General features: G+C 40.5%; 1 protein-coding gene across 5 annotated transcripts; it reads right to left on the minus strand.

Annotated features, from left to right (window-relative positions):
* Positions 1-7,794: 7,794 nt before the first annotated feature.
* On the minus strand, positions 7,795-84,030 carry SOCS5 (suppressor of cytokine signaling 5). Of its 5 annotated transcripts, none has more exons than XR_014589523.1 (4): positions 83,994-84,030; positions 60,406-60,497; positions 53,151-57,954; positions 7,795-7,882 (listed from the first exon to the last, which is right to left on the minus strand). XR_014589523.1 is itself a non-coding variant. In XM_083856844.1 (3 exons), the coding sequence occupies exon 3, from the start codon at positions 57,940-57,942 to the stop codon at positions 56,332-56,334; it is 1,611 nt and encodes a 536-aa protein (XP_083712970.1). In that variant the 5' UTR covers positions 57,943-57,954; positions 60,406-60,497; positions 83,994-84,030; the 3' UTR covers positions 50,123-56,331. The 5 variants fall into 5 exon arrangements, 3 of the variants coding, with proteins under 3 accessions (XP_083712970.1, XP_083712972.1, XP_083712971.1); XR_014589524.1 differs by lacking the exon at positions 7,795-7,882 and adding an exon at positions 50,123-51,824 and having other exon boundaries at positions 51,874-57,954; XM_083856844.1 differs by lacking the exon at positions 7,795-7,882 and having other exon boundaries at positions 50,123-57,954.
* Between the last annotated feature and the right edge of the window lie 48,505 nt (positions 84,031-132,535).

Raw genomic sequence — 132,535 nt, forward strand, 5'->3', positions numbered from 1 at the left:
CTCACCAAAATCCAATGTGCATCAATATCCATTTTCTCCTTGATTCCAAATGCTTCTCAGCTGAAACCACAGAAGACTTCCAAGTTGCTTATGACAAAGTCTGGATCAGCAATGTGCTGATTTTCTCTCTCTTAAATTATGGAAACAATTTTCCCAAACACAGCCATCATTCATCTTCCCTAATACCATACAAAAACATGCCAGTTGCAGGATCACTAATCAGACATTTAGGCTGGTCCCTGGGACCTGATGTTAGCCAAGTTTCCATTCTCTGCATTGGATCAGCAAAAGAGCTTCCCACAACACTGGATGATAGAGGAAGTTATCTAATTTATCTTGCAGGTACAAATTGCTGAACATATCAACAAAAGTCACAAATATATTCCTACCCACCAAGGAGCTCCAGTTCCAGCAGGGTTATGGTTGTTGTTGTACGTTTTTTCTAAATGCTCTTTGGAAAAACAGTCACCCTTCCAGCTTTAACTCTGCCCTCCATATATATACACATCATCACAAACACAGTCACAACGGTGTTAGGAACAAACAAGCTCCTCTCAGCACTTCTTGAAATGCAGAAGACCATAACTGTGGATGCCAGAACTTTGTCTTGACCTCATCTTTTGGCACATTTTGCTCCAAAATCACAATCCTTTACTCTGGCTAAGGCTTATCCATCCATATGCCTGGATAAGGCACAGCCAGCACTGAATTCAGGCCACAGAAGCTGGATGTTTTTGCTAGAATTTCATTTAAACAGAGTTGTCCTCCGTTAAACCACTTATCATGAACAATGCAAGGCTGCCTTCTGAAAAAGTTGTGGCAGGACCCTTTTTGCCAAAGATAAGAGGTCACCACCAACTGTAAGCTGTTTTTCATAGTAAAACAACTTTCTTCTTACTTATGTTCAGTAGGAAAGACTCAAGGATGCCACTCAATCCATTTTCAGAATAATCAGCCAAACAAAACTGGAAGCAAAGGCTAGGCTGTCTCATGATATCAGAATTTTCTGAATGCTATTCTCATCGGTCTGATGAATGGGGAAGGCAAAGGAAATCTCTTTTCCTTTTCATAATTCTTTCCCCATGAGGAATAATTTCCCAAAGGAATTATTTAATCATAAATTACAGCTAGTAACTCACTGAAAAGGGGAAAAAAAAACCAAGTCAGTAATGAAGAATCAACCTCTTAGTCCCAGCAGAGAACTGAAAGAAACAGCTTTATTCTATTACTATTTAGCCCATCCTGGGGTGTGACTCATTAGTACTTTCATGGCTTACCAGGATGTTTTGGTCAGTCTTTTAAGAACAGTCCGATCTGTTTTCCTGTTGTTTTCAGGGCTCACGCTGCATTTTCTTGAGGCTTCTAGCACTCTCCTAAATGCTGGAGGTGCTTGAAGTTCACTTAGGGCATTAAAAGGTCACTGAGCCAAAAGGAACAGCTATAGTGAGCTCTTTTTCCCCACCAGAAACCACCTCAAAATTTTCCTTAAAGCAGAAGTTTAAATTTCTGAGCAGCTGCCAGCTCATGGGAGTGAATGGATTCAACAGGGCAGCAGTGTTCTGCTGGAGAGGGTCTTGAGAGCTTGTTGTGCTGTGCCCCTGAACATGGAAAAAGACCACAAGTGAAGTCTGTGGAAGAGAAACATGGGCAGGCTAGATGTCTGCTCTGATAAGAGACTGTTTCACTGAAGTGTGATGTGTGCAAAAGGGTCTGGGGGTGGGATAAGGCCACTGTGTTTAGTAACTTTTGATTTTTAACTCAGGGGGTTAGAGAATTCATCACAACTGGCATATATCCTGGAAAAAACAAAACTTGTCCAAGCTGTGTTAATACAAACAGGTTCTGTCCCCAGCCAAAGCAACTCAGCAAGCAAACAGCATGGGCAAAACAGGAAAGTTTGAGAATGAAGTCAGAGGTAGGAGTTGCTGGGAATGAAAAAGTGACAGCTGAGAGCCAAGTAAACTACCTGAAATGAAGTCAAAAGCCTCCATAAAGCAACTGTTCTCCCCCAAGCTATCCAAGCATCATATTCAAAGTGTTTCATTATCTTCTGAAACCTGGTGAGTTCACAGCTTGGTTAACTTGGTTAATTTTGACAGCTAATCTCACAGTTTAATGGCCCTTTTGTCCTGTGTTGTCTATCTCTGCAGGACAACAAACAAGTGAAAGCAGGATCTGGGTATGGAGAACAAAGAGGGGAAAGTGAAATGGAAATTTCAATAGATTGGAGAGAAGCAAGAAATGTGATGGTCAGAAGAAAGGAAATGTCTGATGTGGAAGAAAAAAGTTGACAGAAGAAGTGCAGGCTACTGGACACATCAAGAGTACCCTGAGACATGTCCCTGCAGGTTGCAAGATTCACAGGTGTTGGTTGGGGGCCTGAGAGCTGTGATGATAAACTTGCATTTGGAGAGGGATCAGCCCAGGACACAGCAGTACTAGAGGAGCACTCCCCCAAACTGGCCTGCGCTGCCACAAAGACCAACTCAGAGGCTGCTTTGGGATTTCATGACTGATTTGAGTCCTCATGGTTGCAGGGAAATTCTGTTGCTAAGCTGCTCCAGCTGCAAACCTTAAATGTTATGTGCATCTTGTCTACCACATTTATCAGCCTGGAAAATTAAGAGATGAGGAAAACAAGCAATGCCATGCTACGCTTCACTGGGTCATCCCCCTTAACATGGAGTGTCACCAGTGCCAGCCACAATGAATACAGGAAAGAAAATTTGGGCAACTGCAACCAGACTGATTTGCACCCACTAAAACTATTACGTTGGATACCATAAAAGCAGCTTACTTGAACTCATCACAGTTAGAAATAGATCTATCCTTCAGGAAGCAAAACTACCACAAGAGCAGGGGCTTTGTTGCCTCTCTATCTTTGGTGGACTCTTACTGCTGGATAACCAATTTCTTTCATATGGTGAAGCCTGGTACTAAGAGCTTCCTGCTCCTATGTTTGTTTGGTGTTTTTTGCCAGACTGTAACCACTTGGTTTGAATTAACCCTGATGGCTTTGCCTAAATTGTTTTTTACTATTTTTTCAGCAAAATGGTTGAACTGTTTCCAAAGCAGAAGCTGTTGTTTTTGATTTTATGCTTACAAGATCCTTGCACAAGCAACTCAAAACCCCATGCTCTGGAGCAATGACCCGGTATTTGTCTGACACAGCCTTCACATCAGAAGAGTAAAAACTCATGTAAAAAGTTACCCTAATTATGGGTAACTTGGGGTGTGGGAAAAAGAAACTGCAAAGTCAAAATTCTCCTTTAACAGTTCACACAAGCTCCACAGAAGTTATCTAGCACAATTTTGCATCCCCAAAACTCATCCATGTTTGGCACATTCCCGCTTTTTCTGATTTTCTGGTGGAAAACACAAAGGACCCTGAGGAGGAAAAGGCTGTATCCTTTAGGTAGGAAAGAAAGAGAGAGACTTTACTTACCAGAAGGTAACACTGTGCTGCACGCTCACACACAGGGCAGAAATGGACCAGACCTGTATTCCATGCCTTTTACAAACACCTGTAAAGCCAGTTCTGTAATTATGATGTGAAGGAATTACCAGTATTTAATTCTCCCTGGTTCCATGATATATTTCCAGCAACACAGGAGTTAAACAGGCAGCAGCTGAGCTGAAAACAGGGACCAGTTGTTTGGGTGCAAGACAATAAGCTACAGAGGGAGATGTGGCTACAAAGAGATCCTGTGAGCTGGACTTGGAGAGAGTGTCAGGGAGAAAACAAAATAAATAATAATGAATTGTAGCACCTGGGCTTTTCAAACTTGGTACAATCATTAACTGATGAAATTAACTTGAAGACAAAATCCAGGCGGTATAGGTAAAGAAACGAGCTCAGGGGAACATCTAGCCAGGAAAAGGAGAAAGGAATTTGCTCTGGAGAAAGATCCTGTTGGCCACAAAGCATCAACTTGCTCTGGTGTACACCTTCAGACAGCTACTTCTGGGAATCTGCTGAGAAGCTGAGCACAGCAGTGGCAGTTACAGAGGCCATAGATCAGGCTCCTTTGCCAGCCACTGGAACAAGAAGGTTTTATATATTGCTTTTAGGGTAAGCAAAAGGTCCTGAACAAGGAGCCTGAAGAGCATTTGAACTGCCATACCAGTATAGATAAATGACCTATTTGTTGGGCTGCCCTGGGAACGTCTATCCTGAATGCATAACTCTGTGTTAAGGGAATTTGATAGCATTAATCCTGGATTAACTGCTATCTATCTTTTTCACCCACAGCTGCAGAAAGTCCTGATCTCGGTGTTTTGATAGAGTGGAAAACATCACCAGTGGGCTTCTAGAGAATGCTGGTGGTCTCCTCCCACAGTAAACCTCTCTTTCTCCTCCTCTTTCCCTAACCCAGTGATTAGTCTATTGGACTAACAATACTTCAGTGGAGTGTGGTGAATAGTTTCACACACTACATTGTCAAGAGAGGCATGTACAAGTCAGAAGAACAGTACTGATGAGCTGATGATCTCCACAAAAACAGGAAGGAAGGAAGGATAGATGCATCTGTAAAAATACAGTTATGTTTGGAGCTGAACTCAGTAAAAATTTCTATTTTTGTTTACTTTCTCATCTTCTATGGTTGCACAGGTAAAAGTCTGCTTTTTTTGCAGAAACATCTGCAAAACATTTGGATTCAATGACCATTTGTCCATGACTATTGAAAGAAGGTAGAGTGATGGAGAACAACCTGATAGGAACTATGGATTTATATGGAACATAATAGAGAGAACTGCATAATAACTGATTGGTTGGCTGAATAACGGCCCGGAAAAATAGAAAGGGGGAGGAGGGAATCTATTTCAGATTGGCCTAAAGTTATTTTCAGTTATTCCCACCAAAATGGAAGGAAAAAAATCTGAAAAACTTGAGAATTTCAGTCCAGAATAGAAGCCTGGAGCTGACTTCCAAACTGCAGCTGCTGAGCAGAGCTGCAGCACTGCCAGTTCTTTGGCTTCTTGCCTAACGGTCTCAAGAAAGAATTTATATCACAACCCATTGCTAATACAAGTCATATTTTAAACATTTAATCAGCAATTAAGCTTTGACTTCTCAAGAACTGACAAGGTATTCACAGTCTGTCCCAACAAACTTGGTGTCATTCAAAACATTCTGGGCTAACAATACCAACAATGTTATCAGCACCATTTCTGTCATGCCAAGAGTTATATTAAAAAGAAACCCATACATAATTTGGAACAAGAAACATACGGAAGTGATTTAGACACACACAGTTGTTTGGGGGAGGTTTGTTTTGTTTTGTGATGTCTTTAATTATGAATCCACAGGAGATCAATGCAAGTATCAAAACCATCATAATGAAATATTTAACCTCATGGCTGGTTCAAGCAACAGTCATGACTACAAGACGCTGTCACATCCAATCCCTGTGAAGAAACCAAATGGTAAACAGACACCACATTGCTTGTCAGGCTGCAGCCTTCTCCTCTGAAACCAAATACCCATAGAGACAAGACAGAATGAATGGGCTGTTATGATAGTTTATATAAAATCACTGAGTATTAAAATGAGAGATGATGGTGCTTTACTATTTGCAGTCACTTGTCCTTCTACTGAGCTTTTCCCTTGAAAATTCAAACCTTATTAAAAGCATTACTAAATGAGGTCTCAGAGCACTCCAGTATGAAAGACATCTTAAAATCCTTCACTTCTCAAGTCAGGAAGCTCAAAGCAGACAGACTAGCTCTAAAATTAATTTGTTTCAACTTATGTGGCACATGAGTTACTTCTCAGGGCTCCAACAAAAGACCAGTACATTGTGTGGTTTTGAATTATTTGACCCAATTCATCTCTTCCAAGGTCTTAAAAATAACAACACAGCATGCAGTTTGAAGCTAGAAAATGAAAGCATCTGCCATTAACCCATTCTTCCTGGAGTTTTACTTGCCCCTCCCAAGTCCTGCCAAGGGCTGAGCCTGGGACAAGGGCATGCTGATATCCTGCATATTTCCTTACACCCCTATTTTGTCATCCACTCATGTTCACCTGCCTTGTACTGTAAACAACTGACCTAAAACTGGTCTAGAAAAATTGGACTGGAGGACTGGAAATGGCCATGCAACAAAATGACCTGTTTGTACCTGCTACTATAAAATCAAAAATACAAATAAAGTCTTAAGGAAATAATACTTCTAGTAATGTGAATTACTGAATAAAGCTGCATTTATAAAAAATAATGCTTCTAATCACTTCTTACTACTAAAGATTTTCACTATTAATTCTGAAGTGTGACCTGCCTTTTAAAGGATGCTGTGCACCACATGAGCAATGGATGGCACACATGCATACACACCTCTTTGTACCCATGTATGTCTTGAAGCACACTCATGCTTTCACGGAAAGGAGTGGTGGTGAGACAGGAGCAACCTGATGACAGTGTGTGACTCAACACCACAGCAACAGAGTGACAGCTTCACACCTGCACACAGACAGCAGTCCAGTGGTACTATATCACCTGTCAGTCTGCAGTCACAGCTTCGTTCTCCCAAGGGAATACAGAGGAAAACTTGTGGTTGGACACATGCACCAAGAGGCATTTTTTGCTTTGGTAACAAAACCTGGGTTTAGTGCTCCTCATTATGTCAAGCCTGTGGGGCAACACTGCAGAGGAGCTGTGAGCTCAGGCTCAGCTCTAAGAGCCTAAGTCTTACTCACAAAACCCAGACAAATAAAATTAGAAACGGCCATTAAATAGTGTGACAAATTTTATGTCTATTCACACACGGGACATAAATCACGCCAAAAAACAAATCAGGGAAGGCCCACGATGCTTGAAAGCGTCTCTGAGACCACTTGGCAAATGTGTGCTCTTGCTTTCTCTTCTGAGCAGAGAGCACATTCCTGGAGGCTTTGGCAAGTTCAGTGTCCCTGTACAGACACCACTACCATCACTGCTATTTACAACACACACAGACTCTGAGGGCAGATCAGCCCCTGCCCAGCACCAAGGAGAATATGATAGCCTTTCTCACCCAGATGCACACAGCACTGGCTTGGTCCTGCCTAGTGCAGCATGCCCTTGACTGTCATTAACTTCAGAGAAGACTGGAGTCATGCTCTTGGGCCATTTCAGTCTGAATATGCACGTTTTTAGAAGCCTTTGTCCATGTACTAAGCCTTTCCTTATTGTAGGACTGGCACCTTTGGGAACCTCTTGTTCTGTGGGGCAGCACCTGGATGTCTTCTACTGTCTTTACCTTCTCTGTACCTTTGGCTTTCCCCATCTTTTCAGTAAAGCCCAGTGCTAATCTTCCTTTGTTCCAATGGGACTAAGGGCTGGCTCTTCTCTTACTTTGGTAGTTGAGCAGCAGACTCTTCACGAGGTAAAGCAGAGAAATGAGTGGAGTGCTGCAGATGGGAGCTAAAAGGGCCCCAGGTACCCTGTTGGCCTCCCTCCCACTCAATGCAATGTCTTCCTCAGCGTGTCACTGCTCGGATTTCATTTCCACCAGATGCTTCCCTCAGCCCCTCTATTTCCTTCTACAGTGAGGGTGGAGACCTTCTGTAGGAGCAAGAGGGCTCTGCCTGGGGGTCCTGGGGAGGCAAAAAAAACCCCAAGAGACAGAAAATAACAAAAAAGGATATTCAGGAATCTGCCAAATGCCAAGGAAACAAACAACAAATGCATTGCCATGGCCTGAAGCTCACAAAACAGGGCTTTCAGTAACCAGAATCACTGGGAATATTCACAGGCTGCTTCTTACAAAAAAAAAACTTTTGTGAACATTGATACTTACCTCTATTTTGATATTTTTAGGTCTTTATGTCTGAGCTGATTTGTTCATGCTGAATTCAGCTGTTGGCCAGTCAAGCAAAAGCAGGAGGGAAAACCATGTTCCTCTGAAAAAAAGAGAAACTACACTCCCAGTTTGTCCAATGCAACAGAGGCAGTGGATTCAGTGCAGAAGGAAACTGCTAATACTCAGTACCAAATCAGTGCTTGAATGTCTTCAGCTAAACTATATTTTATTATTATTTTTAAAAAGGGTATGGAGAGTATGATTTTTTTAATTTCCAGATTCCACTTAAGTTCAAAGCAAAAACCTTCTCAGTAAAGGAAACGTTAAAGTTCTTTCTTGTCCAACAGTCTCATCCAGAGTGAAAAATACCTTTCTCATGCACATCTCCATGCCTGTTCTCCACCTGGCACTACACAAGATTTAAAAACTCTGTCCAAGTTCATTGTGCATGTTGTATGACAGGTGTTTGCAGGGAAAGCCAAAATGATCTCATATGTGCCTGTCCGTCCAATAAGCACTTACACCACGTCAGCTTCAGGTGATGTTGAGTTTTATATTCTGCCAAGGCACAGATGGACAGAGCACACCTGCAGTCTTTAATGGGTATGCTTCTTGAATATCTTAGGACAGCTTTGGTTCACTCATGTCTGGTGCTTATGTCTAGGATAACCTCAGGATCTCAAGCAAATGCCTATTAAACCATCTTTTCAGGTAGAAGTTGATGAGTACCAATGTACATTAGATTGTGGGATATTATATGACAAAGATTTACATATTAACTCCAGGCTTGTGTTATAATACATTGCAGTAGTCCTTAGAGTCATGCTGCATGACCTACCTGAAATTGCCAAGGTGAAATTTGAATTGAGAGTCCTAATTAATTAACTTTTCACATTTTTACATCAATGACAAGTTTGAAAAGGTCAAAGGAAGGTAAGATTTTATGAAATAACTGTTTAAAATAGTCTCTGGGTTATTGTGTTTCATTTCTTTAAGATGACTAGGCCCAAAACTGGATTTTTACCTGGTCTTCAAATCAACATTTTTATCTGATCATCTTCTATCACTTGCTATGTGTTATGTACATACTTGCACCCACTTTTTTTCAACACAAAGTCTTCCATCATTGGGAGACCATTTCTCTTTTATTGGTGTTCCAATCCAAATCAATGTCCCAGGAAGAAATCCAACTCACATTCTCTGCTTCCCCATTTCTGTTCCTGACAGAAGTTGTATAACATTAAGTCTTCAAATGCTCAGCATTTGCACTGAGTACATTTGAATGGATACCGTGATATACAGTTCCCTGCACAGCACATTACATTGATTTTGTCAGCAGTTACTTCTGATGCCAGGCAAAGAGCTGACTGCAGCATCTAAGCTCCATTTCATAGCAACTTGATGTCCCTTTTCATTCTTGCATTTGAGTGACTTCTACCTCTGGAGCACCCTGGCATGTCTTTGGGCATCCCCAGATCAAGTCTTTCAGTTCTGTACTAAAATGAGGCAGCCTACTTTTCTCTTCAGGACTCACCACCACAGTGTGGGATAGAATTACTTTCTTTGATGATTTTCTTGTAGGAAAATCCCAGTCAGTAAGATGTAAAACAACAGAAACAAACCAAGAAAAGTATAATTGCATTCATCTTTAGCCCAAAAACTCCTAGACTCATAATAGGAGTCAATGATCTCCTGGTACAGCAAAAAGGAAGTCAATAAATGAGGGCCATTAAGAGGATCAATAACAGCATATAGGGAAGAGAATAGTGTTAGTCATCACTTTGATGTTGAAATGTTCTTATACTTTTCTCTAAAGCTTCTAAGAAACACCTCTTTTGCTGATACTGAAGATCACACAGAAGCCATCTGCATTATGAAAAACTTTACAAAGAGAAGCCTGAAATAAATCTCTTCTCATCACCTTTCATTCACCAGAAAACCATAGGACAGAAGCATTTGTGTGTTTCATCACATCCATCAGCTGTATATTGCTGTAGTCAGGGAAGCTTGCCCTTGCCTCTAGTCTGTCAGTGTGTTCCATTTATCCCACATGGGGTCACTTGAGCTCATTTCTTGGTTTTCATCTCCTTTCCTTACTTGAAACTAAAGCAAAGTGACAGGTACATAGATACTAAACAGCACGACTGAGCTGGACTTCCAAAGGACTCAGACATTCTGACAGTGCTCTTTTAATTTAGTCAGCTTCTTTGAAGATGCAGTCACCTGAGAATAAGCCCTTGATTTCCCATGTGAGTTCTTGGAGGTGGCACAGCCTTTGCTTCTATATAGCCCTAAGCAGGAACACACATATAGTGATGCTGCAGGAAATTATATTTGTGACTCACAGCTTTTCCACAGCATCCACAAGAATTCACAGTTTGGTGACCCCAGATGGGCACAGCCCTTGACTTTGAAAGAGGATCTGGTTTTTGGACCTGGGACAACACTCTCAGGCAAGGATTTCTCCAAGTGGCCCAGAGGTCAGGTGCAATACCAGGTGGCTAATGGGGTGTCCACGTTTCATTCTGAATTATGGGGTTCTTCCACATCAGGACATGTAAGGTTGAGGGGTTGGATTTAAAATCCTTCCTACTCTTCATACTTTCCATATAGAAAGCTTTCAGAAGAGCTTTTGGCCAAGTTTCAAAAAAGAAATCCTATAATGGTACCAGCCACTTAAGGTAGGGAAGAAGCATCATCACTGTGGTTACACAACTCCTTAAATTCCTGCAGACTGTGGCTGGGAGGAACTGCACAAGGGCTTATTTGACCCTAAGACTCAGCTCCTCACCTGTAATTAGAAGCCATTTCTAGAAATTTCCTATACAAAGGCAAATGAAGAACAACGAAAAAAAAAAAAATTCATCCCACTTACCTGTGCTGTTATGAACTTCCATAAGTCTGTTTGCCCCTTACCATGGAGGTAAGCCATGGGTGAGTTTGGGATGCCTTTGGAGATTTGATGAGGTGGGAAAGTGGAGAAGTGCCATTTCTCAAGTAGATTCAAGCAAGACCAAATACTTTGTTGCTGTAAACTGAGGTAGAACAATTGATTTCAGTCAGTAGCCAACAGGCACGGGGTAAAAGTTGCCACTGGTGTCCAGTCCAGGACTCACCTGCCATTATCCCTGAGGCCTGCACTGAGCTGAAAACAGGGGAATGCAAGATAGGGAAAGAGGGAGAAAAATTCGACACACAATCCCTCCCATTATATCACATATGCTTGTGCTGACTTCATGGTCACTTAATGAAGCCTTGGCTGGGTAGGTCTCTGACCCCAGCATTAGCTCACCTCCAGTGTGAGGCACAATGCAGAGCCCATTGCACCACAGGCTCTTGCACATGGTTCTTGTATAATGGTTCTAAGTTGAAGAGGCCCCCAACAGACATTAAAAAGCACTTGATAATTGAAGTGCATATGATGCTCCACAGCCCTCCACAGTCCTACACTGCCCATCCTGCCAGCCACAAGCTTAGTTCCCAGCTCTTACTTATGAGTCCCATACCTCTATTTTTCAGCATACTGCTCACATTAATTTTACAAGATCTCTGCATAGGTCTGAAAGCTGGCTTATGTTGAATCACATTAATAGGGCCAACAACACATGCTGCTCAATTTTTTTTTTAAAGCTCAGATGTGTGTTTCTGTGTCTGTTTGCCCTCTTACCCTCTTCATTTCTTAATATGGTGCAATTAAATTAATGAGTGAGACTTCCAGTTTCCCAGCTCTGCAATTTTAACTGCAGGACTTGGCTACACTGACTTCACCAGTTTGCTCTATTCTCTGGTCATGAAGGTCTGCTAATTTGCTCATGAATACAATCTGAAACCCTGATACTTTGCTCCTTACCACTTTTACTTATATGTTTTATAAAATCACAAATGGAAATGAAAAAGAAAAGAATAAAAAAAGCCCCAGCTCTTTTGAGACTTTTGAAGTAGCCAAAATGTATCTTACAAGCAGCAAATGCTTTTTGCAGGAAAACCTAGAAACGTGAACAGACATTTGGCAGTCTTCTGTCAACTAGCCAGACACTGGTGAAGCATGTACAAAGAATACCCATCTGAGCTGAATTTCATTTACTAGTAAACCATGTTTTTACTAAGGAGGAAAAAGGGAACCTGAGAAAGAGTTAAGAATTTCCTCTTGTCTCATTACTGGTGACCTTCCATTAGTCACTGAAAATGAAACGGCTTGTAATGGGATCTTGTGGTTTCCATGGCTCTAGAAAAGCCATTTTTACGAGGTTGCTGCTTGATGACTCTGATGAGTCACACCTCATGAAAACAAAAAAAAAAAGGCAGATGTGAGAGCAGCCAGTTCCAGCATTTAGGGGGATATGAATGGTCCTCAAAGGCCTGTCTCAGGGAGGAGGGAGCACTGTCAAAGGCTGGGGAACAGGTCCACTCTGGTCTCAGAGGGCCAGCCCAGCACTGCTGGGGATGCTGCCAATACATGTTCACTCAGTGTTAAGGAGCACAAGTGGAGCTATGTTCACAAAAATGTTGAGGAGGAACAGAGGCAGCTTCTCAGCACACACTTGAATTTTTTTTGCAAGCAGCTGTATCAGACAGCACAGCAGCCATAATAAAATCACGCTCTTCTCTCTCTTACTACGGTTTACTCTAGCACCCGCAGTAAATGACAGACTCAAAGAATCATTTAGGTAAAAAAGACTCCAAAGATCAGGTCCAACCATTAACCCAGCACTGTCAAGTCCACGTCTAAAGCATGTCCCTAAACATCACATCTACACTTTTTTTTAATACCTCCAGGGATGGTGACTCAACCACTTCCCTGGACAGCTTGTTCCAATTCCTGACCCTTCACCAGTGTCATTGCCAAACCTGGACAGACACAAGGGCCTCATATTCAGAAAAAAAACCAAAAAAACCAAAAAAAAACCCAAAACACCCAGAACAAAATAGAAAGGGTAAAAAACAACTCCTACTGTTTCCACCACCACCAAAATAATTTCAGAACCATCCTGCTACCCTAAAGGTTTGGATAAGGTACATACCAGATATTTTGCATGTACTGCACACATTAACTGATGTGATAATGTCCACTTGCACCTTCTCTATGTTGAGTGTACCTACCTGTAATATCTATTAAAAAGATGGAATTTCTTTTTAGAAGGAACTTAATACAGTAACAGTCCAATGATACATGTGAAAGAGGCCTTGAGCTTTTTAATACTATGAAAAATTTAAAACACTTTTATAGAAATCAGCCACTTAAATTCAAACAATTTCTGCTGATGACTGGAGCAGAAATAATATTCCTACAACCTCAAGAATGGCAGTAAGGAAAATCTGATGAACTACAAACTGGTCAACTTCACCTTAGTCTCTAGGAAGTTGATGGAGGCAACTGTCCTGAAAAGCATTTACAAACATATGAAGGATAAGAATGTGATTGGCAACAGTTGGCATGGATTTACAAAGGAAAAATCTTGTTTAATCAACCTAGCAGCCTTGTACAATGTCACACACTCCTTTGGATGCCTGAATTCAGTTTGGCACTCCTTGCTTATGCATACAGGCTTCCTGGCACATTTGCTTGATTTCCTATGGCTTCAGTGGGTCCTTTCCTCAGCACTCATCACTCCTGCACTCCTTTTCTCTCTGTAGCCACATGTCATAGGATTCTTCCAAGCAGATCTCTGAAGGAATTGTTATGAATGAGTGTTAAGAGATCGCTTAAAGAATCATTGGCAAAGGTATCAGTAAAAACAGGTTTGATATAAAAGCAACAGCACAACAAATTTTGTTGGCAAGATTCACTCTGCTTCTTACTAAATGGCTAAGGCACACTGAGGAAAAGCAACTAAATAAAATCCCGAGTCAATCAATCCAAACCGAAATAAAACAAAAACCATGTGCATGTGTGTGTGTGACAAAAGAACAGAAAATGGTAAGGATAAAAAGCAATATGGTCTAAAGGCCTGATATCACTTAACAGCATTTATGCTTAGCATAAACTTAACAACATTTAACTTAAACTTAACACTTCAACAATGGAATCATATAGGATGTACTGTATCACAACAGCAACTTATTTTCAGGCCTAACTTACTTACATATCTGAAGTACTTAAGAATCTAAGAAAGCAGCATTTCTCCCATATTTGAGGTAGCATATGCACACTTGCATGCACATGCATTTGCATATGCACACTTGCATGCACATAGACATAAGGAGCCTGTACAGGGTACCTGTAAAAAATTCTCCCCAAAGGTAGTGAAATACTTTGGAAGCCTTTGCACCTTCTCAATGGGCAAAGAATCAAGGCCCAAGGAGTGGACTTCAGGATCTGTCTTTGTTTGGCAATCCCCTGAGTGTAGCAAACCTGAGAGGCTCCACTCAGGGAGAGGTTGCTGTCTAGGAGAGCTCAAAGGGTCTCCTTTTGGACCCACTGTTAACAGGGCTGCAAGAAAATGGGCTTTAGTCAATACCATGTTTCATCCTGGCTGCATTTTGGGTCAAAAATTTTCTTTGAAAGTGTGAGAACAAGAATGTTATGCCATTCAGGCAAAATAAAAAAAGTTTCCAAGCCTGTTCATAAAATAAAAAAGCAGGGGCTGGTTAGAGAGCAAAACTTCTGGAAGCAGTTTCTGATAAGCTCAAGAGAAGCTGAGCCCCAGTGCTCTTTGTCAAGGTTGAGGCCTAATGAGCATTTCTTAGATCACACTGTGGCCTGAAAAAGAGGGAGGAAGGGGAGGATGCACCACTACAGGGGTGTATTTTGCTCTCCTGAAACCCAGGGCTGTGATCCTGCTTTGTGGCCTGCTCCCTTCTCTTAGGGTCTTCAACTCCACAGCCCCCTGGTCACTGCAGCCAAGGCTGCCTCCAGCCCTCATGTCAACAACCAGTTCTTCCTTGTTCATAGAATCAGGTCCAGCAAAGAACCTTTTCTTGTTCACTCCTTGATCACTTGTTTGTTTGGCATCATATCTTTGCTCAATACTGTTCTGCATCGATGGAAATCTCCCTGTGAACACTGTTTTGAGTTTGCAGCATTGACAGTGAAAGCTGTTCTCAGTAGGCACCCATGCCAGGAAGCCACATGCTGCTTCACTTTGTTTCCTGACTGTACCAGCATAACTCTTAAAAATGAGACTTTTGGCACAAATAACCACAATCGCACTGACAGGATATTCTATCATCACTGTGTAAAATGTGATGTTTAGTGAAAACTCTGCCGGATGTATCTTTATAATTATTCACACCAAAATAAAAAATCAAATAAAAGAGAAGCGTTAAGGTTCCAATTCAGAAAAGCACTGAATATTCCCTCTAAGCTCTTTTTTATACCAACCTGAGTTTGGCAAAAAATTAGCATACATTAGCATGAATGTTTGGCAAAAGTTAACACACTCAAGCCCGCTGTCTAACATAAGGTTAATTCTCATAGAAGTCATGATAAATGTTTTACCATCCTCCTTCATTTCTGCCGTGAGATTCTAAACACTCTTTAAAATATCACCTCTGCAGCATTGTCAACAGAAAGCAATTGTTTTGGCTGCCCAAACTGAAATACCTAAGAGAGCCTTTGTTTCCAAGGATAGGTGCCCAAAACTCTGAACACCAGACAGTTTTAAAGGAATCTAAACTGGAGTTCCAAAAAAACAAAGGCAAGGAAAGTCACTAAATAGCTATGAAAAGCAGTCTGTAACTTCAGTGTTGCCTGATTTTTAATGGTTGAAAATTGGAATCTTAATGTTATACTAACACGTTTTTACATTTTCAGTAGAAACAGATGGAATAATATTGCTCATGCTATGCCAACACTGTGTTGTTACATAGTCTTTATTAAAATTGCTCCAAGGCAAAAAAACTGTATGCATAAAGGTAAGGGGTGGGGAAAGCTGGCAACTGCCTTGGACGTTCAGGCTTGAGTCCTTTAGCTCTGAGCCAACTCTGTGCTTCATTGAGAAATCCCCACAGCTTCATGAAGGCTAAAGTAAAGTGGAAGAGAAGCTGGGTTCAGGGTAGTGAATGAACTGTGTCCATGAGACCCTTGTCCTGCCAAAGGCAGTGGAGACACACAAATAAAGAGGAACAACAGGAGAAGGGGTAACATGTACAAAATTAAGAAAACCAAGCTTCACAAATTAAAGTGGCGGAGAGAAGGATGAGAAGAAAGAGATTTAAAGGACATTATTGAATTATCATTGGCTTATCTTTAAATCCAGGAAAATCCCCCAAACTTTCCTTTCCTTCCCTATCTTGCTCAGAAATTAATTCCAGTTCTGACAAATGGGATGTGGAGCAGATAGGCACCTGTGTGTGTGCATACAAATATACATGTGTCTTGAATATGTGCTTCTACAGTATGATCCACAGCCACTGAATTAGATGGAACCATTCCCATTTGGCTTCACTGGGTTTTGGATCAGGTCCCCAAACTCTGTGATTTAGCTTGGAAAAAAAAAATAATAAAAAAGGGACAATAAAATGCCAGATTAATTCGCATTCTGAAAAAACTGATCTGATCTGCTGTGGAGAGAAACAGGGGAAAAGAGGGCAAAAAAACCCCAGACCAAAAAACCAAAACAACTCCCCTCCAACTTTTAATCTTCCAACCATGTAATGCCTTCAATTAACTAACATTGATTTCCCTTTGCTTATATTGAGAACTTTTATGTCCCAAAAGGAAGCAGTAAAAACATCTCCATGATAACCATAAAGATCACTGAAAAGAAAATAAAGTTTTCTGTTTCATTACCTTTTCTGTGTGGTAATCAATTACAGAGGAAGAACAGCACAGGTTCAATTAAGTAACTAAATAAAAAAGAATTAAAAGCCACAGGGGATCTTTATTTTACTTATGTTCAAGTAGGGTCCAACTCCAGGCTTCACTGACTTGTTTGTACCACATAAAGGGGTTTAATTTCTGTGAACGAGTCTGTCAGCATTAGCTGATCATAATTAGGAAAATGGGGTTAGAGAAAACAGAGGTACCGAAAATAGCTTTTCCCAAGTGTAACCTTTCCTCCTCTCTGCTTTTTTCCAAATGGGATTATCCTGAGCTCTCAGCACACAGCACAGTAAAAATGAACCGGTCAGCAAAACAATGGTTTTTCCCTTGAAACATAAGATACAACTCAGGAAAACATTGAATGCTCTGTCCCAAATTAGCAAGTGTCTGAGCACATGCTCACCTTTAAGCACTTGCTTAGATGTTCCACTGACTTCAGGTTTAGCATCTGCTTAAAAAAGCTCTCCATGTCTTGCAGAATTGCAAGTTCATACTAAGTGGTGAGAGATTCATTTAAAAAGGAAATATGATTTTTTTTTTTTAGAACTTGAAAAAAATAGCTGTGGGTTTGGTTTTGGATTTCTTATTTTGAAGTCTGGGTTCTTATTTTAGGCAAATAACTCATGACTTCATTATAGACAGTCAGCTTCACATGGGCAAAAACAAAGCTCCTGGAGATGTATGCAGTATTAAATTTGTGCAGATAGCTGAATGGAAAATTTCAGAGGAACTGGCACCTATGGGATGCTTTGCCAATGGAAAGCAGTTTTGTGGGGTTCTTGGATTACATATACATGTATGCCAGTGCATACACACACACACAAAAATTGTCACAGGAAAATAAGGCATTTTACTTCATTCAATAGCAGAAATTTTAGAGATTCAAATGAAGCCACTGTTTCATCCATAACCTTTACACACACTGGCTGGGACTCATCACCTTTAACCCCTGAAGCCTCATAATCACTTGTCCCAGACTATCCCAGCCATAGGAGTAGGTGACTGGAGGTGGCACCTGGAGAGGCAAGTGGACTGTCTCTGGCACAGCATGACACAGTAAAGGAAACAAAATGCCTTTCAATCTCCTCAGTCTGGTCTTGAACCTGCAATACACCTACTCAGCTTCATCAGGGACCTGTGGCATCCCTGTTCAGCCATGGTTCCCCCATCCCCCTCTGCAGAAGGGACTCTCAGGGCTCAGCACGCCTGCAGCCAGCCCTCCTTCCCACTCTCTCTGGCCATCAATTAAAGAACAGACAAAGGCAAGAAAGTACCACCACCCCTGATATGGCAGCTGATGCTCCACCAAGCATTCAACTGGGTCATATAGAGAAAAAGAGAGATTGTACCATCACGTTTCATGAGCATTCAGTAGAATTGTACATCTCACCAAGAGCTGCACCTCCAAATGGCACAATATGAGAAAAAAATTACTCTCAGAAATCTGTTTCTTAAAGATAGCTCATAAATTAAGCCACACTATTTCACTGCCAAAATATTCAACAAATTTCTTTTTTGGGCTGCTCATTTTTCATTCCTTCAGGATACGTTTAACCAAGTAATCTCCCTATAAATCCTGGCTCCTGCTGCCAGTCACAATGCAGTGGGTCTTGTTTAGAAATTCCTAGAATCGGTGCATTCCTGATACATGACAATCCTTTGACTTCTTCCCTTTTGAAAGGAACAAAATGGAAATCAGTCCTTCTCCAAGTTTATCAGAAGGGCAGCCAAACACTGATGTTATACAGTAAGATCTTGCACTGGGAACTAGGCAGCTATTTTAATCAGCAGGCTTACTTCACATCTGTCAAGGACAGTATATTTAGAACTGGACAAGCTATTTCTTTACTGCACCTCTGATCTAAAAAAATGACCCAAGCACAGCAATTCTCTGATGGACTCTTACGCACTTCGGCAAAAGCTTGTGAAAGCATTTAGATAACACACCAGCTATCAACAGGGCCAGGATTTAAAAACAGTAAACAAATGTCTATGGCACATAGAGCTGGAGCTATCACCGGTGTTTAATCAATCATGGCTATTTAATCATACCTTCTAGGCACCATCAGATTTGAGTGAATCACTCAGGTCAAGGCATCAAAATAAGACAAGCTCCTTTGTCACTGCTTACCTGCCCAGAGTAAAGCATATGTGAACATGATGTAAGTGATAACCTCTGAGCAACTGACAACAAACAGAGCATGAAAGCTCTCCTGAGCCAGAAAGAAGGAAGAGCTTCTCTAAGGTACCCTTCCCAGCCATGCCACCAGGCAGTACTGCAGCAGGCTGCCAGTCTTTTCAGAAGTACATAGCCCCCTCTTCGAGCTCCAAAGAAGCAGCAAGATTTTGGAAAGACCTTGCCTCCAAACTAGCTGTCCTTACCACAGTGCAAAGGTGAGAAAAACTAGGTGGCAACCAGCCTCTGCTTAAAATTGAGGCTTTTTGGTTTGTTGATAAAATAGGAATGGAGCAGGTGTGAAAACAGGACTGTAATGAGTGTTGGCAGCATAAAGAATCTGCAGTGTCTGCAGAGATCACTGGGGATTGTCCATTCAGGGCAGTAAGAATTCATTCCATGCCCCACTACTTGGCTATAAACACTAAAAGCACTGTGGATTTAGCCACCAGAAACAAACTGCTGCTGCAGCATTTCACTGCAAGAAGTTTTCTTTCCTTTTAATCAGCCATTTGGATAATAAAAGGATTTAAAATGAAAGCATTACTGTCCAGCATGTTCTAAGATACCAGAAATCTTACCCATCGGTCTTACCCAGCCTGCCATATGCCTTGTCTCACCAGCTGGAGCTGTGGACTACAACCAGAAGAGGAGATGCTTGTGCTATGAACAACAAAGGTCTTTGCAGCCTGTGCACTGCCTCCAGGGACTACAGCTTAGGCACAGAGCTGCCTTTAAGTCAAGGCAAAACACGGATAGTTGGCACTGTATCATCTTCCCCATTCCCCTCACTAGGAGCTGAAGAGCTTGGATTTGGGACCTCCTGTAATCAAAAATCTAGAGTCTAAGAGCCATTTGGACTTGCATCCTATTGATAGTAAGGCAGTGAGAGGAAGCATCACCCTCTGCACTCATGCAGACTGTCTGTCCTTCGAAGGACTTCTCAGAATGCTTTGATAAGCATTAGAGTAGTAATAAAATACTGAAACACAATGTAATCTGAACCAATCACCACCAAACAGGAGTCTACAAGGACTTCCATATACTTCCTATTTCTCAACTCTTCTACTTTTTTATGTTTTATGGGAAGAAGAAGAAGAAAAAAAGCTAAGTTAGGAGTTATTGTCTGGGATATGCCAGTGGGCAAACGGCTTAGTAAGGCTGAAATTAAATTACCTGTTCATTCACCACACAACTCCCCAGGGACTGCCTCAGATCCACCCACCACAACTCTTCAGGGTATCCCTCTCTAACTGCTGTACAGGGAGAACTGCAGAGAGACCACTGCAGGTAATCACCTGTCAGAAAATGCAGGAGCATTAAAGCAAACAAACAAACAAACAAACAACCCCCAAAAACCAACCTTACACTTCCTGGTCTCATCATAAGCCACAAATGCTTAACAAATCCCAGGGAAAAATGCCTTCATGACCCTCAGAAGCTTGTGTTCCTCTAGGGTGCTGAGGACAACAAAAAACCCACCTGCCACCCTGAGGTGAGGAGTAAATTCTACCTTGATCCTACTAGCAATGTCACTGGGAGAACGGCAATCTGTCAAAACACCTCCCTTGCCTTCCCCATGAAGTCTCATCCCCAGGCTTGCCCTGAAGGGGGGAAAGCAGTATTGCCCCTTGCCTCACCTGATGTAGCATAAGCTTCAGCCCTGGGCTGCCCTGGGGCTGTTCAGCAGGGCCCTGGCTTTGGCCTCTTGGAGGGCTGCAATGCAAACCTGCACTTCTGCTGTTGATTTAATTTTCCACTCCTCTGCTCCCTCTCCTTTTCCTGCACATCAACTCCATTCCTCCCATGCATTTCTCACTTTCCAGCTCAGTCTTTCCTTTATCTCCTTCCCATCTTGCTATTCACCCACTTTACCAGGACAGATCACAGCTCCATAGTCATGGGAGTCATCCTTCACCTTCTCTATGGAAGTGCAACACAAAGTGTCACCTACATTTCAGTGACACATTTTACTGCAGCTGCAAACTGCAGTCTCAGGATCAAGAGCTGGGGTCCTAACTGCTCCTCCAACACCCATCCAACCTGAAGTTGTTTTAAAAACAATATGTCACTGGCAAGAGGTATAATGCAAGCTAGCAAATTACCCTTTCCTCCATTAATGCCTCTGGAGTTATAACATTCCTGCCATAATCTGCCTGCAGATGTACCATAGGTATTGAGAAAGAGCTCAGAGCCTCAAAAAAAGTCAGGAAATGACCACTTTCTGGGGTACAGAGTCAGCTTGTTTTGTACAAACTGTCTGGCTCACTAAGACAGTCTTGTCTTACACTTGCCAGCCAGGCGATATGAGCTACTGATGTACGTCTGGAAAATATTTATGATAAAAATTATGGTTGCAAAAAGAATAGCAAGTAAGTAGCTGATCCAGCTGGCATGCAAATTGAGCATAATGTTTATCAGCATAAATATGTTCATCAGCACTACCACCTAGTCCTTCTGGGGAACAGTAGGTACTCAGGGATCTTTGTGACCATTAAGCAGTTGGTTTTCCTGCAGCCCTGAAAATAAATTTATTCCTGTCTTCTGTAAAACAGGAGAGGGCGTTTAATCATCTATCATACATTCTGACAGAGCAACGTCAGGGTTTTTTCCATCTCAGAGTGCATCAGGGCCAGTGAGGCACTTGAGGCCTTGGACTTAACTGGTATTTCATCAAGACAGTGCAACACCTTGCAAGTTCATCAAGCCCCTGGCACTGGGTTGCTCAACAAAATCACCACTGTCAAAAACAGAGCAACTGGGCGTCATTTTAAAGTACATCCCATCTCTGACATCCCTCCTCTGCCTAAGCAAGCTCTACACACTGCAGCAGCCAAGTTGCACTGCAAAAAGGGACTTTCCCAGATCAAAGGCAATGCCAGCCTGTGCCAAGTGAGCACTGTGCAGGTACAAAATTGCTGGTGGCAATCGGAGGGGTCAGAAAGGCTCCAAGACAGGGAGGTTTTGCAAGGACATGGCATGAAAACTGCTGAAACTGCTCTTCTGCACACAGGAGGAGGAGAAGGAGAAGGGAGGCCCATCTCTGAGAGGAGTGCAGAGGGCAAGGCTGGGTTAAAAACAAAGCAGTGCCACCAGGAAGTGCTGGCTCCACATGTCCTGCAGCTCTGTCTGTGTCACCAGGGCTCCCTTGCACAAGCTGGATCTCTCTAGAGGTCCCTTTCTGGGGCAAGTCCTCTGCTGCCCATGAGCACTGCTGAGCTTCCAATGCTCCTGTGTCTCTGCCATCTAAATAGCCACCTGCTTTCACAAAACTCAAGGAATTTAGTACCTGAATCTTGAGAACAGTCAGAAGGCAGACATGTTTCCCCTGAGAAACCAGGCTAAGAACAGACCCAGAGTCTTCCACATTTTTTTAGAAAAATAATGAATCTAGGAACTGCTGTATTAGAGCATACCTTAACGTTGCTGAGAGAGGAGAAACCAGTTCCCAGTGACCTTCCACATTACTGTGGAAAGGTTGAAGGCAACATTTAGTGAGACCTAAATCAATCAGGATCTCCTTTAGCATCTGTCCCTTCTGAAATATCCTGACATCCACTGTCAGCAAAGACCAGCAGAGCATTTCTGCTCCCTCACTAGTCCAGCAAACCCCAGTCACACTAGTTTTTCACTGTAGGCCTTTCCAACCCTTTGACAGTTCACATTAGACTGTTTTAAAAGAGCCAAATAAGAATAAGTCCTGTCACCAAAAAGTATGATTTGGCTCTAAGTCCATAAATTCTGTGTTCGGTTCCTTGATGGATGAGGTCTGCTAGTGTGACACAGCTCCTTGTATTCCTCACTCTTCCAATAATAAAATGGGAAGAAAAAGCTCCCTTTCCACCTCATTTACTGTAAATGTTACTTCTTGGTCCCAGAGTAGTTTGACCAGCCTTAGGATCCAGGGACCAGCTTTGTGCCCACCCTGCTCAGGCTTTCTAGAAATGACTTTGTTCCAGTGTGGGTCACCCAGACTGTGGGATAACTGCAAACTTCAGTGTTCATTAGTTTTCCTTTTCAGTGCTGAGTGATTTTTAAAGGAATAATTGTTTCCAGATGTCATGCATATTTTGCTCTGAAGGAATACTGCAATCTCTGTTAAGGTTACAAAGCTGGAGATGTGTTTCCCTATCCAAGGGGCTCTCTCTCGAGGATCTGGGAACACTGTCTCCCATGTGGACCCTGCAAATGCAGGTAAGACTAAGACCCAAGGTTTCAGAAAAACACTCTTGGCTGTATGACACACTTCATAAAGCTGAAAAGTTGAGTGTGCATCTGTGATACAATCTTTGGGTTGCTCTGTACACAGAACATTATATTGAGGTCTTATAGCAAGGCCAAATCAAAACCAGCCAACCCTAGAAGACCTAGATCTTTCACAGGAGCATCCTCACACCACATGGAAACACACTTCTAATGATGCCAAGTCCTCTCTGACTTCAGACTGCAAAGGCCAGAAAAGATAGAAGCACCTGAAGAAGAGATCCAAGTTAAAAATAAAACCGCCACTCTGGACATTCTCAGTCTTGACTGGTTTTTAAATGTGTTTCTTCAGTTAGATGGTTTCTGTGCTTTTACTCTTAAAAGATGTGCACATGTATGAGAAAGTACAGAATTTATGTAGCAACAGTGGAAGATTGGGTCAGAGCACAGAAGAAATACCATGTTATACCTTATGGGAATCAGTGGTTACAGCATCCAAACTTCAAGAGAACACACAAAATTATCCCCGGGCAGTTTCAAAGTTATATTCCTTTGGGTGCTCTGCTTCCAAGAGTCCTGCTCTGTCACACTAGGTATTACCTAACAAGAACTCCTGAATCTGTTAACCTAAATTTCCAGTTCCAGAAGACATGATTTCCATAAACATAATTGTTTGTTGAAAGTCAGATGTGTTCTACATATCCCACACAACACCAGCATGAGCAAGATTTCACACCAGGCCCACAGAAAGGATTGGGAAGAGAGCACCTTCTCTAGCACACAATAAAAATATGTTTATTTTTGACACAAGGAGACCAGCTAAAACACCCATACTAACATGAAAATGACTGATGAAGACAGAATAGCTGCATTTCGTTGTCCATGAAGTCCTGCAGGTTTGCTTATTTGCAAGGAAATCTTGTATGACACACAAGTAGACTTGTAAATTCCTCAAAAATGCTGGGCAGCTACAAGTGAAATATGGCAGCTTTGGGGGGAAAAGAGTATGTAAGTTGATAAGAGAAAGTTTTAGTAAGACTTAAATGAGAAAGCTTCAAAGCTTTGAACCTTTCTACAATGGAATAATTAATTTCCTATTTTTTGAAAACATTTTTTCAATTTTGTGCAATACAGTTAATGCATCGTTTGATTAGTAAAATCTATTATTTTTCTTTGTCTCGTATCAAGAAAAATTATTTAAAATTGCAAATGAAATCCCCACAAAATGAAAAATGAAGTTATCTTTCTGCTTTACAACTAAGAGTAGGTGGTGTTGAAAACTGTCCTAATAACACAGACCAAGACTGACAGCACTAAAAAAGGGACTAGAAAAAAAAATAGAGCTAGAAATAAACTGGCCTCTGCATCAGAGCATTCCATAATAGGTAGGAAAATATGTTCCTTTTTCTACAGAAATAGATTATACAGAACACCATAATTTTGTGTACAACACCTACTTCAAAACAGCCCAAGAAGCTGTAATACCTAAAATAAGAAAATGACCAAACTTATGTCCATGTTCAGCAAAACTCCAAATTTCATTCCAACACTACATCACATGCACAGTTAGTAAGTATATGCTAAAATATATTGCTGAAGGCAAAGAAACATGGGTCTAACTTAAAGGCTTGCCTGGGTAAGTCAGAAGGACATCCAGAAGAGTTTAAGTCTAAGAGATTCCTTGAATAGGGACAATTAATTTTAGTTGAGGGTATGCAAAGCTGAAGCACCACAAAACTTGTGATACTGCTGGGAACAGGTTGTAACCTCCAAATCTGCACCTCTAAATGCACTCTAAACAGTAAACAACTAAAACATTAATGGAGTTTGAGAGACGATATGCTAAGCATTCAACGAATTGATTGTATCAAAGAATTATTGCAGATGGTGGTAGGGCCACCTGTCAGCACAAGCTGTCCCATCACATTCTCCTATTTTCAGCTGTTTATAACTTTGTCAAAAAAAAGACTTTTTTTTTTGCTAAATGTCTGATGCAATTAGATATCTCTTTGCAATCAAAGAAGACCTTGCCATCATTACCAAGACAAGCTTCTGAAATGTACTCTTTCGCCTACATTTAAGTGGTCCACAATTCTACCCGATTTGTTAAAAGTCCTATTGCTTCCAAAATATTAAAGCCTGGGAGTGGGATTTGGCACAGACTACCAGAGTGAAGAATGCCCCTTTTTGGCATCCCCACAAACCCTGTTCCAAACCTGACCAGGCCATGTGAAAAGTGATCAGAGCTCATGCAGGGCCAAGAGACCATTGTCTCAAGGTGCAGGGCTAAATATTCTGACATCCAGCTGCACCAGCATGATGTACAGCTCTTCTCTGTGTAAACTGAATTTACATTTACATCATGGTTTGAAAGCAAAATGAGTGAAAGGCTCCAAGTCAGAAATACAATTTAATAAGAAGAAAGGGAAAAAGGTAAGATAAAATAAATGCAATAATACAAAAGACCACTGAAGGAGTCAGAATACAACCTGAGCAGGGTCATGGAAGCAGTCCAGATGAGGTGGTCTTCCTGAAGCAGTGATCCTGTAGAAAGGTCTGGGAGCTCTGCTCCTCTGGGAATCCAGTAGGTAAGGGCTGCTTGTACTGTCCCAAATCCCAAATTATATCCAGGTGAGAATGCTTGGCTCCTCCCCCTGGGCAGAACATCTCACAGTGGGATGAGGAGTGTGAAGTGGGTCCTTGATGGCCCATTAAACAGAGATAACTCCTGGAGGGAGTTACCTGTGACTCATGGGCAAGGCATTAATGGGCCATTAGCAGGGGACAGCCCAAAGGCAGGGGGCCTGGGAAGACATTGCCCCACCTGGTTCCAACAGCTCATGTAGATGGTGATAGAATAAATACTTTGTGTACATCCTACACTGCAACCCGGACATATTTATTAATTTAATGTGATTATTCAATTTAATCTGATTATTTTCATTCTTCTATTCCCAAGTGCTTGTGTGCTTCAAGTTCTTTAAATTATGCTATGACATCTTAGAAAGGTCATCACACACAAAGCTTTCACACACAATATATAATAATAAAGATATAAAAAATCATTGTGCCACCTAAATGTTCCTCTAAATATTTGCATTTTAACTAAAAGCAATGTAAAAGAAGTATAAGAAAGAGCCTGCAAAAAGAAAAAAAAAAAAGTTTTATTTTCCTTAACAGCCAAAGGACCTCACATTAAAACAGCCCATGGTGACCACAGCTCACACTTGCATAACAGGCACTTGATCTGAATTAGATTTGCTTTCACAGGTCCCATAAGCACAAGCAGTGCCACAAGAAACTATGCTGTGGCTCAGTACCAGGGATACACATAGCTTTTGCACATTTTAAAAAATACTAAGTGCTTTTTTTATTTGTAGTTGCACTAGCAGGTGTTACTGCAGCATCTGGAAAATGTACTATATAAAGATCCAATTCAAATTAATAGTTAGGCCAATTTTAAAAGTAAGTCTCCACTTTAAAACAGAACTAAACCTTGACAGTGCCCAATCCTGCAACATGGCTAATTTTAAGAGGCAGAAATCCTATGAGATCTGATATTTTGCAAGATTTCCTATCCACATGCCTTCTGGCTTGAGAAGCAACTCAGAACCACAGCTATGGGCATGAATCCAAGCTTCAAAGATACAACGCGGACTAATCTCTATTTTAATCCTTGCTTCTCTTCTGCTGGGTATTACCAAACACATGTTTCTGGTTTTGAAGCTTCTGACTTTATCACTCTAAATTTGGAGCTGATATTTCTTGGTTCAGTTGAGAATGAAAGAGTTAATGACCTTACCTGGCAATTAGCTTTCCTTGCTCTTCCGATTTACATGAAGAAGGCAGCATTGCCCTGCCCAGCCCACATGGATTCACAGAATTCACAAAATGACTGGGTTGGAAGAGACCTACAAGATCATCAAGTTCAACCCCAGCCCTAATACCTCAACTAAACCATGGCACCGAGTGCCACATCCAGTCTTTTCTTAAACCCATCCAGGGATGGTGACTCCACCACCTCCCCAGGCAGACCATTCCAGAACTTTATCACTCTTTCCATAAAAAACCTTTTCCTAACATTCAACCTATATTTCCCTTGGTGCAGCTTGAGACTGTGTCCTCTTGTTCTGTCAGTTGCTGCCTGGAGAAAGAGACCGACCCCACCTGACTACAGTCACCCTTAAGGAAGTTGTAGAGAGTGATAAGGTCACCTCTGAGTCTCCTTTTCTCCAGGCTAAACACCCCCAGCTCCCTCAGTCGTTCCTCACAGGGTTTGTGTTCCCAGCCCTTCACCAGCCTCGTTGCCTCCTCTGGACACATTCAAGTGTCTCAATGTCCTTCCCAAACTGAGGGGCCAGAACTAGACACAGCACTCAAGGTGTGGCCTCACCAGTGCCCAGTACAGGGGAAGAATGACCTCCCTGGTCCTGCTGGCCACACCATTCCTGATCCAGGCCAGGATGCCATTGGCCCTCTTGGCCACCTGTCCACACTGCTGGCTCATGTTCAGCTGCTGTCACCAGAACCCCCAGGTCCCTTTCTGTCTGGGCACTGTCCAGCCACACTGTCCCCAGCCTATAGTGCTGCAGGGGGTTATTGTGGCCAAAGTGCAGGACTCGGCACTTGAACTTATTAAACTTCACCTTATTGGATTCCGCCCATCCATCCAACCATTACAGGTCTCTCTGCAGAGCCCTCCTACCTCCTGACACTTGACATGCTCCCAGCTTAGTGTTGTCTGCAAATTTACTAATGACAGACTCAATACCCTCATCCACGTAATCAATGAAAATATTGAACAGAACTGGCCCCAGCACAGACTCCTGAGGGACACCACTCGTGACTGTCCCCAGCTGGATGCAGCACCACTCACCACCACTCTCTGGGCCCGGCCATCCAGCCAGTTCCTAACCCAGCGAAGAGTGTTCTTGTCCAAGCCATGGGCTGCCAGCTTTTCCAGGAGTGTGCTGTGGGAGACAGCATCAAGGCCTTGCTGAAGTCCAAACAGACATCCACAGCCCTTCCTGCATCCACCAGTTGGGTCACTAGGTCATCAAAGGAGACCAGGTTGGTCAAACACGATGTACCCCTCCTAAACCCGTGCTGGCTGGGCCTGAGTTCCTGGCCATCCTGTAGGTGCTGCGAGATGACACTCAGGATAAACTGTTCCAATTACCTTACTGGGTACTGAGGTCAGGCTGACTGGTCTACAGTTACTGGGATCCTCCTTACCACCCTTTTTGTGAATGGACATCATATTGGCCAGGTTCCAGTCATCTGGAACCTTATCAGTGAGCCAAGACTGTTGGTATGTGATGGAGAGTGGCTTTGGAAGCTCATCTGCCAGCTCCCTCATCACCCTGGGATGGATCCCATCTGGTCTCACAGATTTATGAGTATCCAAGCATCTCAGCAGTTCTCTGACTGCCTCCTCCTGGATAACAAGGGGACCATTCTGCTCCCTGACACCATCAACCAACCTAGGAGGACAGTTGTCCTGAAGGCAAGTTGTCTTTCCACTAAAAACTGAGGCAAAGAAGGGATTAAGCACCTCTGCCTTCTCCTCATATGCAGTTACTAAGTTCCCTCCTGCATCTAATAAAGAACAAAGGTTTGTCTTACCCTGCCTTTTACCATTAATATATTTGTAAAAGCATTTTTTATTATCCTTTACAGATGTCACAATTTTAAGTTCAAACTGAGCTTTGGCCTCCCTAATTTTATCCCTACATGCTCTAATAGCCCCCTTAAATACTTCCTGAGAGACCTGACCCTCCTTCCAAAAATGATGCATCCTCTTTTTTTCCTAAGTTCCTCCAAAACCTCCTTGCCCATCCAGGCTGGATGTTTGCCTTGTTGACTCATCTTTCAGCACACAGGGACAGTCTGTTCCTGTGCCCTCAAGATCTCTGTTTTGAAGCATGCCCAGCTTTCCTGAACTCCTTCAGTTTTAAGGACTGCTTCCCAAGGAACTGTCTGAGTAAGTCTCCTAAACAGGCCAAAGTCTGCCCTCCGGAAGTCCAATGTAAAAGTCTTATAGATGTACCTCCCGATTTCACCAAATATTGAGAACTTTATAATTTCATGATCACTGTGCCCCAAGCACAGTGATCAGCAGTGCTGGCAGCTGGTGAAAAGCAGAGGTGATGTTCCTCTGGGATCTCCTTCTCTCCAGCTGTGACTCTCAGGGTCCTCTTCTCTCTGCACTAGAACATCTCAAAAATTCTCTAAACCTGCATTTGCCAAGGTGGAAGCAGTGATCTGAGCACTGCGAGACTGCCAGGTCAAACTCCTGAGATCATCAATATTCAGACCCCTGTTAAAATGAACAATGATGAGTTCTGTATGCTGGCACTCTGTTGTGGTTTGAAAGCAAAATGAGTGAAAGGCTCCAAGTCAGAAATACAATTTAATAAGAAGAAAGGAAAAAAAGTAAGATAAAATAAAACAAATGCAATAATACAAAAGACCAGTAACAGAGTCAGAATACAACCTGAGCAGGGTGGTGGAAGCAGTCCAGATGAGATGGTCTTCCTGAAGCAGTGATCCTGTAGAAAGGTCTGGTAGCTCTGCTCCTCTGGGAATCCAGTGGGTAAGTGCTGCTTGTACTGTCCCAAATCCCAGATTATATCCAAGTGAGAATGCTTGGCTCCTCCCCCTGGGCAGAGCATCTCACAATGGGATGATGAGTTGTGAAGTGGGTCCTTGATGGCCCATTAAACAGAGATAACTCCTGGAGGGAGTTACCTGTGAGTCATGGGCCAAGCATTGATGGCCAATTAACAGAAGACACCCCAAAGGCAGGGGGCCTGGGAAGAACACTGCCCCACCTGGTTCCAACAGCTCATGAAGATGGTCATAGAACAAATACTTGGTGCACATCCTACACTACAACCCAGGACACACTCCATAGTCCAGCTTGAGACTGATTTAACATCTCTTAGCATCCTTTGATACAGCATAATAGCAACTTCTTTAGATTGAGTTAGTTTGCAGTGGAGATGACACTTTTTTAAAATAAGATGCAGGGCACAATGAGACTTCAAAAATCTCTTGTAGCTTCTAAATTCTTCTGCAACACAGAGGACCAGAATAGTTCCAAGAATGCATCAGTGCCATGCTCTGAGCAAATAGGCCCCTGGGGATGATGTGTGCCAATGGTCTGACAACATCTCCAGCCACAAAGTAGTGACACAATGCTCATTTCCCTGAGGACCTGGCAAATACATTTCCTGCAAGGCTCTTTGGATTCCCCCCCTGGACAGGGACAGGTTCTTCTACCACAGAGGTTTCTCAGCCCAGAAAGGAGCCTTGCTTTTCTTCCCTTTCCCCTGGGAACATGTGGCAGCTTCTCTCCTTTTCCCAACACCATTCAGCTGCCAAAATCAGTAACCCCTCCACAGTGCTCCTGCAGCCTTGCCTTGCCCAAGGCCATGGAGCAGGAGCCTCCAACCTGCCCCTAATTCATCCTGTCAGCAAAACCCACTACAGTGAATGGTGGTGAGAGCAACCAGGGCAGGGGTGGTAAGTAAATCTGTGACCCCTTAGGAGAGGGCTGTGCCATGAGAAATGTGGAATAGTCTATTTCGGTTAAAATGGCCCTACAATGTTCATCTCATCCAGTTGCCTAACCAAACAAGATGTCTGACATACAAAATATTAAGCAGAAACCTTATTTCCTCACTTCTAAGTTTCAGAACTTGCAACTATACCTACACAATCTGTAAATTTGCATATGGCATTTATTAGATTATTTGCAATCTTTCTCCCTGCTGAAGGGTCAACATGGTGTCCTTATATCCTGATGCTTATAAATAATTAAAGACACAGCAGAACTCTTCACTAAAAACTACTGTAGTCTTTTCCAGAACTGATTTCTAATCCTTTCCAGGACAGCTGCACAGTTTAATATAAAAAAAAAAGTGCTGAACCATATTTCACAACTTGCCAGCTGCCTGCCAGAGCAGAGGGGTGCATGGTCCTGGTACAGAGGGCACAGCCTCAGCACCAGCCTGCTCAGAGAACCTAGCTCTGCCTGGTGCCAGTGCCTCAAGCAGCAGTGGCTCAGGAAGGACCATTTCCCAGCCCATGGAAAAAGGACACAGGGATTTACTGGTCTGGCCACAGGGAGGGAGTGAGTGTGCAATAGGGAGGCTCCTACACAAGTTTGGAGTGGGCAAAGAAGGCACAGCTGAGAGGGAAGTGCTGATTGCCAAGGCCAAGGTGGCCACCTCAGTCCCTCTCCTTCGTTACAGCTCTGCACTTCCCCTCCTTGTAGGTCATAGCAAGAGGAGACAATGGGCACTACGGGAATTAGTTGGCTGGGCTCAAACAAGCAAGCTGGTGGGCAGCAGGTCCAAAAAGCTGACTTTCAAAAAACCAAAACCTAGAAAGGCCAATAGTGAGATCCCCACATCAGAAATGCTGTGTAACGGTACAGCCACTGACACACTTTTTCTTCTCTTGCTTTGTCATTTATCTTGTAAATCAATCCATCTGCTGTCAAGTAAATATGAAGATTATTAGGAAGCCCTTTTTTTTCCCCATAGAGCAAATTCAACAGCTGGAGGTTACATTTTTTTTAATATTGACAAACTATTACCAGGCATAACAAAGCAGTTGGCTGTACACACAGCCCCCCAATGTTTCACTGGGCTGATGCAGCAAAATCAAGGAACTTGGGCCTTGCACCCAGCTGTAAATGCCAGAGAGGCTACTGAATGCCACTGAATTTATGGCAACTGTCACACCAGAAGAGCTGATCCTCCCAGAGTGCAAGTACACAATTAGGTCACATTAAACATAGAGAAAATACCACAGGAGTTCCACATGCCAACTACAAGTGAGTGACACTGGAAAACAGCGCCTAGCTGGCAAACCCCATCCCAGCATCAGAGTGTAATTTCTGCCAAAAGTTCACAGATGAAGTTTGAGGGTGCAGAAGTCTGAGCAATCACCCAAAGAGAGGGACTAATAACATTTTCCCACAGGGTAGAGAAGTGAGACAGGCAAACACCAAAGACAGGTTTACTCTTCCTGGGAAGCCACCATTACCTCCTGTTCACACAAACAAAAGGGCTGGGTACCACATCTCTTCAGGAGGGTTTCCTTTAGGGCCAGAAGAACAAGATGAAGCAGTGATGTCACAGCAGAGGCTTCAGACTTGTGTAGGCTTTTCTTCCATGTACAGCACCAAGCATAGAGACAGGATGTCCTGGCCCTACGATGGGAGGAAAAGTGTTTGCAGCGTCTTTATCATTGCAGCCACACTCTCCAAAGTATGTCCTTGGCCAGAGGTGGACTGGTGAGAAATGCACAGCCCACAGCCTTTTGCATTCTGTCAACACCACAGCACCACCGAACTATGTACAGCCAAGTCCACTCTTGCAAACCTGAAGTCAAAGGTAGTTGTCAGTTGCAAGGTAGCTGTTATCACAGATAACAGACACTCTGTTGCACAACGTTTGGTGCTCACTGTAAATTGCACTGAAAAGATTTCTATGCCCTTCCCACAATGGTGATAATTATTTAAAACATTAATAAAAGAGCTCTGTACAGGACCTCAAAAAGAGGGCAATGCTGCATGGGGAGAGAACAGACCATAAGGTATCAACTTCAACACTGTGAGAAGTGTCAGTCTATGTGTTTTTACTCCCATGTATCTTGAAGTTACTTGTGGAGTCCACTGATCACAAAAGCATGTTTAATTTTGCCTGTGATCAAACACATACCCGTGATGCAGCAGCAAGTAGTGCACCTCAGGGAAATGTCACACAGTTTTTAGGATGGTGAGTGGGCAGCACAGCTTTCTCAGCACATGAATTAACACCTCAATTCTTTGAAAGTTTCCATTTTTCCAATTCCTTCACCAGGCTTTTTCAGTAGAAACACTAGTTGTCACGATCAGCAATCCTGTTGCAGTATCTCCTCTGCATGCATCCTCACAGAGCATGCCCATGGTTCACTCCCAAACACAGGAGCAAGGCTATTCTTTACACCTTTAGATCAGCCCTTTAGCACAGGCCAAGAGCAGCATCTCATCCCAAATGTAGCTGTCAGAAGGGCATGGGCAGATACTTGTGCAGGAAGTAACCTCCTGAGGTATTGCTGCTGCTGCAGTGCCCATGACCAGGGTCTGAGAGCAAAGCCACACACCAGCATACATTAAAAACCAAGCTGAGCACTTAGAGGAAACAACCAACCTCCAAGATATTTTGAATTGTGAAACTTAATCTAAGTTCCAGCCCAGAACAAAGACGGTAATGTTATGACACCCTCATAAATCAGATTTAGTGCGGTCTGTCATGGCACGAGATTACAACATCACATTTTCACAGAATGGTTAAGATTGGAAAGGGACTACTGGAGGTCATCTAGTTCCCAGTCAAGCAAGGGTCCCCCAAAGCAGGTTATGGTAGAATGTGTCCAGAGAGCTTTTGAATGTCTGCAAAGAGAGAGGCTCCACAACCTCTCTAGGCAATCTGTTCCAGTGCTTGGTCACCCACACAGTAAAGAAATTCTTGCCCATGTTCAGGTGGAACTCTCATCAGTTTTTTTCATCAGTTTCTGCCCATTGCCGTTTGTCCTATTGTTGGGCAACACCAAGCAGAGTCTGGCTCCATCCTCTCAGCACTCTCGCTGCAGATACTGATAGACTTTGATAAGGTTCCCTTCTGCCATGTCTTCTCAAGGCTGAACAGGCCCAACTGCCTCAGCCTTTCCTCATACATGAGATTCTCTGGTCCCTTAATCATCTTTGTTACCCTGGGCTGGACCCGATCCAGGGGCTCCATGTTCCTCTTGTCCTGAGGAGCCCAGACCTGGACACAGCTCTCCGGACGCGGCCCCAGCAGGAGGTGTGGGTGCCCTCCGTGCTGGGGATGAGGCAGTGGGCTCTGCCTTCTCCTCTCCCCACTCCCCCCGACCTGCCCTCAGATTCTGCACATGGAGCCGTCACAGACGGCCGGGCTTCGGCAGGAGTGAGCGCCATGGAAGAAGGGAATGACATGGAAATACACATTCCCCCCACTCCCCAGCTGTAGGGTGGGCTGGGGTGTGTCTGCAAGAGCTCATCAAAAGGGGCCCAGCCTAACCTGGAGGAGACCTGGGACAGAGGAGCCTTGCATGTCCAATACCTGGCAAAGCAACCAAAAGCCTTAACCAAAAATGATTTCATTAGTTTCTATTTAGCATAACTTTCCCTGCCTTACTCCCTATGCCCTTCCCATGACCCCAGCCTGCCTGGGCTTTGGAGGGTAATTTTAGGGCTCCGTGTTTCTGACCAGATCTCATCTGCTGTGACATGTGACAGAGCCCAGTGAGTGGAAGGCTCCAACCCACAGATACCCAAGAAAATCTAAGATTTCCTTGCTGCTCATGCAGTTTTCTCAGACTGTTTGTCAAAAGTTATTGGTGGCTATTTTTTAAATGGAAGGAGTAGTGAGAAAATAGCTTTGCAGCATATTGGGCTAGCAGATTGTTCAGACACTGCACTGGGACAATAAAGCCTTTAGGATCCTTTGATTGACATATATAATAACTGTAGCTGTCAAACTTTTGTGCAGCAATTTTATTTTGCATTGGCAAGCTATTTCACTGGCCAGGGTTTGCATAAAAGGAATAATTCACATTGTTGTGGTGCTGCTATTTACAGAGCCTAGAGGACAGTGGCATCAGTACAATATTAATATTCAAATTTCTTTTAAACTACACAATTCTGTATGCAACCTGCACTACGTGCACATCCTCATACCAGGAGAAAGGCATTGTGCTGCAGAGAGAAGGGGTCTGGAGCTGCTGGGAGTTGTTCATTCACTGATCCATTACGTAGCCCTTGAAAAGGCACTTAGTCACTCTGCAGTTTAATGTTTCTCTCTGTGCAGCAGAGAACAAAGCCCCAATATAAACTGTGATCACTGTTATCAGTCAGAGTGGCAGAGGTCACAGAGCCAGTGTGGGGTCAAGGGGCTGCTCTGAGCAGCCCTTGTGCGCACAAAGCCCAGGACAGCTGTGCTCTTCTGAAACAGCTTCTTTCTCCTACCAAAGCAGGGGCAGGGTCGGCTCGGGCTACCTAAGACAGCAGTTGCTGCTTACCCACTACCTTTCTTTGCTTATGAACAATAACTTGCCAAGAAATCACTAACCTCAGAGAAAACAGGCAGAAAGCTACTGAGAGGGCAAAGCAAAACATAAAGGAGAGGAAGATAAAAAGAAAGCTACATAAGCAAGGATGACTCTCACACTGTATTTGCAATAGAGTCAAGCCCACAAGTGCGTTGTGTATCTGAAGGTGGAAATACAAAGATATGTCCTGATGTACCCTGTGCCCAAAGCCACAGCATGCACACATTGTATCCATGTTCTGCAGTTCATAGGGGCTGGGGCCATGCTCTGGTACCAGTATAATTTTAAAAAAAGTCTGAGTAGTAAGCAAGGGCATGGAAAGGACATGCACAGCAAGAACTTGGAAAAGCGTGAAAATCCAGCTTGGGGTGCTGAACTCAGTGGGCACACAATTTTTTAAGAGTGTAACAGGTTTGTTTGTTCAGTCATTCCTATATTCATTTTCAATTCTAGAGACAGGAACTTTGTGTCTACTCCCAAAATAATAGTATTGTCTGAGATAAAGCCAACCTGGTACAGTATGCCAGAGCTTTTCCCAGCCCCTTTATGTAATAAAGCATCATATACAACCAACCAGGAAGCAGAACAGGACCTTTATGTCCCTGTTACTTGGGTCCTAAAATACGGAGAAAGGAGACAGGGCACAGAGCAAAGAAGAAGAACAGAGCCTTGCCTTCATTCACATCAGAGCACTATAAGGCTTTAACACAAAAGATATAACTATATGGTGAAACACCTATGGAGGACACTCTTGTTTGGCACAGAGGGGTTCTGCAGATGGACTTCCAAGGTGGAAAAGAAGTACCAAGGTAGCAGTACAAATTCTTCAGGCCAAACTCCAATACACAACTATAGATTCCATATATAGATCCAGCCTTAAGCCCAGGAGCAATACAGGAGGGGAGAAAGGAGCCTTAGTGATTTAAACTACATATTTAAGCAGTTCAAGGTAGCTGAAAGTAGCACTGATACCTTTTCATTATTTAGGGTGAACATACAAAACTCAGAGTGTAGAAGCCTAAGAATGTTCCTCAGTGGCTTCAAGCTGGCAGTTTCCTAAAAGCAGCACTTGTTAGTTTCCTTGGTTTGCTGACCAGCAGTGCCACCTCCCCTCCCTGCTGCCACAATGCTCAGCCTTCCCCAGTGTTAACAAAATGGCATGTTACTCTACTTTGCCAAACTTTAACACTGAGAATTTCATTCCAAACAGTTCAGCATCTGCTTTAGCCAAAACAGTTCAGCCATTTCCAGGCATATTATTAAAGGAAAAATATACTGCTTGGCACATGTTAAAGAAAACCAGGCAACCTTTTATATGAGGATCTCTATCTTTAGAAGGGATATTTGGCGGAGAGGTGACCTTTGTGGTAGAAACGTGTCTATCCCTATTAAAACCTACCTAAATTTGGCCAGATTCAGAACAAGGAAATACTGCAGTTAAGGACCTAGTAAAGACTTTTCAGAATTGCAGTTACTTGCTGTTTCTGCTGTGAGCAAGAGGTCCCTATCTCCTGCAAAGTTGCAGCTTGTGCTCACCCATTACCTTGGCCAGTTGTGCCTGCACAAGTCCTCCGTGGCTGGATGACAAAATTACAGAGCCAAGGGTGAGTGGAGAGACCAGCATTCTATCTGATACCTCCATATATTCCCATATTTTTTTGATACAGGACAGCCCCATCTGCCACACAGCCCAGGTTCAAAGTCAGCATCACAAGTGCTGAGCAGGCATGAGGACACTGCAGAAAACAAACTGCGACCGAATAAATCAGGCCAATTACAATACATAGATGCACAGCTGGAAGAATTCATGTCAAATAGACAATGGCATTCCAGATATCCCCTAATAATGAAGGCTTGAATGTCCTGTCTAAGTTAAACTCTCTGAATGAGGTTTGTGTGCAGTATAAGGAGAGTTTCTGAAAGAAATATAAATATAGCCATCATTCTGCAAAACTTCACAAACCCAAACCCTTGCATTTAAGCGCCATCTCACTGACTTTGCTGCAAAATCAAGGCCATTCATGTTAAAAGCACAGACAAGAACATCTCAAACTGATGTGCTTTAACTGTATTAGTTAATTATCCAGACAATACTTCTTATGTCATGGAAATGCAGTTTGAACACTGGCATAAATGCTCTTGCATAAAATAGGGAGAAATCAGTATTTGCTGTTTTATCTCTGGCATGAATGGGAGTGACATGAGTAGGTGGGCTGCAGGCTCCCATTAATCTCTTACAAATAGAGGTTAAGAGGATTTACAGATTTACAACAAAACCACTCACTCAATTGGTAGTTGCAACACTTCAGTAATTTTTCAATCTTGACTCATGGAAAAGGACAAAGCCAACCAACCTCCACCTAGACCATGCTATTCCTTCAAGGATTTACAGCCCAGCACATCAAGGAAAGGTTTTAAGACAATGAAAAAGATCTATGGAAGAAACACTCGAAGCAGCCATTAGAAAAAAAAAAAAAAAGACTCCACCTTTCACACAAGGGTATCTTCTCCCCAGTCCTCAGCACACTATGCAGTCCTTTTGTGTATCCATGTGTGGGATTTCAGGACTCATGTCCATATACCAAGAAGTGGCATGTCATCATCATCATCCTAGAGAATGATTTCAGTTCAGGAAGTGCTGCTAGGAGAAGGATTGTAACTCCTCTCACCAAAAGACCTGACAGGCTACAAAGGAAGAGTACAAGGAAAAGTTAACTTTTGTGTTCAGGATATGTACACCATTCCCTTCCCTCACCCATAAAGCAGGAGAACACAGAACTTAAATACATATATAGAAGTTCTAAATCTATATAGATTATATACTTCAGCACACATATATGTACGTAGATAGATATAGATCTATGTATTATTATATACATACTTCAGGTCTGGTTAAAGCACAGTGCCGAGCAGAGGGAGTCCATGGGGCTTTTGTTCCATGGGAGAAGGGAACCATACCTCCTGCAGAAGGCAGTGTCCATGCAGACTGCAAAAGGCACTCAGCAAACAATTTTGGTTTGTCACTCAAGTGCTTGGTTAATGATTCACCCTGAACACCCAGGCAAGGAAGAAGTGAGCTTGTCCTCCTTAAATGCACTGGCTGCATTAAGAAGAAAAATCTCAATGTGGAGCCAGTGCAAGAGAGAAACTTCCGACCTACAGTGCTGCAGGATGCTCTTCCCAGGAGCATGAACCAGGATTATGTATCACAACAGCAGGTATGGCTGGAACAGGTATGAGCAACCCAGCCACACATGGACCTTGTGTTATATTTTTAATTAGCAGAACCCAGATCCTTTACACAGTAATTGCCTCCCAAATGAGGAAACTGCAACATAAAAAGTATTTGTGTGACTTCCTGATGGGTGACTGCAGAGCCAAAGGCTCATCTCAGCTCTTCCACACACCCAGGCTTGGAGTGCCTGCAAAATCCTTTTTCCCTCTTATGCCTCTGAATGGTTAAGGCAGCATGGGCAGCCATTTTGCAGGGGATATCAAGAAAATTACATGCTTGATGTTTACATGATTTTGCCCATGAGACAACTTTGATATGCTTTTTGAAACACATGCTTTCACAGAAATCTGAGGAAGAAAGCCACATAACCAAGAAAAGTAAAATATTGTTCTGTTTGGAACAAACAATTTTAACAAGACTGTTTTAATGGGAAGAGGATTTGATAGATATTTTTAAATGTTGGCAGCAGTTTTTGCTAGACAAAATCTTATTATATCATTCACTGGATAAACTGCTAATCTACAAAACCCCATTATTTGAGACCCAACAAATACCATTCTAATGTTAGAAAAATCCCTTGACTTCCATGTGCAGCTTTGGAGACTGTGATACAAGGTCAAGCCATTTGTGAGTGCAGAGTAGCCCCAGTACTTAACTTTTCCAGGTGACACTTGGTGCCACTTGGCTGTTTGAAGGGCAACTTGAGTTACTACAATGCTTCAACAAAGGACTGCACAGAGTGACCACATTCTCCTTCCCTCCTAAGAGTTCCATAAGCAGATTCCCTCTGCCTGTAGTCTCCTATTCTGCTTGAGAAACCACATCCTGCTCTGCATCCTGTGTGGATTCATTCTGTCAATTGAGAGACATCAAGCTCAGTAACCTTCCAGGACTGCTGATAATCTCTTGAGAGTCTACAGTAAACATTTCTTTACAGACTGGATCAGATCTGATGAACTATACAATTTCACACCACCCAGGAAAGTGTATGGTTTTTAACCAATGTGGATGCAGTGGTGGACTTAGAGGCCAACTATAATTTTTCCTGAAGAATGCTGAGTATATCTTTTTCCCACTCTGAGCTATTTTTCCGTGTTTTCCCAGGACTTCAGAGTGTGTCCAGCAGTGACTGGAACCCCTATGCAGTAAATCCACTCAGGCTTACCAGGAAACTGGGAATCCAGGGTACATACATGCTATAGTACATGTAATCTCCTACTGCTAAGGATATTATAAGAATTTTGGAAAGTCTTACTCCAGATACTGCTCATGGCTGCACAGTGGATTTGCCCAAGTCTGATCCTGCTGGAAAACCATCCTACTCAGTAAGTACAATTCACACACATACAGTCAAGGACCTCCCAAAGCATCAGATAACTCACACGGCACCTCAGCCATGTTCCCATCTTGGGCAAGGGAGATTTGGTATTTCTTGGACAGAGTCCTGTATTTGCAAGTTCAAATACATGCTACAGGCAGCAGTAGCACTACAGAGTGCATTTGCAGACCCAGCTCCTTGAGATACCTTCAAACAGCTCTCCCCACCTCCGGCATGCCTCAGAGCATAGGGAGATCAGACCCAAGTGCCTGATTCCTTAGTATAGCCAGCTGGTTTGCACAGACCCAGTGCTTTGCCCCCAAGCACCTCTCAGAGCAGAATACAAGCAGCTGGTCTCCAGCAAAGCTGACAGACAGGTCCTGGGTCTCATCACACTTCACTTAGAGGATGTCTCATGGCTGCTTTGACTTGAAGACGACCTTCACCCCACTTGATGAGACCAGCAGTAGGCTGAGGGCCAAAGGCTGTGCAAACATCTGCTGGGAATCAGTCAAACAGCCTTTTGCTATGGAAAAGAAGTCTGATTTTGAAATCTGCTCTAGAGATCAATAGCAGAGGGCGCCTTCTATGCACAGGCTGAGGCATCACGTCACGAGCAGTCTCAGCTGAACATGCCTATTTATGGTGGCAAGCTAAAGGTGCTATGAGTCAGGTGCCTGAAGAGGGATCTCTAATTATACCTTCCAGCTACATGTAATATGTAAATATGCTATGTGGGCAGGAAATGTATGAAATAGGAAGGCATTTATTATAATTATTTTAAAGGAATTTTAAAAATATTTAAGTATTTGAACTTTATTTACGGCATGGTAAAAGCTGCTGTGAAGAGAGCTGAAAGTGAATAAACTCCTTACCCACAGCTCTCTTATGTGCCACTGGGAAAGATGAAGTGAATGTCATTTTTCTGCCTCAGTTTCTTTATTTTTTACAGCCACACCAGGCAATACTGAGCTTTTTAATCTGAGTTTTGCAGACGGAAAGGAACTGAGAGTCTGGTATGATTTATAACAATGTAATACAAGAGCATTTAAACTGTGGCTTCTTCTGACAAAGTGAACAAATTCCTGGATTTCATGGTTAATATTTAGAGCAAATTAACCTACTAGGAAAAATGCTGAAGTCACAGCAACAAGAAGCAGAGCTGAGAGGCACAAGGGGGTGAGCAGCAGCGGTGGGAAGGCTCCCCAGGCTAGGATGTGCCCTCAGGAGAAGGTCCAGGATGACACTGGTGACAAACACAGAGGCCCACACACTTTTATCTGCTATGCCCTGGGATGAGATCACCATATATGCCCATCCCTGGCCAGGCCACTGCTCCTTTGGCCTGCTCCTCTGCTCCCAGCTCTGACTTGGGAGCCTGCAATGTAGGATATGCCTATGCACACTCCAGGAAAACCATCTAAAATGGCCACAACATAGCTGCCTGACCAGAAGGGGACTTCCCAATAATGGAGCAGAAGATACTCAGGAGTATTTTAGAATCATCTCTGTAAGAGTGGTTTGAACCTAAGGGATGGGTTTGGACAGTGACTCATGGTGCCCAGTGCACAGCTGGAGCAGGACTGCATGTGCAATTACAGTTATTAAAGTCAGCCAGCTATAAAAACCCGTTGTTTCAAAGTGGGATCTGAGAAACCACAATTATTTCCCGTTCAAACTGTAGAAGGAAAATGTGGTGGTTTTTGGTACCAGCATGCAGCAGTGTTTGCAACAGCTGTACATGTTCAACTGAAAGGGAAATGATGGGTTTTGACAAATTTAGGTTCCAGTATTAAAAGTCTGTACTATAAAATTCATCAGCCATGAATCATATATGTGTTATAGATGCAACTTTAAGACCTTCACGGTCAGGGCAGGCTTTGGACCTGTGATGTGTTCATACCCATGCTAAACGTCCATCTAGCAAGCCCTGATGTCATCAATCTCCTCCTTTCTAATTTAAAGGGGGAACAAAACTTATTGATAGAATTATAATATTCTAGAGAATAAAATTAATGCACAAAAGTTGGGAAGCAGTAAAAGAACAACTGTTGAAATAAATTCCTAAATCAAGCAGAGAGAGCCTTTGACAGCAACTGTGGCTCAAGGCTCCCACAACACTGAGAGCAGTGAAGCAAAGTGTTGTGCTTGACTTGTCTCCCAACATGCATCTGGGAACTCCTTGGATGGGGCTGGCATGAGAGAAACCCTCATGGCAGGATGATCACGCAGAGGGCTTACAGCGGACACACCACAGAGAAGAAAACTGTCCCCTACCTACTCTGTGGATCAGATGGAACTATTGTTTCAGAGGAGGTATCAAGGGAGAGGATTAAGAGTGAGGAACAATTGCATCTGATGTCCTTGGGCCAGCTAAGCTGCAGTACTCCTTGTCTAGTGGGTAACTGCCCCAACATTTTGGGGTTTAGTAGTTTTAAATAGTCAGTTAAACTGAGATGTGGGAAGCAGGAATAGCCTGAAATAACAGTTGTGTGTATATGATGGTTTCCACTATCCTCTGATAGTGAAATTATCTCTTTGGAGGGCTTACTACTTCTTCTACTGGTCCAAAAAGCTGGCTGGGTACAAGCTGGGCCTTTTCCCCCCATCATATATGTCTAGATTTTACCCTGCTAGAATCACACAGTCAAGGCATCAAGGCAAGGCAAGTTCCCCAGAACGTTGTGGTAACGGACTGACTTTACTGGAGCAATAAAGTCTGCACCCATCCAGCAGTCATCAGCACCTGTTAAAGTTTCTCAAAGAAGCTTTGATGTTTGCGGATTTGAGTTATCTCTGAATTCAGAAAAACAGAAGAAAGTTGTTGACAGCATTCAGCTCATGTAGCCACCATAAGAGGGTCAATGGCAATCCTACATCAGCACTACATCTCTGCTTATCTCCACACTTAGCAGAATATTTCCTCTTAGCAGAATATTTTCTCTTCAAAGCATTCAGCCAGTCTCTAAGAGTATCTTTTAGTTTCATCAGTCAGATTCTGCTTTTTAAGGTATCAAGCCTGGAGAGAAATATTATTTTTATGTGACGAATTCAGTATTTTCAGGCCTCTCTGGCTTCAGGAGAGACTTTAGAAGTCTGCAAATAATGCAGATTGCTTTAAATTTTTATTTTCTAAAAAACTTCTCAAATTTGAAAAACACACTATTGGGGATTTTTGTACTCAGAAGAAATGACAGATCAGTCTGACTTCCTTCATTATCACAAAAAAATTAAATAAATAAATTGATGTAAATATGATGCGTATTCTGACCATTACCTCTAGTTCTGATATCAGAAGAATTCTTTGGTTATTTGACTTTTCTTTATGTTCTATAGCTCAAATATTACAGTACTCTCACTAGTTTTAATGTGTCTCGTCACACATGACAGACCTTTCAGGTGTTGCCATTCAGGGACATTACTGTTTCACATAATAAACTGGCATAAATAGGAGATTCCATCTCAAAATGAGTAGTCCCATTATGAATGGGAATGTGGTTATGTCCCAGTTTGCAGTGTAAAATGCTAATGTCATAATGTATACTAATTTGTAATATTAAAAGAAGCATTTCTACAGGTTTTCTCCTGTGCATTTAACAGCTTCAGGCAAAGTAAATTCTACATAAATCTTAACTAAATAGATTTAAAAGCAAACAAATTAAAAACAAACAAACAAAAAACCAAACAAAAAACCTAAACAAACCCCAAACCAGCCAGAAATCCCAATGACCAAGTATCATCATCATAACAGCAGGTCTGTTCTACTGAAATTTCAACAATCGTGATAGGAAAGAAAAGGCAGTGAATTACTTACAATTTATCTCCATGTCAGCTTCAAACAAACAAAAAAAATCCAGGTTAGTTTTTGGTCACAACTATACACACAAGGCACAGAGACACACAAGACCTTGTCCAAGTGACAACACGTGTAAGGAAATTACCACGTTCCATGTTCACAGAGCCCATCTTAATCATCTCTGAGAAGTTGAAGACCCTTTCTGTTGCATACACAGCTGGGATTGTGATCAAAACTCTTTTGGGTGTGTCCTGATACAGCAAATATTGGGATATTGTACAATGGACAGTTACTTGTGATGTCCCTGCAGCTGATTTCCCTTGCTGGAAGTCGGCAGGGTGAAACTTTGACCATCTCAATATTGCCACAGCACAAGTTGAGCATGAGGCCTTTATATGACCATGTAGGACTGCTTTTGGCAAACATGCTCCAGGGTGACCACGTGTCTCATCCTAAAAAAGTTTGACTGTAAATACGCATAGAAGACCTGGGAGCAACTGGGAACACTGGCACGCTCTCCCAGGCTGGTTGCTGAGGACCAAGAGCTGAGTCAGCCCACACACAACGTGATAATACACTGGATCCCAAGCCAGATGAAGTAAGCAAGGAATAAAGGAGACTCAAACTTTCTTTCCACAAATACACAACAAGAAATCTTTTATTTGGAGCAGTGACCTAATGCCAACATGGAACAAAGCTCAGCTGTGTTCCTGGAAGACCGTGGCCTTACAGAGAGGGTCCACTGCAGCAGCTGTGGCCTCACAGCCATGCTGTGGGACGTTTTGGGGAAAGAGGTGAGCCTGCACTATCTGTGGCCACCTTCCCCATGTTGCAGCTTCTGTGCAAACAACATTCAAACACAGCTCAAACAGGCTGGCTGAGTGGGGAGCTAGGGCTGGGGGGTGCATTCCACAAGGTATTCCATGAGTGTTTCCCAGTCCCCACCACACAGGCAGTGCTGCCTAACCCAGTCCACTGTTTCTGAGTCTGCCTACTCAAGTTCTCATAATAAATCAAAACAGCTCCTCGCAGCTTTCCCTTAAGTTCCCATTGTAAACTCATACTAATTTCTCATCACACACAACAGCATTTAATCACTGTAGAATAAACCAATTGAATCAAGACAAAACACATAAATGAATAAAACCTGCAGCTTCAAAGTCTGTATTTCTAGATCTACAAGCTCACCTACAGAAAATTGCAGGTGACGTCCTGATCCAGGTCTGGATCTCACACAGGAGGAATCCCAACCCTGTCATTTTTAACCTGGGTTCCAATACTGTTGACCTAAACAGGAGCTGGGATGGAATGATCCTGATGGGCCACTTCCAACTCAGTCATATTCTGTGATTCTATAACCCATCACACACATGCCAAGCACACCTTCTAACTTTCACCTAATGTCTATGCTGACTAACAACTGCACAGTAAGTTCTGGGTGGGGACATGACAGAGATACATATGCACAAGTTAAGTAAGCTGCAGAATGAAAATACAGCTTTGGAAGATCATTCTGTACATAAACACATTGTAAGAAAGTTTAAAACTTCTTTTGCATATTTACTGATTAGCTCAAAAACCTTTATGTGAAGGCATTTGCCTAAAGTCTTTCAATCTTTTCCTCATCCATGCAAAGAGATTGGCTTGGCACAGAGAAACATCGTCCCAAAGTACAACTCCAATAAGCTTAAAATTTTTCAGATAATTAACCATAACAAGTATGTATCTGTTAAAGCTCATATTCATTACGCATGAGGTCACAACATCATTTATACAGGAGCAACATCCATTTCCACAGACTCTCAACTTGGTAGATGACCCTACTATCCCTGGAATCTGAATAAATGATGAGGTGCAGTATTTTGCAGTCACTAGGAAAGAGGGGAGCAGGGCACTGTTCTGCTGAAAGCTCACCATTCCTGGAAGCCCTCACATCAGCACACCCCTTGGTAAAGATGCAACCACACTTCCAGGCAGCTGCTTTCATCACCCAGTTCACCAGAGTACTCCAAGCTTTGCTGAGTGGCATTTTAACCACACTTCAAATTTTCATCCTCTCACTTTCATTATAGGTGGTGTCACAACCAGCTCTTTGGTTCCACAACCTTTAGATAAGAGAGCTGAGACCTGGATTTACATTGTGGAAGGTGGTCTCAAAAAATTTCATGTTGTTCAAATAGAAATCCAAAAGGTTACCCAATCTCCAAGATAAAATGAGATTATTTAGATATGTACATGTGCAGTTTTGGGAAAGCTGTAATTAGCACAAACAGAACTCTGATAAAACATCAAAGCAAGTGCAAAAAGCAATTTTGTCAAGAAAGAGGCAGTGCAGGGAGGGGCAGCTAGAAGGGTATGCATTGCTCACCCTTGTCATCAATTTGACAGCCAGCAGAATGGTTGCTGTGGGCTCAGCCATTTGATCTTCATAGATGTCTAATCCAGTTTAAATATTCGCTAAGAAAAGAGGTTTTAAAATAACATAGAGAGATTAAAATTAAAAGAGAATGAAAGGAAATGTTTCTAAATCCATAAGGTTTCTAACCATTGCAGGATGGAGGAGAAAAACAGTGCTTGAGCAGCAAAGATGGCCACAAAGAAACTTTTCACTAAGAAGCTCAGACGTCAAACAGTGTGCCAGAAGGAAAGGGAAGAACATGTCCCTGCAGAGAAGTGATGACTAAACTTGAAGGAAAGAATCTAATTACTTGGCTTAAGCATTCATTGCTGCTGTTAATTAGGGTATCTCCCAACAGGAAAGCAAAGTCATAATTTAACACTGAGGACCATATGACTAAGGGCAATGAATAGATCTTTGAGTGGAGATGCTGATTTAAAAGACTGTGAGCAAGTCTGAAGCATAGTGTTGATCAGTGTCTACTTGATTGTTACTGATTAGTTAATTGCTTAGGTTTTTTTGGCAAAACTTGCTGTACCACAACAAATTATAAGCTATTACTGAGTCAAGTTAAAATGGACATAGTGAGACTACACAGTGTCTTGAGAAAACCAAGGGGAGCCCTTTAAAACAACCTGAGGGAGGCAATTATACTGCAGAAATTCTCCTTACACAAAACTAAAGGCAGCTCACTGCTCAGAGTGCAAATTGCTCATGATACAGATGTTATCTCTATAAGGCAGCCTGAGAAGAGCCCTGCTCCATTAACCAAGGCAGATGGGCACAATCTCTTACCTTGTACATGACAAGGGGGATGACAGAACCGGCCCTATTAGGATGGAGGGATCTGGTCTGTAGGCTTACTCAGGCAGGAGCCAAGTCAGATTCTCTCCTGTCAACACAAGACTTCTGGCTAAAGGAGGGTAGTAAGAGCTGTGTAACCACAGGGCAGGTTGGCCACTAGATCCATTCTCTGCCCAGTTTGAAATGGGAATCAACTCTTTTGCCTAACCCCTCTCTTTCCACCTACAGCAGGTATCCCCAAGGAAGCAAAGGAAGACTGAGGCACATTCAGAGCCTCAGACCATCTCAAACTGCTTCATGAGGTGGCACTGGTTCTGGGAGGAGTGTAAGGATTAGAAATGGAACCTTTGTGAAAAAGTAAAAATGCCAGAAGGCAGGACAAGCTCTGGAGGGCACCAGTGCCTGTGAAGCTCATAGTGCAGCAAGTGATGACCTGCTGGAAAGTGACTTCCGAGGCATCCACCAAAGGCTGCAGCCAAGTAGTGCTTCAGGGCAGTGCTCAATCTCTCTGGGCAACTGTATCTCTGGAGCTGGTGCCAGTCTTAAATTCCAGCCAGAGATACCAGACACCTGAGAATTTAAGAAGGTCTTAAAGTGACACAGATACCAGTCTTGGAAATAGCTCTTTTGAAGTCTGTGCTGGAACTATTTATAAGCACTTTTCCCCCTCTTTTCCTTTACCATCCGATGTAACAAAACAAACAAGCAAACAAAAATCTAGCTGAGGTGACCCAGCATATAGATTAAGACTCCTTGAAGTAAGGAGTCAAGATGAAGCTAAAATCATAAAAAAAGCGCTGAAGCTGTTGCTGTTTCTTGCAAATACTTGAGTTAAAACCCTCCTCACAGAATGTTTCCTGCTGGCTTTTTCCTGAACAGCATAAACACTGGCAGCACTCATCTGATGGTCAGCATTGACTCCACATCTGGAACAGTTTAAGCCACAGCCTTCATGCAAAGTCATGCCCGCAAAGTCAGGAAAGCAAACCTGCATTTTAAAAGAAAAGCTGGATAGCTCAGGCTCAAATGGACATTCAGAAGAACAAGGATGAAAGCGTCCTCCAACCATGAGTACACAACGTGTGTGCTAGGCTGGGGGTGGAGGGAAGGAGAGCATCGTCACAAGCACTACTGGGGCAGAAAAGTATTTGGCTGAAGTATCAAGGCATCTGCACGCCCATAGTATGAATGGCTATACAAGCAACCACTTGGAGGGAAGGTCTGTCTTTTTTCCTCTTGGCACATAATGAAACTGAAGACAAACAGTGTATAAATAAAACAGGGGCTTCTACAGTACAAAATGATAACAATCTCAGCAATTCCTCACCTTGTGCCAGGAAACTCTCCTCGCACACTGCTTGCAGGTTTATCAGCCTTATCAGATTGGACACAAAAAATAAAATGACAAAAGCAAGAAGGCAAAAGCCAGTGTCTCCACAATGGAACTTCTGAGGAGCAAATGCTGCTTTATGTGGGAAAATCCAAACTATGGCTTAACAGAGGCTGGGTTAGGCCATAAAGGGCATATGGCCCTCAGTGCCACACCACTACACACCAGTGTATCATGTATGTTATGTCAGTCATCCCTGAGCAAAAACACTTAAGTGCAAATATACACACCTACCTCAGGTCTATTGCTCACTGAAGGGAGAGTGTCACACACACGATGCTCCTCGCTAGAGCACAAAGTGTTTCACAGATGAATCAAATATCATTGTTCTTCTTCCAAAAAAGGAAAACCTGAGCAGCAACACATCCCACTTAACCCATGTCCAGCCAGTCTGATTCCAAGCAGTTCTTTGTGGCCTTGTGAAGAGTCTTTGTCCCACTCTTGGAATCAAGATGAATTTACATATTCCTATTAAAGTAACAGATGAAATCTACAACTAATGCTATTCTGAAGATCGGAAACCCCGTAAATAGCTATTTTTATTCATTTGATAACTTTTTAGAAGCTGTGAAATCTCTGCTGAAGGTTTACAATCTTGACTTCCCAGATACCCTATGACACCTGATGGAAGAGTGAAAACGGTCTCACAAGCAGGTCACGCCAACATAATTTCATCCACACCCAAGCTATCAGATGTTGGGAAGCTGAGATGTGAAACCACACTAATGCTCTTCACACCACCAGCTGCTTCAGAGGTGAACTGATAACACAAACCTTTTTTATGGATTCACTTATCCAGGTCCTGTGTTTGGTGGCAACAATGCCACTTCAGCAATCTCTACTGTGCTTAGACCTCCTGCATTTGATCTAGGCAACCAAATAAATGCTTACTGAACACTTAGAAGCCCAAGAAAAACCCTACAGGAACATATTATCCTCTGCACAACTTGTGCTAGTGTAACAGACACATTCTTTGCAGAGCCCCTCCTACATTTATTCTATATACTGACATGTTCTCTTCTAGATACCTACCAAGTTATAACAATAGTTTTCTAAGAGACTCCTAAAATTCCCTTCCCTAGGAAAGTGATGCAGAAGATAGTGATTTTAGGAACTTTAGCTTCAGAACAACTAGTGTTTCGAAATCCTTTTGAAATATTACTGTGCCTGTATTTTCCGTAGCTAAATACATAAAATACTTGATATAATATTAGGATATCTGCCATAAGTTTTACAGAATTAGAGCTTAATATTTCAAACCCACCACTATAACAGGCAAATCAATTTCCTTAACTTTCATTTCTTAATCAATTACAGATTTATTGCAGGTGAGTTTAAGACATATAGGCTTCTTCATGTACCAATGAAGCTAAAACTACAAGGGCAATCTCTACATAAAACACCCAAAAACACATGGTTTGTTTTCAGGGTTTCGGTTTTCTATTAGTTCACCAGTGATGAGCTATAAATACTCCAATGGAGCCTAGACTAAATGTATTTTTAGGAGCAGTGGTCTAGAAAATATATAATTAACAAATTAAGAAGCCCAAAATAGTTCCACAGAGCAACCCACGACACTTCTTCAGCTTGTCACATGGTTGTTGCTGTGCCCAGCTATAACTGCTCACCAGCAGCATTTTGCTCAGTTTTCAAAATTAGCTATAGGGTTTGCACAAATTGCTTTCAGAGCAGCTCCCATCAGGCACAGAGGAAAAATACTCTCAGTTTACAGAATGACATCTGCTTCTGATCCTTAGTTTGTGCTCATGGGGGCTGTGCTCTAGAAGACATCTTTATGTCACAAAAACATCCTTAGCCCACAGCTGGAGAGAAAAATGCTTAAAGTGATTTAAGTGAAAACTCGCTAAACTAATTGATGAATTTCAGAGAGTGATAAAACTTCTGAAGACAAAAACTATCTGTGGATCTCCTCGCTCAAGTATTTTAGATTAAACAGAAAAGGACTCTAACAAACATGCGTTACTGATTACTTTAACTACTTATTGTTCTTGACATGTACAACTAAATATTTGTAAAACTATGCATTTACAGCATGGACTTAAAATAAACTCATTAAACCCGCAACTTTTTGCTCCCAAAAAAATATAAAAAGAAAACAATATGGCAGTTTATACCCCGTTTATTAAGACAGAGCCATCTATCACTTAATACACTGGTTGGATAGCCATAAATCACATTATTTTCTTACTCTATTAAGATGCAAGACAGTTTGGCAACCAAATAACAAAGACAAATTAGGCAGGGTGGAAAAACATTTAAGCTGCAGTGAGTTAAAAGACATCTAAGCTGGGGAGACCTAAACCAGCACAGTTATACAAGGTGCTGGCATCAGGTGACGCTCGGCATGGCGTGCTTGCCAGCCAACTCCTCGAGTGCCCAGCAGGCCTGCCAGGCCCCTTCAACTGGAATGTCAGAAAAGGTCCAGGGACCGTCTGGATGCCGCTTTTTTGGACATCTACCAAAGAGCGCACCACCAAAGCTACAGTTTCTGTGTAGGGATCGCATAGTTCTTGGTAAGAATGAAGGCTTCTGGTAAGAAAGTTAATAGTGCAATCTGAATTAATTTGTGCCCACAGTGTCATTATTCATTTTCCCAAAACAGTTTAAATATAATAGTGTAGGAATTTGATATCTCTGTAAAGATATTACAAAGCAGTGCTTATACAGTTGGTGACTACATAGATTCAATTTTAATAAATACACCTCTTCAAGCTTTTGCAAAACTACAAGTATGAAAGTAAGAAGTGACAAAGCGGCCAAGTGCTTCTGTATCTTCCAAACGCTATTAAAATTCTCAGGGCTCAAAGGAGTTCAGATACCCTATCGCACAGGAAGCACACCCCGTGTTCAGTTAAACAGCTGCTCAGGGAAGAGCAAAACCTATTTCTGCTTCCTCTTTGCCAATGTGCCACCAAGTTACAGCTCCTGCTGAGAAGGCAGAGGTTGCTTTACTCCAGACAAGCAAGTTCAGATACGTTTCTCCTTGTCAGCGTGGCTGTGTGCTTAACATGGAAATTTGTAACACGAGCTGTATCGCGCAGAGTTACACACTTTTTTTCCTACTGAAGACAAAAAGGGGTCAAGCACCAGGAGCTTCAGCTCATAAATTCATTGTGTTGGCCCTAGGAAACCTTGCTGGTAACAGCTGTAGCCTTAATGCAAATTTACAAAGTGAACACTTACTCAGCTTGAAAAGCATACACACAACAGTTACCCTGATAACAACAAATACAGTATCAGGTTAACATCCTGTTGATAGACAATTTTTGAAAATGGAATATTTCATAAAATTGTAAATGGCAATGCTTCATTGAAATAACAGATGTAATTTGCTTCTTGAAACAACTATTCTTAAATCAGTCTGGCAACATGCAAGCAAATTAAGTAAAAGCACCAGATTTCTTCTCAGTTTTTAAATGATTGCAAGGTTTAAGTCATCAAGAGATTGTTTGGGTTTTGGTTTTTTTTGTTTCTTTTTTGAAGAGTCTTGATTTAAGACAGTGACAGGGGAAAACTTCTAAAAAGCATCTTCAAGAGATTCTTATCTCACTGCAAAACATTCACTTTATGTATCGTGACATAAAAACATCAAACCTTTTTCTTTTCAAAACCCTCATCAGGAGCAATTTCAATTAAAATAAAAATAATACTTAAAATTCAGACACTTAAAGTCAACTACATTCAGCAGATACAACTCATGGTCAAGCTAAATGATTCTCTCTATATCAACACTGCAAAAAGGGAGAGCAATTAGCAGTGTTACACCATGTTCCATAGGAATTAATACTTTAAAAGCCAACTGATTTGATTTCTATTAAAAAAAAAAAAAAAAAACAAAAAACAAAAAAACCAACAACAACAACAAACAAACAAACAAAAAAAACAGGTATGAAAAATCTCCTTTGGTCACAAGTCCAGAGACAACTGTCTAGGTAAGTGTGACGACAGCAGGAAAAAAAACAATCAACTGGTCCTAATACATAAGTACAGGTGAAGATACAAGTAAGATAATCCTTTTCATTGCAAAGCATGCCATACACAGACAGAAAACAGAGAGAATTTTTAGAATTCCAATATATTAATGCTCACCATATTGGTGTACTTCAGTAGCTTCAAAAAAGACCATGAATGTAAACATGCTTGGAGGCATCTTATTAACATATAAACGTTAATATGTGCCAGATACTTGCAGACTAAGGTTTGGCACATATATGCTCACTTTACAACAAAACTTTCAGAAAACAAGGCTCAAAATGCGCTTTCTTAATTTTAAATGTGAGTTTAAGCGTCTTAAATGGAGAAGTGCTTTTTTAGAAAGAATGAACTAAGGTGCAGTTCATATTTTTCCATTAAATACTGTCTTTCAAGATGACTTAGAACAAAAATAACCACGATGCCTGCAGATTCATCTCTCTGGTACTAAGCAACTTCTGACAATGACAAGTTCTGTCTTACATGCAATTCTGCAGCAGAGAAAAGCTTTAAAACATTCAGCAAATATTTTGGCTTGCACATGGAGACTGGAGCAAACAGGGATTTTATCACAGAAATTCAGAATCTTTGCTTGTTTCTAAGTAGTGCAGAATCTTAAAGTTAAATATGGACTTAAGGATTTGAGTGACATCTGTAAGGCTTGACTTCATATTGCTAAACACTGCAGATAGACACATCTTTTCACAACTATATGCTTCTGATTTAAGGACTATCATTTTGTAAGCAGCAAGTGTTCAAATGTGCATAGTATTTAAAAGTACTGAAATGCAAAACATTAATTTGTAACTTATTTTTCTTCAGAAGTTCCATTCTGACAAGTAAATTATCTGGACAAGTGTCTACTTGCCTTACAAGTATTTTCATGAACTATGCATTCCAAACTGATAAACACCATAGACCTGATAAAACTGGTAAAAGATCCTAAACTCATAGACCCTCCTGTAGACTCAAAATATAGGACATTTTCCTTTCTCCAATTCCCCAGGGATATAAAATACCTTTGTAAGATTCCTCACAAAACCCTCCTATGGAGTAAGCCCTTTCTGCAATAATGACAATCACCTCAAAAGAACACTTGACAAGACTAAGGCTCCAAAACTCATCTGTCGCGTAACCAAATTAGATTGGAATAATACAAGCATACCTTTTTACATTGAATCCTATTGTTCAATTAAAAAAAAAAAAAATCAAGCTGTGGTTTGTGCATCTCTTTAAGACACATTTTAAAGATTTTCTAAAAGAAATCAGAATGAGAAATATGAATGACAAATTAACTATTTGCATTCTCCACCTACTAGCATTTTAATGCCTTTAGAACTGAAAGTGTATTCATTAAGAAGTACACTGCAACTGGAATAGTCAACACTCAAGTCCACCAAAATTTAAAAAGTGATTCATTTTAGCATAACCACATTAGCAAATTATTCTGTATATTTCAGTGAAGCAGAGCTTTTAAAAAAAGTTGTAGAGAAATAGATCATTTCTTTTCTTTGTGTTTTAGGGGAGCAAATCTCTCCATAAAGATTATTTATACAAATGCAAGGGCAAACTTTTTGAGAGAAGGGTTTGGGGTTTTTATTTTTTTTCCCAAAGATTCCACCACATGATTAAAAATTAGATGAATGTGTATGCCTGACCACATTGACAATGTCACAGCTAGTTCATGACAAGCAACTGCAACAGGTGTAAATGAAAAACAGGTCCCTACACTGGGACAAAGCTTGGTTGCAGGCTGACTGTATGACACTAATATTGAAAGCAAGAATTTAAGTAAACTCATCTGGCATTCAGATTTGACTGAGGGAACAGTGAGAACGACACAGTGAAGGTACACTTAGGTGCAATTTCATGCTGGTGACTTTTTCCTCTTTTTATGCTTGGAGCAGATTTTAAACCAAGAGTTGCATATCCAATGACACACACACAATTCGAAACTTAAGAGACCATTAGCACAGTTGTACACATAATTACATAAACTTAGTATTTACATATTCTAAACAAAGTTCCATTTTAACAGTTGAAGTCTTTTAACACATGAAAGAAGATAACCTACTACAAAGAATGTGTAACGGGATCACAAATTTTTCACAAGCATATAAACACATGTTTTAAAGTGCTTTCTGGGTGCTTCAGATTAACCCCTCGCAGTATGAGCTTTTATGTAGTGCTGTTCCAGTCATTACAAAGTTATTTAAATCATTCCTCTTCAGGTGCATTGTGAGTTCAGGAATAATGACAACACCATTGATGTAAAAGCTTTAGGCTCTACCAACATAAACGTATACATTACTTAGGTTCAGATGAAGTTTTCAAATACTTTGGTTTATCATAGCTTGGGATAAATATTTGATAGAACAAAAATTGCACCTTTCCACTCTTGAGTTTGTTTTTTTTTTTTTAACTAAAAAATACCCCAACATAAATTGACAGTATTCTTTGGTAAAAAACAGGACATTTGGCCAGCGTGTGTGTACATCTATTTATTAAAATAGCCTAAAAGTGAACAAATGCCGCTGCTGTACTGTCAATTTACAGGAATAAACATTCCTGAGTGGGGAGTATCAAAATATTAACCTTAGCAGTTACCTATACAACAAGCTGAAACACCTTCAGCAACCATTACAGGGGATCAATAATGTTTTAGAACACTTTTTGCTTAACATTTATTCTCTGCATTACAAAAATCTGTAAAATGCTCTATGCCTGCAGACAAGTCTATTACCTTGCAGCAACTACAGAAATGTTATTCAATGGTGTACACTGTCAAGTTGCTGTAACAAAAACCAAGAATATGGTGTGCTGACCAATTAATACTCAACTGCACAGTACTTGTGCATTACCTATCCTAAATACTAAGAAAAGCCTATTAAAAATTCATTTAACTGCTACAAGTTACATGAATATATAAAAACAGAGCAGATATACAAGTATAACACTGAACATACTGTACTTTATTAGCACAAAAAGCCAGAACAAGGCACAGCAAGCAGAAAAAATACATCAATAGAAGGGTTAGTGTAGCATACAAGAATAACGTTTATTGTACTTGCAGCCAAAATGTTTCCTACCTCGAACAGGTCACTGCTGTAGAGAAGTAAGAAATAAAACACTGTAGCAGCTGGTAAAGAAACTAGGGAGCACTCAGAATTGGTACAAAACATTAAACAGGGGTCAGGGCATTCCAACAAAATTTTAGTGCAAAATATTTAAGACAGAACTACTTCAAGTTCCATCTCCAATTAAATAAGCAAACAGAAGTTAGAATCTTGTTTCTAAGTAATCTGTTGAAACTATCATCAGTGCATATTACTTTAAAACATTTTTAAAAGCGCAGATGGAAAGATATTTACAAATAAAGTGTACCAGTACCTTTGAAACCTGACATTTGTTTCGGATATGTCAGATTTTGTACTCTGATTATAATAATTCAACCACTTGTCATGTTCTCCATAAAAATATCAGATGACTTTAAATAATTAAACATTTTTTTTCTTGTCACTATTACCTTCCATTGTAAGTTACAAGCAGTCAGGCCACCAAAATCTGTTTTGGAAAAAACCCACAACCTTATGTTTCACAGCAATAATCTAATTCTGTGTCCTGCCACAGAAGCAGCAATTCACACTGGAAGGTATTTTTAACTGTCTAAGACAGTATTACTTTTGTTAACAATGCCACTTAAATCTCCAAGTGTTTGTAACAGAATTACAGTACTGAGCAGGCATATTCAAGTCTTAATGATTAGGAAACCTTATATACTGTGAAAAGCATGATTCATCTGTTAGCATCAAAGCACCATCAACTCCTAATGGTCTGCTTCTAATGAACTGCTCTTCATTACAAGAAAATATTCACTAGTATTTGGAAACTTGTTTGTGAGCTAAGTTATTACTCTGAGTAAAGTTTTCAAGAAGAGAATTTTAAAAAAATACTTCAGATATTAGCAAAAATGCCCCATCCAATAAAGCCTTTCTTTAATAGCATTACATGAATGCCCCATGGGAAATGCCTCGTAGTTTCTTCATCCAATTACTACAGCTATAAAAGGGAAACAAAATATTTAGAAATTAGCAAAAATATTTTCATTAGGCCTTAATGAAAAACGTGCAGAAGTGTGTCTGCTTATTGTTTCCAAGAGGCATCACAACTTAGTTTGATTAACAGCAGGCAGCATCTGACAGGATACTAACACTCAGCTTAAATAGGATATTGCAGAAAAGCTAGACGTCGTCGGTGTGCTTGCTGCAGTTTAACTGTAATACACAAAAAAAAAAAAAAAAAAAAAAAAAAAAAAGCATGTTCCAGAAGCTTATTTTGATTTCCATTTACTTTGTTTTTATAGGTTCCCGCTCCAGCCATCGCACCCTGACTTTTTGTTTATAGTGATACTCCTTTAGAAAGTCTTGCAACATTGAGGGTAGAGGAAGGTCATCGATTCCATCGTACGTAGTGCACCTGCAGATTACTGCCCGGCAGATATACTGCAGACTAAAGGGGAAGGTCCTGTTCAGAGATACAGTAAGCAAGGGTTCAAAGAACATGCAAGAGCTGGGGTCTTTGTAGTGTTCCAGAAGCCCCGTGACAGTGGAGGAGTGGAACACACAGGGGTCATGGGCATCGAAGCTGAAGTTGTGGTTCCACTGCTCAATGCGCGCGTGCAGCGAGCGGTTGTAGCGGCGGAAGCTCACCGAGAAGAGGTAGTCCTCCTGCGCAGAATCCCTGAGCAAAAAAGTGCCTTCGGGTTTACCCTCCAGAAGCGCTTCCGCTTCGTAGCGGTCCATGACGCCCCAGTAACACGGGTTACCCGTGATCTGGAGCAAGTCTGGCACGAGGCAGTGGATGTAATCGATCTGAGTATGCACTTTCCAAGCCCCCTGCCTGCTGATATGGCCGTGGCTCTCTCCTGACATCTGACGCTGCTTCTGCCGACGCGACTGCAGGCAGAGCGTTGTTGTGTCCTCTTCGGAGTCACAGTTCCCTGGAGGTGTTATGGTTTTGTCCCCGGTCAGCTCAGTCATACCAGGGGCTAACTTTGGTCCCAGTTTATACAATGGATTTACCTGTGCTGTAGCTTCAAAAGTGTGTATTTGGGCATTGGGAGGGGGATCAACCCCTTCTTCAATACTAAGTCTACGCCTCTCTCTGAGCCTGTCTTCTTCATCTTCTGTGGAAACCAAGGAAGGATCAAATGTGTCAAAGAAAGTTGAATGAGGGCTCACGGGTGCCGTGTGTTGTTTAATCAGATGCCACTTCTGGGCCAGATCTGAGCCTGCAGGAAAAGGGCATTTCTCAAGCATCAGTTCAGAGAGATGGATTTTTCTTTTGTTAGAAAACAGAGGTTTGGACTGTTTGCTGTAAGTTCTCATGGGAAAACACAGCCCAACAGTATCTTGGAGACGCTGTCGCAGGGAACGGCTACCTACTGTCCTGCTGGATACTGCATCCATATCGTGGACTGAGCTCACCCCATACCTTCTCTCCCTCCTCTGCAAACCACTTCGTGTCCTACCAAATCTTTTTTCAGTATCCAAGGAGCTCTGGGTTTTGGTAGAGCAGGAGTGCTTCTTCTTCCCACCCCATGGAGCATGCCGAGAGTAGGAGTCCCTTCGAGCAAGCCTGGCTCCCGTGGTGACACACGAGTCATTCTCCTTCTCAATGCTTATTTCAACAATCTGAGGAATTTCTGTGACACAGTTTTGGTTCCGTCTTGCTGAACTCTTTGAAGGACTTAAGCCTAATTGCAACGCAATGTTTTCTCTCAAAGGGCTGCTGGGTTGTTGTTGAGTCAAGTCAGTTATCTGGATGGCTTTGTCTTTACCAGATGTGCAATTATTGGAGTTCACAACTATACTCTCGTTTTGGCTTCCGCCCTCATGACTAAAGAGATTCTGGCACCTGTATTTGAAATTGTTCCACATCTTTCCCACTTTATCCATGGATTGTGTTATCTAAATTCAAGAGGAGAAAAAATATTAAAAGAAAAATACAGTTTGAAAACATGAGGATACATCTTCAGTTATCAATTAAATTTCAGACCCAAGATGACTATTATTAACTGAATGCAATACATTTTAAGAAGTGCCCTAGTCTTTGCAGGGTTATGTGGAAGCAAGATGCATCACATCATTTTGATATTTAGAAAAATATCCCTATTTTTGAATATTTTCTAAACGAATATTTGGAAAAATCACCACAAAGAAAGTGTTTAGGAAATTACAAACATTTCTCTTTTTTTTTTTTTTTCCTATTTTTCTGTAGGCATGTAGGTAGGTCTGCACAGTTGTATTTGATGCATAGGAAATATACAGTCTAAAATCCTTCATTTTAGGAAGAATTTTTAAGTCATATGTTAGGTATGACTCCCTGTAAAGCTTCCAATAAGCTGCAGTAAAACAAATCCTAAATAAGAACTGCTTAAGTCACTCCAAATTAGGAGAGCAGTTAGAAAAGTCCAATAAGTGCACTGCAAATTTCCAGATACACCATGTAAAAGCAAAAGCTCCAGCTGCAGACCACATAAATTCCAAGACATAGCTTTGCAAGATTAAAAGAATTAGCACAAAAATAGAAATTTATGGGGGAAAAAAACATTAATCATTATTAGATCAGACAATCACCAAAAGACAATTTTAGAATTGTAAAGTCTCTGATACATTAATATAAGCCATACGAAACAGCTGAAAAAAACCCCACCAACCAATGGTCTGGCTTTATTACTTAAGATATAAAAGAATGAAAGAGCCCAAGGAGCTTTTCTATCTTTAGTAAGAACACTTGAAAAGAAAGCAGCTCCACAGCAGAAACACGATGACAGTGAATCATGAAGATACAGTAAAAAGATAAAAACATTAGCAGTGTGTATTCTGAAACTACATCTTTAGAAACCGAGTTTGATAATTGGAACAGGACTGCCAAAATTACAGGACTGCCCTAGGACAGAGAGAAACAGGCTAATTCTGTACTAAAAAAAGTAGGCAATGCCAAGCTAAATTAGATCTAATTAAATTCTGAGAGAAGTGCTAAACTTAAAAGACTAAAATACGTCATCTCATCTAATTTAACTCTTTATGGAAAATGCCCTGTTCTTTGGAAACAGATTATTTTGCAGCAACACTTCTCTGTTGCTGCACTTCTTTTCTGCTCATAACTGGAGAGGAATCTGAAGCAGTGAATAAATGCACATAAAGTGGACGATAAACAAGTTGGCAGCGCTCTGGTGATCCAGCCCAAAAGTCCTTGTAACAGGAGCATGGCTGCAAGCCTATGACTTTATAGCAGAATCCACTGAGACTGAGGAAGAGTCAGAGGCATAGCTTACACAAGAAACATGAAAGAGAATGAATGTGTAACATGACTGTGGTAGGAACAATAAACAAAAGCTTTCTTTCTCCCTCTGTCATCAGATGATCCAGCAGACCCAGTGAGCCAGGTATCCCACTGCTCTAAACAAGACCTTGAGAACTGAGTGTGGATGAAGCAGCTGGGGAGAAGGGGGAAATCAGGTCTTCAGTCCCTGAAGGGTACTGGCACAAGTTACCTACAACACAGTGCTAAGGACAATCTGCACAGCACCCACATGGTTATTAAGGAGGGAGACACTTGCAGAGCAACATTACACATAGAAGATGCTACACAGTTCCATGCATGCATAAAGACTGTAAGCAAATGAGCAAAGAACGTTTTCCTGATAAAAAAAAAAAAAAAAAAATTCCTAAAATAGTTTTTCTTTCTGGAGTTGTCTGGATCAAGCTGAGGAAATTCTAGGAGCAGTAGAACTACTAAAGTCAGACCATATAGAGACTTGCAGGAAGCATCCAACACATATCATGTCATTGCAATGATCATAGCTGTTTGTGGTGTCTCAGAATATCCATGCTGACCACAAGGGAGCACATGTTTGCTGGCTGCCAGCCTGTCAATACAATATATATAAGGTTGACTTCTACACTTTTGTCTCAAGTTTTAAGTTTTTTTATTATCTTCCTAGTCAGAGAGATGTTTAAAATTTTTGAGAAGAGAAAAGAATGAAATACTATTTAAACTCCATTCCCTTGGCTAGTCAGGGTAGCAAATGTACACATTTTTGTGACAATGAACTGGAATTACTTTTCTAACCAAACAATCATATGCTATTCAGTGGTGCCTTTTATTCTGAAATTGCTCTTTATTGCTCATTCTTTGCAGTACTTGTCTAAAGCATCTTAAGACTGTTAGACAAGTGGAAAGTTCTTTACACGTGCCCAGAAAGCTCCAAGAACAAATAAAAATAAAAACCAACAAAACACTCCACCCACAACTTTCCCAGCATACTGGCTTGACAGACTGTACTTCTCAAAAGTTAAATTTAAAAGGTTAAGTACTTTTTGTCACACTCAAAAGAATAAAGATACCTTTCTTACCCAGAAAAGCAAATGAGCCACTGTGTCTTGTCTTCAGAATATACCTCAACATGAACTTTCTAGATTCCTTCTTTGATTTGTGGACATGATTACTACAAAGAGAAAAGCAGAAATTTTGTTAATAGTTAGAATATCTTTTCATTTAGACATTTACTGTTAGTCACTGACATCAAAGGGATATTTTACGATTTATTTCGGAAATGCATCCATGGAACTGCTTGCTCTTTATATATTTTTAATGCATATAAACATAAACAAAAAGCTTCACAGAACTTGCATTTTTTACACATTAACATCATTTGTCAAGTACAGTCATGGGAGGACTCTGAAATAAAACTTTTGACAACCAAGAGCAAAGCCACAGTATCTGGATCATTGAAGTGCCAGGCACAATGGGCATAATCAAGCCTATAAAATGATTTCCCCACATTTTGGTCTCAAGTCCAAAACAGTGATTCCCAAGTTGTGGCTGGCAGTGCTGTCAGATCACACATACTGTCTCTCCTCCTTGTTTCCAGCTGCTACATCACATCAAAAGGCAGCTAAAAATACACACTTTTCTAATATTACTTTTCCAGGTAAGCAACTGCTGTACTCTCCACAAGGATGTTATATGATTGTGAAGCAAGAGCAATATGAACCATGATTCTAAAAATGGGAAAGTGGAATACAAGACAAGTTCTTTATTAAAAGAGTAGGTCAGCACTTCCCTAAAATAATCATCATTGTTTTTCAGAAATCCAAGAGGAGTTGAGGGATATAATATGCTCACACCACTGTCAGAAATCTAACAGTAACAGAACAGAGGAGAATAATTTGCTTCTCCATGCTCGATCCAAGCCCAGGAAAGCAGTCAGAGTTAACAGAAAACACTGGGAACTTACACTAAAGCTTTACATACAGAACAGGAAGAAAAATATTGAAATGTGATGCACATATATGTCAATGAAAAGCTACAGGGTTGAGCAATCACTAGGTGGATATTGAAAGTTAATATTTCTAGGTAGAAACTCCAGAGCAATGGCAGAAAAATCCAAGTATTAGTAGTTTCCATTCACCTCTGGAAGCACTAAAATTGCCGAAACATTTTTAAAGCACTGTTGCTATTGAGAGTCCATAAAAGTAACCTTTTCAGAGAGCAACAGTGTGACAAAGTATTTACACCAGCTGAAGATCAAAGCACAAGTATAGTTCTTTTGCAACTGTAACATTTACTCTTTTTTTGTTGTTGTTGTTCTGCATTATGTTCCTAGCAAGCCTACAAACACAAGACAATCAAACCCATTATAATTGGTTTAGTGCAAGGCCTTAACAGCAAATGGTAAAGTTGCTAGAATAAGGGCTATCCAACTTTAAACAAAACCCTGTTTGAAACATTGGCTCATTCTGAAGTTCGTCTCCTTTCCAAATAAAACCAGCAATGCTGTCTTTACTGGGCACAGGTGACAAAGGGACTGCCAGCTAACCATTTTAACTCATGAAAAATACAAAAAACCCACATGGATGTTTATCCTGAAGTGTCATGCTTAATGGTACTAGCTTTATATATCCCTATTCTTCTCAGTTCAGCTCAGAAACATGAGCAGTCCATGCGCCCACCTATCACATCACCACTGCCAGCCAGCTGACACAGCCTGTTGGACAAACTGCCAGGTGGCTCCAGGAAGGAATGGTTTCTTTGGGAACCAGCCTTCCCTAATGGAAAACAATCTTTTGACTTTGGGCATATTGTCTCAGTTAAACATCTCAGACTTGTGTTAGAATAAAACTTGAGTCACTGGTAAAGTATTTAAAACTCAACCTAGCAATTTTAAATTAGTTAAGTCAATGTGCAACAGACATGTGGTTTCACAGATTTCTTGTGGCAGCACTAAGCTTGACAAAATAAAAATCGTCTCTGAACTGGTTCTAAAGCCATCCCAGTTTTACAAAGGAGCACCGCCAGTGGTTATTCTAGCCTAAACAGGAAATCAATTTCATTCCATCAAAATCCACAAAGTGAATTCAACCATTTGTAGATTTTCTAAGAAAAAATACTCAATTATTTTTCTAAGAAAAATAAATGTTCTACTGATGTTCTTAACAAAATCTCTTTGCAACTAAAAATCATTTCTACCTACTTTGAACTGGCATAAATTATCTTAAAAATAACAGATAATAAGCACTCTACAGGGATTACAGAAGCAATGAGCAGTAGTACCTTAGTGCTATATTCCCATTTGCAGTACATTTAGAGACATTCAAAGGCATGAAGTTTGCATGAATGTAGTCTTCAAGTATTCTGAGTGCACAAATGCAGAGACAACAAGGAGATTTTTAAGCAACATGATAAAGCTACAGTTACAACTTGCTTGTAATCCTAAAATACCACATATTAACAGATTACTGTGAAAACTCAGACCACTCTTTCCAGAAATGTCACAAGATCTAGCTAGAGCTTTCTGCCTGTGACTTTGTAGGAACACTATTCAAAGTCAAGGCTGTGCTCTGTCTGAAAGATAATACACTTGTTCCACTCTCAGTCCATCCAATTTTAAAATTACTCAGCATGGTTTATTATATTCAAAGTACTAACTCCTGACAATGCACCACCTTCACAAAAGATGATACACTGCATGAAGTACGATGCCTTACAGACCAGAATAAAAAACAAACAAACAAAAAAACACACACACACAAAAAAAAAAAAAAAAAAAAAAAAAAAAAAAAAAAAAAAAAAAAAAAAAAAACACAACACCCACCTACGATATTATTTGTTTTGGTATTTTTGTAAGATGATAGCTTCAAAACACTGAAACAAGGTCAAAACATTGAAAGAATACAAAACCAGACACTCACAAGTCAAAAACCCAGTAACCTGACAGGAGAAGGAAAAGAGGGGAGGGAGAGAAATCAGTCTCCCTGCTCCTTGCACACTGTTTAGTTCAATGCTAGCTGGAGCCTAGACAGGCAAACCAGCTACCACATTCCATGACCCTGGTGCATGCCTCCACAGATCATGGTGGTACAAGCACAAGACTAGAGGGAAACACTGCTTCTATTTGTGTCATTCCTTAAAATGATTTGCTTAGCAGTGACAAGAGACTCTTATTAAAGACATTTGCTTCCATTAGGGGATGCTTGCTGAAGAGGCCAGTGTCCTATCTGCATGCTGCCAAGTGCCTGCTGCAGGCTCCTGCTGGAGGGATGCACTGAGGGAGCCGCTCCCGTCAGCGCTCCTCAACCTTATTCAGTCAAAGTGAATAAGGCTGGCAAGCCCCTACATCTGAAGTAACCCACTTGAGGAAGGAAGGGCAATGCTAAGGATTACAAAGCAATTTCCTCCCTTCTAATGCACATTCCAGAAATAATGAATTACTACTGTAATACTAGAGATAGCATTTCTCAAAAAACAAGGAATTTGTTGGCTCAAGAGGAACCAGGCATTTTTCCACACACACAAAAATGTGCTCGCTGCAGACAGCTCAAAGAGCTGATTTAGAGGCCTGGGAGGAAAAGGTGGCTGCTATTTTTTTAACTAAACAAGGTAAAGGGGCCAAGTGTCTCAAGTGCTCATGAAAGCCTTATTAGGATAAAGTACTACTGGTTTTTAACTATTAGGCTTTGATAAATTGGAAGTGCAGTCACGTAGGAAGATGAATACGAATGTTTGAATCCCCAAACCAAAACTCAAACCTGCCAGAAAAGAGGTAAAGGACACAGAACTACAATTCCAACAACACACAGAATTGGCCTAAGTCAGCACTGCAACCAAAAGAAATGGCGTCAGCCTCTTCCTGGCCACCTGTGCTGGTGCAGGAGGTGGTCTGTACACCATATGGCTGCTCACTCAACCAGCTCGAGGAACTGATCCAGACTAAAATGAATTCTCAGAAAAAGTCTCCATCGTTTACTCCATATGGTTTATGACTTCTGTACAAACATTCAAGGTAACACATGGGAGGGGCAGATGAGGAGGGAGGAAGCAGCAGGCAGGGCAAGACTGCTTCCTTCCACAGCAGCACTGGTTAGTTCTGTAGAAGTTAAGTTCTTAGATGACAACTTTGAAGAGAAATCTCCATTCTCAGCTGTGGGACTCTGGCTGCAAAGACAGAGATTAGGACTCTGCTTAAGATGGCTGCTTTGAATACTTGCATTGAAAGTTCAGTCACTGAAAACCTTTACCTCAAAAAACAAAATGCTGAGTTGGCCTGATGCATTCTGCTAAAACCCAAGGAAAGCTGCAAGTTTCAAGGACTTAAGCTGGCAGACTGACAAGTCAAAGTAAAATAATGATACTTTGCCATTGTTCCAACCTGGAGTAAGTAGTAAACTCCTCCCCCTCCTCGGTGCAGATTTGCAATGAGCAAAAAGCAGTCTTAGCTTGGACAGCTGATGTTCTGCCAGTTTCTTCCCAAGCAGCTACACATCAGTAGCTTCAGTTCAAAAATACTCCTCCAAAACTTTGAACAGTGGGAAGATTCTCGTAAGCCCCTTAGTAGGCTTTGAGTTTCCAAAAGGACCACTTTGAGACTATGTGTGTTCACTCTGGATTGAAAAGCACTGTACACTTGCTATCCATTTCTTTGCTGCTCAAATCTGAAAATCTGAAATCCCTGAAGCAGACAAGCCATCAGACAAACAGAAAGTTATGGCACTGAACCAAAACTAGAGACAACTGTTTTTTAAATACTCCTTTCCCTCTACTTACACAAGTCTAGTAGGTAATAACACAACCATCATGAACAAAGCTAGTAGTTCTAATCACGTAAGAACCACAGAGCAAACATCAGTTTCAGATATTAAAACAGAACTAACACTAAACAGATTTACCAAGAACTCCATACAGTGGTAGATTTCTATGCTAGGAACTGCAAATTCAAGACAATGGCACAGATTAATTCCAAGTCAAAAAACCTTCAAAACATTTAGGCAGTATCCTGATGGTGGCCACCCATTGTAGCATGTAAATCCACGCAAGCAGCATTAAATGGAAGCAGTTTCCTTTAAACTACCTCCATACACCCTTATCCGGCAATTCAATTTCACCTTAACATTTGAAAAAGCAAAAGAACAAGTTAAGTTAGCCAGGTAGTGCCATAGAAGAGAACTGTAGGTGACTTAGTGCAGTAATGGTTTCCATACTGCTATGTTTAACTCTTCTCACACAGAAAATGCCATTATACTTTTTTAAAATTCATGTGGATGGAATAAATGTTTCCAGTCAGTGTTTAAGTTAAGTCCAGCAGCCCTCTTGATGACCTCTGCAAAAGCCATAAGTACTCTGAGAAAAGTTATGGATCTCTTCCCCAGTAGAGAAGAATTTGTTTCTGCTTTTAAGAACACTAATGAAGTGTATCCTCCTCTAAAAAGTTCTAAAATATAAATAGGTTTCAAATTGATACAAATAGTGAATTAATGGCCATTCGTATGTAATTCTTGGGAGTTCTGAGCTAAGAAAAAGCATACCTTAATAGCTGTGCCTCACTAAAAGCAAAGGAAATTGGAAGCAAAGTTGAAAAGATGAGTCAAGTCACATCCCACATCTTTGACTAGGCTCAGTAAAAACATCCAATTTAATATATTTTGTAAACAGAGCATTTCATTCAATTGCAAATGGCTTATTTTCCAAACACAGTCTTACTGTTCTGGGATCAATTTATACTGGTTTAACAGTCCTATTTCTTCTCACTACATGTTTCAAAAGCTCAACATCCTGCCAAATGCCTTTCCCTCACCACTGTACCTGTGTCCCCCATAATTTACAGGTACATCCTGTACACAGAGCTTTTCTCATGCCCCCAGCCACTTCCCATGTGTCCTTTTAACCTGACCAAGCAAAACATCATATTCTCCAACACAAACTAACTACCTGCCACCTCTTGTTAACTGATAAAACCAACGTTGTACTTGTCTTTCTCTAGCAATATATACAATGGTGACCACACAGGGAAAAGTATTATTGCCATTCATAGAATTTGCATGAAAAATAAAATAAAGCAGCCCTTCTCTCAAATTTAAGTGAAATGGACCCAAAAGTTCAAAAGTTTCTAAAACCATAACAACTAAGAAGAGTAACAGCCCAAGCTGGTATCCAGCTACAGCTATGCTGTACTGCAAGCAGAAGGTGGCCTGAGATGGACAGTTCTAATAACATAAACTTATGAAGTGACCTTCATAATGACTTAACTCTCAACTCACATTCTTTCATGCCAGAAGTTTGGCAAGTAAAATCTATCACTACAGCACCACTGGAAATCTTGGATCAGTTTCTGTATAGAATATACTTTCACAAAACAGAAACCTATTTTTTTGAATAACTGCAGAATGAGACTGGAGGATTTAACCTGCAAAGCATTTGGCAAGCAAGGAGTTAAAATCCTGCCTAAGACTATCCCACAGCTGCTGTCAGCAGTCAGGCTTGTCAAGAGAAGCTCTGGGCTGTCTTGACAAGACTAATTGGCAGCAAGCACCTGGTTCCCCAGGCTGGGCCTGGGGAAGGTAAAAGAACATAAACCCTGCAAAGAAGAAGGAGAAGCAGCTGGAAGGCTGCCAGTAGGTCTAGCCTGTTTCATGTTTTCACTTTAATCCACAGGCAACTTTATCCTAGACTATACCCAGCTAGAGCTATCAGAAACATTTCTCTGCAACTTCCCAGCTGAAGGAAACCTGTGCTTTGTGGTTCTGTACCTGCAAGTTCTGCCACTGAGCACCCACCAAGCCTTGGTGTGCAGGGTCCTGCTGCAGCACAACCAGCTGCAACATCAACACCACTACCACTAAATTGCGATGGAACCGAAATTTTGGTTTTCTAATTCTAAAAATTCTTAAAGGTCTTACTTTAAAGGTAACTTTAAAATTATGGACTTATTTGCCAGAAAATCAATACTAAGACTGTTCTGTATATTCTGTACACTGAACACAAAGCATGTGCAATGACAACTTATGAACATAGCAAATTACAGTGTCTCTTTAAAGAAAAAAAAAAAAAAAAGGTTAAAGAAATCCCCAACATTTTGGAAACTAGATAGAAGTAGGATGCATAAGGAATTTTAAGTGGGATTCCCCAAAAAGTTTAAAGACTTCAAACATACTTTGACCTCTGCTAAAAATCGCGATTTCAGTGAACGTGAAGCTTTCTGAAATTCTGTCCTTGGTTTTTTCACATTATTAAAACTCAAGTAAAACTTTAAAGCATTAGCCTTGCAGGCTCAGCCTCTGAGGTAAGAAAATCTTTCTTAGGAGTAAGGGACAAAAAAAAATCCCTTAGTTAGTTTAGCTGAGTTTGTATAATTGAACCAACAAGTGTCTAGTTACATATAAACATATACAAAATTTTATATATATAAAATATATGTAACACCAATATACTTTAGAAATTCTTCTTGCGCAAGATAGTGTAAGTATAAACATTAAAAAGTCAGAACTAAATTTCTTCAAAGGAAATTGCTCAGCAAATACATTGACTATGTCTTGGCCAAGTTTCACATTTCAGGCGTTTTAGCTTCCTAGTCAAGAATTCTAACAATGTAGAGCAGCATAAAGTTTCCATATCTTAAAACCCTGGAAATTTGGAAGCACACTTGTACATAGTCTCCATATGAAAGACTTTAATCAATGAGCATTAAATGCCAAATGATGGTGCTTGGGAGAACAAAAGATTGCAATCGAACTGCTTGACAGTCAAACCACTGTTTGCAGTGGAAGAAACTCACCCGAAGAGCCACAGAGTGTGCCCCTGCTCTTGCCTGGGCACACCATATGAACGATTACAACATTCCTTTAACTGCTAATAATATTAAACAGCACCAATACAGTGATCCATTAGCAATATCTAAAAAGAAAAAACCTCAGAGTAATGAGATTGTACGTTACTGTGTTTAGAGTTACTGCTCTAGCAATAACAAAAAAATGTTTCTCTGCCTGACAGTAAAGGATCCAGCCCTTTGCAACACCTGCTCTCCATTTGTATTCAAAGACTACTAATGAGTAAATCTAGAGGCTCTCTTGGTCTCTACTCATAAGCTTCATGACTCAGTGTTTTGTTTTTTTTTTTTTAAACAAACAAAACCAAACAAAAACACCCAACCAAAAAAAACCCCACCCCAAAACCAAACCAAGAGAAACAAACAAATAAACCCCACCCACACCACACTTTCCTTGTGCCATGGAAGCAGTGCCCATGATTCAAAACACAGGATCAAGACCTACCATAAAAGTTTCAAGTCATAGTATCTAACCTTTCACATAGTCAGAAATGTAAGACTATGACAATATGCACAATAGTCACTGATATGAACAATCACTGATGAACAATTCCTGATAGGAAAATCAGGTTTTTCCTCTTAAGAGCATCTATTGCCTCAGTCCATTACAACTGAGGTGCTAAGTAGATTATTACACTACTGTCTTATCTTCAAGGAGCTAGACTCCATTGCACAGTAAGATAGGACAATAAGATTATCAATATGTGGCTACATTTTTCTTCTTGGTTTTACATAAAGCAATCAGTTAAATTAAAACTATTTGAATGAAACGCTTATTCTAGCAAAGAAGCACCTGTGCATGTTATGTGATCCCCCACAGAATGAGAATTTTCTAAGAAAAATATATGTATTTGGTTATCTCCTAAATTCTTCTGAAAATAAAATATATAAATGCTTTGTCTTTTGAAATCATCTAATCAATCCAAAAGCTGACTCCAGTTATCACTAAAGGACTGTTGCAGCAAGAGCCTAGCCATGAATCACTAATCCACTGGTTAGCTAATGGGCATTCCTATTAATCAATAGGCAAATGGTCTACCTAAAAAGACAACTCACTAACCTGTGATATCACTTAAATACCTACACACCAGCTCATTCAGTATTGGAAAGCTGCTCAGTGTCCAAGGGCTCCTAACTGATATGGATGAATATAAGTTACAGGAACTGCAGGAACTCCAAGAAGATGCAGCAAAGGACCATTGCCAGCTGCATGAGACTAATAAAACCAGTAATGTTCTTTTGGCCTATGAAAGCAGAGACTCACCTGTATGAATGGCTTACCCTGCTTGAGCAGGGAGATTGGACCAGATCACCACTGCAGACCTTTCTTTCTAACCTCACCTATTCTGGGATTCTGTAACAGCTTAAGAGGCTGCACTTCATGCAGGAAGAGTCTGCAGCACCACAGAAAATTCAGCAAACCTAAATCAATGATTCCTGAGTGATAAACTTGTCAGAGGGCAGCTACTGAAGAGTAGAGTTCTTTCTAGGTTGTTTCTCATCAACAGAATTTAGCCATAGAAAGGGCACCCTAAGGGTGATAGTCCATGATAATTAATCTACCACTGTTTGGCTCCTATTAAAAGGGATATTCTTGCTTCCCCCTCCCATCCCTCTGCATCAGTTCCAACATTCATCTGACCTCATTGTCACCACCAGCTAATTAATGGAAGCACCAGACAGACAAACAGCACTTCAATAAGGAAAAAGAAGTCAGAAGAGACAAGTGATAGCATAAAGGTAGGAGAATCTCCAGTCTTACGCAGGGAGAGGAAGGGAAAAGAACCATGTCTACGAATAGCAGTGAACTGTTAATACTGGTTTAGCCAATTCTGTGAAACCTACTCCTTAATGTTAATCCAGATTCTCCTTATAACCTGAAACATGTTTTATTAAATGAAAGATTAAATCAAAGTCTTAATTATAAAGCAAAAACTAAAATTTAGCTTCAAGACTAACACTCATCTAGAAAAAACACTGTACCCTCCAGAAGATCAGGAACTGTAACACTGTTAACAGGGAAAACTATTAATATAGAAATGCCATAAATATTCATCTCTATTTTTTCAAAAAGATGGTTCAACTGCTACTTGAATGACCAGACATTTTCTGGCTTTTTTTATAAAGCACAGGAATATTTCAAGAGTGCAGGAACAACTTGTTCAATAAGTGAGTTCAGGAAGTTGTGATCTTAAAGTATCCTTCATAATTTGATTCTTGATGTTAAAAATAAAAAATTGTCATTATGAGACATGGCAGTTTCCACATCTAGCTATTGTCACACAGTGGCCAGGAATTCCTGAAGAAAAACAAGCATGGTGATCACAAGAATGAGAATTCCAAATTCTAGATTCAAAAATAGATGAAAACGAAAAAAAATTCTTAAAATACTCATGATCAATCACAGCTTGAGCACCCCTCGAACCATTTATATAAAATTGAAGGGTCCAAATAACTAAAACCAGTTGTGCGAGTTCAGAGATTTCAACCTCTTCTGCTACAGATTGGCAGGAGTCTGCTACTTGGGTAGGGGGAGGGAGGGAAAACCCCAGAACACTGCCTAATGTTTGACTGTACACAAGGCTACAAAATTCTGATTGTACTGGGCCCAGTGGCACACAGATATACAAAATTAACTTGTAGATAACTTAAAATTTGTCATTTGAAGAAATTTTATTTGAAGAAAAAATATTTATCTTCGTAAGAGTTCTGTTAAGCAGCCAGACTGGAACATTTTTTCAGCAAAATCTGTTTGCTCCTATACTGAATGAACATGGAAAAGAAACACCTGATCCAGCAGGTACCAAGTTCCCCAGAAGTTCACACTGCAACAGTGGGTTCTGCTGCTGCTTCAGAGAAAACACAGCAATGAAACTCAGGGAAAGTTCTCTCACACAGCTGCAACTGTCTACATAATTGACACATATTTTGCTACAGGGGAAAGGCATTTTAAAAAAGAAACTTTCAGCTGTACTGTGTCAACAGGCAAGGCCATCTTTCTTAAAGTTTAACCTAGCCACCTCAAAAACAGCAAAGAAAGTCAGTCTACTTGGTGGTCCCTAAGACTTATTCCAATAGGAGGGACATGCTTCTGAAAACATTTTTTTTTTTCTTTTTCTTTTTTTTTTAATAATTTATTTACTACTATCACCTAATGCTTCCCATCATCAGACACATTCGATTGCTTTCTGCAGCCTTCTGATTTGGTCAGAATTTCGTAGGCTGGGTAGCTACCTAAAATAGTTCTTCAAAGTCTAAGTTGTTGCAGGAAAAATGTCAAAAAAAGTTACATTTTGGCCATCTTTAAAAAGCCACCTCCTCATTTTATAAATCCAGGAAGTGCAGCCTTTATGTGGAGTATCTTCTGCTATCCTTACAAAAGTCCAGATGAATTTGGTCCAGTTTGGAACTGCTAAAGAAAAATACCTTTAGGTTCATTGGCCCAGTAGTCTTTTGAGATTTGATCTGAAGCCTCTGAAGAATCATATTGAGCTTTTTTTGGCCGTCACAGCAATCAGTCCTGACCAAATGCATACACCCTGCTTGTGAGAAGTGACTGAGCACCCTCTCTTACAAGCACAGTTACATGTGAGTGTGATGAGTGACATCCTTGTTCTGCTCAGAAGTAACAAAAGTATTCAGATACAGAAGAAGCCAAGCTTTAGCCCAGTATGGACACCTCAGCTTCTCTGGAGTCTTAACACAGCCAAAGTCACAGTCATAATACCGGTGTTGGCAGCAGCCAGGAGATACTGCAGAGCTGATGGGACAGGAAAGGAGGAGGAACAAGTGCACGATTCTGGAGCTGACACCTGTCAGGGCTGTCTCAGAGATTTCCCAGCTGGCTTTGTGCCATAGGACCCCCTTCAATGCCCTAATTAACTTGGGACAATTCTCACTCCCATGCTCTGCACAGCTTATTGCAGCCCAGAAATGTACTTGAAAGACAAATCCTGCTGAGCATACAGAATGCACACAGTTTCCAGGGTACTCCACAAAAACCAAATCAAAACAAAAAACTGCCATGTCTAGATCAGAAATTTCCAATAAGAGAATTGGCTTAATTTTGGCTCAATTTTAATGTAAAATTAAAACAATACTGCTCAGCCAGAGGCTGCCCACTGACAAATTTCATGTAGTTGTTCCAGTTCAGAGGCGTACTACAATATATCAAAGCAGAGATTGACATTAAAAAGCGGCACAATTATTCTAGTTCTGTTTCTGAAAACAGATGAAGAATTCTGGCAAAAAGCTTTAAACAAAACTAAACTCAAGATGAATAAAAGGCCTAAACTATTTTGGTCCCAAAGATTAGACGTCAGGAAAGTTACAAATGATTGAATATACCATCTCTTAAAATTTTTCCAACACCTCCTATTATGTCTCGAAGAAACAGATGAAGGAAGAACACCAATGGGAACAATGACATTTTCACTTAAGCAGCAATGCTCTTTGTTACAGAGGTTTACAGCTGCATAACAAGATAGGATGCCTTTGTCAATGATACGAAATCAAACCATTCAAATTGTCCATTCTGACTTTGCAAACTGCTGGGTGAACAGCTAGACACCCTCAGAGTTATTTGTGTGATGACCAATGTCAGGTTCAGTGAAATGACAGCACAGGATGGAGCCAGCAAACACAAATAAAACATAATATTATCTTCCTTCCTAAAAACTCCAATTGCTTGTTTACTCATCAAGATCAGGTAACATTAACAGTCTATGCCATCTTGTTTTCTCCAGAAAAAATCTGAAGGTAAATCAGAGTGATCTTTTCAAGCCTCAGAGACATATTCAACTAGAAGACTCCACAGCCTTGATCTCACACAATGGCACACTCCATCCTAAGAGAGCAAACAAGAAAGTGAAGCAACATGGGCAGATAAAAAGACACTATTCTCTTAAGTTCATATTGAAAATAGAGAACTTTCAGAACTTTTAGAGAACTTAAAAGTAAGCAGGAGCTAAAGTCCATAAGGATGAGACCTCTCAAAGAGCGTGAAGAGGGGAAAAACTCCACTTCAAGTGTAAGAAAATACAACCAGGAGAGTTTTTCTTCACTTTTCTGATTCTCTTACAAGCAGTCCTGGATATTCTATTTAAATTCAAATCACATATAAACCAGAAATAGCCATAGCCATTAACTCTTTACATCCAGTTACTGTTGTTCAACTCCCACTATGGGCAATTGTAAGCTATTTGAAGTATCATGATGTGAGCAGGACATGCACCCAGCCTAAAACTGAAATATCTTTGAACAGAGCTACACTTGGTACAAAGTTACCTTTGTCTAATTACTGGTTTTTTGTTGTTGGGGCTTTTTTTAGCTTGTTTTTTTTCTGTAGAATAAAATATTTCAGTTGAGAGAGACCTACAATAATCACCTGGTCCAGCTGCCTGACCAATTGCGGGCTGACCAAGTTAAAGCACATTTCAAGGACCATGTCCAAACATCTTGGAAACACTGACAGCTTGGGGCACTGACCCCCTCCCTAGGGTGCCTGTTCCAGTGTTTGAAGAAATGCTTCCCAATGTTCAGTCTGAACCTGCCCTGGAGCAGCTTTGAACCATTCCCACACATCCCATCTCTGGATCTCAGGGAGAAAAGCTCAGCACTTGCCTCTCCACTTCCCTTCCTCAGGGAGCTGTAGAGGGCAATGAGGTCTTGCTCAGCCTCCTTTTCTCCAAACCAGACAAGCCCAAAGACCCTGGCAGCTCCTCACAGGACATTGCCTCCAGGCCCTGCACCAGCTTTGTTGCCCACCTCTGGATGCAGGGACTCAGCATATTCCACAGCAGATTTCCATGGTCATGTTCTACCCGATGAGAAGGGAGAAAGATGCAAAAGCAGAAATAATTCTTTTACCAGGCTGGCACTGTGTTACAGCCCAGGGATCACACACAAGTTTGGCACCACAGCACCTGTGGTTGTGCCACTGCCAACACACTGCCAACTTCAGCTCGGCAGGGATGACACAGAACTCCACTTCCGTCACTTCATGATACTTTCCATGGCTGCTGCTCCTCACCAAGGAGGCTCAAGTCTGTCTTCTTTCTGTCTACTCCCACACAACAAGCAGTTATGTTTGTATTTACATATAAATACACAGTTTACCCCTATCTACTTGACTCCTGCACACATAGGACAGGTACGTTTGTGCAAAGCCTTTTGAGTAGCAACTTTCCATACATATTTATTTGGGCCCCAGCCTCAGCTCCTGCATAGAGGCATCACTTTCCTTTCAGCTAAATACACGGTTCAAGTCCAAAATTAGTAAAAAGACAAAATACACATGCAAAGCTAAATGAGTAGGAAACAAAAATTAAGAGCACTGGATTCAGCTACATAGGCCCACCTAGTGAGATTTTGTAATAGAGAGTTGCCTTTGCACATTGACATTCTTTTCCAGATTTGGCTTTCATCACTGTCCCAAATCGAAGACCAGAATATTTTCATACGTAGCTGTATCTGTAACACCACAGTTCCTATATACAAATCACAGGGGTTTCCAACAGCAAAGACCAAGACTATTTTTTCATGCTAACAACAAACTCCTCTATGTTTGCAAAATGCTTCCCTTTGGATCATTCCTTATAGCAACACTATGATGTTTTTATAAAAGAAAAGTGCATCCTGGGCATTAGGAAAACTTACAGTGATTAATGAAACCACAAAACTAAACATCCTTCAGCAGAGAGGCATCAGCTGAGCACTCTCAGACGCTGTTGAATGACTAAAGTACGTCATCCTGCGGCCTCAGAGCACCACTGTTGCTTCTTCAGCCCCTCCAGACACTGAAGGAAGGCACATAAACAAGCCAGGCAGAAGAGCAGTTCTGTTAGGTATGTCAGCCATGATGTCAGCATACTCTAAAATCAACAACTACTAACTTACTGTCCTCTCTGAATTTAGAATAACTTGAAAAAAGACAGGGTACCATGCTTTAGGGATGACGACCTTACTGCTGACAGGAAGCCTGGCGGCAGTAGGTTTTAATAATATCCCAACATCAATTTGCTTGTAAGAGTTAAAACTAAAAAACTTGCAGAGAATTGCTATCTATTTTATAGGTAAGCTGTACTCCAGTAACTTTCTCAATAAATTAAATCAGTTTTATACTTCTTTGGGCAACAGCTCGCACTACATCTACAAATTACCTAGGTAACAGAGTTTTGAAAACCTTACTAGCACCTACTCCTATATTTGCCTTTGCCAGAAGAAAGTTTTTGACTCATTTTTATGTTCAATTAATCCAGTCACATTCTTCATAAAAAGACCTCTGGAAAAAATCAACTTGTTGGAAACAGTAACTATAATTACTGACCCTCTTGGAGTCAGCCAAAATTAAATTGCAAAGTAGATTTTCTGGCATTCAAGCTTTAACTTAATAGTATGAAGAAAAGCAAATCTATGAGCAAAAGAAGGAACCGAGCCCAGCATTTGTGAGGACCCAGAAAATGAGATACAAGTGGTAAGTTTACAGGGGAAAACTGAGAATGGACCCTGAACATTTTCCTTCTAGATTTGTACTGCATAACAAAAAGGGCAGAACTCTGGCTTTCCTCATCTTTGCAGTATCAAACTTCTGTCAAAAAAAGCACTGTTATTAAAAAGGAGAAATACAACTTCATGAAATTTCATAGTAAAAGACAAATCATAAACTTTAACTGCATGGCATTTTATTTCTTTAGATAACATTACTCTCTTTTCTCTACAGTTTTCAGGTTTGTTTTACTTACTGCTCTCTACAATTATGAAGAAAGTAAACCCAAAAATCATAGTGTACCTATTTCTCAGGAAAACAGAAAACACCACTGCAGGTGCCCCCTTAGGAAACTTGTGTGAAATTGCACATGCCACTGTCAATGAAACGGTCAAATCAAGATCCTTTTCACTTATTACAGGCTTTCAAGGATCACACATTGTTCAGCCATGCACAGATATACTATTAGTGTGCCACATTAACTTTACTAGCATTGAGACAATCTGGTTATCATGGTGCAAAATTGATGAACATTTCATATTTAACTAATGCTTAGAAAATATAGAATTCATGGCCTATGTAGACATTCTGCAGTTTTTTGCTTCTACGGAATTATTTGCATAACTGAAAAAAAAAAAAAAAAGAAAAAAAAAGAAGTGGTTTCATGATGTGATAATTTTTGAGCCTGTAAGCAAGAACTTCCAGGACTAAAACCAAAATAATTTCTATCTTAAAAACCATTTACAAAATAAGGTGAAGATTTGCAGCTATTGCTATCTATTGTCATCTATGATATTCCAGGAGAATATTTTCTACCCATATAAACTCTATTGCTGAAAAAAGGGTGTGAAGTTCCTATAGAGCACACTAGCAACAAGGATTTCCATATATACTTAAAAATAGGTACTGCCAAAGAGACAACCAATGATACATTGCCATTTTTTTCCATTCTTAAAATTCTGATCAAAACTAGTTGTGAAAAAAAAGCTAAACATCAGTCATCAAAAAAATACAACAGTGATCATCAAATGTGGGGAAGGGACAAACCAAACAACACTCAAAGCCAGGACATTTCAAACTCTCAGGTTTCTTTAGAGCTAACCCCTAGAAACCAGCTTCTCACCTGAAAGCAAGTGTAAAGTCAATCAACAAAAAGTCAGTTTTTCCTGAATTATACAGAACTATAGAACACAATGTTTCTCCAAAACTAGTGCCATACTGAATCTAAGTCCAAACCTTGATCTAAGATACAAGATGCCTACTACTATTTCAGACACCAGCAGCTCTACTGGTCTGAGTCTGGACCTTCAGTCACCAAACCTGTTCACAACTGTTGGACAAACATCAAAATAGAAATTTTGTTCAATGCAGTGGTCATCAGTCACCCACATAAGCAACTCTGAGCTATGGATGAGTGCAATTACTTGGTAGTTTTGAATGTTAGTCACAATCATTCTGACAAAACCACTGAAATTTCTTTACCAGACACTTCACTCTTAAAGGAGTTGGTGAGAACAAAACCACGTTGTATGCACATGGGGACTAACAATTCTACCAACAAAAATGCCAAATCCTCCAACAAATGCTTCAGACCAACAAACCTGAGTAAACAAAATTGCATCATCTGCACATGAGAACTGATACTGGGCGACACAGACTCTTGAGGTAAAACAGCTTCCTCACTTCTCACAGCACAACTATTTCAGTACTATAAAAATTAAAACTTCTGACTGATTCTCAGATTTTATCTTTTTAGTTCCAGTAAAGGAAACAGGAGATCATCAGGTCAATCAGAAAGAGTCTGTGTGTTTACTAAAAAAAATATTGCTAGAATACTATTCAGTAAAAATACCTCTATAATATAGACTACTGTGTAATTACCTGAACTTGGAAATAATTTAATTGAGACATGAAAGAACCACAGAAGACCTAAGTGAATTTATTTTGGAATTGTCATACTGGAAGACTAATTGTTAACTTATCTTTCTCGTAAAGAACAAGAAATGAATTTTCTTTTTCGAGTAGATTAAGTGAATAGGGGTTAAAAAAAAAATTTAAAAATCAGTATTTCTACAACTTTACCAGTGCACATTATGCCAGGTGTCAAGTATAAAGCCATATTTTCTGAAAAAGACCGTTTCAAACATTCTCAACTAAAGAGAACTAAGTTACAGAAAGAAACCAACAATTACAATGTCACAATCCAGATGGGACAGAATTTGCTAATTACCAAACCAGGCTATATGCTAATCATGTCAGCAAATACTAACAGGCAGACAACATGCTCCTGAAATACAGTAATGGGATGTAACATAAGAATAGCCCTGACCATCACAGGGTACACCTAATAAAAAATCTGCCTGGCCAATACAGGCTGCTCAGCAGAAAATACAAGAACAGGTGAAGTATTTTTTCATACAGTCCTGATATCCTCTTCCACAGTCAGTTCAGTGTTTTTAAACCCAGAAGTAGTACTTCTGCATATTCTAGGATATACTATACAATCAGTAATTTCAATCTCATAATTTAAACCTAAATTATGACAGATAGACTGTTTTATATCTGTAAGAACCAGCATTCCTGTTGTCAAAGTTCTTGCTTCCATAAATAAGTTAACCAGATCTTAAGAACAATAAATATGAGGAATTTCTTCAGTGGGTAAGCCACACACATTTTTGAAGATAAAGCTGGTTTGATACTGAAACTTTAAATTTGATTTATATTCCAATCTACCATCATTGTGACAATCTGCATTAAGGTCTCAATGTACTACAAACAAATGAAATTAAAGCAGAAATCAAAGAAGATCAGGTTTGCTGCCAAAGTTTTAAATCGTGTCAAACGTCCAAATGAGTTAAACTGCTGGCAGGAACTTGCCGAAATACCCAGCGAGATCTTGGCAGCAGAAACTTTGCTCATTGGATTCAAGAGACTTTTCTTACATTAAGAGTGTGGCTGGATGAGATGGACTTAAAAGAGAACAAGTCACTGAAGGGACAACATAACACTATCACCCCTCTGTACCACCACATCCTGTCACACACCCCAGAGTTGGTCTCCCTTAATCCACTACCAACTAACCTAGAGGAAAAAAGAAATTAGAACAGTGTGGATTCAATGAACCAGTTGAATAAAAATGGAGAAGCTGTGTCAGAGAACCTCTGAGTCCAAAGTGTGTAATAACACAAATGCAATTTAAGACAGGTCAAACAGAAGCTTTATTAACTATGATCACAGTGAGAGAACACTGAGAGCATCTTTCCTGGTTCCCTGCCAAGTGATTGAGAGTTAATTTAGAGACCTAAACCACACATGGTTTCAGAAAAAGGCAAGGAAAAGCAATCATATCAATGTTAACAAAGCCAGGTACCCCCTCCCCTAGGAGGGATGGACTCCTTAAGTCTGCTGCTAAACAGCCACGAGTCTAATGAGGATTCAGGCGGTAAATAAATAACATGACAATATGGAGATGGCTCTTGGTGGAGCCTGCAGGGATGGCCTGGTATTATCCTATAGGGGTAATGAGTAAAGATAACTCCATAGCCAGACCTCTCAATCTTAACTGTTAATGATTTTACCACCACAACTCTGACAGCTTAAAAATATATTGTTACCTTCCTCTTCCAAGCCACCAGTAAGACCATCCTATCTACCAAGTCAAAAACACAGCAAGACTCAACTCAATAGAAATTTTAACTTTTGGAGCCAATTTTAAAAAAAAAAAACCAAACTATTTTGATAAAATTGATGAGTTAGTGTACTAGTGAAATAATTAAATCTCCTCCACAGATGCCAAACATAAAAGCTCCCCAAAACCAAAGTTTAGTAATAGGTATTTTTTCCACAAGTAAATCAGTCAGTAAATCAAACAGTGCTGCACACACCTTACTGCAAAACCAAAAACCCAAGGTACAGAGGCAAAGTATACAGTTTGACATAAAAACAGATGTACCTAAGCAAATGAAATTCTAAGTATCAGAATTTAGAGACATCTTGGAGATGGAAGTTTCCTGTTCAAGTTCTTTTCAAGAAACAGAGTCTAGTCCATTAAACAAGTTCATGCTCAGCTAGGCAAGTTCCATGAAGAAAATTAAGTCAAACTGGCATAAGCACAAATTACAAGCTAAATTTTTGGTTTTAGAGGCAAAAAAGTCGAAGAGATTATCTTGATCAGTTTTTATCACAGGCTTGATCAAGCCTAATTCATCCAACTGCAGCCCCTGAGTCTCTACTAGCCTAATGAGAATATTAGGTAGTAAGTGCCAGACATTTTTTATCCCAGAATTACAATTCTTAATCCTATGATTGACATTTGAGTCTCAAGCAATGGGGCCCAAGTTATTTCATTTGGGAGCCAGGCTGACTGTTGAATTACTATTAGAATTCATTCTGCTGAGGAGGAATAAGAATGTTATCAGCTTTAGTATTGCAGAAAAACTCCTACTCCAATTTTTAAGCAATACTTCAAATTTCACCTCTGTAAATGTGCTCCAGTCAGAAATCACTGAAGCACTTATAAAGACTGTAAAAGTTTCTGCCTCTAACAAACTGGTGCTCACCACAGGTATTGCAGTATGCATTGCAATGCTATTGTATCTGAAGGAATGCCCCATGCACCTTCAACAGCAGTGAAAATATTTATTGTAAAAACCTTGAGTTTACATGGAGTAATTATGTACCACACTGAAACTGCTCTTATTCAGCTGCCACAAAAAGAAAACCAAATTCCTGACCTCTTTGATTCTTCAACAACTGTAAAGATTCAAACTTTCACAAGAAAGGAATACTGGTTTAAATACTTCAGTTGATAATGCACTACATAACCAAGTAGTCTCCAGCTAGCCCTGAACACACCGAATATGGCTACATAAAGAAAATACTTCAGAGTCCTCAAGAAGTATTACTTATCTGGGCCAGCCTCCATCTCCCCCTCCTTCTTATCCCAATCTTTCAAAGATAGGCTTTAAATGTTCTGCAGCTGTCCAACACTAAGGCTGAAGAATTCAACAACCACGGCACTGTAAAAACACAGGGTGAAAAGCAGCTCCATTTAGGACCCGTTACAGAGCCAGAAGAGGTTCCTGAATGCACACTTCTTCAGCAAAATCTGGATAAGGTCCCGAGAGCAGATAAACCTGTAAAATTATTCTTTCTTCCTTCCAGATAATTCTTCAAGTGAGTTCCTACCATATAAACTAGTGCAGACTATGCATAACTGCATTGAGATTTAGCCAACCTCTCTCACAGCCAAAAATATCAACCACCATCACTGCACACATTTTCTTACTGAGATTTTCAGAAGGTCTGCATAATCTTGTAACTACAAAGTTAGTGAGCCATTTCATATTTCCTGAAACTAAACTGCACATTAGATGATTCACCAATTAGTGTATTCATGAAGCTTTAAGAACCAATCAAAATTTCATTTTTGTTGAAAAATTTAACAGAAATGTCCAGCTGTATGCATGGAGAGAGCATGTGGGCTCTTCTCCTTTATTTAACTTAACTAACAGCTACGTTAGCTGGTGAAAAATATTCAGTGTGTCAAAGTTAATTTATCAAGCTGACAAAGTATAAGGGCTCCAGAAGGTATAGCATACATTTACTAAATTTTAAATACAACATTTTAACTAGATATAGCTCAAAGATTAAAATAAGCTGTCCAACAACCAAACCACACAAATACATATCACTCCAGGGCACTTCTTATTTAATGGAGCAATTGCATGCTTGTTTCAAACTAACGCATAGGTCAACATATCAGAAAAGTTGATCATCCTTCAGACCTCAAACTCCATAAATCAAAAAGTGTTCTTTTAAACCAGGTGGATATCTTTGGAAGACTGAGGGCCTGTCAGTACAGTGCAGGCCATGATCAGATGGAGGTTGGACACTTCGTGATGCTCATCACAACCAAACCTTGTGCTTCCCTGAAGCCTCTGGGCACAAATACCACAAGGTAAAACTAAGTGCTAATTTCCTCTAAGGTTGAAAGTACAAAGTACAGCTCTTGGAGAAACAAGGCAAGGAAATCACCCTACAGTAGACAGTTATTCAAGAATTACTTAACTAGCCAATCTATTCCAATACTTTGTAATAAAAATCAGTATTTTAGGAGTTTATGATGGAACATTTACATCAAAAGTTCTTTCATCTACAAAGTCAGGAATGTACGATTTAGTAAACAAAAAGTTATCCCGTTTAGATTTTACATTTGTTTTCACTATTTGCAGCAGTAAATACAATATCACCACATTACTACATTTTAAGAACAAAAAAAATTGCTGTATGGAAGTTACATGAAGTAATCTGAACCCATGAAGTATCTATCAGAAATTGAGTTATTTTGCGGGAAGCAACCACAGGACAAGGTTTACAACTTCTAACTAAGCTTTACAACTATTAACAAAACCCATCACTATTGTTTGATTAGACTAAAATCCATCTTTGAACATAATGAATGAGACCCAAAAAGGCGTATTATACCATCTTGGGTTATAAGTCCATCACAGAATCATCTAATTAGAAGAACAATCAGTCATCACTCTAGAACCTTGCCGCAGAGTGACAGGTTTTACATGTTTCAAATAAGATTATAAAAAACAAAATCCTTTCTGCTACAACACAGTTGGTTTCTAATCTCCTCCATTTGCTCCCTCTTTCTTAGATGTACCTGCCATCATTAAAAGAGCAATAGAAGAGAAATTCCAGATATTCCTCCAAGGACTAACCCAGCCATTTTTCCAATGCTCTCATACACATGAAGTCATGTCAGGCTACTGTTACCCAACTGTCTGAATTCACAGCCTGATTTGTACTGCTAATGCAATCCTGAAAAGCAGAGTAGAGGCAGGACATTTAGACCAACTAGAAAATCAGAACAGATTTCATCAGCTCAGTCCATCAGGTCACAAAATTGGTTTGTTTTATCTCTTTCTGCGGTTGGTTTTGGACTGACAAATTATTCACCCAAGAAGTAGAGCTAATTCACTCTGCCACACTTAGTCATGTACAAAACTGTAGAGAATTGAATCTGTTCTCACAGAAACTCTATTGCTAAGGCTATCCCTTCGATACAAGGTCCATTGGAGTATCTTGGTTTACAGACTGACAACTGAATGAAGTAGGAGGTTGCTAACTTGGAAACTTGCCTCCTTTCAAATGTCTCACTGCAGCAAACTCATCAGCTGGGGATATTCAAGGTAACAGGGGTTATGCTCAGGCTGAGAGATGCAAGAAATCTTCACTGAAAAGCTTTATTGACAAAAACTTGCACAACACAAGGTCTTGAGTTGCATGGATCACACCTCAAGATTTCTAAGGATGCAATATTCCCAAACCATACTGGAATTAGCTCCAGTGAGAAAGCATCTTTGGTCTGTGTGGTATGGCCAGGGATCACACCTCACAGAATGGGGTATGGCACTGTATGATGAACAGTGTAACATTTATCACTTACAATCAGAAACAGTGGAGAAAACTTCAACAAGCTTTACAGGAGAGGAAAAAAAAAAAAAAAAAAAAAGAGGAGAGCATTCTGTCAGTATTCAGGGAATGGAAACAGACTATTGCACATGCTGGGTTCATAAGACCACATCACCAGATGATACACAACCCTGATGAAATAAATATTCAGAGTCAGAAATTTATTCCATGGAACTAAGATACTGTGATTCAGGGCAAATACTAAAGTACAAAGTTAACAGAAATAGCTCGATTTACTGCTCCTACAATTCCAAGAAACCATTCACAACTTCCAGTCAGATGCTTATAAAGACCACTTGCAAACTTTTATGAGCGCTCAGGAAGGCAGACGGCCTGAGCTTAAGGCGGCCCCTCGGCGGCGGGGGTTAACAGGGGGCCGGGCGCCCTGAGGGCTCTTGGGTGCTAATTCTGCCGGGGATTTCCCTACGGACAAACCGTGAGCGCACACCCGGGCACAGGGGACCGCCGACCACCCCGCTGCTCCTGCACCAGCCCCACGGTCACCCGGGTGCCGACACCGGGCCCCCCGGTCGGGCCGGGGCAGGCTCGGGCCCGGCACCCGGAGCTGTGTGCGAGCCCTCGGCGGGGCGGCCGGGACCGCACGGAGCCGCCCCCCCGCGCCGCTCCCCGCCTCCCCCGCCCCGGGCGCCCTTCTCCCGGCCGCGGGCACAGCCGAGCCCTCGCCGTCCCCTCCCCCGGCTCCCTCGGGCCGGGCCGGGCCGGGGCGGCAGCTCCCGCCTCCCTCCCGCACGGAGCCGCGGCCTCGGCGGGCACAGCGGGGCCGCGGCCGTCCGTGGCCGCCGGGGGGCGAGCGGCGCAGGCGGGTCCCGCCCGCTCACCGCGCCCGCGCCCCGACCGGAGGCAGCACCTACCGCTGCGCCGTCCCGGCGGGGGCAGCGGCGCCTCAGCGCCGTCCCGGCGGGGGCAGCGCCCGCAGCATCCCCGGCCCGGGCCCGCCGCCGGTGCCGCTCCCGGAGCGACCGGACCGAGCCCCCTCCCTCCCTCCGCCCAATGTAAAATAGTTCCCCGGGCCCCGGAGCGGAGACACCGGGAGCGACACCTCGCCGGCCAATGAGAGCCGGCCTGGCCCCCCGCGGCGCCAATGGGAGTGGCGGGCTGGCGGGGGCGGGGCGTCGCCCAGCCAACCGGGGCGCGGCGCTGGCGCTGACCCGCTAGGCTGTCTCCGGTGGCCTCCATTGACCACCATCTTGGAGTCGGGCGCGACGCCCGCGCCGGGAATGGGCCCGCCAGCTGGCGGCCATCTTGGGCCCGGGCGGAGTGACGTGCGGGGCGGGCGGCAGGAGGCGGCGGCAGGGAAGGGAAGGGGCGGCCGAGCGGAGCTCCCGCCCCGCCGGGAGCCGGAATTCCCCCTGACACTCGGCGTCAGAGCCGGCACAGCGCTGGGGAGGCGGTTTGTCCGTGTGCGGCTCCCGAGACGGCCGGGTGCGGCGCTGGCAGGGACCGCCCCGCGCTGCGCCTGAGGAGTCAGACCGGTCCCTGCACGCCGGAGGGGCAGCAAAGGCTGCGCCTGGAGACCCTTGGAGACACGTCGGTGTTTTGGGGAGTAATACCCCATTCGAAATAGTTTTTCCTCCGTGTAATGGGGAGCGAATCCATGGCGTGGCCGAAGTGCAGGTGAAGTAAGATCTGATCACGTCGGGCAAAGGAATCGCTCGCTGCTGCACCAGCGCGAAAAGAGCCGGTACTCGAAAACAGCATCGCATCTTCCTGCACCTGGCAGACACACGGGACAGAAAGCGGACAGTATAGTGCAGAGGGTGGACACTTAGAGGAGAAAAGATGCGTAGATGTCAGGCTCATAGGGAAGGGCCCGTGGGTTTACTCTGCTAGAAGGGAGCAGCAAGCAGAGAATGGCAGGAGCGGCTCTCTTTGGCATCTTTCTCAGAGACTTTTCAGGAGGAAATGGTGTGTCCTCAACAAGTTTGCAGGTGGTGCTAAAGCGGGAACAGTGACAGCAGAAGGAAGAGCTGCTATTTAAATGGATCTAGACAGGTTGGGAGAATGACCTGACAGGATGTCTGTAAAACTCTGCAAGGACAAATACAAGGAATTTTGACAAGTCCAACACTTGGGAAGGAGCAGGCCTCTGCAACAGTGCAGGGTAGGGACTGGTGGGCTGTGGAGCAGCTGTGCAGGAAAGGATGTGGGGTCTCGTTGGCCATGAGCCAGCAGTGTGTCCTGGCAGCAAAGGCAGCCAGGGGCATCCCAGGTCATACCACTTGAAGCATAGCCAGTAGGCCAATGAGAGTGACCAATTATTACTGCTCAGCTACATGTGGAATAGTGTGTCCGGTTTGGGGTCCCAAAATGCAAGGAGAATATCAACAAACTAAAACAAGTACAGTGGAAGCCACCAAGTGGTCCAGGGGAAGGTGCAGCTCTTGCCCTGTGAGGAGAGTCTGAGGTAACCACCCTGGATTAGTTTGAAGAAGAGAAAGCTTAAAATACTTCAGCACACAGAACACAGCCTAGTATACACATTACCAGCAAAAAAAAAACCCAAAGATGAAATAATACACTGTATAAGCAATTCTGCACCTCGGAAGAGGATGAAAAGTATAATGAAACATACATAATTGATGTTAGTTGCATTCAAAATGATACTGATGAGGCCAATGTGTGAATTTACATTTTTAGAGTAGGGTAGCACTCATGAAGGATTCATGTGCACCCCTCACAAATGCAGCTGAATTGCCACTTGGCAGTCCTACCTAAACAGTGCAAGAAAGAATGTGCTAACACGTAACAACAACAGGCAAAATAAATACAGAGCCAGCATAGCCAGGGTCTGGTTAACAGTTCAACATGGGGAAATGCAGAGTCCTGCACTGGGGGAGCAGCAGCCCCAGGCCCCTGTACATGCAGGGGGCTCTCCCAGCAGCTTTGTGAGAAGGACCTCAAGCTCCTGGTGGGCACCAAGTTGAGCACAAGCCAGCAACAGGCCCCTGATGCAGAGAAAGATAACAGTATCAAGGGCTGCATGTTGCCAGCAGGTTGAGGGAGTTGATTCTGCTCCTCTCCCCAGCGCTGGTGAGGCTGAACCTGCTAAGCTCCTCAGCAGAAGGGACATACAAAGCTACTGCAGAGAGTTCAACAGAGGGTCGCTAAGGTATTAGGGGATTGGGGCACATCTCCTGTGAAGAAGGGCTGGAGGAGATGAGGCTGTTCCAGCTGGAGAAGAGAAGGCTTAGAAGTGGGTCTTACTGATGTGTATAAATACCTGAAGGGAAGGCAATAAAGAGGAGGAAACCAGCAGTTAAACCACAACAGTATTTTCTGCACTTATCTAACACTGACTCGACTTGTATAAAAGTTCCGTAAGTCAGTTTTAACCTCAACTTACAGGCTATTTCACTTTTTAATTAATTCTGCAGCAAACTGTAGCATTTTCCTTTCCAGTATGCAGTAAATATTTTTCTGCTAGATACCTAAAACTTACCAGAAGTATAACATTTCAATAACATAAACCCTCAGATTTGCTCTATCTCTTTATATTTGTAGAGCAGGTCCTCTTGATTTTTGTCAGGATTAAGGTTCAGCCAACAGTTTTAATCTAGTGAAAACACCTGCCATTCTGGCCTGCTACTAGGGCAAAGAACTTATAACTGGGTGGAGGGGAATAATCAAGTGCTTTGTTTCATTTTGAAGATCTGATGATAGAATGGAGGAGAAGAAAGGAAATAGGCTGCTACTTGCTATAAACAAGAAGAAAAATTCCTAATACCAGCAGAGCTTAGCTGTGGCCAGAGCTCAGCAGGATGGAGACTGTGCAGCTGATGGTTATCATGCCCGGGCTTCACCAACCTGACCCACACAGCTGTAGGACATACTTTGATTTTGTGAGGAAGCATTGATGTAAGGGACCAGCTCTGAGGCCTCAAAGCAGGATGGAACTTGCTGTGATTTTTCTGTACTGATGTGTTGGACATCTGAAGAGAGAGCTCTGTCAGTAAGACTGGGAAGGATCTGAGAAAGCCATGGACTGTTGTGGGTGCTCCAAACTATGAGGCTGCAATGACCCTGTTGGAAGAAATCAGATCACTTCCTTTCTCAATGTGTGCACACACCCTTGAATGAAAAGCAATTCCCTGGGGAAATTTCTGGGAACCCCTTCTTTGGTAAGGTAATTGATTTTCCTGATGGAGGCCAATGATGTGTGCATGGTAGGAGGACAAGGGGATGCTGTGAGGAAACACCACTTGGAAGAAGGTGATCAGAAGCTGGAAACTGAGCTGGCTGCTACCTCCCACATTGGCTTGCTTTCATCTTCGAGTGTTTATTTCCTAGGCACGCCGCCAGCCTGGGGTGTGTGCTGCCAACAATGCAGCGCTGCGGGGCATGCTGTGCACAGTGCCCTCAGTCTGCCACTCCTGGGTGACGCTGCCCACTTTTTTTTGCTATGGGCCACCGTGGTTGCCTCACCAGCCCCGAGCATGCCACATGTTTCCTTAGCCCAGATCTGCTGGATCGTTGCTTCTCTGTGTGTCTCTCGTTGATCCTGTTTCTGTGTTGCAAATTGTCTGACCCTGGCAACCTCTGCAGCTCTGGCCCTGAGCGCTCTTTCCCACTCCCTTCTCCAGAGTTTATCCTCTCTGCAGCCTAGAGCAACTCTGAGAAAGCAAATGCAGGTATAGACCTTAAATAAAACTTTTTAATTCCAGATGGAACTTAATAAGTTTGATGGAGTTAGTCAATGTATGTGTTCTCCCCTCACTCCTAACAGCATCAGCATCAGTATAACTGAATTGGAGTTCAGCAAGGCAAAAGAGCACCTTTCAATTCTGGCTAATGTGGCAAACAGCCTTCTCTCCAGACCCAGCATCTGTGCCCAGAAATCTGTGTGTCTGTGGAACTGAGGTGCAGCTACAGTGGTAGGAATTTCCTGTACTAGGGAGCTTTTTCTAGGCCATGGTGACTGACACAACCAGAGGATTGCCCGTGGGAATCAGAGTCATCAGAAGTGTGGGTACTCAATGCTGCCTCCTTACTTCCAGTCTTTTTCCATTCAGAGATGAACACTAGTCTCTCCTTCAGCCAGGCAGAGAAGAATAATTAGTGATGGAAAATCTAATATAATAGCAAGGAAAGAGAGCAGGAGTGAAACAATAAGCACTTTCATTATCCTGCTGAGGAAATCTTGGTGTCTGTGGATAAATCCTGTCAGCAAAGGATACCTTGAAGCAAAAGGCTGATGAGCATGTACAGATAAGCTACAAGATTTGGCAAGGGGGACTTGCACTAGGGACAAAAATCTCTGCAAAGCAAAAGTGGATAATCCTGGGAATGTTGAGCAAATGCAGGGTCTTGTCTGGTGTCTAACAAAAATAATTCCAACACAGCACAGCTTCAGGATTAAGAATGGAGGAACCCTCATCAGCAGGTCAGCCAGCTCCTGCTGGGCACTTTCACCTACGAAGTGCTGCCCTCCTTTGCCTTCGTGAGTGGACCTCTGGCAGCTTTGCTTGCATATAAAATCAGCTGCAGCATGGTGATCCGGTTGTTCACAAGGTTGCCCTTAAAAGTGCAGGAACCTCAGAAGAATAGTATATTTTTGAAATGTTGACCTGAACATCCAGCACACCTGCTCTTGCCTGGGACTGCCCTTCAAAGAAAAGGCAAGGCTGGTAAAATGACTGAACCAAGCTGGATGATATAGGTTCAAGTATTCTTAATCTGGGCTAACTGAACATGACTAGAAATAGTGATTACACTGGAGTATCCTTATTTCGTGCCCCACTATTTCTAGAAGAGCTCAGAAGGGGTTAGTTACTTGCTTTCTCCTTCAGTCCTTTGCTTTCCTCTGGCTGCTTCACTGCAGCTGAGCTGGGGAAAAGACCTAGAAGCCTTTCTGATTTTTTGTGGAAGCTGAATCATTTGGGTGGATGAAATAAGAACATCTGTGATGCTCCTTTTTCCATTGTTCTGTACTTTGAATAAGCATTGACATCAAGGCTGAAACATCAACTTTCTGATTTGGTTGCAGGTTCCCCACTTTGCATAGAAGTTAATAGTGACTCCTCCTGCCAGAAGAAGGACTGCCAGGCTCCAGGACAGCTTCAGGCAGGCACAATACATTCAGTGACATTCAAAAGTACTCTGACATGTCCAAGCACCACCCAAGACTGTAGTATGCATTCTTTGTCTTTCTTTTACTGAGTAATACAAAGCAACTGCAGAACCAGTCCCTAGCCTACCCTCTTTTGCTTGTTTGTTTGTTCATTAAGTAGCTTCCAATCATCCCAAGAGCCAAGAAGTCTGTTCTTGCAGGTGCAAGGAAGGTATAATTTTAAAGTATTTTCTTTGAAATGGATTTATTTGTGATCTAATCTGGTGCTCTGTTACTAAGTCATGAATTGGCATACTTTTGTCACCAGTAAACAGTATCTACCATGGCCTTAAAATTACAGGGTCTGAAGGTTTTGAGAGGGAGCTTGACCATTTGCAGAAAATCATTGCTTAGCATTTTCTGAAAACCAGGTTCATCTTTGAGGTATTTCAAACTGAATACATAAAAGCAAAGAAACCTCAAATCATTAGTTACTTTTGAAAATTTTAGCCAGGGAACATTTTTTTTTAGTCTTGGTTGTGGAATCATTAATTATCATTGCACAGAATGTAATAACAAAGCAGGGCTCCCCAATGGATGAAAGCAAACCACTTCTCTTTTAGCTTTTTTTTTTTCTTTCTTTCTTTCTTTCTTTCTTTTCTTTTCTTTTTCCACAGCAATTATAAAACATATTATTATTCACTTCCAACCATGGATGTTCTCCAAAGCAATTTGATATTAAACTCCAAATCATCTACCTGGATGAGTTTTTACAGATTGTTACAGCAGAGCAAGCTAGGAATGTTATTAGAGTGCTTGAGGCACAGTGCTATTTCATGGAAAACGAGGAACAGTTGAAAATTTAGAGTCCAAAAACTAATTTTCTCAAAGGGGATTTGTGGTACTGCTGAGATTAGAGCCATTCCTATTCAAGCAGCTGTGTTCCTGAGAAGACCTTAATTTGTTCCTATTTAGTCTGAAGGACCTGGTTTATTTCAACAGGGCAGAATACTGATGTGAGCTGGTAGTTCTGTTCTCTGGACTTGTTTCATTTTCCTTCCTTTCTCCAGCAGCAATGCATTTGCACAATTTTTCAGGTTACAGCAACAGTAGGAAGAGGTTGGGTTGAAGCCTAGTTGACACCACCCAGATGCATGCCAGGCTTCTATTTTCAGTGCTTTGTCCCTCTGACTGTCCACTGGATTGCAGGATTGGCAGACCATGCCTTCCATGATTCAACATGGAAGACTGGTTTTCAGCACTTCCAAGAGCACTTTTAATCTGCAGAAATCACCGTTAGTTAGAGAGAGGTGAAGCAAAATTGTGTGTGACACCTGACGCCAGCATCAACAGGGTTGCATTACACTACTGAGGTTTTTTACCAAACAACCTACAAAATCACTTAAAAAAATCTCTTTGTTCTCCAGGTCACTTGGTTGTCAGCATAATTTGAGTATAAATTAAAGCAGCTGGACAGTCCCCAAGAATATCTGTGCAGGCTGTATTCTTCTGTGGAAGTGCCTACCACAAGGTGGTTTGGAAGACATTCTGATTGGTGGCTTCACTCCACTTGGAGATTTCCACACTTGTAGCAAAGAAGTTTTGAACTTGTTCTGTGTTTTCAAAGCACTGAAGATGAGCAGTAGAGAATTTAGGATTTAGATATTTTACTTTCATAAAAATCTGATGATAATCAGTAATTAGTGGCTACTTAATGTGATTTTTGAAGGCAACCAAGCACTCCCAAGCACCTCAATGAGGCCAGCAGCACTATGGTGATCCCCAGGGAGCCCAGGCTGTCTGAGGAGGGGTGAAACATGCTAGGTTTGCTAGGAAATGAAGAGGGACAAAATTCAGACAGTAGACAAATTGAAGAAGTCGGGAAGGTTTTAGATGTGAATTTTAAACTTAAAAGGGAATTAGATTGTCTTAAATGTGCTATATTTTGAAAATATTTCATGATGGAAACTTATATCACATGTTCAGCTAACTAAATAGTAGCTAATAACCTTCTAAATTAGTTTTCTAAGCTTTGTGCCCTAGGTTAGAACAGAATATATTTATTAGCCTACCTACCTTACCATTGACACAAAGAGAGCATAGGTTTAGTTTAGGTGAGTTACCTGGTAACAGAGCAAGGTAAGACAACTGGATGTCCTGCCTCACACTCCCACACACACAGACCCAGAGTGGTTTGCCAATGTCATTAGCAATGCCCTGAGCACCTGTCAAGCACAGTCCTCTTCCCAAGCCTGCACAGCTGGGCAGTGATATACCTCCACTGGGGCTGGCCTTGCTCTTTAACCTCTGTGTCACCTGGTTCTGGTGGGGTGACAAAGGCAACAGTGAGCTTTGGGGCACTGTTGTTGTTCCCACAGGCATACCACATTGTTGGGGATCTTTTCCAGATGCCATTTTGGACTTCAAATGCGTTGTTGGGATTGGCTTTGGTTATGGTTGGTTCACCTAGGTTGTGAAATGGCAACAACAAACTGCATGTCTCATCAGATCTTCACCAAGTAATTCCAAGAGTGCCGTGCTTCATTGCCAGCTACACAGACCATTTTGGCATCTAGGATGGAGTCTGCAATGTCTATCAGGACCAACATGGACTCCAGAAATGTAGACATAGACATGTCTGAGAAAGCAAGCAGCAAGTTATGGTTGTTTTCAAGCCTCTTCTGAGGTGAGAGCAGGCCTCAGGGGAGCATCTCAAAGTGTGAAACCACAACCAGATTAAAGAAGGTTTAAAGAACAGATTAAAAGGAGCCCTTATTAGAGAACACATTAGAAGAAGTAGGACAACCAGAACATTTTCTCAGGATGTGCTCAGCACCACACAGGGATCGTTTCAAAGAGCAGTAGCTCATGACTAAAAGAGAGAGTTTAAAGTATTTTTGGACATCATATGTCTCTCATCTTTACCACAGGTTTAGCCTTGCATGGGCAAACAGTCTAATTCCAGTGCAAGGGGCATCTCATTTATTACTAAATTATGCTATTTAAGTGTTGGCAGTTTGAAGCAAGGGAGCAATGCTAGATTTTTATGCTCTTATGATCCTTCTCCACCCTCTTTGGGATGAAAGCCCATTGGAGTTCACCTGCACATATTGGCTGGGTGGGAGCACAACTTATGGTTCAAATATTACTGGTTCCAGTGCTTATTTCCCTAAGTGATTGTATTGTCTCCAGTCAGGCTATTTGCATTGATACAGACCATTCTTGTTGTAAAGGAATGCACTAGCAGGTTTTTTTGTTTGTGACTGACAAGTAGATGGCCTTTTAACTGGCAATATCTCTAAATTATATGTGGTTGTATGACTAGAACTAGATTTACTTGAAGAAACTCAAATACTCATGTTGAACTTGCCTTAAAATTTAAATGTCACAGTTTCCTATCTTTGAAATATCTAACTCCCACTGATTCAAGTGAAATAGATAATAATTACCCTTGAGGATTTGAACCTGGAGCATAACAGAAGGCAAAATATAACTCACAAAAATGCATAATAGAAAAATAATTATATTGTAAAAATAACTTGTAGTGCTGTTGCAGTGAATATTTTGCACTTGGATGTTTCATTTAAAGGAATTTCAAGATTTATAAATCTGGTTCTACAAAGTTTTAGAACTCAAATCTGAGATAGACCATGTTTTTTTCCAATACCACAGGAACACTTGAATTTAGTTTAAAGTGGTTCAGCCTACAAGAATGAGTATGATTTTCTTGACATGCTCTATTTTCTCCTATATGTATTTCATAATGTAAGCTACAGAATCACTTAGTTGTTCCTGTGTAAAGACTGTATCTCTGCAAAATTCTAAAAGTAAGCTCTCGAAACAGTGTGTTAAGAGATAACAAGCTCTATTGACTGTTACAAGAACAAGATGTGTATTAAGCTTTGATGTTAGCTGTCACCTGTGAGAAACATTAAAAGAAATTGGCAATAGGGAGCATTTAACTTCGTGTGACAGGAAATGTAATTTATGAGGTTAGTCCCAAAACCAGGTAATTTTGGTCCAGAAGTCAAATTTTCACTTTTAAGCACAAACCACTTTAATTATAAACAGGCAGTTTGTACTTGCAGACAGACAATGAACTGTCGGATTGCCCAAACAACACTTAACAATTCTGGTGTGCTTTTGAGTGAGATGTTTTTTGATGTACTGAATCTGGATATGCTTACCTTGGATTCAGTAGAACATAACAGGTTTTCAGATACCTTGTGGTCTCACTTTGTGAGATTAAAACATTCAAGTAGCTTTCCACTCTTCATTATCTATATTATATCACTTATCAACCAACTGAAGGCTCTGTATTTTAATCCTTGGAAAGACTGCTACACCTCATATTACTCAGAATCTACCCAGGCCAGACAAGTAAAATTTCGATGGTAAATCTGAGCTTCCCATTCAGAGCTGGACCTGAGTCCATCATTCCCTGGGCTTGGCCTATGCTTTTTGAGTGAAAATTACTGTAGTGCCATCTAGTGCTACTCTGCTGATCCTTGTCTTTGCTGTATAGTTTCCAAGAATATTGCTCTGGATTCAATACTTCTACCTCTAAATACTCTGAAACCTTGAAAATGCAATTACCTTTCTTGGCAATATTCCCCACTTTTTCTCAGGCAAGTCATTGTATATATTATATACATTTCTGTAACAGACTTTGCAGCAATGCATTAAAATTGGCTTTGAGCAGTGTGACAGTATGGAATGGAAAAGGAGCTGGAGATTATCTTGCAAAGAGCATGTGTTCCCGTATCTTCAAAATGTGCAACTTTTAAAAATAGGAATGTAGAAACTGCTCTGGAAAGTATGCCTATAGAAGGGAAGGAATCCTTGTTTCAAAGATGATTTTGAAGCATCAAGCCCAGTTGGTGAAGAAACTATTCTTTTCCCTGTATATATGGGGTGCTATATCTGTTGAAAAACTCACAGGGATTGTCATACCCTAGGATCAGAAAAAGACTTCCAAGACATTCTGTGCATGAACATACCTGGTTCATGCAGCAATTCTGTTAACCTATCCAGGTCTCCTACATTCCCAGACTGGGAGGACTAAAGGATTTTGGTATGGATATGGGACAGCTGCCCTAACTATAGTTGAAAACCAGTTGCCCAAAAGGCAGCATCTGGCCATCTGCAGCCTGAAGCAGTGTGCCTTAAGACACCTAATGCCATATTTTTGAACTGTTTTTAAAGTATTCCTACAAAGACAGTCCTAGTGAGAAACCAATTGGAAGCAAGCATTTGGGGGCTTGTGAAGATCCTGCTGGGTTCCTGTCTACATCTGCAGAAGTTTTGGAATCTGACCTCAAGACACCTTGAGGTCAAGTAAACATGCTTTGCTAAATGTGACAGTGATTTTGTGAGCTGTGGTACAATGTGACCTGTGGCCTGTGTGATAAAAAAAGTAGCTGCTGTTGCCAGATGTTCCACGTGTCTCTTCAGACCTCTTATTTAAAGTGCTGGCAGCAGCTACCCACCAGCAGTCCAGCACCCAGTGGGCCAAATGACTATTTCTGTTTTCTTGAAGAGCTATAATGTTGACTCATTTATCTGAAGAAGTTTGAGGCCCTGCCCATGGTAGCAATTAGGGAGTAAATAATTTCAGGTATGTAACAGGTCCCATTTAAACCAGTAAAGTCTATTCTATGATTTCTTTCATCTCACAATCATTACAGAGTTCAAGAACTATATTGGGCTTGCTCTTGAAGAGTCCTACTGACACTCCCAGCATCCGCCTTTTCATCACACCTTCAATATGGATCTAAAATTAGACTCTGTTCCTGAAATGAATATATCGCTCTTCAATACACAAGCTGCAAATTGAATGATAAATTATTGTCTCAGCATGGAATTAATTTGAGGCAAGATAGGAAGTTTTATGTTTTGCCACATCTAAGATAATAAAGTAAATAATAGAAATTGTTTTCCATGCTGTCAGCTTGAAACTTACAGCAATTTACTGGCTCACAGAGCAAACTTAGTCTGATAGGAGACCTATAGGTAAAATAGTAAAATAGGTAAGAGAGGGAAAGCTTATGAAACTCTAAATGATTATTTACAAGTATTTAACCCAACATACAAATCTAGAAGCATTATCACTTTTTTTAAAAAACTTAGGAATAGGCACAAACTGCCACATACTTGATATAAATGTCTAGACCTTATTTTGTTTGAGTGAATTCATGTCTATTTAATAAGCAGAATGGTGCCAACAATTTTATAGAGAGCTCCACATGGTTTTTTTTTTTTCCTCTGGAATGTCTCCAAGCAAGCCACACTCTTAAAAAAAATATTTGGCCCTCATCCTGCAAAGCCTTGTGTATGTGTCAAGTTTTACATGCTGTGAAGAGCCTCATTGATTTAAATAGAGTTAGTCACTAAGTAAAATGCCTCTGCACAAATTTCACCAGGTTCAGAACTTTTGTTTGAAAAAGTTTACCCATATTTATGTGTTCTCAAGCTTCCTTTTGGAAGAGCCCCTACTGTCCATTTCTCTGTTTTTGTGTATCCAACACTTTCAATATCTGTTGTAGTATTACTCCAGCCTGAATTTGCTGGGACACTTCACAAAATCCTGTGAGCTGTGGAAGAGGAAACTGCAAGTAGGAAACTTACCCAGCCTATATTTTTCATAGATCAAGAGTGCAATACATGATCCTCTGAGCACTATTAATATATTTCTGTGAGTTAGTGACAGATAGAATTTGATCCAAAAAATTGTCTAAAATTCACTCAGTAGGATGCCCCCCTTTCCCCACCGTAAATACAAAAACCTTTCATTTTAAAAAAGTTTCTAGTGCTGTTCCTGAAAAAAAAATCAAATGTGACTTGAGAATGACACAATATAGTACCATCTTCCTGAGTTCACAGATTATTCTAGAGTCTCTGCTGCTGCCCAACACCTTCTCAAATTGCAAAGGGGTGAAAAAACCTGATGTGAGAAGACACTTTTCAGATTTTGCCACGTAAGTCCTACAGAACGACAGCAAACCTAACATCTTCCTGAAGCCTGAGGTGACAGTATAAGCTATTTCAGAGGTGTTCACTGTCTATCTTGGATCATGCTCAAGTTAGAAAACTGAAAGCAGTGATTTATAATTACCATCTGACTGCCATCCGTTTGGAACATATCACAGGAACTGCAGGAAAGACTGATGCAGTTTAATTTAGGGACATTCTTACTGACTTTTACTTTCCATTCTATGTTAGCTCTGATAAGAGTTTTAATTTTAAGACTGTGCTAAATATGTCTTAGCAGTAAAATATGCCAAGAGTGAGAATGAGCTATCTAAATTTTACCCTTTTTCAAAGGTCAGGATTACACTCCTATTTTATCTAGAAAACATTTCACACATTTTTTGAGCACAGTGTATTAAACAAATTGAGTTGATTGACAGTGGCACAGCGAAAGACAGTACACAACTGTCTCATTAATTTAAAATGTCAAATAGATGTTTTGCTCTGGTAAACTTCAAGCAGGGTAAGAGATTTAGATATAACAGGTGTAGATCACTTTTCCACTATCAAACAATAAATGTAACTTAAGAAACAATATAGAAACAGAAGGCTTTAAATACAAATACTTCCTTCCCCTAGGAGTTGTACAGGGGAGCCAATACATGTGACTCCTGAAGATTCAGTGACATCTGCCTTCACATTTTTCCCGCATATAATGTGATGTTTGTCGTATAAAGTTCTTCTTTCTGATTCTGTTCTGATTGCTAAACCTTTAACCTTGATTTCTGTCTGAAGGACTTTTTCTTGTCTCTTTTCTTTTGCATGCTTTGTTTTGTTGGTGGGTTGGGTTGGTTTTTTTTGTTGTTGTTTTGTTTTGCTTTGCTCTGCTTTGTCTTGGGATTTTTGGTTTTGTGGTTTTTTTGGTTGGTTTTTGTGGGTTTTTGTTTTGTTCTTGTATGGTATGGTTTGGGTTTTGGTGTTTTGTTGTAGTTGTTGTTATTGTTGTTGTTGTTACCCTTTGCTGCTTTTACACATGGGACAGAACTGGTCTAATTTGTCCTTTCTTTCATGGATGATCCTGAACATGGTACCAAGCAACTACAGAGTAAGGAACCAACCACTGCTCCAATACAAGAGACCTGTGTGAATAAATAGTCTATCCACTCAACCTGATGAAGGAAGATAACTAATCATCTACTGCTATATTAAGCGTGTGTTTAATAAATAAGAGTCACATAATGGGTGTATGTACATGAGCATGAAGGGAGAGGTCAAAATACTGTTCTAGAAGATATTGGTGTTGGGCGTTAGAGGTCGATGTGGCAAGACATGGAGTTCTACAAAGGTGAAGAAAGGAAGGAGCAACAGTGTAGGAAAAAAGCTGGAGAGAGGAGGGTGGGATTAAAAACCAGGATACACAGGAAGAGTGAAAAGTGGGTGAATGAACTAAAAGAGAAGCAGCAAACAACAGCCATCGGCCAGCAAATGGAGGCTGATGCAGAAATAGCAGAAGCTGAATTTTGGAGTTCAGCATTGTGGGTTGTGTCCAAAAGGATAAGACCCTTCCTAACTGTTGCTGTGCATCTCTAGACAATAGGAGAAAATAAGGCATTTGAGGGCTATGGCTTTTACTCCCTGATCTCAGCCTTAAATGGATGCTTTGAGGAAGAATAAGATTTTAAAATGCTGAGGGAGAGAGAAAGAAACAGCAAGAGAAGGTGAGATAGGAATCGAGCCTTGATGTGACTTTTGATTTTATTTCAGGTTGCTTGCCAACAGGTTTTATTTATTTTTCTGGTTATTATTGGATAATGTAAAAATGTGTGTCAAGTTGTGACCTCTCAAAGGTGATCAGAAGGCTTTCAGTCGTTAGCAGAGAGAAGGTTCTGCCACACCCCAGGTTAAATATCTAATATGGCCAAGGGATGTCTGTGAGTGCAGTGGAGAATTCAGCTGGAGCTGTGCCTGGTGGAGGTGGTCTCTAATAAAGATACCAGATAAAAGTGAGAGCAAACTGGAAAATGAGCTGTGCAGAAGCCTGTAAGTGTCAATGTCATCTGTAGCCTAACATCACACTGAAATAAAATATATTAATAATTTACTCTTCCAGCCTTAAGAAAGATTCAAATACCTCGATGTCCTTGGGTATGGGAGGTCTGTGCCTGCGATCCTCTTCCCAGCTGCTGCTGCTCTCCCAGTGGGAGGGAGGCTGTCTGATCTGCACTGGGACCCTGACTTGTAGTTGTGATGGCAGCAGGGAGCCCATTTCAAACTGCCTCACCCCAGATGCCTTCTTTATTCCTTAATTCAGCACCTTTAAGAGTGAAGGGGAAATTGGTGAATGCACACTGGATCCTGTCACTGAACTTCTGGGCTCAGGTGCTCAGGTGCCAAGGTGCTGCAGCATCCACCTCCCTGAGGCATGGGGTCCTCTATCAGCCTCTGCTGCTGGAGCAGGAGACTTCCAGAGCCAGTACTGCAAAACCAGCCTATGGAGCAAAGGAGGGATGGAGAGAGTTATTTCACCCCTTCTCTGTTCCCTGCTGTAAAGTAATAGTGCATGGGGAAGTCATTTTCATAACTCACTACAGATTATCTGCTATTTAATAGGAGTTGCTGGTTTTGCTTTCAAAAGAATTGACATGTTGCAGGATTGTCAGCTCTGGAGCCAATCTATTGCAAAGATATCCCATTTCACATTGCTGACTAACACACCCGTCTCTCAGTGGCACAGTTTCTTATCCCTTCTGTTTAACAGTCAGATTGATTTTCATTCTTTATTACCATTTCTTTAGTTTTACACAGTTCACTGCTGTAAATCCAAATAATCTCCATCTGGAATATCACTTTGGATCTCTTTTTTCATATTACTGGGAACTCAGTTTTGTCAGTGATTCAGTTTAACTCTGCCTTCTTTTTTTTTTTTTTTTTTTTTCCATTTTGGAAATGAGTTGCTGGAAGAATGTTAGCTGAGTTTCTTGGTGGATTGCATTAGCTTCTTATTCTGATTTAAAGATACCAAATGCTAAAAGTTAACAGATTATGTCACAGCAGAGATATTATTTTCAAAAAAGAGGAATAGTTTTTGTAATGTATTCCTCTTTTGTCCTCCCAATACTTGCTTGTATATTTGTGATGGACAGTATCAAGATAGCAAGTTTAGATATGAACTTTCACAACTGTGCAGTTGTTTTCTGAAATCTCTCTAACTCCTTTGTGGTAGTGGAATGCCTTTCAGCCCGCTCCAGTATTTCTGTGGTTTCATGTCTCAATAAATTTAAATATTATTTTTATTCAATAGCAATAATGTGAATTTCTATATAACTTCACTTACATATAGCTTCACTTCACTTTCTATGTAACTTAATGGTTTTTCCGTAAGGTCGTTTTCTTTCTATTATTCTTTTCTCTCACAAATGTAAGCAGTATCTTAGAACAGAAATGCCTCTTTATCAAGTGTTCAATTAAAATCAGCTAAAGGCTCCTCTTTATGATTTCTGCACATGCAGATCAGAATGCAGTGAATTGATTCAGGACCAGGCTCTGTCCTCTTTTTCACAGTAGATCCAGAGATCTCTGCTGACTGCTCTGGAGTTGTGGTGCCTTAGTTCACATGAGAACAAAATTTCTACTTTAATGTATAGCCAACAGCACAGTTCTCTTATTGTCAGGAGGATGTTAATTCCTATTGGTTTTTGAACTTTGCTTTCAGAATGATTACAAAGTTATCAGATCTTTTAAAATGTGGTCTGAATTTTCATTGATAAATTAAGGTGTACTTAATTAATTAATTAATCAAAGTACTGCAAAAATCAATTACACCATAAAATAAAGACAAATTATTTTTTAAAAATTTCCTTTCAAATTTGAGTATATTTGAAGTCTCTTTGGCTCTCTTGGCCATCCTTTCCCACAGTAGAATTAGGGTGCTATTGAAGCAAGTTGATACCTACTGGTGCAGCAATCAAACTGTCTCTGATATGAGGGATTAGCTGTAGATGTCTCTTAACCTTTTTCCCCTTCCTTGGGCCTAAAATTTGGCAGATTCATAATCTGCTCAGGGGGCTTTCTGTAATATGGCTGAAATGCATTTTACAATTAAGTGAGCCATGATAAGGACACAAAAATTATACTTCTTATTTTCTATTCATTTAGCACTGCTGTGTGGTTTGAGATTCTCTGGCAGAAAAAAAGACTTGGTTTGCTGACATGACTTCTGTGATCTTCAGTAAATATTGTCAAAATTGAAAAGTTTGAAAAGGAGTTTTCATTCTCTTTGAATTTTCAATAGTCTACTCTTCTCCAGCTCTGTAGATTTCATTCCAGGCTTCTGCATGTAAGTTAAATCCTGGAGTTTTCCTTCAGTAAGAGGGACACTGAGAGAATACTTCCCACCCACTCCACACAGGTAAACTCCCTTCTTTTGTGGGGCCAGAGCCCTTGGGTGTACCTTGAAGGTTTCGAGGAAACGGGAGAAGGCTGGCCTGTGGATCCCTTGGCAGTTGCCACTTCAAAAGCCAGGCTGGGTATCTTTCTACTGGAAGTGGTGGGCTTGATTAGTGAAATCCAGCTGCCTCTACCATGCCAGAATAAGACAAGATGATCTGCAATGACTCTTTCTGGCTGCAGGGCTTATGAATAAATGAAGTGATTAAGAGACATACAGAAAAAGACAAAGGCCAGGTTCTTTAGGAATCCTCTTGCACAGTGGAACAGTAAATATGTTCATGTGCACAAAAAACAGAATTAGAGAGGCTTAAAAGACCTTCAAATTATTTCCCAAGATCTGCTAACTTTGCTTTCTGTTTTTTAAGGTAAAGGCTTTTTATGGAATTCATCTGTAATTTGAACACATCTGGCACCTTTTGTTATTTTTGTGTAGTAATTACATTCTGCTCCTGACAGAGCAGTACTGGCACAGCACTGTAACAGCACTGACACTGTGGCTGCAGGATTCCCATGTGACACTCATTCTGTCACAACTCATTTTTCTACCTCTGGAATGTTTTTTAATTCTTATTGATTGCTCTCATCTACAGTGGAGAGACACTGAAAAGTTGTGGGTTCTCCTATCATATGTTTGCTTGCTAGAAAAACTTATTCCTTTTGTTGAGATATTTACGAAAACTAATTAAATTTCGTTTAGCAAACATAGGAGTTGCAATGATTTAAAGAAAGTATCTTTTTATAGCTCCTAGGCTCTGAAGGAGCATAAGTTTTCCATAAAATAATGCTTTATTTTTCAAAAAAAGTTGGGTTTACTCCATATGCCAAAAGCTAAGACATTTGAGAATGTGAAAATCTTTTTCTATTTTCATTGGAAAAGAATTCCCATTTCTGATGATATATGATCTTACAGCTTTGTAAGGTGACTCTATTATTGGTAACATTTATTTCAGAGAAAAAGTCAGTGGGGAGGACTATGGGGCTTAGCAAGAGAGTAGAGAGCATTGTAACCACATTAATTGTCCTGGCACTTCTAATATTTCTTCAAATAAATTTGTCTTAGTGTTACAGATCCATTACAGCTAAATGCCAGTCAGCTTTACAGTGTTGTAATGTGATTTTAGGATTTGGAATAACATCATATGAGATTGTTTCTCAGACCACTGTATTTTTTCGAAATAAAGCTCATTGTTAAGATAATTATTTACCTTGTCTCTCCTTAGAGATTTCTCTTTTTTACCAACAATTCTGCCTCCAAACTTTTCAGATAAGGGCCATGCATGGGGCTGGGCGTCTCATCTGCAGCCTCGGCCTTGTTTAAAGGTTAGTTTTAAAATATAAACTTCTGGAATGAAGTGAAAACAATTAAATGGGATTAATTAACTGAAATGCAGTGAAATTAATAGAAACTTAATGAAATGATTCTCATGGAAATCTCAAGATATCATGTCCTTTCATACAAATAAAGAATTTTCATAAAAGAAAATTAAATGATGAATCAATAAATGAAATGAAATAAAAAGAGAGGAAAGGAAATAGGATGTAATTAAATGAAACTGAAAAAAAAAGAAACTTCTGAAATGAAAACAATTAAATGCAATGGAATGAATGGAAGATTAGTAAAACGACCCCAACCTTTATGAAATGATACTCATGAAAATCTCAAAATTTCTTGTCCTTTTTCATGAAAATTATTCACTTCATGAAAGGAAATGGAATGAGAAAAGAAGGAATAAAGTGAAATGAAAAGACAGGAGAGGAAATGGAATGGAATGGAATGGAATGGAATGGAATGGAATGGAATGGAATGGAATGGAATGAAGTGTTATGACCCTAACCTTAATGAAACTATACTCATGAAGATCTTGAGATTTCATTCCATGAAAGAAAATGAAATTAAGATTTTTAGTTTCATGAAAGGAAATGAAAGGAGAAATCAAGGAATGAAGCGGAATGAAAAGACAGGAAAGGAAAGGAAATGAAATTAAATTAAACTGGAAAAGAAGAAAATTCTTAGAGAGAATGGAATGGAATGGAATGGAATGGAATGGAATGGAATAAACTGAAACCTAGTGAAAAGATACTCATGGAAGTCTCAAGATTTCATTTCCTTTCATGAAATGAAAATTTTTCATGAAACGAGAAATCAAGCAATGAAGTGAAGTGAAGTGAAATGAAATGAAATGAAATGAAATGAAATGAAATGAAGTTGTTCTAAGCCTTTTTGCAGCAGTAGCTGGAGTCTGTTCAGTGTGTAAGAAGGCAACAGATGCTTCTGATTAGGTAACTGAACCTCAGTGTTTCCACAGCATGTGCTTCAGGAAGGAGTTTCTCTTTCCTTGAAATATTTGATGGAATTTGCCAGAATCTGAATTATTATAGCTGGAAAGTTACTCCTGAAATTTGAATACATCCATTTCAGTCCTAATTTTCTGCCAGCTGTAATCTTGTTGAGTGGTCAACTTGAAATAAAGAGCGCAGAAGGTAATATGCAGCTACAGTCAACCCTATGTAATAATTCTGTATTATTTTTTTACACTCATGAACATTCAGGTTTCCTGTACAGTCCATACACCTATCCTAAAGTGTCAAATTCCCTGAATGCAAACACTAAGCAAACAATCTGGAGGTATAAGGGCTGTGGGGAACGCTACAGACATCTGTGGTTGTGATAAAAGGAGTCAAGTACTTTGCTCTGTCTTCAGTTTCCTGATGACAGGAGCGGAAAACAATTACCATTTTTCCAGTCAAATCCTAAATTTATTGTCTTGGGAACATTCCTTACAGATGACAGAAAGAGAAGAAACTATCCTACCAGATGTACTTCTAACTATTCCATTACTTATCTCTCCTGCCACTTGGAAGTCTATTTATTTGGTTTATTAAATATTACACCTTACTGTTTAAAATACCATACAGCAGGACTGCTAGAACTGCTATGTTATCCTCCTTTGTTCAATTCCTATCAGACAAGGCCATTGTTAAATGAGTGTAGGCACATAAAACCTTCAAGACACAATAAGGCAATAAAGTGTTCTTTTTTTTATTAGCTGTAAAATCTGCAGGATGATTGACAATTATAAACACCTCAGGAGGTGAGATATGAGATAACTTTTAATACTGAACTGTGATATATACATTCTGTGTTGGAGGCATGGTCTCTCTACCAAAGAGCTGTGTTAAGCAAATAAATTGGAACATATGAAATGTTCCATTCTTAAGGCTCCATTGCATCTTCCTCTTGCTAATGAACACTCAACATTAGCAACTTCCCCCCTTGCCCTTTTCTTCTGTTTCTGTATCAGACAGAAAAAACTAAATTTTTGTCTTTCATATTTCTCAGCAGCTGGTGAACTTCTTAAACACTTTACAATAAAATATAAACTCCTGTCCTTGTGCTTCGTAATGGGACACAGTTCAGCAAGAAATGTATCTTTCACAGGACCTTTCGTTCTATATTGGTCTGTACTTTAAAAATACATGTGATACAAACATTTAAATTGGTTAACTGCATTTGATTTTTACTGTCTCTTTACTGAGACAGAGCAATACAGTGATTAAACCCCAGGCCATGACCTGTGTATGACACAAAACAGAGTACAAGTGTACATTTCTGAATTAGCTCAGATTACCTTTGTTCTGATGAGAGTGAGTGCAGTGATCTGGGACAGAAGTGAGAAATTGATAGACAAAGGCAGCACTGTCATTGTCCAAGATAGATACTCACAGGCTCATAGTCAGGCACAAGGGGCTTCCTGCCACCACTGCAATTTGCACATCCAGAGGCAGCCAAGGCATGCCAGCTCTAGGGGGAAAAAAAAAGGGTAGGCATATTGTTAAATTGATGGGAAAGGTCATGTATAGCTGTCACTCCATCTGAGCAAAGTAAATACGGGTTTTCCTGAAGTTTGACAGCATTAACAAGACTGGAGATCTATAGCTGGAAGGGATTTCCTGGTATCATTTACTCCATTCTCCAGCATCAGCACAGAATAATTTCTATCACGCTGTTCCTGACAGATGCTTATTTATTAACAGCTGCCAATTATGTAATTCTGCAGTAATGACAACAGCATTCCCTCATGCTACTCATTGCCCTCCTAACCTGACATTTCTTCTAATTGCTAATCCAAATCTGGTTACAAACTAAGATAATTAGTTATTAGGTAATTATTTAACTTTGTACCTGCAGTAGTACAAAGCCAGTTGAATCAGCTTCATGAAAACTGAAAACATACTCAGCAGCTTTCAAAAATTTTCCTTTTCTGTTTCCTCTTCTTTTTAAGCCTAAATTCCTTTTATCCGTTCTCACAGCTCAGGGTCTCTGAACTGCCAGTCAGCTTTTCTCTCAGCTCTCTGTAGTTTTTCATTTTCTTTAAAAAACACAGTGCCCAAAATGGGACTCCCTATTCCAGATGTGGAAGAAAAACCCAGTGCCAAGCAGACCCCAGAAATCATCTTCTCTGTCTTATGAGTGATCCTGTTATTAAAACTTCCCAGAACATTGTTGGTTTCACAATCCTGCCACGTCAGTGACTCATGTTCAGCTTGTGACCCACGTAACCCAGATGCTTCTTTGCAGAGAGGGCTGTGGTGAGCCCTGCTTAAGGGTCTTGAGCTGACTCTGAGGGACAGATGAGGGTGGATCACAGGGTAGATCATGTCATGTTGTGACAGCTGTGAGGGGAGAGGGCCTCAGGGCCCCTATCCACCAGCCCCAACCCAACTAGACACAGCTCAAGGATAGTGCTGTCAAATAGTTTGCACAGGGACCTGGGTGCAATTAGTCCCAGAGAAAGGCTTGTTCCTTGCCCTGGTTTTATGAGTAGATCCTTGCATTCAGCAGATCTTTTAATACAATAAAAGTGGACTGAAACAAAAGTAAATGGAGTCCATGGGTAGAAGGCAGTGGGGAATAGAGATGTCAAGCACATGCAGATCAGTTGACATACTTACAGGTCATGGGTCTCAAGACTGTCATGCCTATTCCTTTCACTCTCAGTGTGCTGAAGAAAGACCAGAGGAAGGAATTCACTAATGGTGTACTTTTCTTCAGGAGACTTATTCTCACCTTGTTTCTACCTCCAAATTAGTAGAAGGTTCATCCCACCTGTCATCCAAAACTGGTGTAATGTGTAAGGCCCTTTTGGTTTCTTCGGAAAAAAAAGAACTACCTTTTGAGCCCTGGATTCACCCCATTCCAAAATAAATGTCTTAGAGATGAGGTATGAATAATCTCCTGTATGTGCTGCCTCTGTCCATTGATCAGTGAGGGAGTGACCAGGTCAGCCTTAGGCCAGCTGTCAAAGTATTTGACAGCCATGGAAAGGCAATCACAATTATTTCCTTAATAATGGGCCAGACTCTCTACTCAAGCTGATTACTTCTCCAGAAAAGCACTTAAAATCTGTTCCATGCATAACAAAATGCACTATATGTATAAGAATCCATAAAATTTAGTTTAAATGCTGATTATCCTCTCTGTTTTCTGTCTTCCACACATCCTCTGCCTCTAGCTATCTATAGCAGATTGTCTTTTCCCAGCCATTCCTGGCAATACCTCAATAACCAGCAGCTGGGTCACATTCATGGAGTTCCAAGAACAAGACAAAGCTATCAGTTAAAAATTGTATCTTCTCTCCCCAGCTTTCATTGGCCTGGCATAAACTGACACAGGGATGTAAATTTTTTTTTTTTTTTTTTTTTTTTTTATTTTTTTTTTTTTTTTTTTTTTTTTTTTTGCCTGCCCACATTTCTCACAGCACGTAGAAGGAAGTGCAATTTGCTGTCACAGCAATTTTTCCCTTTCACACTTGGCTAGCCACACTGTACATTTCACACAGATCTTTTCACTCAGCTGCTGCAAGCAATGGCCCTGAGGTACCAGAAATCAGAGATGGTGGTGTCTCAGCATTGTCAGCAGCCATAGAATTCTATGCTAAAACTACACACTTTACTCATCTTACTGAAACAAATACTTTGGTAGCAAACTCATGAACTGCAAACTGTTACAGGAAGGCTTTGCTGGCAGATTTTTGCAGAGTAGCACATGCACTAATACATACATTTATATGTATCTTTGGTTCTGTTTCTGCCAAAATTCATGCAAGAACTGGAAGATAAACACCAATCCTTAGAAAGAGGGATAATTAGCAGCTAAATGTGGAATGGAAAGCACTGCTGTTATGGTTGGGTCAAAAGCTGCAGAACAACTCTTATCTAGAGCAGAAGCAGAAGATAATTTTCTCCATCCAGGCTGTATTTGAAGATTTATCGAACATCATTCTTACTTCCATGAAGAGTACTGTGCATTTGCCGCTAGTGGGCACACAGAGGTCCTTTTCTGACACTGACTTGATCTACTAGTTCCGATATAGCGTCATGGCAGAGACAAGGGACTGGAAATCACAAGCATAGAAAATCTTTTCTATATCCTGAATCTGCTATATTTTATTTGGTAACTGGAAAGACACAGTTGTGCGAAATTAATTAGGTGATGGTTCAGAGCATCATTAGCTTTTATTTTGGCTGAAAGCTCCTTGTAGTGTTGTTCTGTACTCAGTGTTTGAGAGTTGGTCCGCATTTTTAAACACTAGATGGTGCTAAGGGTTCACCATTTAGTGGCCATACTGATGTAGTTTGTCATTCTGTAGTTCTGAGAATTAGTTCAAAATCTCTTCTTAGAATATCTTGCTACCAAGGAAGTGACAGTAAAAAAAACAAAAAAACCTCTGTACAAGAGGATACTAACCCAAGTAACCCAAATCACAGCTAAATTATTGTTGGAGTCCCCAGAGAGAACAGCAATTCAGACATGAAGTTTCAATACAGGGATGTTATCAGCATGGACCTAGTGTTTTCATGGATAGAAAATTTTATATTTGCTCATTCAGTTCTCCTACTGGTCTCACTATACAACCAAACTCTTAGGAGCAAGAAATAAATTACCCCAACTTCATAATATCCTCTGCATACTGCTTTACAGCAATATTTGGGCAGAAATCTGTAGCCATTTTTCAAGCCAGTATCATACTCTCTTGAGGCAGTTTGTATGAAACTGTCATCGATGAGACTACAATACTGATAGTTTGCAGAAAGACCGTTATTAAATTAACAGCAAGAAAGGTCAGAAAGAGAAGGAATATTTGATACCTCATTAGCATTTCTATTCTAATACTCTATTGTTTCAAGTTATAGACACTGTTCAATTTTCCCAGTCCAGATTTTCCTGTATGTACTCAGTCAGAGTTCCGGGGAAGAGAAATGTCTGTCTGCCAAGGATATTCAAGAAGTGTGGAATTATCTGAGTCTTGGGGAAAGTGCCCAGTTCATGCAGTTATCTGTCAGTACAGCTGCTAAATCCTGATCCTGCATTCAGAAGGATTCTCCTAAGGAACCTCTCATAGATATCAATGTAACTGCACAGAGAGTCTATCTTCTCAGTGGAGAAAAGTACCATTTCTTAAAGCCTTCTGATCCAAGTCTTTAAGAAGATTCCTTGGATCCACACTTCATTTTCCCTGGAAACCAGGCTGTGGTGCCTCCACAGTGCTGTCTGTGTGCTTTGTGGCAGTACTGTGTACATAAAGAAAGGAAGTTCCTGCTGGATGAAGTTCCTCCAGCCTGCAGGACCACAGGTGCTTCTCACCAGTAGCTGACCCAGGCCCCAGGCCCCAGAATAATGTGCTGCAGCTCAGCACAAAGCAGGCTGAGCAAACAGAAGGCAGCTGTTGTCTCTGTTGTTTGTACATCTTGCATTTACCAGAACTGTGCTGCCTCAACAAACTTGTGTACAGGAGGTGTGGTGGGGACAAACATTCCAAAGGGGAAACAACAATGTATCTCTGCCTAATGGATGATGATGTCTGGAGATATAACAAAGTCTAAGGAGTTGTGAAGAATGAAGACAGTTCAATAATACAGAATTATCTGGGTGGCATGGTGAACTGGACACAGAAGACATAACCAAACAAAGTTTTGCATCTAGGATGAAGGCATAACCCTCATATTCAGACAACTGGTGAAGGCTGGGAGAGCTCTCATGTGAAAATGTGACATTGGAAATGGTTTGGCAATGAGTAAGGTGGATTGTCTGCTGAGCATTCAGCCTGTGCTCTGATTCTGCAGTCAAGAGCACTAATGCAATCCATAAATTTACTTGTAAATCAAAAGTAAAGCGGCTTATTTGACATTTGTGTGATTGATCTCCACTGCTTTCAGTGTGTAGACACTAAGAATGTTTAGAGTAGACTCAAAATTGCCATTAAAAATTGGAAAACGGTTTGCAGTGAAATATTTCAGGAATTTAGTTTGCTTTGCTTATGAAACTTACTAAGCCTATGACCCCCGCATGCAGTTTCTTTGCAGATTAGTTCACTTCACATGCCCACTGGATGCACTGTGCCATTTCTAATGCATGTGTGTGTAGATCAGCTAGTTAGGGTGAGGCCATTTCAATCTCATTTTGACACAGTTACATCTTGCAAAGTTAGGTTAAATATTTTCAAAAGTGAGGCCCAGTGACAGGAGATGAATCTGTTACCCATTCATTAGGGATCTAATATGAGAAATAAGGACTTTGTTTAAAAAACCTGTTCTGACAACCATCTACTGCAAGTTCCATGTCATGCCTGTCTGATTGTTGCAATGCCATTCCCCAAAATCCAGGGAAGTCCTGAGTACACAGATGAGCTCTACTGACACAGGACTACAATTCACATCACTGGGGGATAAGCACAAGCTGGAGCATCCCAATGCATTTGTGGGCCAAATGCAGCCTTGTTGCCCAGATGTTGAGCAGTCCTGCCCTTAAGCAGTCCTTCACAGCCAGAGTCTTGTTTCTTGCCACTGTCATTTTAGATCATCTGTCAAAGAGTGAATAGCTTCAAAAGGCTAACTTCAATTTCTAGGTGTCCTTGCAAAACCACCTACACAGCATCAACTCAAGCCCAAAGCCACGAGTCTTCAAACTAAATGATACTAAATGATACCTGAGCTGCAATGCTCAATAAGCAAAACTTTCCCAATAGCAAGAAAAACATCAAATAAATAAGTTTCATTTATCCTTTTTAATGGGAGGTAAGAGGAGACAAGAGAAAAAATAGCAACAGATCCACTAGATATACCTGAATAGTACAAAATTCACAGGTCTACTACATCACTCCCAGTATGAGATTAGAAACAGATCAATCCTAATACTTCATCAAAAGCTATCAGGGATTATTGAGATAAACAGCTACTGCCATCAGATTGATGTTCAGGCTCAAGAGGGATGAACTGGTGAGTACATCTATGAGCAAACTGTGAAAAGAATGTTCATTGTCTAGGGTTGGCAAGCAGCTTACAGAAATAAAGTCAGTTTGTGATACAGACCACATCAGTGTTCCCAACCTACAATACAGTACTATTACAGATCATTAGAATGGCCCTGGGTGTCAGAACTGTGTTTCCTAACTTTGCTTCCCAACTTAAACTGGTTATGTGATACCATGCCAGAATTTTCACTTCCGTAAGTGTGAGTTTTACACACATGTTCACCTAAGAAACTCTGTTTATGCACCAAGTAAGAAAGAGCTAACCTCAGGCTAAGGAGCTAAGGAATAAAGAAATACTTAACCAGATCACCATCCATTTACCAGTTTATAGCCATTAAAAATTTTATACATTATCCATATATGAATTTTTCAACTGAAAAAGCCAAAACTTAGTATTTCCATGCTTTATAGTGAAGTCACAAGGTCTAATGCATGAAACTGTGTAGTGTGATGAGGTCCTCAGCTAGAAGATAGCTAGAAGAACAGTAAGATTTATTTGAAAGTACAGAAAATGATTTGAACATTTAATAGGAGGGAAATATACTCTGTTTCACTTTATTAGGATGAATGGCATTTTGCCTGGAATATGAGTCATGAAAAACATTATAATCTGAGTGTAAGATATGGCTAGGCAAGAAGGAAGGTGGAATAGTAATCTGGAGGATAATTTTCAGGAAGAAATAACTAAGAATACACTGAGGGGTATATTAATGCATGAATAACTAATGTAAGATTAAAATCTCAGTTTTATCTTATCACTTTGAAAGTCATTCAAGTTAAAAGACTCCAGAATTCTGCTGAGAGAATTATTCATATCTCAAAGCCTGTCAGTACAGCGTGTGAGAGCATAGGACAAAGCATTCTCAGTCTGGGACATCTGCCTCTGGAAAGAATTTTCAGTACAAGTTTGATGAATCAGAGCTTTCCTGAGTCATTGCAAAACCTTCATTAACAGTTTCAGACCCAAATAAACATTTGCAATACTAACTGAAACTCACAGCTCTCCCACAGAACAATAAAGGTTTAGCAGAAACACCCTGGTCCAATACAAAGCTTTGAAGAAAGTGAAATGTCAGGAAAGCCAAAGACTCAAAATTGAATCATTATTTATTGCTTTTCTAAGGAATCCCCCAGAATTAGAGATGGCATATTCATCTGCTCTGGTCACATGTAGACATTGTATTGGTACTTAGACAAGTACTTTGGCAAAATGATAGTTGCAATGCTGGCACCTATCATCACACACAGTAGGCTCAGATTGTGGTGGCAGCAGTTTCTGTTCTCTCTTTTTTTTTTGTGGACTAGGGTCACTCGACCTCTTCTGGTAACAGATATTGCTGTTATCATCAGCAATGAGTGTTCACAAGGAAGGACACCAGAAACACAAAAGCATGTCAGGACTGAGAGGGGGAAAGCTGTGGCCATATTTTAGTGACAGTAGGAAAAAGCAGACAAACTTCCAATGCACAATGACTACGTTTTACCTGAACTGCTTGCCAAATGCAGTCCTATACACTGTCATTAACAGAATCCAGTCTTAATAAATGTCATTTGTGTAGAGTTTTTGCAGGCCCTGATTTGACACATCTATTACTGACATCACACAAGTCCTGCTTTGAGGAATTTTTGATTGAATATGCTGATGTAGACTGCATCCAACGCTATTCCCAGAGGACTTTTGGAAAAATATTGCTTGCAGCAATAACCTGGACAAAAGATGCATCCAGTATGTTTTACACAATATATAAGCAAAGAAATACATTGGATAATTTCATTTGCTGGTATAGTTGAATCTACTCACTTATGCTATCAGCATAAAAGCAACTCACACACACACTCACTTAGATGCACTCTGCCTAGTTTTTTTGTATTAATATCCACATGGCTTCTGAATTTTGGCTTGGCAATGAATGAAGCTTATTACTTAGAACCTCTTGTTAAGGCTATCATTTTTATTTAATTATATTCAGATTTTAAATTAATGGCTTTGATTTTTCTGTCTTGATTCAATGCCCAGTGAAGTCAGTGGAAACTTGTTATTGACCTAAAAGGAAGTTGTTTGAGGCACTTTTGTGTGCCTGGTTTTATTTGACATTAAAATTCTTTAAATATGTTCCCCATATTTAAAATGGGTTTGGAACTGTCACAAAGTACTGAATTGTTTTCTGTATGCAGAGAAATTACTAAAGAGCACTGCTTGTGAGAGCCTGCCCTAGATCTCACTGAAATCAGCAGGAGCTGTTTCATTTACTGCAGGGGAAGATGAGCTAGAGCTGAAAATCAGAATAACATTTATTCCAGGATTTATTCCAGAAAGTGAAAACCTAATATAAAACCCAGATGGCTTTTCCCATTCTGGGTGTTTATTGATTTGGAGAGAAGGTAGGATCCCAGTGCTGGCCACAATTGAATGAATTAAATTAAATCCCTGGATTTAAATTTCCAGATTTCTGAGAAACTCTTCACTTTCATATATATAAAATAATAATAATAAACAAACTGCTTTTAAAACTACAGAGAAAGGTGAAAAACCATAAATCCTTCGAGCTCAGAAATAAGAAGGCCAAGTCCTTCCTCACAGAATCATCTGTGGTAAAATGCTATGATTTTTAAATCTGCTTCATAGTTTGGAGGACTGATTCACTTTGAAAGGCTTAGTGTCATTAATGCCTCTGTCTCACTATGCTGGATAATTATTCTCTGGGCCATGACATTTCTCTCAACAGAATCAGCACTTCTGTAATGCCAGAAGCTGTCCAAAAAGTCAAATTTCAAAAGGGAAAAGTCCTGCAAGCATGTCATCAAAATTTTATGATGAACTCATATGCAAATGTATTAAATATAGTGTTAAAGATAAAACATTATTTGCCTTGTTCTTTATATAAAATCAAAGTGGAAGAGAGGTTAGAAGACCTTCTGCAAAACTATGTAAGAATGCACCAGATCATGTTTTTTTCTGGAGGGAAGCCTGTGTCATATACAGAATACCATTTATCTTTGGCAAACGGATGCTGCTTGGAATTCCAACACTCTATTATTGATACAAGAACCTATACTGACAACCTTTATTCTGTGTGTGATCTGCTGCTCATCTGCTGTACCCAGATTTCTTCAACATAGACACTCTTGCAAGAGCAACTGTATCACATCCTGCTCATAAAATATCTGAGTACTTTATCAGCTCTGCACACCTCATTATCTTATGCTGCTCTGCTGTTCATAAGGAAAATGCTTGTTGTTTTCTCAGCTGCGAACATCTACAGGACCTTCTCTTCCCATTGTCTCCTGCAGTACATGAAATTTGCCCTACACAGCTGAGCTGTAAGATTTTAACATGTGCCTACTAAGGCCAGGAAAATCAGACATGCCTAGTACAAAGGATGCAGCCAGTGGCTGGCTGCTTTCCTCTTTTCTTAAAGCACCATATTACCACTTCTTGAGAAATCATTTTTACTTAATGAGGTATCCTCTTGCTAAAATGGCTTATTAAACCTCATGGGTCTGCCACATCAGAGGTATAAAGAATATTTTTAGTGGAAAAAAAGGTTTCTTTTTAAAAAGGCCCTGCTTCCAAAAGCCAGAGGGGTTTTATAATTTTATGAATCCCCAAGCCTTTATTTTTTTTTCTCCATTTTTAATAACATGGATGATAAATAATTTAAACTTTAATCCCACAGATTACATTTGTAAGCTTTAAAATCTTAATTTTTCTTTGGAAACCCTTTGCATACATTACTTCTATCACTGCCACTGCTGGGTACTTTTAATTCTGAATATTCCCATAGCTGTCGGTTAGAAAATTCTCCTATTATTTCTTTTGTTGAAAGTATGTCTAGCATAAGCTTTTCAGTAGAGACCTCTATGAGTCAGTACTTAAAGACTAGTTTAAAAAGCCACCATCATGCAAAGAGAAAAATCAGCAAATAGCTACAAACACTTTGGTAATGAATGAAAGGAAAATAAGAACAAACAACAAAATTGTACCAAATTTTGCTTATCATCTGAGAATCTGTTCTAGTGCCACCTTTTAGGATGTTTCCCTTCCGATTGCATATAACGATTTGATATCATAACCAAAGGCCAGATCTTGAAAGTGTTCACATGTAGGTATTAACTCTGGTCACATGGAATTTGCCTGGGCTAACATGATTAAAGTGATGGTGGTCCCAAGGTGTTCACGGAACCAGGTCATACAGCAGGTCAGAAAGGACTCACAGACAGTGATTTTAAGATCAAAGAAACATCTGGAGCAGTTGAAAAGAAATGAACATTTAGAGTGTGATGAGAAGAGAGATTTGCAGAGCTCATCCTTTGTACTTAGTCTGACTGTGCTTTCCCTTTCTTTTGCTAAGGCCTTCTGGGATTCACCTCTATTTTTGCCCTGCCAAGCTGCTCAGTTCTTTGGCCCGTTTAAGGCTATAATACTGTAACTTCATTAGTAATTGGTAAAAGCATTTTTAGGGAGTACTGCAGCGATGTCTTAAGGACTTGAATGAAGCAAATGGAAGACAGTGCAGGGAAGAAGTGTGCACAAAAGAAAGGTACTTTGTGGAAAGTATGAAAAATGCTTTACTCAAAAAAATCTCCTTCAATAAATTGCATCTTCGGCTCACTTTCTCTAATACTGGAAAATTTCCTTTTTTATCACTGCTTTCTGGGCTGAATCCTTTTATTTGTGAAAGGAAAGAATGATTTATCCAGTGCTTTTGCTGTGACTCACATTTCATTTGGGGATCACAGCTCCTATGTGCCAACTTGATTTTGCTCTCATTGTAATTCAAATGTTTGAGAAGAGGTTCCTCTACTGCTGCAGTGCATGGAAGACCTATTTTCTCATCCCCTCAGCACAATCACTACTTGTAAACTTGGGGCTCTAATTTGATTTTTCACAGTTTATTTGATTTTTTTTTCTGTATAATAAACCCATGCAAGATTTTCTGTATTTTGAAAATATAGTAAGTATTCTAAGACTTCACATTTAGAAGGGCCTCTTACTGTGCCTTGATTTGCAATCAGTATAACCCTAGAAATGTATCACATTGTGACTGGGACAGAAATTGGCCAGAACTCAAATTTTGGGAACTCTCAGCAACATTCAGATCCAGGTGAAAAGTTGAAGATTGTAAATGTACCTGAGTACCAGATTTGTACCCAGAGGAGAATTCTCACTTTTTTGAACAGAGGGAAAAAGGAAAGAGCAGGTCTGGATGTAAACCCCCACTTCCTCTTAGCACAGCTCTATCCTCAGAGTAACTCCACACGTTAACTGCAGGTTTCTTCATTAAAGCTATTTTCAAGGGCTGGGATGGATACCTGTATTTCCCATCTGGCAAATTTCTCTCTAGTTCTTGGGCTCTATGGGTCATTTGTTGCATTACAACCATAAACCCCTTTAGAGCAGAATTTTCTGCTTTAAAGTCAGATATTTCCTTTCCTGTAAAAGCTCATCTGTGCTTTCATGTACCCCTAGTGATGCTGTCTTGATAAAGGTCTCGATGAGTTGATGATCATTAAAGATGTTGACAGTCTGTCCCTATGTAAGTACCACTTACTACCCTTCATTACTTACTGTCCAGCTCTTTATGGAAAAATCTGTTTTTCAGAGTCTTGGATGCTGTGTTGAATAAAAAGGGGAAAAAAAAAGAGATAATAGTACAGATAATAAAGGAGGGAAAAATTGCTGCGAGCTCTTACTGCCAGGGAGGTAAACCAGAAAATAAAACACTCATCCTTAAAGGGATATGTTAAACTGTAGATTCTTAACAAGTTAGTTTGGACAGCACTAAATCTGAAAGTTGTTTTATCTGTGGCATAAAGCAGACCAGGGCTGGTCAGTGTAGATGTCCCCCAAGAAAGAGTTACATTTATTTCTGAGGCTAAATAGCTGAAAGCTGGTGGCCTAGGAAGAGGTAAAGCTGCTGCTCTCCTTCAGGCATTCATAATCCTCACAGAAGTTAATGACTACAGGGCAAGTATTGCTCATGCAAACACTATGCTCTCTACCTGAAGTCAGAAAATCTTAATCCAAATTTTACATTTACTGGCTTGATCTTCAGATCCTTCCACAACTGAAACTCCTGCTACATTTATTTGCTAGGATGCCATTTAAACAATTTTTTTTCTAACCAGTGGAACTTTCTTTCTTTTCACCTTCAGCCATACACTTTTTCTATGTACACACCACTTAGCTACAGTACTTACTCCATATGAATCTTTGGCAGCTTGAATGACTTGGAATATGCAAAAAAATACTACCTGCTTTAGCAAAAATCCTACTTCTAATCCAGACTCGCATAAACTGTACCACCAAATAGACTGATTAATAATTTGAATCATTCTTTTAATTATGATTTAAGACAGCAAATGGAAATTCCTCACTTGGATCATTTATGGTTTTCCATTTCCATGTTTTTTTTACCTCTCAGAAAGTTGGATTCTCACTGATTAGCTATGCCGCGTTTATTTGTAGCAGAACATAGCCTTTATATTACATTGGGTCTTCTTTTCGCTAATCAGTAAGACATCATCATACACAATCACTTAACATGGCATATATTTATTCAGATTTATAATGTCTATATTTTATGCTAGAAAAAAGTAACTGCTATTAAGAGTCAATTTATTTTTGATTCCTGATTAGTTAAGCTACACTTACATGCAAATTGGAATTGGAATATATTAAAAACATTCAGAATATTAAAGTAGTTCTTTACTAGCTGAATAAAATCAGCTTGAATACCCAGTTATAGGAATAAAAAGGCTTTTCAAAACTAAATTTCCATTTAAAATGTCACTTTGTCTTTGTGAGCTGGACGATTGTTCCTGGGCATTCCATCCTTTGCAATGTTATAAAGGTAATGTTATTTTGAAACTGGAGGGGATTAAGTTTCTCAGCTCCTTAGCATGTCACCTGTAAAATACCTCTACATGTGCCCTGTTTCCAGCTACTAGGCTCTGTTTCAGATGCAGTAGTGAATCTCTTATTGGTATTGCTGGGAAGACATGAAAGCTTCAAGACCACAGTTTAGGAGCTCAGTGTTTGCAGTTTCTGATTTGTACCTATACTGCTCTCATCAGAAGCCACCCCATAGATTTAGTTGGCACAGAAATCCTCTTTGTTCACTACTTTGCTTAAACTTCACCTTTCCTCCTAGGATCACTCTTTGTAGTTATTCAGCACTTAGACCCTTTCTTTTTGCAGTCATGACAAAACTGGCAGATAGAAAGCTCTGCGCTGCCTCCCAACCTGACAAAGAAAGATGACCTTCAGGGAGCAGCTGCAAGGTACATAGGTGAACCTCCATCTCCACCTCAAGTTCTGATAGCATAGCAGGCAAGGCTCTTTCAGAGACAACAGGAACAGTACCAATGACAGACTGTGATTTGTTTAGACCAGTAACAAAGACTACCTCAGAATTATTTTTTGTAGAAAATTACAGTTTACATAATATGATTTTATTATCATTTATATGGTTAATTGCAGCTTTTTATTGGCAGGGCTCTTTCATGCCACAGAAATGCTATCTTTTGTGACAGCATTTCTCAATCAGACTTCTTGAAAGCTTGCACACAAAACACTTGCCATCATCTACAAGCAGAAAGATTGGCAGGAGGGTGTTCTGTGTGAGAGGTACTTAACTGAGGAGTTGGCATCTCATCCTGAACTGAAATAACTTCAAGGGCATGCTGCAAATATTTTCCTATTGCCCAGACTTCTCAGTGGGCAGGGACTTGGCAGGAAGCTGAGGCCTGTATGAAGGGCAGGTTCTGTGGTCTGCTTAGTTAAGATCTAACCATCATATGTACATATTTTACTGACAGCTGCTGATGGCCCTGCTGGGCATCTGCTAGGTTTGCCAGATTACTTTTGCAAACAAACCAAGAATACCTCTACCTTCCAGACTTGTGCCTCTTTCTGGGTAGAAAAAAATATTTCTCACAACAGAGGACCTCTCCTTTCTGTTGAAAGGACTGAGGCTATCAAATAATGAGCATACTCCCTACACTTGAAAAAATGGTCCATATACCCCAAAGCAAAAAATAGCACCAAAAATGCCAGTGACCCTACAGTATTCCTACTGTAACTGCAATGAATGGACTGTGATATTGGAGATTGCTTTATGACTGTGATAGCAAGGCTGATGATGCATTGGAAATAGATCACACTGGTAAAATAAGATGTCTTTGTTGTGGCTGACAGGTATCTTACAGAAGAAAGAAAGGTTTTCATCTGTTAACCTTAGAAGATTGTAAAATTTATTAATGTTTAAAATATGTATTAAAATAAGTGGGTGCTGGTTTAACTCTGGCCTCAAAGATTTGGCCAGAGAGGAGGAGCAAATGGTTCAACTATAGTTGAGCTGCAGAAAGTGAAAGTATTTCACTGCCTTCTGCAAATGGGACTGGAAGTCCCTAATGCCTTCTTTGAATGCACCCCAGAACTGCCACAGCAGTCACATAATCTAAACTGTAACAGCAGCTGAGTATTTTTTAAACAAAATTATTTTGAGAGATAATTCTATGAAGAATGTAGCAATGGTAGCTAGTACATAGGATATTATGAATAGGCCCAAATGTCTTTTTTTGTCAGATTAGATATGGTGGTGTACAATTATTTGTATTTCCAGCCCAGTACTCCTCATTAGTACACCACTTACTGGCTTTTCAAAGCATTAAACAAATGCTTTTAGTACAACAACTCACTTCATTACCTGGTGTTCAAATGCGATGGTATGTGCCTGGAGCACAGCAGGACCATCTCTGTGCTACTTCACAAGTACAAGCTGCCAAAGCTGATCTTGGACTCAAATCCCATGACCTTGGTGAAGTCATTTGCAGCTCCACAGAGGAGAGACAGAGGTCCTCCAGTGCTTCTTCATTTTAGGCTGATTCACATGCAATGGCATATTCAGCCTTGAGATGGGCACTGCTGCTTATCTACACAAAAGTGCATTGCAGATCTGTTCTCAAAAGTTAAGAATTATACTGCTGTGAACCTTAGTCCAGACTTATTCCACAATATTAAACTCAGACTGAAGATTTAACAAATCACTTTATGGATGCATATGAGTTGTGTTGCTCAGTGTTGACAAACAGCAGGACAGCCACCAGCATCATTAAGGGCAAATGGCCTGAAGTTGTGCCAAGGGATGTTCAGGATGGATATTAGGAAAAATGTCTTCACTGAAAGCATTTTTAAGCATTGGAACAGCCTGTCCAGGGAAGTTGTGGAGTCACACTCCCTGGAAGTGTTCAAAAACAAGCAGACCTAGTGCTTTATTATATAGTTTAGTGGGCATGGTGGTATTTGGTCAAAGTTTGGACTTGAAGACCTTGAGGAGTTTTCCTCCCCTAATTGTTTCTAATTGTTCTATTCCTCAAGTCTATTTCGCAGTCTTGCAAGAAGATTCAAAATCCAAGGAAGAAACTTCTCATGCTGTTCAAGAATTAAATGGAAACAGACTCCAACAGTTTGACAGCACCAACAGTAAAAACAATTGCCAGACAGTAGAGCTACCATATGTGGTGTTTGTGTTATGTTTGGAGAAACTCTATCAGAGAAACAGCTACTTCACAGCTTTGTTCTCACATTCTGTTAGCACCTTGCAGTCTCCCAAAAATCTTGCTAGAGAATATAAGTATTTAATTCATAGCTACCCCACAAAAATCAGATGAGGTATTCTCTCACTGTTCACAGCATAATGCCAGTGTAACATTTTACTGTCAGAATCTAAAATGACCTACTCATTCCTGCACAAGAAATCAAAAACAAACCAAATCACCTCACATACTAACAAAGCCTAAAGAAGAAAAACCTAACTATATATTCCCAAAGGCATTAACCAGATGTCAAGGAGAACTGGATGACCAAACATCCTTGAGGACTCATACTACTAAGCCCTGCTTTTCAGGATTCAGCCCCACTTCAAAGGATTCTATGGCTTGTTTTCTAAAAGATGCCTTAATTTAAAAAGGCCTCTCCAGACGCATCCTGCCTATGAACAGCCAGAAAATACAAGAATGATTCTTGTTGCTTCTCCACTGTCCTCTACCCTATCTGGCTGGCAGAATTAGGGTGCAAGCTAGAATTCCCAGCTAATATGGTTAGACAAACACATCACAATTCTTCAGAAACAGCTGCCTGTTAAGCTGCCCTTTGGAATTCATGTCCCACCACAAAAACAGCCAAGGTAATTATCTGCCCATACCTAAAAGTCACTAGCTGGAATTTGCTTAAGTGGACTACAATGAAACATGGATATGTGGTTGTGAAGAGCCATTGTCCTCCAGAACTGCCCCTTTCCTCCACAGAAACACTTCTATATCCTGAAATTAGGACCCACTAACACATAGCAATGTAATGGGGCCTTCTGCAGAATCCAAAGGAGGGGACAAACCTGTATTTGTTTAGCCCTCAAAAACCATTTTTTATTCTTTTCCTTAACCAAGAGCAATTTTCTAAAACAACTTGGAGAAGGGTTGAATGATACACTGTATTATGCAATGAAGTACCATGGCATGTATATCAGTACTGCACTTTCAGCCTCTTTCGATGTATTAAAAATGTTCAGTCATCAGTTAACAGGCTGCCTCATTCCTCCAGTGAAGGCAATTTATTTACCACCAGCTAGAAATTCCAGCTCAAAAGCAGTTTCCCACTTTTTGAAGGGAATACAGAACCAACAAGGTAATACAAAAAATCAGCTTCTATTGTTTGTTCTATTTCTCACTAATGGCAAACTGAATTTTTTATTAAAATTTTACTGGATAGAAACCTGCAGTAGCAGTAAATCAGATGGTGATGGTATATAAAAACTACCACTTGTTCTGATATGCCACATTTTGGACCTTACACGTACTGTGCAGTATCTTATTACACAGCTTGATGTGAGCACCAAATTTACCGGGAATTAGGTCCCTAACTATCCTTAGATATTTTCACCTCTAAACCAAATGAGGAGCAATACTAGGGAGAAAGAGATACTATACTGCATCAAGAAGTGTGACAAAATCTGACTGTTAATTTGAATTTGAATCAATTTTTTTTCTTTTATAGCTTTTGGGGTTTTTTTTTCCTATCAGATTATTGATCTATTCAGCATTCCAAGTTTTACCAGTTTTATGAATACAGTATTTTTCAAATGCAAATGTACTTTCAGATATAGTTGTTCTTCGAAGCACTGTAATCCTGTTGACCCATCTTCTTGACAAAATGCCCTACAATAAGCTGTATATGCCTTAATCTTTGGCAGAACTGGGATAATATATCATAGCCCATACATGCTGTGAAAAACGAGGTTCACTTTTTAGTAAATTTTAAGGAATATGTTTAATAAAATAATTAAGACAATTAGGAGATAAGAAAAAACCAAAAACGGCCGGCCGGGTGACTTGGCACTTAGCCAAGTCCACACCTTGCCTTCTCAGGGATACTCGTTAAATACCCTTTTCGTTATATCGATATATGAAATTCCATAAACTAGTTTCCATATTCCAGGAACTGCCCTGCACGGTCCCTCCTTGGGTCTGCCTTTTTAGAGCATGCGTGTTTCGTGGCTGTGTCCTTGTTATCGCGTCCAGCTTGGGCCTTGGTCCGTGCTTTCTGCGGGTGGTAGATGCTGATACTTGGTGTTATCAGTAGCAGAGTCTTCTTTACATGTTCACTGGATGTTATCCCAACCAAACAGACAGTTCAAGCAGCTGCCGCATCAACTACTCCCTTTATATCTAGTCTTACCAATAGCAGAAATAAACTTATGTCCTTAATATCCTTACTATGTTATTAATCATATAGCACACATCTTGCGAAAAGCCAATTTTATAATACACACATATAACAAACCCCACCTCTTCTTTTTTTATAATTAATTTGGCTTTGAGCCATATTCCTTGTTTTCTAGCTTCCATTATTCCTCTTATAGACACTTACTTTCCAACCAGTCACCACTGGTTCTTAAGTTTTCCACAATTTAATATTTTCCCAATTATGAATACAACTATCTAATTTGGATGGGTTATAACAGTGACTGTTGATACGGGTATGTGTAATAAGAAAGGAACCTCGGTGTCTTTTCATATAGGACTTTCAATAGTATCTGTAGCATGATTTTGCCAATATCCTTTAAGGCAAAAGACAAAGAATAAGTGAAGTGACAGAAAAAGGAATAACAGAGGTCTGGTATGGCTTATACCTCCACCCTCCATGCCTATGGGGTTGCTACCCACAGCAGGAGTATATGATCTTCTTGGTGGCAAGTACAGCGGCCAACCCAGTCTTGCCCTCTATTTCCTTGTTAATTCTTCTTGGTTGTTTGTTTGTTAGTTTTCAGACAAATTGCCTTTGACTTTTTTTTTTTTTTTTTTTTTAACCGTAATTCTCTCCACTGTTCCTCAGGTATTTCCCACTCAACAGGCACTGGTAATCCCCATTTACTGGGATATATGTACACATGCATCACTAAAAGGCAGTAAAGTCTTTTAATCCAAAGGCCAGCTGCAAAGCCTTTTTAGAACTGACAATTAATTATGCTGGCCATAGCTGCACTTCGAGTAAAACTGCATCTTTAGTTCAGCTATTCCATGTACTGTGATTTTTCCACATGATCATTTTACTGAAATTAGGGTGTCATCTTCCTCTCTGAGGAATCACTTCTGCTACCATTTAATTTTTGAAAGCTTCCACCTTTTAACTGTAACTAGGATTGAGGGACAGGTTAAAAAGAAATTTAAAGAGAGAAAAAAATTTACTCAACAAAAAATAACTTAAACTACAGAGTGAAAAGGAGAAAGAAGAGAAAAAAACCAACAAAAAACAACAGAAACTTCTTTTACCCCTTCTGATGTTAGAGTTTTATCATATTGAAGGTTTCTGTTGGGCCAATCCTCTGCTCAGCCTATTCTTAGGGCAGGAAGACAATGAATTCTTGCTATTCTAGAAGATTTTCCTTCACTATTTAGGAGAACTTAGAAAGGTACATACACTATAGGATTTATTTCTATCTAAGGCAAACACATTCACTCAATTTAACATGCATTGATTTGAAAGATTAGATACTCCTTAGAAACTTCGATAAAAACCCCCTTTGACAATCAACACCACCAGTTTTGTGAGCTAGGTCTTATCTGCAGCCAGCTGGAAAACTAAGAAAAAAAACCTTCCAAAACAGTTTCTGCAAAATTCATAGTAACTTATCAAGCAGGGAAATAAATGAAACTACTAGAAAAATTTTGCATATACCACAATAATATTTCCAAGCAGCAAGTATCTTGTCATTCATACTATCTCTCCTTATATTCCACAAGAAAATCTGACATCTTCTTATATAAAAAAAGAAAACCAAAACACCTTCAAAAGTTTCTTAACAAAGACACACAAAGAACTGCCCATAGAAAAAGAAAAAAAACAAACAAACAACAAAAAAAACTTCTCAACCAATATCTACATCTCAACCTCTGTCTAAGAGGCAGATGACAAATTTTTTCCACCTTATAAAGTTATATAATTAGTACCTTAAATTATTTTTGATCCACCCATTTGAAGAACAAATCTTTATATCCCTTCTCATGACTTCTAAATAGTAGAAGAAAAATTTGCTCTTGAGAATAAACTTGACAGAACTAGATTTCTATCAGTAATTATCTGTACCTTTTTGTGGGGACAACGCTGCCAGCGTAACTGAAGAATGTCCTGTATTGGTTACAAATGTTGTGTGTGTACACAAAGGAATCACAGCTCCTGTATTAACTTTGACACAGTACCAGTTTAGTTGAAAACTCTTTCCTTAGTTCCCACTCTGTCGGGTAGTAGTTCACCCTATATTTTGTGAGCACTAACATATCCTCTTGGTATTTCACATAGGCGCTCTTCTCTGCCCTCCTTCTTTAAACAAAACAGATTAATAAGTAATAAAATGCCTTTAAGTTAGTATGAAAGAAGTACCTTAAACACACACAAAAATAGAAAAAATAAAAGAAGCAAAAACATATTGTTTGTTCTGTAAGATATAAAACCTAAAATAAATTAGCCAAAATGTTAGGGATATGGAGCCCGTCTTCTTCTTGTGATTTTCATGTACCTGCAATATTATACAGTGGAGTGACATAAACACTTTCAAAAAAAACCCAATATTACATATTTCAATTTCAACTCCCCACACTAGAATTACTTGAAAGTCCATTTCCTTTGTAGCTGTGAAGAAACAGAGGTAGCATTTGACAGACCGGACTGATTTTTAGGTGTTATGCAGAGAAGTAAAACAGAGAAAGTCCTTTGTCCATAACTTCCAAATTTACTTGAGTCTTTTCCAGTTCATGACCACTCAGCTCTGTTTAAAATTCAACTTTGTATCACCTGGTTTAGATGCTACAGTTCATTCTTGGGTTCTCACACCGGTCTCTTGATTTTGCTGACGTTGATTCAAAACTTGCAGCTTTAGTTTTTCAGCCATACCGCAGCTTCAGTTGCCTGCAATACCTGAAAAAGCATCTTCCCACTATGGGGTTAAAGAACTTCCTCTCCCATTTTTGCAATTGTAAAGCTATACCCTCTTAACATTAATTTCTCTTTATTTCATAATTTAAACATTATCTCATAGGGTGTTACTTTCAGGTTCCAATCTGGGTTGCATCTGGACTCCCAACATACATTTTACTCATGGCATTTGAGCATTAATTTTGTTTAAAAAAATTCCCAATAACAAAAGATCTAATTTCATCCATAATTCCTTCTTCTTCTAATTCCTTCTTATCAAACACCAGAACTCTCACAACTCTTTTGACTCCAATCTCCTGTTCCATTAAAACTATTCCTTCCTATTTCTGAGGTCACCCCCCAGCATTTGATGTCTTATAGCTATCTCTTTAGGCAATTTCAATGCACTCCCAAAAAACAAAAACCAAACCAAACAAAAACAACTTCTAAGACCTCTAAGAATTTCCAAAATTCTCAAAAAACCTTTCAAGACCTCTAACATAAGACTCTCCAAGCTTCTGTCCCACCTTCAGGATTCCATCCAGTCACTGCCTGGTCTCCTCTCTGCCATCCAACAGCCCGAACATCACCCCCTCCCTTTTTCCCCCGAGGCACAGAAAACTCATCAGCTCAGCAGCACAGCACCATGTGCTGCATACTCTATCTTTCAAAACAAAAACTCCTATTTTACTTCAGCAGTCTATATTACACATACATTCACTCAAGAACAACAATAACAACAACAATAAAAACTCTTCAAAATGAATTTCCCCATTAATCTGCAAAACTGCACCAATTCTCTTTTTAGACAGCCCTCTTGAACTTGAATTCTTCATTAATTCCCTTGCAGTTCCCCCTTTTCCATTCAGACATTTTAACCGTTTCAACAATTCACTTCTTTAACACAAATAAACTCCACAACAATCACACCTCTTCAGCTGCACTTACTTCCACTTACACAAAGACAACACAAAAAGATTGGTACCCTTTTTTTAAAAAAAAAATTGTTAGTTTTTACTCATAGGTATTTGACTAACCCCCAGATGTTCTTAGATTATCACACTTTTCAAGCCTTTAGTATTCCTCAACCTGGCAGCCTTTTCCAAAGCCCAGGTGTCTTGGACCTTATACCTGCAAGGCTTTTTTGTGTTTCTATCCTCAATCTGGCAAAAACCCAAAAATACCTATATTTGGCCAAACCCTAAATGCTCTTGGGTCTTACGTAACCCTTTTAATTCAACAGCAAGTCTAGGTGTCCTTTGCTTTCTTCCTTTAAGGGCTCCAGCCCCTTTTCCTGGGACCCCGTCCCAGACCAGGGGGTTCAAACGTTTCCCCCCCCCCAGTATCCCGTTTTCCCAGTGGGTTGTATAGGAAAACTATCGGCTCCCTTCCTGAGGGTCCAACCCCTCCCTGGGACCGTCCCAGCCACCCGGGGTTTTTTACAACCCCTCTTTCCTCTGGGATCCCGTCCCAATCACTCGGGGGTCGCATTCACACTTTTTATCTTTTGCTTCACCTCTGTGCTAGCCGTTTCCCTTGCGAGATAACGAACAGCATGAGAAGCCACACCACACTCACTTCACCAGTCTGGGGTATCCAGCCAGTGTCCCATTCACACAGCACACAGACCCCCCTTTTAACCCGCTCCCCTGAGAATTACTCACAACCATTTTCTTCCTCAGGTTCTTCGTGCACGAGGTTTTTATGGAGCAAAAATACTGCAGTTTTAGGGAGCCTTTTCCCTTTTCCTTACTTGCTTTTTTCTTTCTCCTCGCTTGTCTCTTTGGATGTTTACCTGCAATCCCCAATTCTCACCAGGAAAAACAAAGTTTTGGGCCGCCAAAAACCCAGGCGGGGCGCCTCCCTCACTCTGCTTTTCCTGGGGTTTCAGGGTCGAGGTATATCCCGGACGAGCCCCCAAATTGTGAAAAACGAGGTTCACTTTTTAGTAAATTTTAAGGAATATGTTTAATAAAATAATTAAGACAATTAGGAGATAAGAAAAAACCAAAAACGGCCGGCCGGGTGACTTGGCACTTAGCCAAGTCCACACCTTGCCTTCTCAGGGATACTCGTTAAATACCTTTTTCGTTATATCGATATATGAAATTCCATAAACTAGTTTCCATATTCCAGGAACTGCCCTGCACGGTCCCTCCTTGGGTCTGCCTTTTTAGAGCATGCGTGTTTCGTGGCTGTGTCCTTGTTATCGCGTCCAGCTTGGGCCTTGGTCCGTGCTTTCTGCGGGTGGTAGATGCTGATACTTGGTGTTATCAGTAGCAGAGTCTTCTTTACATGTTCACTGGATGTTATCCCAACCAAACAGACAGTTCAAGCAGCTGCCGCATCAACTACTCCCTTTATATCTAGTCTTACCAATAGCAGAAATAAACTTATATCCTTAATATCCTTACTATGTTATTAATCATATAGCACACATCTTGCGAAAAGCCAATTTTATAATACACACATATAACACATGCTCAAGTAAGAACAAGTTGAACTGATAATTTTATGTATGAAATGTTCAATAAATGTCAAAATTCCTATCTAACTTTAATCAATGCTGAAAGCTGACCAATTATACACAGGAAATGTTTACACAAAGAAAACAGATGCATAGGACGAAGTATTAAGTACTTGCCATATATAGTCTCATACTGGAAAGGATTCGAAACTTTTAATTATTTGCTTAAGTTTACTTAAACTTTAAAAAATGTCCCTGGCCCCCAGCTGTTGCTGAAAAAAGCCAAACCAAAACACAACACAACACAATCTTCAGAAATATTTCATAGAATAAAAAAGCATGGAGATTGCAAACTGGTTTACAACCTTAATATTTGCATGATCTTTTGTTTTTAATTCAGCTAAGATAAATAATTTTAAAAGTTTTCTCTTTTATAATGATTGTGGCAGTCTTTACAAATTGGGTTTTTTTTTCTTTTTAACTCATGTGTCATAATACTTTGGTCATCTGTTTTTTCTTCAGTGCAAACTATCAGTACTGCACTTACTCAAATTTCACCAGTAATAAATGCTTGTATGTTACACAGGAAATCTGGATTTAAAAAAAAAAAAAGGGGGGGGGGGAGTGGAGAGGGGAAGGTTGTGAATATTAGCAGCAAAAACTTGAGAAATAAATTGCATTTGCTGTTCTGTACAAAGTTTTCCTAGAAGCTTCAAAGATTCACTCACATAGTTCACTGTTTGCAATGTTTTAGAATTTGCCACAGAAATTAAATTTGAATATTTTGACTTCTAGAACCTGAATTCTGCTGCCCGCACTAGCAGACACTTTTTTCTTTAGCTACTGCCAGGAGTTTCTCTGCCCGGTGCCTCCACAACAGCACTGCAGGATGCCACATGGACTGAATATCCCCCCTTCTTCGTCTCCAGGGCAGCCTGACCAAATGATGTAAATCCATACTGATCTACTCACCTATCCACAATTTCTAAACTAGACTGGGAAATGTGCCAGTTTGGGGAGTCTCTGAATTTATATAGTCACATATTCTGAAGATAAGGCAGCAATTAGTGTTATCTCATTATCCAAACAAGGATCTATTTTAAGGTAGAGCAGCTCAGTCACAGCTTCAGGCTCACTTCAAATTCAGGCTGACACCACTTCATAAACAAAATATGCCTCATCTTTCAAAGATTTCTTTGGAACTCTAATAAACAAACCAAACCAATCTGAAAATCAGTAGAATAGCTGTTTCCTTATATCAGGTTTGGGTTTTTTTACTTCTCATCCTTTAGGAAACAATGCTTTTGAAAGCCATAAAATGAAAGCTATTCATCACTGAAATGTCATCATTTTTTCAAAAGCCTCCCACAGAAAGACAGACAATGTAAGATGTCAGAATAAAGTCTGCTTAATCCAATTAGGATTTAAATATTTTAATCAATAAAAGATGACAATTGGACTGGGCTAGAAGCCAACTCCCTGGGAGCCACGCCTTTTGTCACACACAGTCTTAATTGCACTGCTGTATTACTGAACAGTAGTAAACACATCAGAACAGTAAATATCCATGACGTAATCTAGGAGTTGTATCAACTTAATATCTTTATCTTCTATGGCAGCAAAAGGAGCAACCAAAAATCACCAGCAAGTAATGATTTCCTGGAGACTGGGCTGGTTATGATACATTAGATGCATGTGATGGGACCCATTAGCCAGTAGAAAATGGCAAATGGGAGCTCTGTTTGTATGTGACCTGTAACAGTTAACAATACTGATATTGAATCATCAGCAGGGTGATGACACAGAAAACAAACTCTCCTCAACATTTGTTTTCCCAATGGCACTTGGCAGATGAGCACACAGCAAGTGCATTTGCTGGAAATGCTGATGTCTAATGAGTCACTAACATGCTAAGTTCAGTTTGCATCTTTTAATGCAAAGATAGAGACAGAAAGGAAGGAGTAGCTTTGAGAAGTTTTCTACTAGAAAGTCAGTCTGAAAATGCCTGCCTCATGAGCTAGTTATTTGTCATCGAGTCACCAGTGCCTGACAAAATCTACTTGCTGGTTATCACAAATGAACGGCATCAAGGCAAAAAATCAAATGTCAGTAGTGTCTTCCTGATCCATGTAACAAAGTAATCTTTAACTAGCAATACCCACATGGAGAACACTTCATCCATCTCTTTCTTCAGTTGCTTGGCAAGATTTCAGAGTCTTAACAGGTTCCTTGGACACAGCTTTTCCTGTAGCCCTTAAGAGCAAGAAGTAAGCACTCCTTGATAACAGAGCACTTGCATTTTCTGCATTAGTCAGACATGATGAACACATGTTCTGCAAAGTGAACTATGGCCCCTCCCATAAAAGTTGATTAAAAAAACAGCTCCTGGCACACATCTGGGAGGAAGACAAGCAGTTCAAAACCAACTGGTTTGGAACCACAGCTATAATTGTGGTTATATATATGAGGCATAGCTATAACTCCCACGAAAAGAAACCTGTGGGTCTGTTACTTGTAAGGGCTGCCATCAGGCTTTCTCACATTGTCCAACCAGTTCTGCTGACTGGGAGAGCAAAAAATACTTTTGCTTAATAGCAAACCTCACCTGTGATGCAGCGATGTTTTCATTCTCTCATGATACTCAGGGAAAGTTTTCCTGTCACCACTATTCCCTTTTACACCTGACCACATTTATTTTCTAAACCAGTGATCTAGTGAGAAACTCTTAAGCAAAGGAGATATGTTCATGATCCCATGCTGTGTTTCCTAGTGCTCACTGGATAGACAGTTCTATTAAGCAACTGCTGGGTCAGTGCCTAGGGAGCAACGTGCCAAAACCTCCTCTTGGATTCTCCAACACCCAAAGCAAATGATAGAAAAAGGCCATATATACTTACACGAAATCAGAAGTCCAGCCCCAATGCAGGAAAAGCAATGATTTGTCAAGGGGATTTCTAAAGACTTTGGTAGCTCCAGAACATTACTCACAGCATGGAGGCCCCATCATAAACTAAATTTTGTCATTATAGATGTAAAGAGCTTGTGCTCTTGGCTATCATCTTTCAATGAATAATGAATCTCTCATGCTGGGGAACCCTGTGTACCTAGGAAACTTACAGCTTTGTATTAGGAAAATAATGTAACATGATTCATTGCACTACTTTGAACAGCTGTGTTTCAACTTTGCATACAGTTTTAATGACCACTGATAATACAAAGGCACCAGCCATTCTTGCCCAGAACTGTGGGGAGATTGGCAGAGGGTCATGGCCTAAGTGTCTTTGGGTGGAGCAGAACTGGAAGATTTGTACATTCTGAGGCACTGCAGAGAGATGGGCTGATGACAGGAGTGATGCCAGAACAAGCAGGTGACAAACTTATCATTTGAAACCTGTACATCTCTTATTTTACAAAAAAATAAAAAAAACCAACACCCCAAAAACCAACAAAACAAAAACAAAAACAAAACAAAAAAAAAAAAACCACACACCAACCCAAACAACAACAACAAAAACTCAACCAAAAAAAAAAAAATTGGCACAAGTCTGGGTCATTTTCAAGAAAAACTGAATGCAATGTGGTCAGTGACATCCTTGTATAGAAGACAAAGTCTTTCTGGTTGTTCTGCTGATGAATGAACAGAATGAACCAAAGAGGAAAAACAACACCACCACATTTCTACAAGTCAAAAATTAAAAAAGTCTTAATGCTTTGGAACAGTATTGCCAAATGATCATTCTTGGATGGTCCTTCTTCCAGTTTCTGCAGCAGGAAAAGCAGTGTTAAAAAATAAATCAACATAAGAAAGAATGGGAGAACACCCTGACACAACAAGGACCCTTCAACAGTTCCTATTTAATTTTCATCTGATTGGCGTCTCCAGTTTCAGTGACATTATGTAGCCAATCTGTTCCCTTAATGTTCTGCACCAAAATGTTGCTTACACTTAGCTCAGTAACAGTGCTGGCCAATGAACACACAAAAGAACAGCAAGGACAGTATAAGAATTCAGCAGTATTGAGGAAAATTCTAATCCTACTAAATTTGGCAGCACAAATCTCTTATGTAACCTGTGATTTAGAGGACAGGCTGATCATCTGGGAATATTACTGTGTTCTACTCAGTACATTAAACAAAATTGGCAATTTTCCATTACAAATTTTCTTTTGTTTTTCACTGCATAATGTCTCAGGAAAGACACCCCATGCTTACAAAACATTTTTAGCATCAACAATATGCTTTTATATGACAATTCAATTATACTGAGGGTGTATATAAGTTTAATAGCTACCCTTAAGTGCTTCTCTGCCAAGGCTGTCCTGAACTGTGGTAGATCTCTGCGGCTCAGAAGATACATGGCTTGTGATCTAAATTTAAAGCAGTGAGACTTCAAAATAATGCTTGGAAAATGAGCTTTTCTGAAAGTTGAGTGTTAGATCAGCAAAATTTAAAGATCCCTGGAACTGATACTCTCATAAAGCTGAGAGCTTTGAGAGCTACAGATGAAAGATCCTGAGCATATAAAAACCACTAGAAAAACAGAAGAGTTTGTATCCACCATTAAAAAACCCACCAAATCAAACCCTGTCCTTTTACAACAAAAACAGATTCTAACAAGCAAAAGCAGCTGTCCAGTTATTACTGGACACAAATGAATAAAAGCTCCACATTATAGAACACAAATGTACAAAGGCTCAATTCACAAAATAATTATGAACCAAACATCACACTATTTAAATTCCTGTTGTTCTTCAATCTTTAATTCCTCCTTCAAAAGGAGGTATTCATTCAGTACCAATATTTATAGAGTGCAATAAACATTCAATTCATGCCAATTCATTCAAGAATTATGATGCCATGCTTTTGAAATACAGATACTGGCCAGTTTTAGGAAGAGAAGTTTTATTTACAGAATAGCAAAAATCAGTCTTATAGCACATATCCATAAAGGGTGAAGAGTTCAGGGATTATTGGGGAATCTGCCACCTGAAATTGTTACACACATTGCTGACAAGATTTGCTATGAAACTTGAAGCCAATTACAGACATTTTTTTTTTCTCACCCACATAAAGGATGTGTCATAGAGAGAGACACTAATATGGGAATTCCTTCATGTGTTTGTGAACAAGTGGCCAGCACCAAACTATCACCAGCTACCTAACCCATGTACCTCCATGCAGTTGTTACGGTAGGAGAAGGTTTTACAATAAAAAGCAGCAGCATTCCTCTCTTCTTTTAGGAGGCCCAGCTCATTCCATTATCCTAATGAAGCTTCTCAACAAGTATAAAATGGCAAAAATAATTACCTCTTTAGCAACTGCAGGATGCCAACACATTTGAAGGAGAAACTTTGGTGATAAATGCTTAACAATGGATAGTTAAGAATGATGGGAAATGTCAGACAATCTCCTTTAGAAAGCTACTTGCAGCACAACCACAGCATGGCAGGAAGGCCACAGCAAAGAGGATGACTGTATGCCCCACAGAAAGAACAGCAATTTTGTCAGTTTCCATTAGTCATGCAGTTTCGTCTGGAATAATATGAGAACAAAAGGAAACCCAAAACAGAGTATCTATTCATAGAGAAATTCCTATTGATAGTTTTTTCTGTTACAGTTCAAAGACAGTTGCAGAAACATGAATTGCCAAGAGGAGGTTGCAGGAAGGAGTAAACGCTTAA

This window comes from Zosterops lateralis (assembly GCF_965231275.1).
Source record: "Zosterops lateralis genome assembly, chromosome: 3".
Lineage (NCBI taxonomy): Eukaryota > Metazoa > Chordata > Aves > Passeriformes > Zosteropidae > Zosterops > Zosterops lateralis.

Coding starts and splice junctions, on each gene's coding strand:
- SOCS5 (XM_083856844.1), bottom strand. CDS start 57,942: ATGGATAAAGTGGGAAAGATGTGGAACAATTTCAAATACAGGTGCCAG.